We start from the raw sequence: 139580 nt of genomic DNA on the forward strand, positions 1-139580 counted from the left end.
TGGAGCTGGAGCTTCGGGCTTGGGGAGGCTGTAGCTCCTGGAAAGCAGGGAGAGTTTCCCAAAATGAGAGCCTGGATCCCCTAAGTCCTTAGGAACTGAGGTTGCAGCTTATGCCTACACCACCCCAACCCCCGGAAAGGACGGGGAGTGGAGTTCTTGTCTCTAAGTCTGAGCTCCTAAGGAAACTCTGACAGAACCCTGAAGAGTCCCGGACATCCCCATCCCCACCCCCTACCCCCGCCCTAGAGCGAGAGGAAGAGACCGACTGCGTTCCCCAGAGCCGCCCAATTGGTCGCCATAACTCACACAATAAAGTCGCAGCGCGGTGGTCAGCCTTGCCCTCCGGCGGCGCCTGTGTGGTCTCCGTGCCGGAGCTGGCGGTCTAACCAATTCCAGCTTGGCTTGCGGACCAGCGAGGCGGGCTGCAGGTTGGGGCGGGCGCCAGTCACGCGGTCGCTGGGGTTCTTGGGACCAAAGCAGCAGAGGAGGACCCAGAGCCCTCTGGCCAAACTAAATCGGAGGGCCTGCGGGCCGGGGGGGGGGGGGGGGCTGCCACACTGCTCCCGGCAAGGGAGAGCTGCCCGGCCCACATCCCTGTTCGCCAGAACCCCGACCCCGCCAGCCGCCTTGGAGGCGCTGAGCCGAGGATCGCTGCTAGCCTGCTGCCTCGGTGTGCCCCGCTGTTCCTGGCCGAGTGACTCTGGCTCTTCTGTCCTTCCACACCAGGTTGGGGGGAGCTCGTCTTGCTCTGCCCGCTGCAGAGGAGTTGAACAGCTTGGAGCTCTGGTTGGCAGGACCTAGTCGCCAAGGTGACTCCAGGCGATAAAAGGAATGTAGCCTTTGGCCACGACTGGCCAACGCAGCTGCCCCTTCCTGGGCCAGCATTCTCCATGGACCTGGATGGCCGCAACTTCCCTGGGAGCAGAGGGCTTGGCCATGGAGAAGCACACCAGAACTGGTGTGAAACCAGCTTCCTGGGAGCCAAACTTGGGCAGAGTTTGTGATGCATTTCTCCTCCTTCAGCAAATTTCTTGGACTGTGCCGGGTTCAGGCAGTGTGTGGGTCTTCGCTGCTAGACCACTAGTGCAGAATCCTCTCCAGAGGAACAGGGCAGGGAGGAAATCGGGGTGGGAGAAGCGTTGCTCAGGCCTAGGGGTTAGAGCTGGTGGCCGCACCACACCCTGGGCTCTCCGCGCAAGCCTAGAGGTGCGCAGTACTGGAAAAGGCCTTAGCTGCCACTTAAAGCGGGTGGAAGCAAGCCGGGCCCAGGTAGCCAGTGGAAAAGGGGAGTGCAAAGCTAATCAAGACCAAGAAGGATCCCAAGGGACACTCGGGCAAAGACACCCAATGTCCCCAGCTTCTGAAGCTGATCCTGGAAACTCCCAGTTGGTTTCACCCTCGCTCAACGTTCCTTGCTTCTGCCTGGCAGCCTCGCCCTTCACCATCGAATATTGCGGGTGTTATCATAATACCCTGAAGGGGGGGAAACGGGTCGGGGGATGTAGGCGGTGCTGAAATGACCGGCTTTGAAGAACCTGCAGGCAAAGTTTCGTCCAATCGTCTGAGCCTGTTCTCTTATTCCCGGTTGTAACTAAATACTGCTGCGAGCGCAGCCGAAGCCCTTTGTTGGAGATGTGTGAGCGCAGTCTCTACAGGGCGGGCTATGTGGGCTCGCTTCTGAATCTGCAGTCGCCTGACTCCTTCTACTTCTCCAACCTGCGGCCGAATGGCGGCCAGCTGGCCGCGCTCCCCCCATCTCATACCCGCGAGGCGCGCTGCCCTGGGCCACCACGCCTGCCTCCTGCGCCCCAGCGCAGCCTGCCGGTGCCACGGCTTTCAGCAGCTTCTCGCAGCCCTACCTGGCTGGTTCCGGGCCGCTTGGCCTACAGCCCCTGGGCGCCAAGGACGGACCCGAGGAGCAGGCCAAGTTTTACGCGCCCGATGTGGCTGCCGGGCCGGAGGACCGTGGCCGTGCGCGGCCGCCCTTCGTCCCCGAGCCTAGCCTGGCCCCCGCGGCCGCTGCTCTCAAAGCGGCCAAGTATGAGTACGCGGGTGTGGGCCGCGCGGCAGCGGGCTCTGCAGCCCTGCTCGAGGGGACCCCCTGCGCTGCCGGCTTCAAGGAAGACGCCAAGGGCCCGCTCAACTTGAACATGACAGTGCAGGCTGCGAGCGTCGCCTCTTGCCTGCGACCTTCGCTGCCCGACGGTAAACGGTGGCCATGCTCCCTGGGCCAGTTTGGGCTGGGTTGGGAGGTGGGGTGCGGGGAGAGTGTGGAGGGGGAGGGAGCCGCTAGGCGCGGGCAGGCTTACAAGGCGCGGCCGGCCGGTCTGACTTGGGCTGGGGCTGTGTTGCAGGCCTGCCGTGGGGGGCGGCCCCAGGGAGGACCCGCAAGAAGCGGAAACCCTACACCAAGCAGCAGATTGCGGAGCTGGAGAACGAATTCCTCCTCAACGAATTCATCAACCGCCAGAAGCGCAAGGAATTGTCCAACAGGCTGAACCTCAGCGACCAGCAGGTCAAAATCTGGTTCCAGAACCGGCGTATGAAAAAGAAGCGCGTGGTCCTGCGCGAGCAGGCTCTGGCGCTATACTAGCCCCCCGCGTGGCCGCGGCTGGCCAGGCCTGCCTTTGAAAGCCGAGGCCTGGCGTGGAGGAAAAGCTGGCAGTAGGGGCTTTTCCTTCCGCTCCTTCTCCGCTGGTCCCACGTACCCTTCCACTCGGTGTGCAGCCCCAGAAGTCAGCAGAGGATTTGGAGACCCGGCCAGTTGGGCCTCTAGGCTTCCAGCTCTCTGGGAGGGGCCTGCAGAAGTTGAAATATAACCTTGGCCTTGAGGCTTCCTGAGTGGGGGGGCCTGGTGTCACCTGTCCTAGCTCTTGTCTGGGGTATTTACACGGGTGCTCACTCTAGCACCCTTGTACTTGGATTTCTGCTTCCACCTAGACCCCCTTTCCTCTTCTCCCCAGTCCTTTTTGAATTTAGTAGGCACCTCACTAGAGCTCAGAGTGGAATTAAATTTAGGAAGTCCTTCGGGAAGGAGTAGAAAAGGGCTGCAAGGCACAATTCTGTCTCTTTGCAGCCAAAGCCCCTTGTGGCAAAGCCAGAAACTTGGCTCTGGAGAAAGAAAGGGCACCCCCCCCCCCCCGCCCCTCCTGTCTGCCCTGGCTGGTTCGGGAGGACAAAAGCCACCCTAGACATTCAGACTTGGGGAGGAAAGGGGAGAGGGGAGGGATGGTGTGGCTGGACAAATTCGAAGACACCTCGGAGTTTGGGCTGGGCTGGCCCCTCCAGCTGGACAGAATGGGGTGGACACTTCCTTGCTGTGGATTGGAGGGAGGCTGAAGCTCCACAGCAAACTGCAATCTCTAGATAGGACTGGTAAAATTTCTCCTACTTCTCCTATCTACTCACATACGTCTAGGCCAGAGCCCTGCACTCTGTAATTGGACTCAGCTCTGGTGAGGACAGCTGCTAATCTACTCTGAGGCTGGGTTGCACTAGGAGGTGGGGAAAATATCCAGGGGGAGGAGAAGGGAGTGAGCAAGGAGAGGGGTGTCCTACATTCCAACTGTAAATATGGTTTTCCTCTTGAGGTGGGTAAAGGGGTGGACATATCTTTCTTGAATTAGGGTAATGGGCCACCGTAGGGAGAGGTGAAAGCTCCTCCATCAGTCAAGGCGTGAAGAAGGAGGTCCCTCAAATCCTTAGACCCTAGTCGCTGCTGTTGACCAAGTAGAGAAGTTCCCCCTCTCTCACCCTCTTCACCACCAGACAACTCCACCCGGGGCCTTTCTGTGCCTCAGCCACCATGCCTTTTCTGAGCCCATGTCTGGCCTGCCTCAGTGGTGCCTGTATGGCCCTGGGTCCTGCTGGGCTTGCTTTGTGGAGGCTGGGGTTCCTGATGCTAGATGGAGTTCTGCATGTGCTGGGGTGTCCTGCCTTACCCTCAGAGAAACTGAGCCCCCCCCTGCCGCCCCCGCCAGCTCCTTCTACCATCCCTACCTCTTTTCCCTCTCCTTCAGAGAAGTAGCGCCCCCCCCAACTCCTACTGAGTTGTATGACAGCCAAAGAGTTGAAGATTGGTTCCCCAAGTCCAGTGATTTATTTTCAGTGGAGGACTAGGCCCTATATGTGGAGTGAGCACCTCACAGAGAGTCCCAAGCCTCAGTCCGACTGAGAGCAGTTTATGTTTTAGACTATTGCATTTTCTTTGCTATCTAACAGTTGTTGTGCATGTTTTATGTTGTTCTGATTTTGTCAAAAAAAAAAAACACAATAGTTTGTATATATCAGATACATCAAAATGTTTTGAGTGGAAATAAATATCCAGGTCCCAGCCAAGCTGTCAAGGGACTGATGTCAATTTTTCAAAACGTTTCGGATTCCCTCCTGATGATTTTAGGCCACCAAATTCGTTTTTCTTTTCTGGTTGTGGTTTCACTGCAGGTGTTGACTGTTCATTAAATGAGAAAATGGCTTCCAAGTCAGTCAGAAAATGGTGTATAAACGCCTATGAACAAAATGTGTATGAAACATCCAAGTGGGAGGAGGGGGGACTGTGGGCAGATTGGAGGGCATTAAGTGAACTCTCAGCTTTGTTGCAGGCCAGGGCTTCTGTATTTTACCTAAATTCTCAAACTTTAAGGCTTGCTGTTGGGGTGGGGTGGTGCTGTTAAGATATGAAATTCCTCAGATTATTTCAACACAAAACAATCTCTCCTGGCCATGTTTCAATCAGGCTACTTTGGAACAGGCTATGCCCTGTGGAAATCCTCCATACTGGCACCTCTGCCTGGAGCCCAGCAGGGTTCCCTTGGGAAATGTGGCCTCCGCAACCCCGTAGGCCTTAGGAGCCTCTAGCTGAGGATGGGAAAGTTAAAGCCTGCTCAGTATGCACCATCCTCTTGCAGACCTCAACTCCCAGCTAGCTTTGAAATGGAAACTAGAGAATTGCTAGCTTTTAGCTAGTGGAAGAATTAGCAAAACCATGAAATCTCTAATGCCAAGTAGTCATGGGCTCCAACTCCCCTTTCCTGAAGCAAATTTGCTGTGTATTTTAAAATATTTTTAAAACAGCTCCTTTAAGAAAAAATACAACGGCGGGGGGGCGGGGGAAGAAGTGAGAGGCCGCAAGGCCCTCTTTAGAAATGTTTTCCCACCTGATGGGGCTCAGGGAGGTAGTGGTACCCAGAGCTGAGTCTCTCCCCCAAAACAGCCGAACAAAGGCGGAGGCCACATGCAGACCTCAGGTCCAGAGAGCTGGGTAAAGGACTAGGAAACTGGAATAAGACGTAGGCCCTAGGATAACACAGAGACAGTTTCTTTCCAATATATACCCTTAAATCATCATGTTCTTTCTCTTTAGCCTGGGAGGTGGGGTTGGAGGAGAAATTCATGGAGCCCACTCCCCAAAGAGATTGAAATTATTCTAAGTGTAAAATCTCTCGATTGTCCATTGGGGCTTCAGCAGTGTTTTTCAAATTTATCCCCTTTACTGTATCCGCACAAATACAAAGGCGGGGTGGTGTCCTCTCTCCTTTCCTAGCCAAGGTCCTGGCGGGGATTTGGAACCACGACGAAATTCCTAAGAAACAAACGCGGAGAGAAATGATGCTGAAATCTGAGTGCTCAACATTCCCTCGCACAAAGACAAATGCGTCCTCCGAAATGCTGCAGGCCGGGCAGGCCTCTTGACCAAGAAAAGGGGTTTTAAACGAGAAAAAAATGGCTTCGGCTGGCATTCAACCGGCTGCAAGCTCAGAGGGCCGACCGGGGGGCTCTTAAGGCCTGGGGGCTCTCCCCGAAGGAGGCGGGCTAGGGAGGCTTCCGGGAGGCCGGCGGGTGGAGGAGAAATCCAGAACCGTTGTAAATATTCATGTCTGCGGGGGGGGGGGTGCCTCTTCACCCCGCCTCTCCCAGCTGCAATCACCCCCCCCTTCGTGAGGGGGGGTGCACAGCGCCTGTCCGACCGTCCTTGGACAAAGATGATCTCCCCACATTTTTGTTCTCCAGTCACTTGACCTAGGGAGCCCATTCCGAAGGCTCTGCAGGGAAGGGACTGGCTCTGGGTGTTTTCCTCCGCGTTTCTCCTCTTCTTTCGTTTCGAAAAGAGCATAAATAATTAAAGTTTGGCAGGGAGGAAAAGCTTTCTTGCAGAACTGTAGTGGCAATAAATGAAATGACTCAGAATCCCTTCCCCAGTCAGCTTTTACGAGGGCTGCCAGACAGTGTCTGTTCACGTTCTCCAGATACCAGGGGCGCCCTGACAAAGTTAAGGTCAAGTTAGTGTCTTATCTTGGGTGGCTCAAAATTACCGCATCGCGTCTGGGCGCTGCGCGGAAAGCTACCACTCGCGGAGCAGTTGGATGCGCCGGAAGGGTCGGATGCGCTCCTTGTGCTTCGAGTGGGGCCGCGCAGGCAAGGACAAGGCCACAACGCCGGAGTCTTCATGGTAGGTTCTCGCGGGACGCGCGGGGTCGGGAGGCTGCGGTTTTCCTCGGGTTTTGAGGTGAGGATCGAGGAGGGAGCTGGGGCAAAAGGCCGAAGCGGGCTGGGCCCAAAATGAAAGCCCAAGGATGGGTGTGGGGACGGGGATCCGCGCTAACGCGCAGCGAGGGGGTCCGCTGCCCGTTCCCCTATGCACCCGCGCGCCGCTGCAGATGGCGCACCCTCCCCCGCCAAAGCGCGGCTCCAGCCTGAGCCGCCATCGCCATGTCGTTGAACTTGAATGGTTCCGTCCTCCCCATTTCCCTGTTCAGCGGTCAGCAGGCTCCGCTTTGGGGGCAGCGCGCTGCCTGTGCCCCACCCCGTGTAAAGAGAAGGTGCGAGAATTTTGCGCACTCCCAGACACGTAAAGACCCGGCTGGAGGAGGGGAGGGTCCCTGCAGCCGCTGCCCTGGGTCCTGAGCTGCCGCAGGCCAGTGTGCAGTGTCCAGGGAGCCATTTTAGGAGAGAGATCCAGGGGCGTCGACCACGAGCCCGAAAGGGAGAGGCTTGGGCGGGCGATGGAGATGGGAGGCAGATAAGTGTGCTGGCGGTCTGGACCGAGGAGAAAGGGGGCGAGCAGGAATCTGGGCGAGGGTGCCAGCTGGGAGGGGGGTGCACAAAACGATGGGCAGTTCTGGGGCGGGGGGAGCCTCCTTGCCCTCCAGTCGCCACAGACCTGTTTGCGCAGTGTTCGGAGGAAAGCAGAGATGGGAGGGGGGCGGAGGAAGAAGAGTGGGAGGGAGAAAAGGAGGGAGGAGAAAAAGGGGGGGAGGACAACGGCCAGAAAATAGATATGAACTCCCGATCGCCCGCCTTTTCTCTGTCTGTCGGCATGGTGGGCAGAGCCTGCCCCACGGGCACTGCGGCGGCCGGGGCCAGGGAGGGAACCAGCTTCACAGCCCGCACCGCCTGCCCTGGGCGTAGGGCTGAGGTCCAGAACCCAGTGCTGGGATTTCCTGGGCTGAGGAATCTTGGGGAGAGAGGCAATTTCCTGGCCCTCGGCTCTGGGATCTGGGTTTGAGGAGCTTCTTTCTGAGAGGCCGATTTTACCTTTGGAAAGCGCTGGCTCTCCTGGAGGCGGGAGTCCAGGCCTGGCCTGGACCCCCGGGGCTAGGAAAGAGGGACCTGGCGGGCCGTGGAGGAAAGTGAGGCCTTGGGGCAAATGGATGGGGGGCTCTCAGGGCCAAGTGCTGCAGAGAGGCTCAAGCAAGGAGGAAAAAGCTGCTGAGAGCATTCCGCCCCCCCCTCCCCAGAGCCAACGGACCTCCCGGGGGCGACCCCCTCCCCCCCCCCCCCGCAGAGACCATGCCGGCCCAAGGGCACTGCAGGAGCCTAGGGGAGACCCGGCGGCGGCGTGGATGCGTAGGCCTTGGCGGGTCTCCGACGCAGGGAAGGGGCTGGTTGTGAGGCGGGCTGGTGGTAGCCCAGGCCAAAAAGCAGAGAGGGTGAGGAGGGTGTAGGCGCCAGTGGTTTGTCTCCGATTGGTGGGGAGCGGGAGGCCAGGCACCTTTAGAGGAGGACTCCAGGTCCTTTTGTTCACCAGACCCCCAGCTTCTAGAGGGCCACGGGGCATCTCCGCTGGCTGAACTTCCTCTTTGCTTTAGCACTGGGAGAGGAAAGGCAGAGAGGCGACAGGGAGAGCAGAGGTGGTGACACACAGCTAGAGGAAAGGAAGAGAAGATCAGGGGACAGAGAAAGAGGAGAGGAAACGAGGAAAGTAAAAAGAAGGAGGAAGGCAAGAGGGAACAAGAGAAGGGAGTGGGAGAAGAGAGGACAGGAGAGAAAGCAGGGAGAAGACTGAAGGGAGACCAGGGAAGGAGAAAGGGAGACAGGAACAGAGAGAGAAGAGAGGGCGAGAGATCCGAGTGGGCACCGAGGCCCGGGCCTGGGTGAGCTCCTGGTAGGGTTTTGGTGTGGGTTTTTTTCGAGGCTGGCACTCGCGCTCCCGGGGTCAGGAGTGGGGGAAGCCAAGTTATTCGGCGATGAACGCGCAGGGCTGAGAAATATGTAAATCAGGGCTCCGTGTGCCCCGAGAGTGGTGCAATTACGCCCCTTGAGAAAGAAGCAACAAGCTCCTGACCGGCAAGCTGCAGAGGGGTGGCGGCGTCGCGGGGGAGGGAGCGGCTGCAGGAAGGGGTGTGGGGGGTGGGAACCTCACAACCTCACACCTAGTCCCCTGTGCCCCGGGCTGGGGCTCCCCCCTCCGCTCTTCGCTTCTTTCCCTTCCCCCTTCCTCCCCCTTCCTCCCCCTCCCTCCTCCTCCCCGCCGGCTTCGGTCCGCGTACTTAAAGCGGCGCGGGCGGGCGGGCGGGCGCGGGCGGGCGGCCCAGCCGGGCGGTGGCAGATGCACCCAGCAGTGGCGGCCGCTGGCGGCGCACAGGTGACCAGCCTGCGGCTCAGCCTGGTCTGGGAGCGCCCGGGGAGTGCTGGCTGGAGCGGGAGACTGATCCGCCCCCAGCGCACGCGTGCCTCGGCGCCAGGAGCCGTCCCGGGGCGTGTTGGCGAGAGCTGATATAGATATAAGGACATTTCTCTCCATGGCGTCACGTGACATAATTACCACCAGAATCAATCAAGATGAATTGCACGTCAGCGCCCGGTGGGGATTTTTGCTTAGTTGATCCTGGCCCAAGCCTCTTGTGCAATCGATGGCTCAGGTTGGCGGCGCGGGGAGCGGCCCGGGGCTCGCCGGCGCGCACGCCGCGGAGCCATGAACGACTTTGATGAGTGCGGCCCGAGCGCAGCCAGCATGTACCTGCCCGGCTGCGCCTACTATGTGGCCCCGTCGGACTTCGCCAGCAAGCCGTCCTTCCTATCGCAACCGTCGTCCTGCCAGATGACTTTCCCCTACTCTTCCAACCTGGCGCCGCACGTCCAGCCCGTGCGCGAAGTGGCCTTCCGTGACTACGGCCTGGAGCGCGCCAAGTGGCCGTACCGCGGAGGCGGCGGCGGCGGCGCGGGGGGCGGCGGCGGCGGGGGCGGCCCCGGCGGGGGCGGTGGCGGCGGCGGCGCCGGGGGCTACGCTCCCTACTACGCTGCAGCCGCGGCGGCGGCGGCGGCAGCGGCGGCGGCCGAGGAGGCGGCCATGCAGCGCGAGCTGCTCCCTCCCGCGGGCCGCCGGCCGGACGTGCTCTTCAAGGCGCCGGAGCCGGTGTGCGCCGCGCCCGGGCCGCCACACGGCCCCGCGGGCGCCGCCTCCAACTTCTACAGCGCCGTGGGCCGAAACGGCATCCTGCCGCAGGGTTTCGATCAGTTCTACGAGGCTGCGCCCGGGCCCCCGTTCGCCGGGCCGCAGCCCCCTCCACCTCCTGCGCCGCCGCAGCCCGAGGGCGCCGCCGACAAGGGCGACCCCAAGACGGGGGCCGGTGGCGGCGGGGGAAGTCCTTGCGCCAAGGCGACCCCCGGCTCGGAGCCCAAGGGGGCGGCAGAAGGCGGCGGCGGCGATGGCGAGGGGCCCCCGGGGGAGGCGGGGGCTGAGAAGAGTGGCGGCACAGGTAGGCACCCGGTGCGGGGTGGGCGGCTGGGCCGGGGCGGGGGCGGGGGGGCCGCGGGCGCGGGGGGGCGGCGGGGGCCTCCCTCTGCTTGCGCCGTTTTATGTGCTACTTTATAAGCGTTCGAAGGGGTTTATACATCCTATAAGATTTCCCGGGCCGTTGTAAAGTGTGTTTACGATAGGAAACCAATTTAGGTGGGCTTAAGGTAGACTTCGAAGGGGACATTAATCGCTGCAGAGAGATTTTCCCCAGTTTAGGGGGGTGGGTATTGCTAGAGACCATGGAGTGAGGAGGGGAGATTTCAAGCCACTTTGTGAATGTGGACACTCGAACCTCCTGCTCTTAAGGGGGTGGGGTGGGGAGATTCTTGAACTGGACTTTATCCAAGCCTCTGGCTGACGCGCGCTGCTGGCTGGAGTAGAACAGATGCATGGGCGCGCTCGTGTTTCTCTCCCTTCGGGTTCCAACTCAGAGCCGGCCTTGCCCTCTGCTTCTCCACCTCCGTGCCAGGGTGTGTGTGTGTGTGTGTGTGTGTGCGCGCGCGCTCGCGTGTGTGTGTGTGTGTGTGTGTGTGTGTCTCCGTCCGGGCGTGAACACAGGTCCACGCCCGCACTCTCTCCTGTGCCCGCCCATATATCATCCCCCACGACTCAGGCAGGGCCTTTCAGTGGCGGCAGGGGACGTCCCCAACGGGCCGAGGCCTGGCTCTCGCGCGGGCCTGGGCCGGCGGGCGGGCTGCAGTGGGCAGCCGGCGGCCTCTCTCACCTCTTGGTTTCTTTGCCTTGCAGTGGCCCCCCAGCGGTCCCGGAAAAAGCGCTGTCCCTACACCAAGTACCAGATCCGCGAACTGGAACGCGAGTTTTTCTTTAACGTGTATATAAACAAAGAGAAAAGACTCCAACTCTCTCGGATGCTCAACCTCACTGACCGGCAAGTCAAAATCTGGTTCCAGAATCGCAGAATGAAAGAAAAGAAACTGAACAGAGACCGTCTGCAGTATTTCACTGGAAACCCCTTATTTTGAGAGCTCCAGGAAGCACCCCTCTTCCTGAGCCCCACTCGCCCACCCACTTCCCCACCAGCTTGCCCTGGGCAGGCCCAATGTTCTTGGGTTTAATGACGCCTCTTCTCTGTGGAACTCCACGATTCCTTCCCATGGTCAACTCGGGACCTCCCAGCGACCACTGCTGCCTGCGGACGAGGCCGGGGACTTGGCCGAATGGATCCTAATAAGGGGAAAATGGTAAATGCAAACGTCCCTTTACAATTTTACCGCCAATGTGCTGTTGTTCTCCCTCCCTCTCTCCGAGTCCCCGTGGGGACGCTGTGGGATCTGTAGAGAGTTAGGCCGCTGGGCTGGAAGGCGCTTGTTTTTGTTCTGAGTTTAAGGGACCTGACCATCCCCCTTGGTGAATGCAGATTATTTAAACTCTGGGAAATGTATCTTCGGTCTGTCGGTCTGTCGTATCAAGGCATAAGTCACTGTGTTTTGTGTGAATAAATGGTTTCTGGTAAAATGGAGGTTACAGCTTCAACACAATATATGATTTTTTCCTCTTGAAAGAAGTTTAGTGTCTGATTAGGGGATTTTAGTGGCCAGAACCTTCTCCCATATTCAACTGAAGATCAAGTGAAATGCTTTTTAATCCCACTGAAATAAGAGTAGCTCTCTCCCACCCTGTCTAGGCTACACTGGTTTGAAAAATCACTTTAGGGATGAATTTCTGAATTAAGGATGTGACCCGGCCATTCTGGTGCTGCTTTCTCCAGGCAATGAGGCTGGGGCAGCAGGAACCTAAGAAGGACGTCTCCTCCCCCATTCCCAGTTTAGTGAACTTGGAATATTTGAAAAGACAAAAACCATTTTTAAAAACTTGTTAGAAAATCTAAATTTACTCTTAACAAGGTGTCAAGGAGCCAAGGTCCCTTAAAAAAAAAAAGAAGCCAAAATTAGAAACCTTCCTTGAAAAAAAAGATAGTTTGCTAAAAGGAAGTTACCAGTGGTGGAGAGGGCTTGGGATCCTTGCTAGTGTCAGAGCAGGCGTACCTACGGTAGAGAAGGTAAGATCCCTCCCTGGAATAGGGCCTGAGGCTGCAGACTCACTTCTCACTGCATTTATCGCTTCAAGTTAAAGAATGTGGTGGGGGCTGTACTGCACTTTATGTTGCAGGGCCAGGCCAGGCTGTTTACAAAACCTTGAACTGTCTAGACAACACCATAAAAGCCAAAGTTCTAAACAGCTTAATTGGGTTATATTATACACCTTCTGGTGGGCCCAAAAGAGATTTCCGCAATGTGCAATAAACTGTAGGAGTGAGAAAAGCATCTCTTCCTCTGAAAAAAGTAAAGTGAATCATGACTCTTAACCTCTCCTAAGCCCAAAGTAAAAAAAAAAAAAAGAAAGAAAGAAAAGAAAAAAAAATCCATAAGATATACAGTACCCCATGCATCTTCAGAGGAGGTATACGTTTCCAAATACAAAATTTTTTTTAATTGCCAAAGTTTGGGGGGGGGGAGGAGGAAAAACATAAGTGCATAAGTGTATGCCTTTGAACTTCCAAAATGTCAAGGTCATCACCTTTAACCTTTCTGAATAATTAGGCGCCTTAAGGTTCTTCTGTGATATTCAGCCGCCACCCACTCTCACGCACACATTCTTACACACATCCAGACCCCCACATACATTTATGACCACACAGCATCATATCAGGGGTTCACCATAAATCTAAGCAAATGCCTAATTTCAGGATCAATAACCTTAATTTCCCTTCAAACATTTGTGTAATTCAATAGCAGTTGACTTCTTTTTAAAAGACTGGTTAGATTTAAGTGTCTACCAGCATGTTTTTTAATACAGTTAGTATATACTGAGGTGGGTTTTTTTGAGGGGGGGTCATAGACAGCATTCCCCTTTGCTCTAATGAAGAACCACGGCTTTCAAAGCAGGCATTTGAAAGCGGAAGCTTTAGTCAGATTTACACCTTCGCTATATTTGAAAAAAAACTGTTGCACCGTCAGATAAGTTATTGTACTTTCTATGATATGGAACAAAACTAAAAATATTTATATTGTTTGCCAAAGTGTCCCTCAACCTTTGGTGAAAATTGCAAGAGAAACAAAGCCTACGGTTGAATAATTTCGTTCGGAAGGGGATTTCTTTGTGTGGAATTCTGGGCGTCCGTTAAAATGTCAGTGCCCTAGTAGTATAATCGTTGCAGGAGCTTAAAACTGCTTTCTTTCTTTCTCTCTCCATCTTTTTTTTTTTTTTTTAACTGCGTCTAAATGTAGCAAGCTTGTGTGTCCACCACCTTAGGTAAGCCGAACCGAGAGATACCACTTCCCGTTTGCATGGCCTTGGAGAGCCACACGGGGGCGTGCTCACGTTCCAGAAGCCGCGTTTGGCGGAGACGCCGCGGTACCCTATCTTTCCAATACTGATTCTAATATGCAATCTGAGCCCGTTAGAAACAGGCGGCCACTAAGTTATTTGTTTGCTGTTTGTTTGATCTAAGCAGCCACGAGGTGTGGGAGGTTGTATAAAGACAGAGAAAAGGGAGCTACCCAGATTCCTGAAACAGACAGTCACCTAATCGTTATCTCCTTAAAGATAACGCGGTTGCAAAGAATACCTTGGTATAATCTGGTGGTGTCAAGGAGAGATTTTTTTTTAAAGACCAATATGTACATTTCCAAATAGGTCATGCCACTGAGAGTTAATTAAATTAGAGAAATTAATTTTCTTGTTGGTTTGAGTATGGAGAACGATGTGAGGGTAGGACCAACTCCTCCCCAAAACAGCGTCCGTCTCGTACTCTCTCCGACCGCCTGGGATGATTAAAAGGCTTTTGTTTAAGACAGATCGGGGCGCCGGCAACTTAGCTGAGTGTGGTCTCAGAGAAAATGAGACGCGTCGGGACTGAGGGGGTCGTTCTGGGCGAGGGAGTGCCCCCCAACCCGGCCATGCCTGGCAGCCGGGGGTAGCCAGAAGCGCTGGCGGAACTCTGAGTTGGGGCGCCTGGGGCAGGCTGGGCTCACGCGGCTGCGGGAAGCGGCAGACTGTCCCGGGAAACGTTTATACTACGAGGCAAGGCGGCGCGGAATGGGGATTGCATTTGAAGCAAACGAGCTTTGCGTTTGACAGAACCCTGGACACTCTTCGCAGCCGCCTGCTGGCTTTGAGCACGGAGTTTGATTTTGACACCAGCTCTTGGAAGCAGTCTTCTTGCTGCATGCCCTCCTGGCCCCCCATCCCCCTTTTGCAAAACCCCTGATTTTGGGGAGGGCCTGTGTCGCCATCCTCTGTCCAAAAGGGAGGGCTCCAGGACATGAAAGGGCTGTTCTAAGGGACGGTGGCTGTCCCTTCTTTCCCGAAGTTCATTTTGAAGCGCCTGCAACCCCCAGAATTAGTGCCGGCCTCCTGGGCCCTGCTGTCTCTGTCTCCTTTCTCCAAACCCTGGACCAGAGGCCCTGGGTCCCCCCCTGGGAGCTGGCATCAGCTTCAGTGGAGGCTGGGGCGCCATGAGCCCCCCAGTGAGGCGCCAGCCAGAGGCATAGGTGATCCCCATGGGCACCCCGGCTCCTGCCTGTCTGACCGCCGGTCCTGCTTAGCTATTGTGAAGCGACATTTCTCAGAGCCTAACCTGGCTCTCAGTCCAGGTGGGGAGGGAACCCTCCTCCCCAAATGTCATTGTGTTCCTCTTCAGGCGGCTCCAGCAGGGGTGCGTGTGGCCTTTCAGGGCCCCTTGGCCTTGGCTGGCAGCCTTCCTCAGACAACGGGCACTAAGCAGTCTGCAGTTCCTTTCCTACCAGCAGCGCCCAAACGGGCCTGAGAAAGGACAGAGGATTGGACCAGGACTTCTGGGGGGCTGCAGACCCGACCCCTCCTGATTGTTCAGAGCCTGTGGGCTCACGGAGTGTGGCCACGTATCTTGAATCACCGAGATCTCAGATCCTGAAGTGGAGGGAAAGTGCGCCAAGTAGGAGTCTTTTGTGTCTGTAACAGAAAGAGGCTCCCGAGCCGCCAGCCCTTTTGCACAGTCTCCACAGACTCTTCACTGAGTTGGTGGTGGCTTCCATGGCCTGCCCATTTGCCCCCTTGATTTCTTTTCACATTGGCTGGAAGGGGCACAGTGCAACCCGGAGGGGCTCCCTGGGGAAGCAGCCTTTAAAATTTGTCCCCATCCACTCTGCCCCCGAAGAATGGCCCAGCCCTGAGGCCACTCAGGGCCCAAATTCAGGGCCAACCTAGGAGTCCCCAGGTCTACTCGGGCCCAGGGTCACTGTTCTTCCTGGTGACAGAAGAGCGCAGATGCAAGCCACTTCTTGATTACAAATGCTAATTTCTTGCTAAAGCGACCCTATTAATTTTTCTCTGGAAAGAGCTGTGCCAGGGAGAAGGATGTCTTGGTACAAATATGGATATTCATCTCCTTTATAGTGCAATATTGATTTATTATTAATGGTAACTGCTCCAGCTGATCTAAAGATGATCGAAAACGGCAGCGATGCAGCTACATTAAATACTCCTAAGCAAAATACTGGCTGGCCTTGAAAGCCACTGCCTTTTCATTCCACTTGCTCCATCCTAGCCTTAAGAGTCTTAGCCAAACTTTCCAACCTCCCAGGTCCAGATCATTCTCCTGTATTATTTCTGTTTTGCTCCATTTTTATTACAAAATTCCTCTGAAATATTGGAGTCTCTGGCCTCAAGGAACTGGTCTGAAGGCAGATATTTGAGAAAGAATAAAAGGGAATTTTGTGATAATAGATTCAAAATTATAGCCGATACACAGATTTTCTGTGAATGAAGAACTATTTGAAGCCAAATCTAACGTGGGGATGACTTAGAGCCCGGAGCCCCTGGGAGTTGAAACAGAAAGGCCCCCAAATTCGGAAGGCAAATCCTGCTCGTGCTGGCTCACCGCAGACCTACCCGCTCCACAAGGAATTGCTGGTTTTTAGCCTGAATGTTTGCTTCATGTATAAATAAAGATTATGAAAGGGCATTTGATGGGCATAAAATTCCCAATTAGATTGAACAGTCTTGCCTCACGAGTGGGGTAGGGAGAACTGGACAGCCGAGTTCCAGCAAAGGGTGAGATGCAAAGGCACAACAGTCCCGGAGCACCAGGCTGGCGTCAGGGCGCCTGCCGAGAGCGTGTGCAGTGGGCACTTTGTACAGCCCTGGGCACCCTTAACTGTGGCCAGGATCATGATCTCCACCTTCTGATAAAACAATTTTTGGGGTGCTTGTCCGTGGCTGTTAGCTTTGAACAGGACCGGTAGCAGACTAGAGTCAAAAGTTGGATTTTTTTTTTTTCCTGCCTTCCTCACCCTCTCCCCCTCCATCCTCAAGCTTAAAAACAGCCATCCCTACGGAAAAGTAATGTTTAAACCCCGGGCTTCGCCGGCCGGCATCCCGTAGCCAGAGCAGTTAGATGCGCCAGGCTTTTAACCTGACAATGATGTTGTATTTGAACAGCTGCGTAAAGGTTTAAAAGGTCTGTCTCATTGCCACCGCGGAGTTTTTTAAAAGGGGTTATTGTTTGGGCGAGGGCACTTCGAGGGGACAGGCAAAGTGGTCCCAAGGCCGAAAATAATGTTCAGAGCCTGTTTCCACCAGGCCAGGGGAGATTTCCTTTCGCGGAGGGGGGACAGAGGGTTTGCTGGAAAAGGTTTTTGGGAAGCAGTGAGCAGGCTCCTAGTCGCCCCCCCCCCCGCCCCCAGAATGCGGAGGCGCTTTAATGAGTATCGGGCTCCAAAGAAATGTTCAGCTGAGGCGGAAACCCAATTTGCCCACAAGTTCAGTCTCTGGGCCTGAAATCCAAGGCCAGCCCATGACAGCGCGAGTGTGGGGAGAAGAAAACCCAGCCGCCTTTCCGGACAGAGGACTGGTTCACGATCAGGGTTTCCGGGGCCCTTTTCCTCTCTCCGATGCGGGGAAGGGGGTCTGGGAAGCCCGAGGACGGCTCCTGTGCCCTGGCCCGGCCCCTCGACCGGGGCAAGCCTTTGGAAATCAAGGTTAAAGCTCCCCGCTGCTGCCCGGAGGCCGGGGCTTCCTAAGGGCGGCTCACCCGCCTGCAACCAGAGAACAAGAAAGGAAGTTGTTGGAGAAGTTTCTCATAAAACTCTTGAGTTTCCATGGTGGTGATGGTGGTTATTCTTTAATGAGCTCGACCACAACCCCAGACCAAATCCTCTTTATAGAACTTTCCGTCACCAAAGGAAACAGAGGACTAAGGTTCTCCCACCTCCTTTTTTTTCTCCCTCTCCTTACCCCAGCAAAACGGTGTCAAACAATTTTAGGAATGGTCCAAAACTATAAAACTCAACTTCTGACAAGAGTAGAGCTTTTAATATTTGACGATTTGTGTTAAAACAAAAAATTGACCTTCTTGGTTAGTAGTGAAGGGGAAAAATCAATAGTATAATTTTCAATAATTCATAAAGCGAATGCCATTATGCTAAATCTTAACTATTAATCTTATCCTTTACAAAGTCTCGATTGATTTGTTAATAAAATATCTTCCCGTGTGTGGCAACAGCGGGTATAACTCTTTAAAAACCTTCAGAAGCAAGAAAATTACCAAGTAGCCCAAGAATGTAGATGAGAATTATATTGATCGCCCTGATTCTTCTTAATATATATTAATAAATTCCACAACCTTTTGTACCTTGCACTTGTCAGAAACCAATGCTTTTACAAAATCCATAAAAGGAAAACATATTTTTCTTTGCAGAAGAACCAAATGACACCTTTGCCTCTCTCTCTCTCTCTCTCTCCTACTCGGCCCAGTCAGTTTTCTAAAACTTCTGGAGTCTGAGGGCGAGAGCTTTCCCCTTTCCTTGAAAAAATTCTTTTCTTTCTCTCTTCCTTCCTTCCTCTTCGCTCACTATTATCAGGGTGTGTAGGGAGGGAAACCTCGGTTTAGTTCTCCCGCTGGGAGTTGGAGGGACGCTTTCGAGGATAGCCAACTGCTGGCGAGGGATTGTCTCCGGGCTGAAAGCTCCCAGCGGCCCGGCCGCAGAGGTCGGGGTGTGGTTCCTCCGAGAGAGCCGAAGGCTCGGGTAGCCCACCCGGGGCGCGGACGGACCGGGATCCCGCATCTCCCTCGGGCTGGAGGAGGGAATGGATGGCGCCAGGGCCGGCCAGTCCTCGGGGCTCAGGGCCGGCCGGCTGCTTGGCCTCAGCCCTCGCGGCCCTTCTCGCCTCCGCTGCCCACGATACCTTGGCCGCGTCTTTGCGTGAGACATCTTTACTGCGGACCCCTGGGGTGGGATGTCTCGGAGCCCGGGGAATCCGACTCACCTTCCCAGACTGCCCGGGAGAAAATGACCCAGCCGGGCCCCCACCCCCCCGCCCGTGCCCCGGCTCTTCGGGCGCGTTCGGCCTGGGGGTGTGCGGGGAATGCTTCTGTGTGCTGGCGCCACGGCACCCTGGCTTCCCTCCCCGCGCCGTGTTCTCCCGGACGCCCCTCTGGCCGAGACTTTCCTTCCGCCAGCGGGGCCCAGAGGCCGGAGCGGGGAACGCGAGTGGGGCCGGCCGGCTGAGTGAGCCCCGGGGAGGCTGGCGGGCGACGGAGAGGGCTGGACCGGTTGTCTCCCGCGCGCACTATCGCGGGCGCGTAGTAGATGTCGCTGTTGTCCGTGCTTACGCGGCCGGCCGGCCGGGCTCTGCAGCACGTGACCTGCGAGGAGGCTGCGGCTCAAGGCCATTTTCAAATCTCATTGGCTTGGTTGTCATGTGGTCGGCAGAGGCATCCACAATTACACGGGGAATGTTTTCCTAGAGATGTCAGCCTACAAAGGACACAATCTCTCTTCTTCAAATTCCTCCCCAAAATGTCCTTTCCCAACAGCTCTCCTGCTGCTAATACTTTTTTAGTAGATTCCTTGATCAGTGCCTGCAGGAGTGACAGTTTTTATTCGAGCAGCGCCAGCATGTACATGCCACCACCTAGCGCAGACATGGGGACCTATGGAATGCAAACCTGTGGACTGCTCCCGTCTCTGGCCAAAAGAGAAGTGAACCACCAAAATATGGGTATGAATGTGCATCCTTATATACCTCAAGTAGACAGTTGGACAGACCCGAACAGATCTTGTCGAATAGAGCAACCTGTTACACAGCAAGTCCCCACTTGCTCCTTCACCACCAACATTAAGGAAGAATCCAATTGCTGCATGTATTCTGATAAGCGCAACAAACTCATTTCTGCTGAGGTCCCTTCGTACCAGAGGCTGGTCCCTGAGTCCTGTCCCGTTGAGAACCCCGAGGTTCCTGTCCCTGGATATTTTAGACTGAGTCAGACCTACGCCACCGGGAAAACCCAAGAGTACAATAACAGCCCCGAAGGCAGCTCCACAGTCATGCTCCAGCTCAACCCTCGTGGCGCGGCCAAGCCGCAGCTCTCGGCCGCCCAGCTGCAGATGGAAAAGAAGATGAACGAGCCCGTGAGCGGCCAAGAGCCCACCAAAGTCTCCCAGGTGGAGAGCCCCGAGGCCAAGGGCGGCCTTCCGGAAGAAAGGAGCTGCCTGGCTGAGGTCTCCGTGTCCAGTCCCGAAGTACAGGAGAAGGAAAGCAAAGGTCGGTATGAGCAAGTTGCCACCCCCGCGGGGCGTGCAGCCCGGGAATCCGGCAGAGAGGGAGCGCCTGGGTGCCCAGCGTCGAGCCCGGGCAGCTGAGGCGGAGCCCGACTGGCAGGTGCGGCTCCTCCTGGCTTTTAGAGGGGTAGTCTCGGTCTCGAGATGGTCCCCGCTTCTCCCCGGCTGCCCTGGCCCTCCTGGCTAGTCCTGGCCCCACGCTCATGGCGCCTGGGCAGAGGATGGGCTTGCTGGGTTTATTTTTCCTGAGCTAGACTTGAAATGCAACAAAAGAGGGCAAATGAGACCTGCGGCTCGTAAACACGGCCCCAGAACCTCCTTTCTCCTGCTCAGATTTGCAGTCCCAGCTTTGCCTTTCACCCAATGATGATTTTAAGGCGGTCCAAGGCACCGTGTTCGTGTTCAAGTGTATGCACCCCGCATCCTGCGAGCTTGGGGGTGGCAATGGGAACGAAATGACTGGGCTGGTTGGTGCTTGGGCTGGGGAACAGGGCTCCCAGCCTCTGCGGGGTTAGGTAACCTTGGCTTTGTCTGGGGAAAGTGCCGCAAGCTTTGCAATCCATTTGCAAAGAGGGCAAAGGCTGAAGGGGGGAGAATGGAATCTGTAGGGCCCACCCGGCAGGGCCAGCCTTGGGGCTGGGCTGGGGCAAAGGGCCAGGGGTTCTGGCTTTTTGAGAAGGAACCCTGCCCCGAAGCCTCTCCCCCAGTGTCCAGAGGTGGGCCACAGTAAGGAGCCACATTTCTTGGGGGGGGATGTTTTTGTGTGGGGACAAGAAGGCATGAGAATGCAAGAAATTCTGGGGAGTACAACAATGCCCAGGCAGGTCTGTCGGAGAAGGTGTACTCGCTTCCTTGGTTATCTTTTGAAAGAGAAGGGCAACTAACCTGGTTGTGGGGCTCCCCGCCCGGGCAGGAAAACTGGGGAAGAAGTGGCAGACTTGTGGATGTGAGGCAGCAGTGGGGTTGGTAGTCTCGTTCAGGCTGTGGGTTGCTTCTTCCACTCCAGCCCAGTGATGAGCTGCCCACTTAGAATGTCGCTCGGGAGATCCTGAAAGTTTACTATTGTACTAATGTTTTGTGCAGGTCAGAAAGCTGAGAGAGAAAAAGAGACAGAAAGAGAGAGAACCCTGACACCGAGGGCAAGAGTACCCGCCCATCGTGTCATTTTGGGCATTTAAACTAATCTGGCATCAATTACAAATCCCTTCCAGGGCCTACCTCATATGAGTAATGTTTAATACCAGCATTTCCCAAAGCGGCCTGCCTGCCAGTGGGGTCATGGCCAAGGGTACCTTTGAAAAGACTGAGAGAAAAAAAAAATTCTTGATTTTTTTTCTTCTTCTCCCTTTAATTTTGTTAGAGGAAATCAAGTCTGATACTCCAACCAGCAATTGGCTCACTGCAAAGAGTGGCAGAAAGAAGAGGTGCCCTTACACTAAGCACCAAACGCTGGAATTAGAAAAAGAGTTCTTGTTCAATATGTACCTCACCCGCGAGCGCCGCCTAGAGATCAGTAAGAGCGTTAACCTCACCGACAGGCAGGTCAAGATTTGGTTTCAAAACCGCCGAATGAAACTCAAGAAGATGAGCCGAGAGAACCGGATCCGAGAACTGACCGCCAACCTCACCTTCTCTTAGGTCCCAGGCCCGTCGGAGGCCAGGATCGGAGAGGGGGCACCGCGTTCCAGGGCCGAGTGCTTGAAGGACTGGGAAGGCGGAAACAAAACCTTCATTGCTCTTTGTTTTTTGTTTTGTTTTGTTTTGTTTCCTGCTAGAATGTGACTTTGGGGTCATTCTGTTCGTGCTGCAAGTGATCTGTAATCCCTATGAGTATATATATATTAAAAAAACTAGCACGTGTAATTTATTATTTTTTCATCGTAATGCAGGGTAACTATTACTGCGCATTTTCATTTGGGTCTTAACTTATTGGAACTGTACAGCATCCATCAGTTCATTCATCCATCCAGCAATGTGACTTTTTCATGTTTTTCCTAATGCAAAAGGTCTCTGTGTGTGGTTAGTCCATGATCTCATGGCGTTTTGAATACATCCAGTACTTAAAAGTACTTAAATTACATATATATTTAAAAAAAGATTAAGAAAACCCACAAGCTTTGGGGGGAGGGGGACTAAAAAAGCACATTACAATGTATCTTTTCGCAAATGAATTTAGCAATTGTCCTTGGTGAGATGGAATATTGACGACTTATGCCTTGTAGCCTTCCCTTGTGGTGCATCTGTGGTTTGGTAGAAGTACAACAGCAACCTGTCCTTTCTGTGCATGTTCTGGTCGCATGTATAATGCAATAAACTCTGGAAACGAGTTTGCTCCCTCTGCTTTTCTGAAATGGACACGTTACGGTGGAAATGAAAGCCTTTGGTGAGATTATCTTCCGGTTAAACTGCTTGTTTGGGGCAGTTGGGGGTGGTGATAGAGAGCAGGAGAAGGAAGGTGGGAGAAGCTGGAGGAGGCCTAGGGTGCTAAAATTTGGCAGTGGCAGAGGGAGTGATAATCCAGCCTGGGTGTGCTTGTTTTCCTAGCTGGGAAGAAGGGGAGTCTTCTCCCCCTCCCACCCCCCCCAAGATAGTAACATAATTGAATTCTAGATGGGTATATGTTTCCCTCTAACCAGAGCCTGGTAAGACTGTGCCCACGCTGCTTTTTTCTTCACAGCTCCCCATTTGTGTGTTTTCCTGTCTTTGGTTTTGGTTGTGTTATTTTTTAATACTTTCAGTAGGGTCTTGGTGATTTCTGGCTGGCATGCCATCGTCAGGGGCTAGATTGAAACCAGTCTGGCCCACCTGGAAGCCACCGGGCCTCCATTACAGGAACAAGGATAGCCAGCAGCTAGCACTGCAACGGATCCAGTTCTGCCCCCTCCTTTCCCTCACCCCCCCCCCATCCCAAGCACAAGACAAGCCAGGCCACAGCGAAGCCGAGGATGGGTGAGTTTTCCCATCCCACTTTGCCCTGGTTTCCTTGTGGAAGGATTTCAAGCTCATTAGCTTTTAGTGGCCCACATGAAATTTTCTTAAAATTTTCTGAAAAGATTTCCCCCCCAGGTAATGCTCCCTCTATTTAATTATAAAATGCTGGTTGGAGCCACTATATCTGGGAGGCAAGCAAATGAACAAAAGGTGACTGAAAGGGACTTTGCAAATGAACGTGACTTCCCATGAAGTCCAATGTTCCAGCTGCCGACATAGCTTGGAAAACTCCAGCCAGCCTTCACCGAGGGAGTCCAGGCTTATCTAGCCCTGAGTGGGAGAAAGGAGAAGAGGCCTTAGAGGGAAGAGCTGACAGAGAATTCGTTTTCTCAGGTTATGCTGTGGTTTCAAAAGGTCTCCACCAGCTTCAAGTAGCTTGACAAAACACATCCTTTCACTTTTTCTTTTTCTCCCCATGAAACTATCTATTCAGGGACTCTGAGCCTCACAGCTCTCATCCAGGGAGTCTTTGGGAAATTCAGTATTTATTCAGAGTTTTAAACTTCCTCCTGAAAAACCAAGAACCTTCCCCAGTTCCAAGACAGAACCCTTGAGGGGAGCCATTTCCTAGGGGTGGGACAGAGAAGGCTCGGAATCAATGCCAGGTTGGAAACACTGGAGTAGATTTGCCCAGACCTCCATTGGTTGGGCAGGAGAAGGAGGGCAATTTTAACTTATCCGTTTCCTCCCTGCGATGTGGGGAGCGCCATTAGTTGTTGACAGAGGGCCATGTCTCAGAGGAAAACCTGTGCTGCAGGCAAAGGCATCTCCTCTGGAACAAAATCAGAAAGCCACTGGCAAAGGCAATCAATCAGGCCATAAGTAGGCATTTACCCCCTTCCTTTCCGGGGCTCGAGGTGGGCTGGGATCCCTCCAAGGGTGCCCTGAGCAACTTGTCGAGTGAGGAATATATCCTCTGCCGCCTGCTCTCGGGCTGCTTTTGTCTCGGCTCCCAGCCGAGCTTCCGAGGCTTTGTACCATGGATTTGGGAGTGACAATGGGCATTTCCCTCAGATTCAAGGCTGCCCGGCCTTACTTCTGGGGGGCAAAAAAAAAAAAAAAAAGAAGAAGAAAAAGAAGAAGAAGAATTCGGAAGACAGTGGACCGACAACCACCACAAGAAGCGGCCAAGCCCCGGGGAGATGCGCTTCCCGCGGGCCTCTCTGAGGCAGGGTTGGGGCGGTGGGCGGCAGCGGGCCTGCGCTTGCATTTGGGTTCTGCCCTATGGCGTGTTCTCTTCCAGGGCCTTTCCAGCAGCCCCGGAGAAGACAAGGCATCCTGGCCGCCACTGTCCCCGCGGTGCCTACTCTACAGCCTGCCAGCACTTCCGAGGGCACACAGAAGCCCCAGCGGTGGCCGCCGCCGCACCCAGTCGGCGGGCCCGGCTGCCCCAGCTCCCCCCTCGGGCCGCCGCGTGTGCTCAGCCTCACGTCGGGGGTGTGTGTGGCTGGGCGGGCGTGTGTGAGTGTGGTAGGGGGAGGAGGCCCTCCGAGCTGCTCCATCCGTCCGTTTTATTAGGGACACATTAATCTATAATCAAATACACCTCATAAAATTTTTATTGAAAGGCATAATATCATTACAGAGGTCTTCCACCTGTTTTAAACAACACGACAAGCTGTGAGAGAGCGTGTGTGGGTATGTGTAGGGAGGGGTGGGTTTGGGTAGGGAGAGAGGCACAGGGAAAAAACTCCCCTCGGGCGCCAGGGGGCCGCGTCTGAAGGCCAGCCTGCCTCGGGCCGCATCCCACCCTTCGTGCCCCAGGCTGCTCCGGGCTCTGGCCCGGCGCTCGGTGAGCCCGGGACACGCGGCCGGTAGCTCAGAGTCCAGGGGCTGGAGAGCCAGCCTAGGTCTGAACTGCAAGACCGAGGGCAGCAAGGGGAGACGAACAAATAGTCCCCAGCGCCTCCTCCGGCCACAGTCGGGCGCAGCGGTTCCAGCCACCGCCAGGCTGTCCGAGCCAGGCCGGACCGAGCTGGGTGCACGGACCGGGCTCATCGGCTCTAATTGCGGCGCTTATGTTGATGATGATTTTTTTTTTTTTTAAATCACAGCAGCCCCCAGTTTAGCGGACTGATTTACTCCCGGTATTGGTAAATATGATCACGTGGGCCGCGCGACCAATGGTGGAAGCTGCAGCCTGCGAACTAGTCGGCGGCTCGGGCGCCGGCGGGGAGCGGCGCCGCGGCGGGCAGTGTAACCTTGGGTGGGAGCGCACGGCGCCTCAAAATGTCCTCCAGTGGCACCCTCAGCAACTACTACGTGGACTCGCTCATAGGCCATGAGGGCGACGAGGTGTTCGCTGCGCGCTTTGGACCGCCGGGGCCCGGCGCGCAGGGCAGGCCCACAGGTGTGGCCGACAGCCCGGCCGCTGCCGCCGCCGAGTTTGCCTCGTGTAGTTTTGCCCCCAAATCGGCCGTGTTCTCCGCCTCGTGGTCCGCGGTGCCCGCCCAGCCCCCGGCGGCGGCGGCGATGAGCGGCCTCTACCACCCGTACGTGCCCCCGCCGCCCCTGGCCGCCGCCGCCTCCGAGCCCGGCCGCTACATGCGCTCCTGGATGGAGCCGCTGCCCGGTTTTCCGGGCGGAGCGGGCGGCGGCGGGAGCGGCGGCGGGGGCGGAGGTGGCCCGGGCCCTGGTCCCAGCCCCGGCCCCAGCGGCCCACCCAACGGGCGCCACTACGGGATTAAGCCAGAAACCGGAGCGGCCCCGACCCCTGTCGCCGCCACCTCCACCTCCTCCTCCACTTCCACGTCTTCCTCTTCCAAACGGACTGAGTGCTCCGCGGCCCGGGAGTCCCAGGGGAGCGGCGGCCCCGAGTTCTCCTGCAACTCGTTCCTGCGGGACAAGGCGGCAGCGGCGGCTGGGGGAACCGGGCCCGGGGCAGGGATCGGGTCCGGGTCCGGGGCAGGCGGCTCGTCGGAGCCCTCGGCTTGCAGCGACCACCCAAGCCCAGGCTGCCCACTGAAGGAGGAGGAGAAGCCGCATCCGCAGCCGCCGCAGCAGCAACTTGACCCAAGTAAGTGCAAAAGAAATTGCCCCCTGATTTATTGCTGAAACCTGTAAGGCTCGAATGTGCAAAACTGATAGTTTTACTAACCTATAAAAACGTCTAGACGCCTACTCTAGCCTAGGCGAGCAACACGCATCCATAAAAAGCTTCCCATAACCACCTACCCTAGGCGCGAGGTTTGTACGGTAAACAGAGCGCGGGCATTAAGGCTTTTTATGATAATTCCCCCCAAGTTGTGAAAAGCGGCCATCCTTGGTGAAATTAATTTAACGACCTCTCTCCCCCACCCTGTCGTCTTTCCTTGCCCCCCCCCACCCCTCGATCCCTTTCTCCAACCCCCCCCCTTCATAGACAACCCTGCAGCAAACTGGATCCACGCTCGCTCCACCCGGAAAAAGCGCTGTCCCTACACCAAATACCAGACGCTTGAGCTGGAGAAGGAATTCCTCTTTAACATGTACCTCACCCGGGACCGGCGCTACGAGGTGGCAAGGATTCTGAACCTCACAGAGAGACAGGTCAAAATCTGGTTCCAGAATCGTAGAATGAAAATGAAAAAGATGAGCAAGGAGAAATGCCCCAAAGGAGACTGACCCGGCATGGCGCCGGTGGGACCACTCTGCGCTGCAGAGGCAGTGGGGGTTTTGTTTGTGGGTGCTTGATTTCCAGAAACTCACCAGCGATTCGGACATTTCCCCCCCACCCCCTTTTAGGTAGAAGTGACTGTGTGGTTGGTCTCTGTGAGGTATTTGAGGGACTCTGTATTTGCTCGCTTCTGTGTTGGAGAAATGAAGTGCTTTGGGGTTTTGCCTTTTCCCGCTCCCTCCCTTTCCTGGACTGTCGGTTCCATAGGAAATGCTATATTTTGTGGGTGCACGCTGGATTGAGGAGCCCTCTCCTGTGTAAATGTCCCCTATGTTTCTGAAAAGTGCTGTAGTTTAGCCCCCAGCGCTGCTCAAGCAGGGGCCAAGTGCGCCCCACTTCTGAGAATGAAGGCAGAGCGACAACAGTGGGAGGCCCGCCCAGGTTGCCCAGCAGTTAGGAAAGTCCCCTTTCCTCAGGGAGCCCGCGGGCCCTTCCCGGAGACCTGGAATGAGGCCGAGGGGGCAACCTAGGGCCTCTGGTGGGTGGGGGGTTATTCTCAGTGCACTGGAGCAGCCAGGCTCTCCTGGGGAGGGCTCGGCTTGCGTCGGCGGCCGCGGGTGCGGGCCCTCCTGGTTCCTGCCTGAGGACCAGTTGTAAATGTTACCACCGCTTCCTACCAATAAAGGTTGACCTGATCAAATGGAGCCCAGGCGCTGGCCCTGAACACTCTGTGCCTGCTTTCTCTGTCTCTTTGCAAAATACCACCCCCACAGGACTTCCTCCCATCCCTGGGAGGTAGACACTGCTAAAAATTTGGGGCCCTTCCACCTGAGCCATCTGTCTGATGTGCCTCTGAGTCTCCCTTTGTGTGGGCAGAGGGGGGCCCTTGGCTGCTCTGTCCTTCCCCCAGCCTGCTTCCAGCTTCTCAGCCAACTCTGGAACCTAGGCCCAGTGACAGCCTTGCAGCAGTGCCCAGCGGAGCCCACGGGCCCCAGAAGCCAGGCACCCTCTTGCTGGGGCGTGGGCACATCGCACCCCATGTCTCCCTCTGTTCATGGAGTAGCAGCCATCCAGTCCCCTCTCTAAACAAGGGAAAGGCCAGCTCTGCACTCTGGAGCAACTCCCCCACCTCAACAGGCTGGCTGGCTCCAGGAGGGCTGAGCCAGTTAGGCTGTGAGCTTCCACCGTACACACAAGAGCCCCAGAGTGACCTTAGCAGATCGAAGTGGTCAAGGCTCTCCTCCGCAGCTATCCCCACCCCATCTCATCGCCCCCCTCCCCCCCAGCTCAGTTCCAGTGCGTGTTTAGCCCCCAGTTTGGCCCTCTGAGGGCCGCATTCAGGGGCTAAAATGAAGGTCATTGTAAGTGAAGGTTCGGGCCCAGCACAGCCCTTGCAGGCCCAAGAGTGGGTGGCACCGGGTGGCCTGGGCTGGGCGGAAGGGGGGGTGATGGCAGAGTTTGGGGGGATCCTGATGAAAGAGGGGACTTGAAGGAAAAGCAGAGGGGGGCTGGGAGGGAAAGCCAAGGCCCAGATCCGGCAGAAGGTGCAGCGTACCCCCCCGCCCCTGCGGCCAACCCGATACCTAGGGCTCTTTGAAAACAGGAAGAGCCAAGGTGTCATAAAGCCATCGAGCCGGCGAGACGTCTGGAGGTAATGAGTTTACGACAGGCTCGGCGCTTCGCTTTGAAACCATCTCATTTTGATGTTGTGTTTGTGGGAGGAAGGGAAAAATGCAGACAAAACTGGGTCTTAAAATCTGGACAATAAAATATAAACAAGACTGTGTTGGACCAAGAAGGCAGGGACTTGGGAGCCCCCGGTGAGGTGTGAGCACCTAGGAAATAAAAATGGGGGAGGGTAGGAAAGAGGAGATGATGTATTTCTGATTTTTAAAATGGGCCGTGTATTAGAATTAGTCCATGGTGGGTGGCTCTTTATAATATTTCACTATGGCGGCGGTCTAGGTTGATTTTTCTTTCTTTCTTTCTTTCTTTCTTTCCTTTCCTTCCTTCCTTCCTTCCTTCCTTCCTTCCTTCCTTCCTTCCTTCTTTCCTTCCTTTTCTTTCTTTCTCTTTCTTTCTCTTTCTTTCTTTCTTTCTTTCTTTCTTTCTTTCTTTCTTTCTTTCTTTCTTTCTCTCTCTCTCTCTCTCTCTCTCTCTCTCTCTCTTTCTCTCTTTCTCTCTTTCTCTCTTTCTCTCTTTCTCTCTTTCTTTCTTTCTTTCTTTCTTCTTTTTCATTGGCCTGTTATTTGGAGGTGGGAGAAGTTAGTGATCTTGAGTCATTTACTCAAGCCAAGGGTCTCCCAGCTGAATTGTCGCAGGGTCGGCAGGAAAAAATGAAGTTATTTAAATGTCCTTTCATAAAAGTACCTGGCCCTCCATTCCAAACTTTGCAGCAAAAGTATTGTTGTATTTTCTATTGCTTATAGAAAATGTAATCGTTACACCTGAATTGGAAGAAAACATTTTTGAAATTGAGAAGAAAGATTAATCTCAAAGGAAACACCTAAGCTGATTAAAGTCTTTGCTTTAACAAAAACTCAAGTGGAACACTTAGTCAATTTATTTCACTCTGTGACTTTTGATATAAATTTAAATTCTCATTTATTGTGTGTAGAAATGCCAATAAACACAGCCCAACAGGGCCCTTCCAGACAGCCGCTCAGAGGTCCAGCAAAAAGCTTTTAATTTGGTTTCTATTTCTGCCTTCCCCTGTCCCCAGATTGCCCAGCGAAATGGGCCTGAGGGATTAAAAATCAGAAGTTAAAATAGCAAATATTCAGGATTTAATGCCGAGCAACAGCTTTAAAAGAAAATAATAAAATGAACTTCTATCATTTCTTTGTTTTCAAAGTGCCTGGCTCCTCTGACAAAAAAGCCTGTTGTAGTCGATATTTAGAAAGTTGTAATTTTTGTTCAGTCCAGCCCCTCTTGTAATTGTGGACGATTACGGAATGGGGACCTACTGTGTCTGGCAAAAGAAGGGCTGGAAGCTTTTGAAAAAGACACTATTGGAAGCTCTCTCGGGAGTACAAATATCTTTGGCGTTCAGGAGCCCCTGCTTGCTGCACTTGACTTGTTGACAATCAAAGGGATGAAGCATTAATAGTGTCCGCGATCCAAGCCACAGTCAAAATAAAGAACAAGATTAGAACTGGTCTGAGCCGATAAAGGGGAGTTAAACTCGGTCGACTGGAGGCGGCATTTTGCCACTAGAGAGCGCTGTTGCTCCACTTTGTGATCTCGTAAAGCTGGAGTTGCGGCGAGGAAGGTTTTGATTTAAAATATTTACAATCTTATTTTTAATTCTAAATTAGGATAAACTTAACCAAAAAGAAGCACTGTACACTATTAAATTTTCTAGCCGTGTTTGTTAGGTATAAAATTTTGGATTAGTCAGGATTTCAGAAAATTTGGACTATGGCACAGCTGAAACTATAAAATGTTATGGTTAAGTTAATGCATTCTATCAAAACAAACGTGTAAAAAAACACAGATCTTTATTTACAAAGTTAATCGCGCTCTTTTCCCATCCAGATTATAAACAGAATGCTTGGGGTGGGGGCGAGGGGGAACTAACTGTTTTGTCCCAAGAGGAAGAAATGTTGTGTTGTAATGCTTTCTTAATTAGGCCAGAATGTGTAGAAATGAATTTCGTAGTATTTGTGTTTCTTTTCTGCCCCACCCCCACCCCCGAAATCACACAGTTCTGGAAGGTGCCTTGTATTATTGAGATCTGGGCTAGCTCTTCTTTTTCCCCATTCTGTTCCAAAACCCACTCATTGATCCAGCGTTTAAATACGCACAAGCGCACACGCCAAACACTGAAATTAAAAAAGCCACAATTACAAAGTTGGTTCCAAGGCTTTATTGAGAATAATTCTCTTTTAATTAAGTATTTGCAAGATTTAAGAACAAATCGTTAACTATCAGAATCGGTTTGTTCGCCTTCGGATCTCAAGGAAGTTTTACCTGGCGATATCCGGCAGAAAACAACAAACCCGCCTCCCTCCCGCCCCCAGTGTCCTCCACTCCCTACTAATTTAAAAAATAAAGCATTACTTTATCATCTGGAAATTCATTAACAATCCGTTTACCTTGACCATTTCCAGCCATTCCCCTAGAAACAACTGAAAGAGTATTAGTCATTATCTTGTTTTGCCTTTCCATCTCGATCTCATTTTCTCCATTTGCAAAATATGATTCAGTCCACACGGACTGACCTCAGGATCATACTCACAGACTGGACCAACCCGCAAGGAGTAGGGGGTAGTTGAAATGACTCGCCTGCTGCGCCTTTGGGGGCCGTCTTGGGTTCTTAGATATTTGCATTTGGCGTGGAATGCCGGCGTGGTGTGTTTTAGCTTTAGGCGGGAGCGCCCTCCGTGGGCTCGGGGCATGTTTCCGAGGTCGGTTCCCAAGGCTGGTGTGGGCCTGGTGCCCTCACAACAATGGATTATCCCTAAGGAAAGGGGGCCCCGGTCATCTAAAGAGCCCACGAAAAAGGCCGAGTGGGCGAGGGAAAACGCACTCAACATAGACTTATTACATTTATTGGACGTTAATACGGGAGTCGAGAGGGAGAAAAAAAGAGGTATAAGGGGGAGAAGACAGTTGGTGTTAACGGCGAGCGGGCTTCTAACATCAGGAATATTTTGCCGATTCACACTCGACTTGCCCACATGACTTGGGACGTTTCTCTTCCTCATCGCTCAAGCTGGGATGACCCTTCTCTTTCCTTTATTTCGGAAAAATTAGTAACTTTCTAAGCTGAGTCCAGTGCCGGCTCTCAGCAGTAAGTTCACAGGCTTGGCAGATGAATTAGAATCATTAGCAGACGATGGGCGCCGCCTTCAGCTGCCTGGAACCGGCGCGATCCGAATACCGGCCCTGAGGCTCGAAGTGGGGACTCGCAGGCGTCGGCCCCCCGTGCTCCGCCCGGGGCCACCGCCTGCCCTGGTTCGCTCCGGGCCGGGGCTGAGACCCGGGAGCCGCGCGTCCTGCTCGAGGAAATACCACCCACCCCAGCGTGAGTTCTCTCCTTCCCACCTTGGAACATTTCTGTCCGCTTTTCTATTTACTCCCCCAGCAATGCTAATCTGCCCCCCCTCGCCGCCCCCACATTCTTCAGTTTCCCCCTGCGCCTGGTGCTGACGTCTATCAAGGGTGAAATGATGGAAACTATATTCATGGGCATGATTTCCATTAAATATCAATTAACCTGGGAGCCTCAGCCAGGCGTGCAGTGCGTCAAGGGTAAATGTGCATCTCATTTCCACAAGGCCTGCCCGCCTAGAAAAGAAGGGCCTAGATTCGCTTTGATAATGCCAAGTTTTGGGATCACCCTTGTGGCCTTTAATCAAACCACTAAGGACCCAACCCAAATGTACGCGGTCCGGTCTGTCTACACTACTTGCCCTTGTTCCCTGGGCTGAGCCCGCGTGTCCAAAAGCGCAAAAGCCACGGCCAACCTCTGGGGGGCTGCTCTAGGGACCAGGAGAGGGAGTCATTAGCTCCCATAGCCTCCTGGGAGTGGCCTCCCTGCCTCCCCCCAAGTGTAAGGTTCTCTCGCGCCCCCGCCACGCCAGCCGCGAGCCACATTCCCTGGGCCCCGGGGGGCAAGGCAAGCCCTTGGCAGTGCGGCTTTATGGGCCCCCTTTAAGGCCGGCGGAGGCATCTCCCGGCCAGCGTGAGGAGTCCCGTCGGGAGCAACGGTGTCGCCTCCGCGCGGATCCCTCCGCGCGGTTATCTCGCCCCCATCTTCTCCACACAGTGGCGTGGTGCGAAAATGCCTCGCCGGGGCGCACCGGGGCGGCAGCCTCGGCGGCGGCGGCGGCGAGAGCGGTGGGAGGGGACCGCGGGGGGGCCGAGGTGAGAGGTGGTGGCGGGTAGAGGGTGTTTTTTTCTCTTCCCTCCAGAGCGGGGGTTTGTAAACCGAAGCCAAAGAGTGTCCCCGTGGGCCGGGCGCACTTTTTTTCTTGTCCCGGTGCGCTCAGGGCAGCCTGGTGCCTGAGAGGAAACAGTGGAGGCAGCGGGGCAGGTCACCCGAGGCGTCGGCGATTATATTGCGGCCGAGCCGGCGCGCGCCGGGAGAGGCCGGGCGGGTGGTGAGCGCGGGGGCTGGGCGAGGCCCCGCGACCCGCGAGGGAGGCGGCGCGAGGCCGAGGCGGCGAGCGCGAGAGCCGGGCATGAGCGCCCAGTAGCCAAGTGCCCGCGGCTGCCCGGCCTCAGAGGCGACGCGCGCGCGGGCGGGCGGGTGGCAGCAGCAACGCAGCCCGGCGGCCCCGGCGGCGCGAGCAGCCGCCCCAGAGGCCCCCGCGGCAGTGCGGCCGCGCTGAGGCGCGCTCCCTGCCTGCTCCGCACCGCCCGCCCGGGGCCGCCCTACCTCGGCTCCTGGCCACCGCCGTCGCCGCTCCGATGAGCTCTTACTTCGTGAACCCGCTGTACTCCAAGTACAAGGCGGCGGCCGCGGCGGCGGCGGCGGCGGCGGCGGCCGCGGCGGGCGAGGCCATCAATCCCACTTACTACGACTGTCACTTCGCGCCCGAGGTCGGCAGCCGCCACGCCGCCGCCGCCGCCGCCCTGCAGCTCTATGGCAACAGCGCCGCTGGCTTCCCGCACGCGCCCCCGCAGGCGCACGCGCACCCGCATCCGTCGCCGCCGCCCGCCGGGCCGGGTTGCGGTGGTGGGGGCGGCCCGGGCCCCGGCCAGGACTACTTCCACCCCGGCGGGGGCAGCCCGGCCGCAGCCTACCAGGCCGCCCCCCCCCCCTCCTCCGCATCCTCCGCATCCTCCGCCTCCCCCCTGCGGCGGGATTGCCTGTCACGGGGAGCCCGCGAAGTTTTACGGATACGATAACTTACAGAGACAGCCGATTTTTACGACCCAGCAAGAGGCCGAGCTGGTACAATATCCTGACTGTAAATCGTCCAGTGGTAATATTGGCGAGGACCCAGACCACTTAAATCAGAGCTCGTCTCCTTCTCAAATGTTTCCCTGGATGAGACCACAAGGTTGGGATGCAATTTTTTTTTTTTTTTAATGCGGGGAGAGGGGGAGAAATCTGCTTTCGTCTCACGTTCTAGCTTTAAAACTACCTTTTCCTCGCCCTCTCCTTTTCCTTCTTGTGTAGCTATAGTGGCTCTTATTCATAAAGTAATACTTTTTTTTCTCGTAAAGTAGGAACCGCGTAAAGATGATGGGGACAGTTATTGTGAAGACTTTCTCTCTGTTCCTCTTGCCTGCATATTCTATATATATATATATCAGAGCTGAAGAGACTTGTGTATATTTCATCCCTTAGACCCGTTCCAGAAAGCTCCAGCAACCTGCAGAGGCACCATTACATTTCTAAAATGCTTGTTTTCCTTTTTTTTTTTTTTTAATTCAGCAGCTCCTGGTAGACGAAGAGGAAGACAAACCTACAGTCGTTTCCAAACCCTGGAGCTGGAAAAAGAATTCCTTTTTAACCCTTATCTGACCAGGAAGAGAAGAATTGAGGTTTCCCACGCGCTAGCCCTCACTGAGAGACAGGTAAAAATCTGGTTCCAGAACAGGAGAATGAAATGGAAAAAAGAGAACAACAAGGACAAATTCCCAGTTTCCCGACAGGAGGCAAAGGATGGGGAAACCAAAAAGGAAGCCCAAGAGCTGGAGGAAGACAGAGCTGAAGGCCTGACAAATTAACTTCTACCTTTAAAAATTTGACCATGGACTATTAAAACTAATGATCAACACATGCTGTCGGACACCGTCTATTTTCTTTTTTGGAGAGGACTTTACCTGTATTTCAAGCTACCTTCGTGTCACTGCTCTTGAGGTTTCTGCGTTTTGAGAGGGGTTTGGGTGTTAAAAGTTTATAGTATTGCATAGAAGCAGCGCTTGAGCTGTCCTGTGTAAGGGTAATTTGATACTGACCTTGTTGCTATATTTTTGTAATGGTAGTTTTTAATGTCTGAGTTGGTGATTTGCCTCAACAACATAAACTTCCTAATGATTAGCACTAAATAATTGAATAGAAAATGCTTTATTAATCAAACAAGTGCACTTGAACACTTAATATCATTTCTTTATGGTGAGTAAGTTAAAAGAGATCTATTAATTTTTTTAAAAAAATTATGCCTGCAGAATATTTACTTTATGTTATTTGATTAAAACGTATTATTTATGTTTTCCGTTTCTGCTTTTATAATGAATGGTTCGGGTGCCTTTTGTTTACTCCCAAAAGAGTTTCTGTGAGTGTTTTGTAAATGTACTATCTCTGGGAAAAGTCTGGGCCAAATATTCATAAAGCACATGTTAGCTGAAGAGTGTAATGTGTAGTCCAGCTCTGCAGCTTCCTTAAACTTGGGGAAAGTGTTGGGCCAATGACAAAAGTTTCAGGAAAATGTCATAGTTGACATCTAATAATTTTCTATAGTCTATACAAATTATGGCAATTTAATCATCTAAAGTGAATGAATACTTGAAAAGCCAATTATAACATTTTCACTCATTAACTTTTCACTCTGGCAAGTGGCCTTGTGTAATGCCTCTCATTTCTCAACTTGCTTTCGTTTTGAACTGCGCTTGGTATCGCCTGAAATCGCTAGGTCTCTATGCTGTGGCCGCTGCTGTGATTCCGTTTTTTGAATAGGTGCCATATTTATTTGTATTCCCTTCGCTCTGTTTGCACGCCCATTTTGAGCCAACTTGTGTGCGTCTCAGATGTCGGTTGGTACGTCCTCTGCTGTTCTCCTGGATGGCCTCACCTATTGAAACAAGCCCTGAGAGCAAATGCAGAAAAATCCGAGTGTAAACAACCGCTCCAGAACATAGCGAGCTCCTTAATAAAGAAATGAATCTTTTTCTAGAGCTAGTGTCTTTAAGCGCCGCACATAACCCTTTCCCTGAGTCAGGAACCACCACCTGGGCTACTAGAAGGCAACGTTTCACTAAAGCTTCTATTTAAGAAAAAAAAAAAGTGGGGGTTACAAGCACTGCGTTGTAAAAATAAATAAATAAATGCAGGGGAGGGGTCTCTTTTTCATTCCAGAGAGGGCTGGCTGGGCTATCCTAGCTGCATCTTGCTCTAAATAGCCTTGCAAAGATATTGTGAAAACTTTGAACTTCGCAAAGGACTTAATTTGTGGGCCCAGTGGGGGAAGACCCAGAGTCCAGGTTACATTGCAGATTATTCCGCTGAGCCTGTGCTGATGCTGGGGTTTGAGATCTGTTATTAACAAGATAGCCATTTTCCACTGGAGGCTGCTCCTGCAGCTGCCATTTTATGAGGGAAGAGGAGGGGAAAGAAGGGTAGTGGAGAAGAGGAGAAATTCAAGTAAACTAATACTTCTCCCCCCAAAATGGGAAGCACCTCATCAGGTAGACATTGAAGAGGTCTTTGCTTGTTCTAGATGCGTTTATTTTTAAAGAGGTACATTTTAATTTCCAGAATGGTTTTTACTGCAACAGGTAAGAAAATGGAATCTGTCTTAGGCCTGAATCAGCCCCTCAGGCATTGGTGGGCTATTCGCCTGCCACTTCAAGGACCTGGGAAATGTTGGCACTGGTGGGGCCAGAAGTGAAACACCACCTAGCTTTCTAACCAGGGAAGAGGATGTGGCTGTGGCATTCGCTGACCTGAGCCAGGAAAGACCATTTTAAGTCACGGGTGGCCTGCGGCTTAAGAAACATTTGCACGGGAGGAGACAGCTGCAAATGTGCATGCTGGATTTGGAAACGTTCTGCTCCGTGTGCTGCTTGAGACTCTGCTGTTGGCTTCTAGAGCAAAGATGCCAAGCGCCTGAAAGCATGGCTAGGAAACAGCCTGTGGGGTGGTGGCGGTGGGGGGTTGGTGGAGGTGGCAGCGGCCGCAAGCTGGCTAGAGCTTCTTGCTGGCCAAACTCCAGCTGCCTTCCATTTAAGTGATTCCTCTATTAGCAAAATTCTCTGTCTCCCACTCAAAAATGCTCCCCAAATTCCAGTTTTAGAGTCACTGATGTGCGGCAAGACTCAGGGGACCCGGTGCATGAATGGATGTGGAAATCAAGAAATGATGGGGAGGTAGCAATGTCCTTATTTCCTCTATATTCTGTGTTGCTCTGGAAATGGTGTACCTTCTTGACCCATCGCCCCCAACCCATAGTAAAATTGTAGCTCTTGTACAGAAAAAAACTCTGCTGTAATACCTGGTGCATTGCAGAGTATTTGTACATATACAAAAGCGGTATTCTAAGTATATATTTGGTATATTTGTACTTACCCATATACCACATAGATTACACATAGCAGAAAGTGTTGGTCATAAATAAATGTAGGTATATATGTTTCTTTTTGTAGCTGGGAAAATCATAGATCTGCCTTCAAATAAAGAGCTTGGGGAATTACACCCCCCTCTCTCTCTCTCACATACACACACACACCACCTTCTTTTAGTGGCTAGAAACCCCCCATCATGGTGTTTCATGCAGACTCCAGGTGACGAGCACAGAAGATACCTCCTAATTGGCTCAAACCTGTAAACATCCAAAGGTTGCAGCGAAGCGAGCAAACATTTTTGCTGCAGAAATTTGCATAAACCTTCAGAGAATCCTTTGAAAATCTAGGCGATGCTTTTTGGCCCTGGATTGCTTAGAATCTGCTTAGAGAGGTCTGTAAACCGTTTAGAGAAAAATAGGACCCTCCAATGTTAACACTGAATGAAAGAACCAAGCCTTCCAAGTGATTTAGGTTCTCTGTTTGCGAGGACCAGAAACACACAAAAGAGGGTGTGGGTCTCAATGGTTTCTAGAGAAAAGTCAGTTCAGGGACTGCCATTTTGTGAGGTTCCACAAAGCCCAGCACATCGCCTAGATTACCTCTGCACAGGGGAAAGTGTGCAAATATGGCTGCCTTTTCAAAAGTGCAAAGTCTTTTTCCCAGCTCCCCTTCCCCAGGCTGAAAAGGAGGGTCATAAAGCTGTGCTTTTATGTGGGTAGAGGAAAACTGGCAATTGAGATTAATTCTTAGATAATTTTACAAGTGAGCAATCTCTGTTCAGCTCCATACGTACAGATCAGTGTAAAGTATTCTAGCTTGGAAGGGCCCCCAAATTTGCCCCACATATTCTTACACATTTTCTTTTGTAATTAAAAACATTGTTTTATTATTCTTCAATGCGTAAGATGTTGCTATTTCACATCCAAGCTTGTGTCCTCTGCTTCCCTGGTGTTTGCTGATTCTTCCGGCATCTGGGGGTGGACAGGGGAATAGAACATTTTAATGGACCTTGGATACCGCTATGGTTCCCTCCAGCAAAGTTACAGCACAGTTTCTAGAAAGAATATGACTTTTGCTGACAGATGGCAACAGAATTCCTTTAATAAAAAACATCCAAGGTCATCGGAACCTTTTCAAGGGATACAAATGGCCTGCTTCAGACGGTGCTGTGTGTTTCCTGCTTAAGTCTATGTTCACTTAGGTACTTACTGGATGTGAGGATGTTCATAGCAGAAAACCTACCCGTGGACATCCAATGCATATATTTATAAATGCATTACCAGAAGTCCAAAGACAGTGCCCTTGAAAGGACTGGGGGATGGGTTACCTCTTTCAGGCAGGTTCTGAAGCCTGGATGATCATGCCCATGCATTAATGATGAGGAGAATGCTGGGGCCCTCAAGGACATTTACTTTCAGCTGGTGTTCTCTGGCGTAGCTCCTATCAGAAGTGCAAAGGGAATGTGACTCCTGCCTTTGAAGAAAAAGGACTATTTTTTTCCCAGGGCTGAAACTGAGGGTCCGCTCTTTTCCCGAACAAATGGAGCCCCTCTCCTCTTCAGTGTTGCATTGAGCAGACTTTTCCATGGGCAAACATTCTGGGGGCAATGGAAGAACGGGAAACTAGAATTAAATTGCACAGAAATAAGAAATGCACTTAGGGGAGACATAGCAAGAGGTTTCAGAGGGGATCCAGAAAGACTGCTTCCCCTTGAACCCAGCACTGTCCAGGAGGATATTTCTGCCAAGATAAATGCCAAGCATTGGGAGTTCAAACTCTTATTTTGGAGTTGACAAGTACCTAAAACCATTTCCAGGCTTTGAGCTGTTTGGTGACTCTCCTACCCCTGGAAACCCCAAGAAACGGAAGGGACCCCAATTTATGTTGGAGAGGTGTTAGGGGGAGGGCGGGCTTTCTTGGCCTGCAGAGCCCAGGTTTTCTGCGCAAGATCACTGGGGCTGGCTTGCCTGGAGATGAGAGGGCCAAAAACCGAAAGTGCCTGACTGCCGCTCCGGAGCGGGCCTTTCTGTGAGGGGAGGGGAGGAGAAGCCAAGTGACCCGCGCAAGGAGACTCGGAGGGGGGTGACTGCCAGGATCACCTCCCCGAGCGCCTGTGCAGTCCACCGCATTCATTTCCCCTCTAACACAACGCTCTATTCAGCAGAGGTTTCGAGCCAAACCAAAAAAGAGCAAAAGAAATACTTCCTAGAAAAGGTGAGAGTCAGGAACCATGGAGGCAAGAGACGCAGAGAGAGCAGACAGGAGCAGAGAGGAAGAAAGAGGAGAGGAGGAAGGACGGAAAAGGAGGAGGAACAGAGAGAGAGAGAACAGAAGATAGCGGGGAAAGAAAGAGGAAAAAACATGGCGCTTGCGAGCTGTATGTGCAAAATCCGCAAGGAATTGCAGCAAATTCCTTTTTGTTTGAAGAAAATTTACAACTTGGTAATAGACCTTTTTATGACCTATTTGCGGTCGTCATTGGCTGCGGCTGGTCATGTGCAGGCGCCGCTCGCCTTCACGGCCTTTTTCCTGATTTCCCAGGCGAATTTCCCCCCGCATTCTGCCTTCCTGGAGCCTCACCCCCTCTTTTTCTAACCTTTGTCTCTGCAGAGGTGGGATCCAGTCGCCGGCTGCGGGATTGCGGGGTCCGCGGCGGCCTCCGCTCCCGCCCGGCGCCCAACGTGGCCCCATCGCCGCTTAGCTCGGGCCGCGCCGCTGCCGCCTCCGGAGCCGGTGGGGAGCCCGGCGGGCGGGAGAGCCCGGAAGGAGCCCTGGGCGCCGAGGCCCCCGCCGGCGCGGACACCGCCCGCCAGGAGCAGCCGGCCTGCTCCGGGTGACTGCAGCCGCGCGGTTCCGAGGCGACTCCTTCTCCAACATGAGCGGATCCCTGCCGCCCCCAGTGCGCGTAGCCCGGCAGCGCCTAATGGATTACTGCAGCCGCCCCGGCCGACCGCCGCCTCCTGCTCGGCAGCCTCCGGGTAAGTGTCGCCCCTCCCCGCACCCCAGCCCTGCCGCCGACTAGCTCCAGGCGCCCACCCCCTTGGGCAGCCCGGTGAGCCTGGCCCGACTCCCTATACTTCTCTGGTACCTCGGGGTGGCTGTCTGCGCCCCCTGCTTCCTAATCACTCCATCTCTGAGCAGGCGTCCCCTGGGGCCCCGGGTGGGGTCCGGCTGAGCTCAGAAGTCGAAGGGAAGCCTCATTTCCCCTCGAGATTCCGAAAGGTGGAGACGGGCAGATCGGACCCCACTGGATCGAGAGCCCCTCAATCCCCACCCTGGGAAGAATCTGTAGATGGTTCCTGGACGTCTTAGCTGTGCTGTGGGTCACTAAAGGCACTCGGTAGTATAGAGCAGTGTTTCGCGGCTTGTCTGTGGTTAGAGGTATCTGGGACGCTAACAGGTGTTTTTTGAGGGTTGGGGCTGGGGGTGGGGGTGGGGTGGATTCTGCGTACCCAGGATGTGTTTGGTTTGTTAATCTAGGCTTTGGTGAGTGATGCTGGCTAATTTCTAGGGTTTATGGTTTATTGGGCCTTATGTATGAGATGGAATTTTAAATATTTTTAACCGTTTCTCTCGTTCTTAGAGAATTTTTGCAGCAACTTAAGAAAGGTTCCTCCCACATCTAATAATCTATCAAGTGAATTTGGATTATTTTATGTCACAAAATGGATACATGCTTTGCGAGGGAACGGGATCAGAAAATCGGTGCAGGTCTTGGGTAAAAATCAATACATATTTAAGAAATTCAAAGCATGTTTAAGTTCAAATATCACGTGTGTTTCTTATTTGCCAGAATAGGAAAAGAGTAGATATTTTGCTCTCTAAATGCCCTGTTGTGGGTTTTTGCCTACAAATAAACGTTATATAGCAACATTTTACCCTGTTCTTCAAAATTACTGAACTGAAACATTATGCATCAAAAGAAAATCCTTTGCAGGAAAAAAAAAAAGAACGCTCTTTAATCCCACCGATTTTGAACAGCATTTGAGGATGCATCTCTCAAATCCTCTTGACTATTCCTTCATGAACACCTTGTGCAATATTAAAACCTGTGGACAATCTGCCGCATTGCGCATGGGGTGGACCTGCGCACCGCTGAATATCGTCTCCAAAGCACCCAGCGGCAAATCCTAACATTCCAAATATTCCTTTGTAATCGTTTTGGCCATAAAAGTGTTCCCAAACAATAAATGACATCTGTGTAGAAAGGTATTTTTAGTAATTGACGATGGAATCACGCCGGTTTCAAAATGGAGGGCCACTACTTGTGGCCAGTTGATGCTGAGGAATTGTCGTGGATCGCTATGATCTCACAAATAAGAAACTGAGTGATATTTTTTATTTGGAATGTCTGTATTTTGTAACTGTTTCGCCACTACGGTTCAATGGCTGTTGAGATCATTGTTTCATATTGGTAAAAAGCATTACCTATTGAAAAGCAGGCCCTTGGTCAGAGGCACGTAGGCCTGTCCCCTGGCAGCTCCAAAGCCTAAGGAGCCCCCTAGGTGGGCTGGGACAAGCGTGGGGGTGGGGAGGAGTTGTGGCCATGATGGCCAAGCTCTAGTGTTCAGAGCTTCAGTCGCTTTTCCCTGGATTGGGTGGCTGAGTGCGACCAAGTGACTAAAAACCGAGGCAGGCTTCAGGTCCTATTACGCAGCAGAGGGTGAGGTCATGGGCAGATAAGAAAGACTGAAGGGTTCTTTGTAAGTCCTGTGGTAGCATTAAGGGCTTATTGGAACTTAATGGTCGATTGCATTTAAGGGAATAAATAATCTGCAAATCACATTTGAACTTAGGCCAGGAGAAGACTAGTTAACGCTTTTGCTACTGCCGGAAATGCCCCCATTGTCCCTGTTAACCCAATTAAAAAAAAATTAAACTCAATTTTTAAAAAATTAAGTAAGAAACACTTGGACTCTTAAGAGCTCACAAGCCAGGAAGTGTAACTCCCAGCGTCCTCAGCCCGAACCTCTATCCGTTTACAGTTCAGGGAGCCACTGACATGTCGGAGCCTCGGTGTTTTTACGGGTGGGGCTGTGAGCTGGGCTTGCACTCTTCATGGGGACCAGGGAAAAGAGCAAAACTCGCTATTATAAATGTGGCCAAGCACCAGGGCTGAAAACCAAACGTATTTTCCTGTCAGATGCTCCTTCAAATAAATATATTTCGCCAGGATTCTGTTTTCTGAGCTAGAGAAGCAGGGGAAATCGGAACAAAGACAGTATTTCACTCTGGGCAGGCAGGCAGCTGTTAGAGGTATTTACGGCCTTGCCGCAGTGCGGCCGCGGGGCAGGGCACGCGGGGGCACCGGAAGCTAGGGAGAAGCCACGAAGAACTCGGAATTCCGATTTAAGTCCAATTTAGGGCCACTTTTCCGGAATTGGTGTGAATAGATACCCTCTTTCTAGGAACGAGTCCCTTAGACTTCATGGTTGTGCAGAATGAGGGATAAGTCATGCTTTCTGAACGTAGGGTGATTTTTCCCCGCCTCGATTAACCACTCAAGAGAAGCCGTGTACTGGATGTGAAATTGCTGATCCAAATGACAACCTTGAGAGTGTTCATTGGCAACATGGCGATTTTGTTGGTTTGGTGGAACAGGGCTTGCAAATCAGAAGGGACGGCTGGGGGTTTTAATACAGGTTTTCCTGAAAAAAAAAAGAAAGAAAGAAAAGAAAAGAGAAAGTACGTTTCCTGCCTCTCTGAGATGGGGCGTCCAAGCTCCTCTGCAGGTAAGCACGCAAGCAGTGCGCGCTGGCGCACACCGCAGAGCGCTGCGCAAGCTGCTCTTAACAGTTCAGTTCCCTAAGCGCCTGCCACGCACGCTCGTTCGGCGTCTGGCGCATGTGCAGTGAAATAGCCCAGCCCGGGGATCCAGCCATAAGGCAAGGATGGGGGAGGGGGCGAGTGGACTGAGAGCAGGAAGATAGAACCCGATCTCTTCACTCCTCCCTCCCTTAGTATTCGCTACTCATCTTTCCTTTATTCCAGCCTTCAGGCTAAATATAGCCAAACATGTTGTCCTTGACTACGTTATTTTCAATCATCTTGACTCACCACCCCATCCCAATTTAAATCTGTGCTTTAGAAACACTCTGCAAATGCGAGCTAGTGGCCAAAGGGAAGCCAGATCTTCTTTGAAGGTGTTAAAAGTAACACATACACGTACACACACACGCACGCACTTTTGACACCTTAAAAGAAAATTTTTATGTGTGATCCTCGGGGAAGTGTTACAGATTTTTTTCAGCCTGGTGCTTCTGCTTTAGGAAAAGGCCTTTCCTCCGGGCTTCTGCTCAAACTGCCAAACTTCAGGCCAGTCCTTCAGCCGTACTATTCCCGGACTTTGTTACGCCAGAGCAGCACGTTCGAGGGCTCTGCGGGGTCCAGCGGCTCGGCAGAGAGTGGTCAAATAAATAAATAAACGGACAAACTGGAGGGATTTTCCGCCTGGACTCGCCTAAGTAATGGGGGATGCACGCTCCTGGGCCGAGAGCCTGGGGGGTGGGACGGGAGGGCGTCTCAGGATCCTCTCGACTTCTGGCCGCCCCAGGAGACACTGAGGGACCGGCTCCCAGCCTCTGGTGCGGGAAGATCTCCACCCGCGCGAAGAAGCCTCAGCCTCGCGTTTTCCCGGCGGGCTCAGCCCCCCTGCTCGGCTGTCTGACGCCTTGTCCAGGAGGAGGCGCTGTAGGACAAGCGTCTTGCCCGCTGCGGCGGCGCCGGTGATGCCCCGGGCGCGGGCGGGGGGAGGGGAGGACAAGTGACTCCTCTTCCTCCTCCTCCTCCTCTTCCTCCTCCTCCTCCTCCTCCTCCTCCTCCTCCTCCTCCTCCTCCTGTCGCAAAGTGCTTTGGCCTCTGTGGAGGGTCCGAGGTACTGCGCCCACCCCCAGAGGGCTGCTTCCCGGGATGGGCAGCTTAGGCCGACCCGAGGCTGCGGAGCCTGAAGGCAGATTCCAGGCTGGCAGGCTACCTCACTTCCTCCGCCTTCCCGGAGGTGGCGCGATTTCCGCGCGCTGGGCTCCTAGAAGCAGGAAACTAGGGTTCCGCGGTAGGACAAGACGTGTTTAACCATCCCCCTCGGGCTGGGCTGCTGTTCTTGCCACTTCCCTTACTGCGATCCTTGGTACCTAGAATCCGCAGCCTTGAAAAGCACGACGTTCAGCGCCTCCCGGGGCCGGTGGACCGGCCTCGCCCTGACTGTCCTACCACAGGGCCTGCGTTCTGGGATTCCCTCTGCGCTCCCTTGAGGCTGAGAGGGCGGATCTCATTGACTTTTTAGCTTTAGAACACTGCAGATGCACATCTCAGCCCTTTTCCACACCACCCACACACACTCCTCTCACCCCTGCGCCCATTTCAGGACCTTGGTGGGCTCCACGGGTCATTTCTTGCACCACTGTGACACCCGACTTCGACAGTCGGCCCCGACCTAACGCCACTGACCCTCCATTGTCTGTTGGCAATGCAGTCTTTTTCTTCCCTCTTTTCCGTACTTAAGGACAATGATTCTTTAATAAAGACCTGCATTCAAATGTGTTTATAATTCAGGTTCCTGGGTCTCAGGCCAGACTTAATAAATCAGAATATCTGGGACCTGCATTTTGTAAACACTCTCCCAAAAGGCAATTAAGAAGCATGCTTATATTTGCCAACTACTGGCCAAGTGTCTCTCCTGCTTCTTCTATGGTTCTTTGGTGTCCAGGGGCCAAGTTCCCTTTACCACTCAGCAACCCCCATAGTGCCTGGGGCTCCCTCCCTAATTGAGTTTTTAAATGTCACTACCCCATAGGCTGAATAATTGCTCCCATTTAGGGAAGGGGACATTGATTTCTTGCTAACTTGTAGATTTTAAAGAGGTGAGTATGTTCCCAGTTCAGACTGCCTTGGTTCAAATCTTTACCACTTACCTGCTCTGTAATCTTAGGCGAGTAGAGCAAATTCCCTGGGCCTGTTTCCTCATTTGAAAAGTAGGAATAAGAGTACTTTCAAGGTTGTTAATGAAGATTTTTTTACTTACATAGCAATACTGTGTGCTGTGCGCTATTCTGACTACCTTAAACACATTAATTCACTGGTTAAGTACTTGAAACAGTGTTTCGGCGCACAAGAAGCATTCAATACATATTGCTTATCATTATTATCTCTTTTCTGCTCAACATCAGGCCTAGACTTTTAGAGCTGAAAGAGACCTGGTTCACTCACCCAATTCTTGAAATCTACAGAGGAGAAGACAGGCCTACGCTTGGTCACACAGGAAGTGACAGACCCAGGAGAACATAGTTCTGGGGCACTTCCTCTTGCTGTAGTGGGACTCGTGGGCCCTGTCCCCTCAGGTCTCGGGTGTCTGGCATCTGCCTGTGGGTGGACTTCAGGGATGCATCCAGAAGGAAAGTGCCCCTACCCACTCAGTGGGCAGATGGGCAGATTGAAGAGGACTTGCACCCACACAGGCACATCCGTGACTCCTACAGAAGGCTTCAGGCCTTTCCTGAGGGCAGGCCTTTCCTGAGAGAGTCACCTCCACCAACACCTGTCAGTCATACCCACCAAAGCAAGTATCCCCTTTTTAGCCTCATGAAATCTGGAGCAGGGTAAAAAGGCAAAAGGCCAGTGGGCAATAGCGGAGGATGCCCAATGTGTCCCACTCCCTCTTAACCTGCTTGTGTTCCAAGATCTGGGCTCCAGGGCCATGGCTGAGCCACAGGTAACTTGGGCCACACTGATGTCAGGGCGTATCTTGGAGAGGCCTCATCCCCCCAAATCTCCATCAGCCTTTCCAGATTTTTGAGATTCTTTCTATCTTTTTAAAAGAGCTATGTAAATACTATTTCATGCTACAACCCACATACATGCACACACCCCTTGCAACCAGGTTCCAACCGCTAGTCCTGGCTTCCATGACTTGTGCTTGTAGACTTTTCCTAACAAAGCCTCTGTGGCCCTTAGCCAAGCTACTTCTCTTGGCTTACCCAGGAGTTCACCTGGGTCAGATTTTCTCTCAAAATACATATAGTTTCTTTAGCCACCAACCATGCCAGATGAAGTTTGGCCTGTGGCATAGGGCAGTGCTGCAATCCCCAGCCATCCCCAACTCCTGTGCCATCTAACCTCCACTCTTGTTTCTCAAAGTACTAAGATGGCCATCCCAGACCCTACCCTTCTTGGGACCCCTGGAGACTTTTCTAGCCCCCAGTTCCATCATCAAAGGCCCTGTCTCAGGGCCCATTCATTTGGATCCCATCTCTCACTACTGGAGTTTTCCTCTGGGGTCACCTTTCCTTCCCAGAGGACACCAAGCCAGAACTCAGATGAGCAGACTCCATTGTAGGAGGTAGGGTTGAGGGTAGTGGGAGAAGTGTTCCTTTTTAAGTGCTAGAATATAGTGCCAGGAATATGGGATCATATTTCTCTCCTGTTTGGGACTCCCTGCTCAGCTCCTCTCTGGCTCTACCCGCATCCTGTGTTCCCAAGTACCAGGCCTACGCGCCTACGTAGTCTTCTTCTTCCATCTGCCCCCTACCTAGGGAGTTCGTTCAAAGTCCCATCCCTACCTATCCTGGTTATGCAGACACCTAGTTTAAGAGGAGAGCTCAATACTCCCTCTGGGCAAGAGGCCTCTTAAAAGTCAATGTCAGACTATTCTTCCCTGGGGGCCACATAGCAAGGGCCCTTAGGGTGGACAGAGGGCAGACCTCATTACACTTGGAGTGTAGCTGATACCTGTTGATGCCCCTTCACTTTCTCCTCTTTCCTGCGAGCTGCTCTGTAAAAGGAGCCCTACAGGGGACCCTACCTCATGGGAGCTTTCTGGGCAGGAATTCCCAGGACTGGCCCTTTCCAGCCAAATGGGGAGGGATAGTGCCCAGAGTCCTGCTTCTCCCCAAAACGAATTCATTGCAGGTTTTGAAGAAGGCTTCAACCTCTCCTTCCACACCTCTTCTTCTGTTACTACTACCACCACCATTGAAACTCCTTGAGAAAACTCCAACAAAGTGGCCCAAGTTAGTATGCTGTTCCCCCTGCCGCTCGGCCTTCTTCTTAGACCAGGTTTGTTCCTTCTTATCCCCACTCCCTCATTCCTTCACAGAAGCCCAGGACACTGGCAGCTTGGGGGCAAGGGAAGACTGTAGAAGGTGAACATTCTCTCCTTAATCATGTTGCCTGGCTGCCCTGAGATTAGAAAGTAATTGAAGATATCTGCTTCAATGTCTTCCTTTCCTCCTTTTTCCTCTGCATGGCTGGTTCGTTTCCTGTTATCATGTCAATATACAGAACAGGCTGTGTCATTTTATTCATCTTCTTGTGTGAGCCACAGTGAAGACTGCAAGCAAGCCCAGTCACCGCCCTTCATTACCATTCATTTTAAAAATACCTACTGAGCCCAGATCAGGCACCCGGCATTGTTTCAAACAACCACCTCCTCAGCTCGGTCTCCTCCTTGCACCCCACCCCCCATGAAAAGCTCACACAGTTGCCTAGAAAGTCACACATCCTTTGATTAATTCTGTTTTATTAAGGAAAATTAAAGAAAGCTTTTCTCCATCTCTCAAATTCTAAGTATTTTTTTTAGTGGATTAACTGGGACTAATTTTTAAGCGGCTCACCTAGTCCTAACAGAATCAGAAATCATTTTTTAAAGGGTTGCTTTTTACTCATATTTTAAAAATGGATACCACCAACTGTAAAAGAAAAAGGTCCTCCTAAGGGACTAAGAAATAAATGCCATATAGTCTGAGCTAACAGCTCCCCCCCTTTCAGCTAATGAAAGTCAAATCAGGAAATGAGTTTAGAAATACCCAGAGAATGGGTGGAAGTTAGAACGCAAAGAGATCTTTGTAGAGAGGGATCTCTTTCATGGGCTTGGTAGGACTTGCTGATGAGAACTTTGGCAACTGAATTTGATTTAGAAATCATGTATGTGTGTGTGCACTCTACAAACCTACACATAACTCCCGTTCTTTTCATCCGAATAGTCAAAATCACACATGTTTTCACACTGATTGGTAGAAACTCTGGCGGGCCATGGAAGGGTGCTGGGGGTCAGTTCTTTCTTTATGTACCCCCTTTGGTGGGAGCTGGGGGCATCTTTCCCACCCCCACCTAGCCCAGCACAGAATGTCAGATTCTCCGGTAGGGTAGAGCTGGGGCCCAAGCTCCTTTTCTGGGCTTTCTCAGCAGGAGAGCGCACTCCCTCCTTCTCTCTTAGGCTTACCCTCTAGTGGGAGTGGCAGTGTGGGGGCGTAGCATTTCACTCAGGTTTGGGCGCAGGAACCATGAGCCCCTAGCCCTGTGGGAGCAGGGACATCTGACTTCCTGGGCTTGGGTTCCCTGAGAACCTCATTTGCTTCCTCACACCCTGTCCCCTTCACACCAGGGCTGTTTTATTGTTTTATAACCTTCTTTTAGAGCTTCAGTTGCCAAAGATCCCGATGGGGCTATTCTCCAGTTTCTCACTTTACCCAACCCCAAGTCTTGCTGTTTTAAGCAGTTTGGTCACTTGCAAAGGCTCCCCTTTCAGAGCTAAGCAAATTATAGAAACCTCTAGGCATGTGGCTACATTCACCTTTCTCACTGAGCCCATCCACAACAATACAGAGCCAAGTGTTAACCCCAAATGCCACCCCCACCCCAAGCCCACCCAGCCTCTCCCTAACCACCCTTTTTTCTGTTGAAGTTTGAACAAAAATCTCAAATAATTCCGGGTTAAGCAAGTAAGGAGGAGCCTTTGACTTTCCTCTTTATTTACCACATCTAGAGCTAGAGAATGATTGAAATAAAGGAGTTGATGGTACTCACAGTGAATGCAGCCAAAGAATCATAAGACATGCCCACCAACCAGTCTTTTCGAAATAGCACTATCTCCCAGTTTAAACAGACTTCTCTGAAAAGATGCTATTTGAAAAGGCCAGGGTATTGATATGAATATGACCCCCCTTGCATCCTGAATATTTGGAACTACTTAAGTGTGAGAGAACAGTTGCAGTGAACCTTTATTTAGTGAATAAAAGTTTAAAGCCGAGGGTTATTTATGGTTGTGCAGAGATGAGACCTGAGTGGCTATTTACGAGCACGTGATTCCAATAAACTTTGTTTTATGGCTTGAGAGTTGACAAGCCAAAATATAATTCCCACCATAAATTAGGTTAAGAGCATACAAGTGCAGATGCTTGGTTCTTGGAGCAGCAATAGGGAAGTGAGAGGCTCCAGCTAGCGCCAGGCTCAGAAGGAGACAGTTCTACTCCCAGTTCCCTTGCCCACTAGGAGAGAAAACCAGTAAGTCACTTATTACTTTTTCCAGGACAGCTCCAGGGGTGGGGAATTTCTCTGCCTTCTTCCTGCCTGGGGTGAGAGAAGTCCCAGAGAAGTTAATTTTCATTTTAGCCTAAACCCAACTTAACAAATGGAATGGGAATCCCGGTTTCTTCCGCTCCCTTCTGGACATAGAAAGTTAGGAACTGAGGGCTCCCACCTCACAAAAGGAACTTACTGTCTCTCTCCTGCTCCTAATGGAGCATCTGCCTCAGACGTGGAATTACACAGTGGTAGCCTAGGTGGAGAGAGCGCGAGAGTGGGGGAGGGGGGGAAGGGCGAAAGGATGAGGAAGGAGAGGGCTTTGCCTCTGCGATTTCTCAGGGAAGACTGCCATCCTAGGATAGATGAAAACTTAAAGCTGGACACCAGCCCCTGTGAGGAGTATGGCTCTGTAAGATTGCTTTGTGGGCTCTCCAGTAGCAATGCTTGACAAAATGCTGTTACTTCCAGAGAGCTGCGGAACAATCTAAAGCATTGCCATTTACCTTCAAACCCATCGATTTTCCTCCTCCTTTGGTTATCATTTGGGTCCTCATTTCCCTTGGAAATTGCTCTTTGTTTTGAATTGGAGAAGTGGAAAGGCAAGTCCCAGTTATGCCTGGCCCTTCTTTGGAAAGGAGAAGACAGGTTTTGGGGGCGCTAGTTGGGGCTGGGGAATTTGAAACCAATCTGAAACTGGGAAAGGGGTTTGAATTGCGCCCAGCGCGAGGCAGACGGGGAGCTGGGGCAGGGGACAGATGCAGCGGCTTGCCCCCTCCCCAGTGGACTTGCGCCCACCCGGCTGATTGTGCATAAGGAAACACACAAAGGCCCATTTTCTCCTCGCTTCCCGTTTTCCCACTGGGGAAACCCTGTTACAGGCAGCCTGAGTCGGGCCAGGCAACCAGTAAGGTTTTGCCCAAGGGTGCATGGAGTGGGGGAGGTGACGGGGGCCATACTCTCCTACTGCCCGGGTCTGCCCTTGAGGACTGCGGTCTCGCGCTCCGCGGAGAACTTGGCGCAGTTCCTGGGGGCGGCACCCGAAGCGGGGAGGTCTGGGTATTGGTGGGGTGCCTGGGCCTTGTCATTTTTCTGTGTATCCTCTATCTCTGCTTTATTATCCTGTGGAATTTAAGTGACCCCCGTTTTCATTGCAACAGGTTCGGGGCCGTGAGAGACTGCCGCTGTAAGTACCTTCCCGTTTCTTCCGAACTGCGAAGAGGCGGTATTGGTAACTGGGGAGGTGTTGGCGGAAGGGCCGCGCCAGAAGACTGGGCGGGTGGAAGGGCGGCCGGTGCGAGGCGAGCTCTCTTTGGGAGTGGAGGCTCTAAGTTGTGCTCCTGGATAGATTTTCTGGGGCCTAGTTCACAGTCACCCAACCAAGAGAACACACCGCAGGCTCTCGCCCCTGTCTCCTGGGCCTCTCCAGGCCTCCCCAGCTCGCACAGGTGCAGCTCCGCTGCTGCCCTGCGCTTCTGTTAAGAGCTTGCAGCTAATTAGCAGCCCGCCCTATTAACAAGTTTCGGCGAGCATCGCTTTCTGCTCGAACCAGCCTGCTAAACGCCGCATCAACGCGATTCCCCTCCGCAGCCCAGCCTAGCTTAACCCGGTCCAGCCTGGGCCAACCTTCTCTTCTCTTGTTTTGTTTTGTTTTTAATAAAAAAGAAGAAAGAAAAACGTAACCCTCTACGGCTGCGGGTATGTGGAGTTGGTCTGCTTCCGGGAAGGGCTGCGAATTCTGAGCTTTAGGTGGAAATCCCTCCCCGCCCCTCCCCCGCCCCCAGCCCCAGAGGTTTGGGCTCTGGGCTGGGGACAAGGGCTGAGCAAGGCGGGAGGGATACGACCCTGCTGGTTCACCTCTGCTCCTCTGGAACTGCAGTTCGAGAATTTTCGCGCCAGAGCCGCTAGTGTTGCAGGCAAACGTCGTGGTGGTGGTGGTGGTGGTGGTGGTGGTAGGGCTGCGGTGGGGGGCAGAGATTTTTGGGGACCTGGGCTCAGAAGTTTGGATCTTTCTGAGTTGCCTGTGCCGCGGAAGACAGGTACATTTCTGAGGCGGCCTGTGAAATCTCCAGGAAGAGTATCTCATTAAGGTGATGGTAGTGGCCGAAGAATTAAGGAAGAAACAGTGACGCCTCCCTCACTGCAAAATGGAGATTATTTTAATGGGGATGGAATGTAGGAGGGCGATAGAAGCCAGGCACGCTTGCTCTCTGGTGAGACACCCTTACTCCAGGGTGGAAGACCCTGCTAGGGCTTGGCTCTAGGCCAGGTTTCTCTGCCCTCCCAGGGTGGGCAGCCTGGTTGACTTCCTGGGGGCTGTGTTCCTCCCCAGAAGTGGAGATTCTGCCCAGTTCATAGTTCCCCTCTATTAATCAGGCTGGCCCAAATGAAACCAGCTCTGGGCTCCAGGCTGGAAAATCTGGTGTCCCCAGGACACCCTGGTTTTGCCCCCTTCCTGCCACTGCCCCTGCTCTGGGTGCTTATCTCTGCCAGTGCTCCTCGCTTGCAAACCCACATTCGGCACCCTGTAGCTGAACACAGCACAAAAAGCCCGAGAGATCAAAAGCATTTGTATGGGCAGTTGAGCGGGAGGTGAATATTTAACGCTTTTGTTCATCAATAACTCGTTGGCTTTGACCTGTCTGAACAAGTGGAGCAGTAAGGTGAAATGCAGGTCACAGCGTCTAACAAATATGAAAATGTGTACCCTCACCCGGGTCCCCACCCAGCCCAGCAGCCTCCCCCAATTTGTGTGGGTAAAGCCTAGGCCCAGTGTCCCCAGGCAGGTGGGTGTGTGGGAGCGCTGGGCATTAGGGGAAGTTGAGGGGGAACCCCCCCCCTTGAACAAGGGAATTTGGTGTGGGGCAGCCTCAGACTCTCCTTAGATTTGACACCCAGGAAATACCTACAAAATAGAGAAGCCCTGGAACCAAAGGATGGAGGGGTTGGGGTGGGGAGTGTCCAAAGTGCAGAGTAGAAGCAGGGAGCCAATTTTGCCAGGCTGGGGGACAGAGGAGAGTGTCCCTGCTCTACCCCACCAGATCCAGGATAAGGCTGAAACTAATTTTTGAATGATAAGGGAGAAAATCAAAACAATCAAAAAAAAATTTTAACACCTCTGGCCTATGGTCAGAGATCCAAAAGCCCCTCTTGAGCCCGGGCATCCTTCTGTCCCTGAAGCCCATCCGGGCCCTGAGTGTGTCTGTGTTCTTCGTGCCCCAAACCGGGGGTTGAGCCCTAGACGGCGCTGAGGCGCTGGGGCGGGTGCAATTCCTGAACTTTTGTACTCTTGTGTGCTGCTGTCGGCAAAGCAGAAATAATGAAACTTTGTGATATGTTTGTAAATGATTTCGAATGACCCCTCGCCCTGCCCTTCACCATTAGCGCGCCGACCCCAGCCCAGGGCAGCTCCGTGCCTGCAAGCAGTGCCTGCCGCGGGGTCTGCAGCAGCGGGACAGAGCGGCCAGCCCGACACAGGGCCCAGGAAGGTAAATGTGAGACTTCTGGGAGAATGAGCTTTGTCAGCCAACCTGGCTTGCCCCCGCACTGGGGAATAAAGAATGGGTGGAGGATATTCCCCTCTTGCGTCGTTTCTTCTGCCACTGAGGGCGTTTGCACCTTTCAGGAAAATACCACTTGATAAGGGGGGGGTTATCTGGATCTGGAGGGGGGGTAATAAAGCCGCCATTTCCGGGATGGATTATTTTTTTCTTCTTTTCTTGTCTTTCTTTCTTAAGAAGACTGTCCCTTCTTCTTGGCTGCTCAGTCATGCCAGCCCTGGTACAAGGATGGGGAACTCGTTGCTGCAGATTTTCACCAAGCTCTCCAAGCTACCTGAACCCTCTCTGAAAGTTCGAGGAGCTGCGTCGGGCTGGTGATGGCTCCGAGGAAGAGGCCGGGGCTGCCAGCGGTCTGGGTACCCACTCTGGGTGGAACCTGGAGCTAGTAACGTTGTCTATATATACCCTGTAGAACCGAATTTGTGTGGTAGCCACATAGTCACAGATTCGATTCTAGGGGAATATATGGTCGATGCAAAAACTTCACGTTTCTCCGAAATAGCCATAGTCGGAAGCAGAGGCCAGAGGCAGCCGGGTGCCGGTCAGTTTTCTTTCTGTTTTATTACCTTAGACTCCAGGAGGATGGACTGAGCCTGATGCCATAGTGGAGTCTTTGCCTCGAGAAGCCCCGCAGAGGCTCCCGTGTAAACTCTTAATTGGTTGCATGAATGTGAGGCCAAAGGGCTAGCTTTTGGGGGACTGGGGAGCAGGGTGGAACGCCCCCAAACCCCAATTCTGCCCTGAAGGAGTATGAGGTGAGGTCAGAGGGTGCCCAGTGAGGGGGCTCACTGCTCATTGATCGCCATGTGGGAAGAAGGCCATTTAGGACGAAGGAGTGCAGGGTCCTTTGGAGCCCATCTGGGTGACGTGGGGGTGCCATCACCACCTTCCAGGCCCACCCTTCACCTGCATGAGCTGGGGGTGGGGAGGCGGGTAACAGTCTTGCCATACCTGCAAGACCGGCTTGGGCTAGCAACACTCCAGCCTGGGCACTCACAGAAAGCTTGGCAGTTACTCATTGCCTGATTTGATTCAGGCCAGCCAGATTGTTGTAACTTTTGGGTGACCCTGACGAAGACAAAGCCAGGACTCGGCCTTTGTATGGCAGAGTCCCCGCTCCCGCGGGCGGGAGCCTTGCCTGCCTGGGGTACTCCACCTAACTCAGAGGCTGCCTCACCCACCCGCCTGGTGGTATTCTGCAGCCTGACAGATTTGGGGTTTCATTCCCCCCAATTGAACTGTGCCCATTTTGGGGGGCTGTTTTCAGGTGGGGGTGCGTGGAGAGGGCCCTCGAGGTTAACAAAGTCGGTGGCAGACAAAAGCTGGGATTACCTGCCAGGAATGAGGGTGCTGGGGATTAGAGAACTACATTAACATCTGGTGGGGGCCTTCAAATGTGCCATGGCGAGTCACTTGATTACACGTATGTTATTTAGTTAAATTTGTGAAAATTATGAGATGCTCACCAACCCGGTGATAAACTCGCTCCCTCGCTATTGGCTGGCCTGGTCACATGGCCGCCAACTTTATTCAGTTGACAGCAAGTAGGAGGGCCCTATGGAAGGAGAAAAAAAGACAACACGAGAAAAATTAGTATTTTCTACCTTCTGAAATTAATGGCCATGAGTTCGTATATGGTGAACTCCAAGTATGTGGACCCCAAGTTCCCTCCGTGCGAGGAATATTTGCAGGGCGGCTACCTAGGCGAGCAGGGCGCCGACTACTACGGCGGTGGCGTGCAGGGTGCAGACTTCCAGCCCCCGGGGCTCTACCCACGGCCCGATTTCGGTGAGCAGACCTTCGGAGGCGGTGGCCCTGGGCCCGGCTCCGCGCTGCCCACTCGGGGTCACGGGCAAGAAGCCAGTGGCCCCGGCGGCCACTACGGAGCCCCAGGAGAGCCGTGCCCCGCGCCCCCCGCGCCCCCGCCCGCGCCTCTGCCCAGCGCCCGGGCCTGCAGCCAGCCGGGCGGCCCCAAGCAGCCGCCCCCCGGGACGGCACTCAAGCAGCCCGCTGTGGTCTACCCGTGGATGAAGAAGGTGCACGTGAATTCCGGTAAGGCACAGCCCAGCGACCTCTCAGTCCCCACCCCAGCCTGGAGGCCTGGGCCCCTGGGAGGGGGTGCGAGTGGGTGGGGGCGTGTGGGGCTTCAATGGGCGCCGCAATTACTCTCTCCATAAATTTTTATAGCTGAGGGAGCAGGCCGGGACCATGTGGCTGGCTGCTTGGCTGTGGGCGAAAAAGGGGGTGGAGATGGGGGTGGGGTGGGGGAGGACTCCATTTTCAGAGCGGAGGGAACCTGGTAGAGGAGAGGGGGATTTCTAAATGCTTGGGAATTCTGGAGCTGGCGGCCGGGCCGGGGAGATGGGAGCACATTTGGGGATCCCCGCCCGGGAGCCTGGGGGAGTTGCTGGGTGTGAGGGTGGGTGGGAGTGAGCGTGTGTGTGTGTGTGTGTGTGTGTGTGTGCGCGCGTGTGTGCGTGCGCGGGGCAGGGGGGACGGGAGGGCGGGAGGGAGGAAGGGAGCCGGCTGGGGAGTGTGCGGGGAGGGCCGCGGGGCCTCGGGGCGCGCCAGGAAGTGAGCGGCAGTGGCGAGGGGCCTAACGAGTGGCTGGGAGCTGACCTGACCGTGCTGTCTGTTCTGTCTCGCAGTGAACCCCAACTACACTGGCGGGGAGCCCAAGCGATCCCGGACGGCCTACACCCGGCAGCAAGTCCTAGAACTGGAAAAGGAATTTCATTTTAACAGGTATCTGACGCGGCGCCGTCGGATTGAAATTGCTCACACCCTGTGTCTGTCCGAGCGCCAGATCAAGATCTGGTTCCAGAACCGGAGGATGAAGTGGAAAAAAGACCACAAGCTGCCCAACACCAAAGGCAGGTCCTCGTCGTCCTCCTCTTCCTCCTCCTCCTGCTCCTCCTCAGCTGCTCCCGGCCAACATTTGCAGCCGCTGGCCAAGGACCACCACACGGACCTGACCACCTTATAGACGTGGGGACCCCGGGCCCGTTCCTCCCTGCGCTCCCGGCTGAGCCGAAGCTGCGGGGGCAGGCCGGGCTTGCTGTCACCTCCCCGGGCTCTAAGGTACTGTGGGGTGGACCTGGGACACGCAGGCCGCCCTCGGACTAGGTTAGCATCCTGCCCGAGGGCAGCCCCCTCCCTGGAGCGGGATGGGGGTGGCAGGGGGGGTGGGATTCTCTGAGTACATTCTCATATGGCAGGAGCTACTGAGAACATAAACCTTGGCGAGTTATTAAACTTATGAAAACCTCTGCTGTTGGATTTTGAATTTGCAAATGAAGGTTGGATACTTTATCCCAGCGTGAATTTGAACCTCCTCCCCCACCCCACCCCTCCAGGGATCTTTGTGGTTTAATAATGTGGGGGAGTTGAGGCAGAAGGTTGGCCACCCCTGTGCTAGGTGCTTTCAGTGGAAACAGGAGAGCTGGGCCAGGATTTCTGAACTTTCTGGGTTATCTGTATAATTTCCAGTGTGAGAAAAAGTATTTTGCTCCCAGTGGCCCCATGCCCAAAGAAATGAGTCTAAGAAGAAAGTGGAAACGGGTTATTTTATGTTTAGATTATATTTGCTTAAGTATTTATTTGTTGGGGGATGGGCAACAGAAATAACTGACATCTTAATGCCAAAAATCTTGAGAGGGTGAAAGGGGCTGAGTTTCAGGGAGGAGAATCAGAGATGCGTGGACTAACTTCTGGCTCTAACCGGCATTTTGAACTCCACCCCCCTCCCCACTCCCCGGAAATGTGTGTAGGGGGCCCTTAACCCTTTTAGAAGGAAGCAAAGGGTCCACTCAGAGTTGAGTTCTTGAAAATATATTTCCATATGTGCTTTTTTCAGCACTGTGCTTACAACTAGTTCTGGGTGATTAAAGAAAAGGGAAAAGAAAGAAACAAATGGTCCAACATTTTTCCTTCTGGGGAAAGAAAACAAAACCTCTATGTTCTGGGTCATGAGATAATGACTGAATTTTCTGTTCCAACTGGATTCCAAATGCTGGATTTCAAATAACCCATAGAGCAGTTTTCTTATAGGAATTGGTGTACGGCCTATATGGGAGAGGGGGTGTGTAGTGGGGAGAAAGTGGGAAAGTAGGGGAATCTTGCTTTAAAAAAGAGAAAGAGAACTAATTGAATCTAGAAGTCCACAAAACTTGGTCTTAGGGGTTCTTTTTTTTGCTGAAGTTTTTATTTTTTAAACAGATGTAAGGAAGTTTTTCTCAAGACATGAATTAGAAGCAGAAATTGTAAAAGTATAAAAGTTTCAGGCCCTCTTCCTTGCCTTAAAGAATGGTGGTTTAAGAACAATCACTCTCAAACAACAAGAGTGATGTTCTTCAGTCATTTTTCTTATGCCTTGCCTGAGAAGCGTTCAAAGCTCATTTTTCTAAAATGCTGACCCTTAAGGATAAGGGGGGAAAGAGTCAAAGGTAATCGCCAGAGTTCATATACTCAAATGAAACAAGACTTTGGAAGTTTAAACCCCAAAGCCTCGGGCTCCAAAAAGAAACCCCTGGTTGTAGCTACGGAAAAATGACAAAAGGGGGTGGGGGGGAAAGGGATGAGCTTGAAAGAGAGATTCAGAACTGGAGCTATTTTTTTTTAGTGCTTCAGAACACTTTAGAAGGTGTGGAGGTAATTTTTTTAAATATATTTAGGTAAATATATTTAGGTGGAGGGAGAAAAAAAGAGTTTTTCTGCACGCATGTTCTTTGGTGTCTCCTGAGAGCTGAGAGCAGGTATTCACTGGAGTCCCTAGGCTGAAATTCCACTTCTCTAAAGTATCTTCCAAGCCTTGGTCTTTTGTATTAGACCCTGGGGACAGCTCTTTGTTCCTCCTTGGGGTGAGCCTGGCTCTCAGACTTGCACATGGCAATACTTGAATATCGCCACGTCGGGATATTAAAGATGGATATTCCTGCATTATTCGCATCATTGTTTCTATGACAAAAAGCAAAGAGTCCATACATAGTCAAGACGTCTTTTTTCTGACGCCCTCACGTTGAGAAGCTGAAAAGGTATTTTACTGAAGTTCGGCTAAATTACAGAATCAGGTTCATCCAGAGGACAAATTTTCTATTCGATTAGCTGTATTTCAGCTGGGAGGACTGACCTCTAAACCCTTAACCTTTTGGACTCTAACTACCCTTCTCTTCTTTTTTTTCCCCTCTAACATGGAGAGCAGTCTTTGGATGTAGCATTTGAAAAGAGCCGCTATGGTTAGGCAAGTTGGAAAGTTGCTAAGATTCTTTCCTAAGGCCCAAATCTGTGAATATATTGAACCTTCTCTTTGGGAGGGGGAAAAAGTATATATTTTCACAACACCCAATTACATATATATTATAGAGTATTATATAGATTTCCCCCTTCCCAGAAGTTCAGGTTATTCACCCCAGCTTCAGACCAAATGCCAAAACTGCATAGCTGCCTTCACCCATGCCCCAGAGGAAAGCCAAGAGGCATATTTTGATGAAGAAAACCCAAGCTCCTTCTCCAACGTAGCCTCACTACTTTGAAAAGTAACTTAATCAGAGAAACAACTTCTTTGTTTATAAGTCTCAGTTCTCCTCAGTTTCCAGGGATTGTCTTTTGAAATGTTAATGGAGCCTGGATGGCCCAGGGGGCAGCCCTCAACCCTGTGGTCCCAATTGGACCCTAGCGTCCATTTGGGCCCACAGGAGTGGGGCAGGGAAGAAGCAGTGCCTCCCCCCACCCCAACCACCACCACCAAAGGGCAGGGAAGGAAATGAGTTTCCATCTGGGAACGTACTCTGGAGAGACCTAGATGTGGAAAGGAGCAGTGCCCATTTGCTTTTATTTGTTTCCAGTTTGTTCCCCCAAATATGAGCCAGAAGTGTTTGTTTTGGTGTTGTTGTTGTTGTTTTTAAAGCTGTGTTGGGGTCGTGACTGGGGAGGAGTGAAGTGTTTACTGAGGACATTGCTCCTCAGACTCCCATCTCACTTTGTCCATTGCAGCCTTTTGTTGGGAGATGACATTGTCAGTCAGCCCCATGGTGTCTGTTCACACAAGATGCTTTTTTAATAGAATTGACCAATGTTCTGCTGCCACTGATTAAAGTATTATTTATACTAATTGTTGCCTGTAGTTTTGATGTAATTCATTGATCTATATTTGAAATAATAAAAGGTGTAGCGAAATCTCCATCCTGTTTGGTGCCTCCACAGAAGCATTCTTCATTAAGTCTTCTAGAAGCTAACATTCAATATAAACCATTTATTTTATTATTTTCTGCATTGTGCCTGACATGTGAAGGTTAAACTGTGTAAGGGTTAGCAAATCTGTCATTGACCTGTCCCCCACACATACACGCTCCCAATTTGGCCACCATATTTTGTGAGCCTTGGGCAGCCTAAGCTTGGATGCTTAATGCTGCAGGGCATTATTTTTTGAAAGGAAAATAAGTAACTTCCTAGGCCAAAAGGAGGCTCCAGGTTGGCTCTCTGTGTGGCCCCGGTTAGCCCCAGACCCCTTCAGTCTCTCTTTGTTTTGTGGTGGGTGAGAGACTTCCCTGCAAGACCCCCCACCCCAACTCTGGAAGAGTGCTGGGTTCTGGGCCAAGCTGGGACTGGCCAGTCAGTGTCTACTAGGACCAGACCCCTCTGGCCTCCAATCTTGGACTCCTACTTTTCCTGTGCTATTCAGCCCCATTGGGGCCTCCAGCACCTGCCCCTCCTTCCCCTGGAGCCCCCTCTGCCCTCCAGACGACAATAAACACTCCCCACTATAAAAAGTGGCGTGCGCTATTTTTTTTTTCCGCGAGGGCTTTCTCTCGTCTTTGCCTCGCCTTGAAGAGTGGGCCAAGACAGGAGTCCCAAAATAGCTGGGGGGGGGCCTTGCTCGCGACAGGAAATGAGCAGAATGCATAAAATCAGACATGTGTCCTTAATATATGGAAGGGCTCGCCTCAGACGCGTGGACATGTGTATTTATAAGTGTGCAGACAGAAGTTTAAATATTCAGACACATTTTATGATTGTCCTCTGCCCGTCTTCTGGTTAATGGCTCCTCCTGTGCCCACCAATACATCAATACCGCTGTGTGTATTGAATCACCGGCAGGGACGAGGAGGAAGCGAGTCCATAGCCGAGCCCGCTTGAGTACAGTACAGTAAATCGGGACCCTCGGCAGACGGCGCTTCCCGCCCGCCCGCCATGTTGGGGAGCCCTCCCTGCCCCCCGCGCCTGGCTGGGCGGCCGGGGCTCGCCGGCAGCCGGGGGAGGGCCTTTCATAACCCGGAGAATTTTCAAAGTGCGAGGAAGATGATAAGAATAGATTTCTACAAGTCCCGACCACGTGATTGGCGAAATAATTAATTCAGCACGTCCCTTAAGAAACACGGAGTCGTCATTAATCTGCCACGCAAAGGGCTCTCTCCGACTTGGAAAGTGCAGGGATCCCAAGAATATCACCCGCCGAGGGGGGCCGCGCGGCGCCCCCAGCCCTCCACCCTCGGCCCCCAGTGGCGGGCGCGGGAGCGCGGCCAGCAGGTAAATATTTTGGCGACTTTTATTTCTTCGGATTTAAATCCTTAATGAACTTAGCTGTCAGGGCCGCTGACAAATAGTTCCCTTTGCTTCCTGATTTGGAACCGCGCGCCGGCGAGAAGTTGTTAGTGGCTTGGATGGTGACCTTTGGTTCAGCAAAGCTTTGCACTTATGAAAAATTACTGAGAGCGGCCGAGTGTGTGTATGTGAGCGCGAGAGGGGGTGTGTGTGAGCATGTGGGGGTGTGCGAGGGGCGAGGGGCGAGGGGGCGAGGGGGCGAGGGGGCGAGGGGGCGAGGGTGCGTGCGGGCGGCTCCGAAACAACAGGAGTTGTAAAAAACCCGCCCGGCTGGGGGACGCGCCTGGCGCACGCGGGCCGAGGTTGCCCGATCGCCTGTGTCTACCGGGAACAATGGTCGCTGTCACGGCATCTGCTGCCTATTCTTAAACTGGTGAGAAAAGGCCCCGGCCCTCTTTTCAAGCGAGGGTCGTAAATTTTTCTTTGCGTCATAATAGAAGGCTATAAAATCGAGTTGAAATTTTACCCCAGGCAGGTTTTAACCAACAGATAATGATTTCCGAGTTGCTTCTCCCACTCCCCTCCTTTCCCACCCAAGCTCTGCTGCTTCTGTCACCCCCGCAAGGAGTTTCTCCTTCTTTCCCCTTTATCTTTGTATTTTTAATTTGGGCGAAGATCTAAAATAAAGGCACGGGTTAGAAGTCCCTGCCGTTGGAGTGGGAGACCCTGGGGCGAAAGGAAGCCTGCGGCAGGGAAATGCGGGAGAGGCCAGGTCGAGGTGCAAAGGCTGTCTGTCCTGTCGCCTCCCATTCCAGGCTTTTTTCTCCCACCCTCCGCGGAGAGATCTGCGGTCCCACTAGCCACTCCGCTCCCACCCCACCCCACCCCACCCCCAGCTTGCCGGGGGATCTGGGTTGGGGCAGCAGCCGGCATTCTCCTCCTCCAGCTCGCAACTCAGGGCCAGGGCCGGGGAGGAGAGCCTCTTTATTCGCCTCCTTCCCTCCCGTTGGCTTTGAGGATGATTTCCGCTGGCTGGAGCGGGCTGTGTTTGGTAGTTGTTTTGGGATTGTGTGTATGTTTTGATTTCTTTTTTGGTGTGTGTATATTTCCCCGTCAGGACAGAGACAAAGTTTCCTCCGCTATAAATTATACATTCAAACAATAATACATTAATTCAATTATTCAAAGATGACAAATGTTTATGTGCTTTGCAAGTGACTCCACGCCGATTCCGGGCGCTTTCTCTGAGCTGCTTGCGTTTTTCTCAATGAGAATTGGCTCCCCTCCCACCCCAACCCCACCCACCCCAACCCACCTGAACATCCCCTAGTAGGCCCAGAGAGGAACCCACAAAAGCCTCCCCAGCCCCGCTGGCAGCCCGGCAGCCAACAGCCTCCCAGGTCCTGGGCTTGGCGGGCACCGGCCCGGGCTATTTTATCAGTGTGACAATTGCCCGGGTTGATGTGATAAATCATCGTAAGTAATTCCTGAAAGGGTGCGAGGCTGTTGGGGGCCGGGCGGGGACTGTAAATCTTTCCGGTTTATTGCTCTATGAACATATGCTCCGATTGAAGAAGGCTTAGATCCTTTCCTGGAGACAAATTCCCGCAAATCGGCCCCCCTCTTTGGCAGGAGATTAACACTTGCTGCGGCACGTTGCTTGGCCCTTGGCGGGAGGCTAGGGGGCGGGATCCTCCGGGTGGGGGTGAACTGGGGGCACCTACGGTCCGGCCTCAGGAGGCGTCCCGAGTGGGCCTCTAGCCAGGCCCGGCCAGGTGAACAAAAGGAGGAGCTCCCTGACAGGTCTGGGGGCTCGAGCCTGGGACCTGTCCTCGGGGACTTCCTGTGCCTCCGAAGGGGGGGGTGAGGAGGACTTTACCCCCTTCTCCCCAGCTCTTCTGGGGCTGCCAAGCACATTCACATTCGCCTTCGCCTGTCGGAGACCTTGCAAGCGGCGACAGGGCAACTGCTCCGTGCCCGATGCTGTTGAGAAGCAGAACTGGCCATGAAAACGAGACTTCGGGGTTGGGGTGGAGATTCCCGCATGGTGCGGGATTCCGGGGTGCAGGGCGGGCCGGGAGAGGGCCATGTGGCTCTTGGCAGGGTAGGACCTGGAGGCTGGCCGCTCACCCTGGCCGGGAGCTTAACTTTTTCTCACACGCAGAATTGTTGGCGTAAATTCCGCCCGACCGCTCGGAGAGTGCTGGGTACAGGTCCCGATGTAGTATTTCTAAACAGAGCCTCCCTTGACTCCCAGATAAGCCCGACTTGGACTGATTTCGCAGGCTCCTCGCCTTCTTGGAGGCGCCGCAGGAAGCGGGAAGCCGCGGCCTGGCAGTCTCCGGGGCATGCGGATCCCGTGGGCCGGGCCCAAGGTTCGGAGGCGCATAGGTCCCGGCAAACAGCGGCTCGGCGCCTCGGCGGCTCCAGATCGCGCCCAACCCGAGTGGAGTGCGCAAGGCGCAGAGAAGGGAGGCCGCTACCGGTCTGGCCTGCTGCTTATGCGCCTTTCCCGGCTCTCGGGAGTGGGGACTCCTCCGCTGTGTCTGCTGAACGAGCAGTGGTGAGGGTGGGGGGTGGGAGTGGGGGTGGGGTTTCCCCGGGGTGACCGGCGGGGTCTGGGAGCTGGAGTCACCCACCTTAGGGCCGGAGCCTGCGCTGTGCCACAACTAATTGCCTCGTCCGGGGAGGGGGAGAGAAGCGCGTCCGCCTAGGCGGAGCCTTGCCTGGGTGCGTGCGGATGCGAGGTATCGGGCTCGGCCTGCCGGGGAGCTAAGGGAACCTTGGGCCTCTGATGCTCCACAGCCGCATCCGGAGAGGCCTCTGAGAGGCAGCCTCTAAAATTTCCAATCCTCGGGCCAGTCCGGTGGAAAGCTGGGCCAGGGTCAGAGGTCGTGGGGGGAGAGACTCTCTGCGCCCCCATCCCACTGCCGGCGGCCAGGCTGGGGCTGGGTTGGTCCCGAGCTGCGAGATGGGGGCTTTCTTTCGGCTCCTTGCCCACCCGTGTCTGCTCCGGGGAATGGGCCCAGAGCCCACGCTTCCTGCCCCTCCTCCAAGCCCCCAGGCCTGGCTGCGCTCCGGGGCTGGATGGCGTGAAAGTTTCAGCCTCAATCAGTACAATCTTCCCTCGGGGTCACGTGAACAAATATGCTCGCATTTGAAGGCAGCGTCTGTATTTCCCGACTATGAGGGGGTTTCCGGGGCTCTCTCCAAATCTAGAAAGGGCCACATTCCGAAAGCAAAACAAACCCCGAGCTCTGGGGGGTCTGGGAGGGCTGGGCAGGAACCCAGGAGTGGGTGGGGGCGCGGGTGGCCGCCGCTCTGGGCCTGGGAGCGAACAGGCGGGCGGGTGGACCGACGGGCGCGCAGCGCGGGCGAAGCCAGCTCGGGACTACGAACTCGTTCCTCCTGCGTTTATTGGTAGTTGAACCTCAGCCTGGTTCCGTTCTACCGGGAATTCCGTGTGCTCGGGTATATGGCCGCGTCTGCGAGCGCGCAAGACCAGGGTTGGGACAGTGTTGTCTGCAGACAAAGGGGGAAGGCTAGCTCTGCCCCCCACTGGCGCCCACTCTGAGGCCGAGGACACCAGGTTTATGATAAATTGGGATCCAGGTAAGCAATTGCATGACAAAATGGAAATCTTTGGGCACCGAGCTGCTTGCTGCCCTGAATGGGATACTAAATATGATTTATTTTGTGTAATTTGTGATCTTGATTATTGCCAATTGGTGAGGCAGTCCGCGTATACCTAGATACACTTCTACATATACATCGAGGACGGTGATTAATCGTAAGGAGGTGCGCTTTGTGGGGATGCTCCCCGCCTACCCAAAGGTTAGGAGGACACACTACCTTGCCAGGGTTGGGGGCTGCTGGCTGATGGCATGGTTGGAGAGGGAGGAAGTGGTAGTTTGAGTAGAGGGTCGATGAGGGGGTCGGGGGCTGGAGGAGGTATTTTGGGGGTATATGTGCAGTTATGAGAATGGGCTGGAAAATGAAATGAATAAAAAGAAACTTTTTTTACACTGTCACTGCCAAAGTAAGATGGAGCGTCATATTAATTCTGTGTCTTGGGCTGCCTGGCTGGGCACAGGCAGGTTGATTTATATGTATTTAAAATAAACTCTGTGACCAGCCAGCTCCCTGCATTGTTCTGGGAGCTAGCTCCACATACGCACGCCTTTATCTCTTGCTGCTGGCTTAATATTTTTTTTTCCTTTAGAGGTTAAAGTGCTACTCAAGCTTCTCCCCCAAATTCAAGAGAACCCCCAAACTACTCAGAAGAGTTTGAGAGGCTCCTCCACATGTCCCCTCACTAATCTGGGTTTTGGCTTCCATGGTGTCAGAGAAAAGATTTAGGGCTCCTGAGTTCTTCTCCCCAAAGAACCGAGGGTGAAAGCTAAATCATATTTTTGGCTTCTGCATCCCTTGCATCCTTTTGTTTACTGGATCCCATGGCTCCTGGCTGGAGGAGGACAGGACAATTCATCCTAGGCTTTTCCGGGGCCAAAGCCCAAGTACGCAGCTCCATAAGTCCAAGAGAGCAGCTCCAGGCTCATGGGAATGCCACACGGCCGGGCCAGACTGGGCCTCTGTGGGGAAGGGTCCCAGAAAGCAAAGAGCAGTCCCTTAGCCTAGGCTGGGACAGGCCCCAGCCAGAGAGGGACAGACTTCCAAGGGCATCGCCATCAAAGGAGAGCAGTAAAGTTGTTTTGTCAATCGCCTGCTCTTGGCTCCATCAGAACTTAAAGTCGCTGGACATTTTTCTTCTGCTGCTGCCTTGGAGCAGCGCGCCTGCCAACTTAGTCAGCTGAATCCAATTACTGCGAGCAGCATTTCATTTGGCCCCATGGAGCACTCACTTATAACTTCCCCGAAAATTTCAATAATCCGCACCAAGGCTCCCTATCCTAAAGACTTTTCCCGGGGATGCTGGTGGGGCTTGGGGTATAGGGCCGGTTCTGCCTTGGACCAGCTCTTCGTTGACAGCTCGCGGATAGGGCTCCCTCCTGCTCTCCCAGTTTCTGGCTGTGGAAAGGGTACTTGAGCTGATGGCCCAGAGCCAGCCGGGTTAAGCCTGCGATTCTGGGCAAGCAGGAGGCTGATGTTGGGCCTGTGCTGGACGGTGGGTGGGCTGAGCAGGGAACGTGGGAGAAGGCAGCGGGGACTCTGGGTGGCCCAACTTTGTCCCCCTTGGGGTCTTTTTCTTTTTCCCTTCCCAAGCCTCCTGCACCAGAGCACAGGGTGCACAGGGCATCCCAGAGTGCCCGGGAGCACACTTACCCTGTTCCTCCATGGCTGGGAAAACAAAATCTAGCTACAGGCGGCACGGGGTCGGCCCTGGTGGCCTCCCAATTTAGCTCTCTTCTCAGGGAAGATCCTACTTTTAAAGAACCCTCTTTAAAAAAATAATAATAAAACAGTCAAGCAGCAAAAGTTGATGTCTGTTCCCGTGAATGTATCATATAAAGTGGCTTCGGGGCTCGCCAGTCAGGTCTGAGGACCGGGGTACAGCGCGCCCCCACTGCGCAGCCCTCGGGGCGGCCCCGGCAGCCTGGGCCCCCTGGGCCTGAGGCTGGCTGGGAAGCCGAAGGCCGGGCATGATATTAGGAGCCCTGCCAGGCCGGGATCTCTCCGAAGCGCTTCCGTTGGGTGTTCATTAAGGGGTGAGTTATTGCCGTGTGAGCCAAAGGTCACTTCAAAGGCTTATGGCTGCGTGCTCTGGTCTTTAGAAGGGACCGGAACGCTTTGTGTGGGGCTTTCTCCTGCGTGGTTTAGTGTTTGCAAACTACTGAGTCGACAAATTGCACAGGGCAGATGCAAGAGGGGGGATTGTGTCTCTCCTTTCGCCTGACCTTCATGGGCACCCGTTAGGCACCCACAGTGGTGGGCAGTTTGGTCTGTTTCTGGGTGAGGGTGGAAGGGATGTTTGTTTCCTGGATGGTTTGCAGCCTAAGCCCTACCCGGGAGTGGATGAGCAGCCCAGGCCGGGAGTGTGGTGGGTACCTACTGGAATAAAATAAATTCAGGGGAACCATTCAAGATACAATGTACAAACCAGGAAATAGAGCCCAGCTCCCTTTCCACTGGGGCTGAGTAGGACAGCCACTGACTAGGATCTACCCAGGCCTATCTACATATCCCTCCCCTTTTTTTCTGGTGCCCTCTGCTGTAGTCTTCCTCCCACCCCAATTCTGCAAGGTCTCTTTTGCTCCTAGGAGGGTGGGCTCAGCTTGGGGGATTAGGGCACCTGGAGCACTTAGGGCCTGGTTGAAGCGTTAGGAGAGAACTAATTCCCGTTGTGCCTTTGACCCACTTGGCCCACCCCCTGCCTGAGGGTTTGGCATTTTCCTCAGGTCGGAGCTCTTCCTTCCCCCATCCCGCCAAAGATTTTGTGTTAAAGTCCGCTCATTCCCTAGAAGCCAACCAAATCTCCTTTCTGCCAGGGAGAAGGCGCCTGGTATGACTGCGGGCAACATATACAATAGTCACATTGATTATGACACCCTTAAAAGGGGTAAAGCCTCTCAACATGTGTGCATAAGAAAGAACCGGCTGCCACTGAGAGTTTTCCATTTTGTTCCAGATCTGCCTCAACAGAATATCAAAAGGAACGCGAAGAACCTAAAAAGAGTTACCAACAAAATTTGAGAACACACACACACACACACACACACACACACACAATTGTGGTGAGTAGTGTGATTTAAAAAAAAATAATTTCCACTACATTTCCATCTGTCCTACAACTCAAGGTAGCCATCGCAGGATTCATACATCAAGACATAAAACAAAGGGCGGCTTTGAAGTGGATCACCTCAGTGTGAACTGCTGCCCGTTACATGATAACCGATCATCGGCCTTCAAATTTATGGCGCTTTAATGGGGTGAGCCCAGTGCCTTAAATGCAGGGTGTATTACCTATTGAGTTATCTGGGCTAAATAAGAATGATTTAGAAGGCGCGTCCAGGGCTTCCCATAGGGCAGAAGAGGCTCAGGCTGAGAGATGGAGAGAGCTCGGGCAGAAAGCTGTCCCAGCTCTGCTGCAAATATATCCCCACGGAGAACACCCGAAAAGGAGTGGTTTCGGAATCCCGAAGCAGCAAAGCCAACAGGGAGCAAGAATCGTTGCTATGTTCCAGCGAATTAACGGGGATGCCCACCAAGAGTCTTGTCCGCCAAAAAGAGATCTGTGGGCTTCTGAGGCCCTGGTTTAGGAAGAAAGGGGGAGAGAAGCCAAGGCCAAATGGAACCTTAGAAACATCTGAGAGCCACAGAAACAACCGGCAAACCATCGCCTCCCCCTTCTCTTTCAACTTGCCCCGGCTCTACCGGTCCATAATTTACTACGATTGCCGAGCAAGTCACAGCCCGGCGACTGCCGCCCCCTCCCTCCCCAAGCCCCTCGGTTTTTGCCCCGGCCCCGGCCCCGGCGGGCGCGTGGGCGAGCGAGCGCCGGGCCGGCCTCCGCGCATCCCCGCGAGCCTCCCGGCGTCCCCAGGCAGCGGCGGGCGGCAGGTCTTCGGCCCCCGGCGAGGCTGCGCGCGTGCGGTCCCGCGTCTGGCCGCCCGGCAGAGCTGCTCCGAGAGGCGGGCACTGGCCACTTTATATAATCCCCCTGCTCGCGGGGCGCGGGGCCTGGAAAAGTGCGGAGTAGGGAATTCCTTTGCTGCTCTTCCTCCTACGCGGAGCCTGTTTTCCACTTCTGAAAAGTGCCGGGCCTTGGGAAGTGTTTTTCTTTTCATTCCTTACTGAAGCGTTTACTGCCGCCGTGCTTGCAGTCATAAATTTTGTTACAAACCACAATGACAGGTGCATTGATATGCACCGTGAGAGCTCCAGCTGCTTAATAACCCCGTCCCCTGGCCGCTGTGAGCGCCTTTTATTTATTCGGTATCATATTAGGTATTGATCCCGGGCAGAATTAAGTGCAGTGAGCAAGTATCAGGGTTCAGCGGCTTCAGAGGCGCGGCGGGTGCGGCGGTCCAGCGCGGCCCAGGCGGCGGACGGTGGTCGCTTTGAGGCCGCCTTCCTTCTGGCTGGGGACCGTTCGGCCCCGCATTCCCAGCCTGCGGTTGGGCCTCCAAGCTGAGTTGGGCAACTTCCCGGGACCGCGAGAAAGGTCGAGCCAGACCCCGTTTAGCGCCCCTACCCTAGAAGGGGCCAGGGGTTGTGCCGGCGGGGTCTGGGGAGGCTGCCCCGGCCGGTGCCCCGGGGGGTTGAGGGGAGGAGGCATGAGAGAAAAGGGCAGCTGAGGACTTCGAATACCGCCCCTCCCCCTACACGGGCTAGTCTTCACCCCAAGGCATTTGGGTTCCAGAGCAAAAATGAGCAGAGATACCAAAGGGCGAAAAAAGAAAGCTTTAAAAAAAAAAGGGGGGGGGTGATCGAAAAGATGAGCCACTGAACAGTTGACCATTGTCCAAGTGATTTATGACCCATTCCTGCTTTTTAGGTTCAAGCAGAGTTCACAAGGAGTAGGGATTTCTGGAAAGAAATAACCTTTTTTTTTTAAACCAGTTTTGTAACAATATTCTCGGGTTCTGTTTTAGGAGAGTTGGTTTCTCTGGGGCATTATAATATGGATATGGGGGGAGGCTGCAAAGCCCTTTCTGGTGAGGAGAGGGCCACTGGCCTTGCTTCTGGGGCAGTAGACATTGGGGTGGTGGCTCATCATTGAGTGGGCCTTGAAATTCCTTAAGACAATGAAAACATGCAGGAGAACAAGCGCTGGGGTTTTTCATGAAGCTGCCAAGTATTTACACTTTTGAGACCCAGTACACCGAGCTTCTTCCAGGAATATGCCATAGGAACAAATATATATGTAAAGCCATCTGTTTCAAAGACGTGGTCAGTTCCTAAAGAAGCTATTTTAATGTGATTTGTCCACCTATTGAGATAAACTTGGTCAACCTGGGAGGTAAGGGGGGGTTACTTTGCTTCCACAGTTGTAAACGAAATGACAGAAGCAGCAGTGAGTTCTGGTGGTCTGAGAGTCAAATGTGACCATTTTGACATCCAGAGGGTCCACGGATTAAGACTGGAACCAGCATCCCAGAAAAGTCCAGAAACAACTAAACCCGGAATACCCAGTCCTTTGGCTTGGGAGCAAACACATAAATGTTAGTCACAGGATGAGGGTGTAACTTTCCATTTGATATTCAGGAACTTTAATAGTCAGAAGATGATATAGAAAATGAATGAAAAAGAAAGATTAAGACCAGCTTTGCTTAGGTAGATATATCTTAACTGCATACATTTAAGGACAATAATAGAAACAATTCCTAAAACACATCCTGGTATTCTATTATCCCATTGAAAAGGGCCTGTGTCTTATCAAGATAAATGCCAGATTCACTTATATTTTAAAACAAAATGGCCAACAGTACTACCAAACAAAGGCTAATATGAAGAATTTTAAAAATTGGGCTCTTTGGTGAAAGTGGAGGATAAATGAGGGAAGGGAGGAGTGGTTTTGATCCTAGTGGTCAAATCCATTAGGCCACATAAGTTGTCTAGACAATGTGGTCCATCATGATGACCATGATGGAAGCCCAGGGAGTTTTGAGGAAGGAAAGTTGCCTGAAAGAGGAGATCAAGAATTAAGACCAGGGAGCTGACCTATGAGTTTTCTTTATCAAGCAGACAAAAGTGGTTGAATGGTATTAGTTATACTTTAACTCCTTAGGAGCCTTTCAGGAGAAGGGGGTGGAGTGGGTGAGAAGGAAAACCCCCATCAAGAATCAGAGGACACAAAGGGATAGAATTTTTCTTAGTTTTTTTTTCTTCTTATTCTAATTCTGGGTCCATTCATCATGGCAGAAGAAGTTCTCTCATTGGTTGTGGAGTGGGTGGAGGTGGGGTGCCATGGATGATCCAGAGCAGAGGTCAATAATAATATATATTTACACAATAGATGCAGGGTAAAAATGATAAAGTTATAATATAAAGCATTCTATGTTCACCCATGCTCCATGCATTCAAATTCTAAATCTCTTCACCCTTTCTAGTATCCATTTAATAGTAGTGGAGGACAAAGTGAGGACTAGAAAAATGTAGTTGAAAGAGAAAAAAACATTTTCTAACCTGAAAATAAGTTTGGGAGTCTAAGTGTTCTTGGTTTTTTATCTCCTAGTACATTTCACAGTGCTGACCCACAGAGTTCACTGGGCACATTCTCACCCTGTCACTGGAAAGTGGACTACCGGGGTCTTCATGAAAGATGCTGTGATTTTGAAACCAGGTGGGGGAGATACTTTTTTTTTCTTCTTCTTTTTTTTGAGAGTTCTGGCTGTTCTGAGTGTGTTATAGAGCTTTCTTTTTTCATGAACACCCTGGGGTGTCCCAAAGATTGACTGATTGTTCCATCCACCTCACTCATTCAACAAGCATTTACTGCACTTAACTACAGGCAGGGCACTGGGCTGGGTGTTAGGAATATATAGAAGAATAAGACACAGTCCTTGCCTGCAAGGAGCTCAAAGCCCAGTGGGAGAATCAGCCATCAAAATGTATGAGGCCATAAGTGCTTTTCTATGCCATTTCAAAAGCTAAATTGACAGTCTTGAAGAAAGAAAATAGTGTCTGGGCGGGGAGGAAGCCCCTTCTATTGGATGGACACTTGAGCTCAAGAGAAGGAAAGGCTTTTCTTATGTTTATGAGAAATTTCTTCAGACTTTTCCAAGGGTTCAAATAAGTTGAACTTCATAAAATCTCAGCTCCTCCCCCTAGGAAGTGGGTGGGCAGCAAAGACCACGCTAGACCTTCTATATTGACTGTCTTGTCAGTTACAGTCCCTCTGGGGCTTTCACTTTTCTTCCCCACAGGTCACCTGGAGCCTGGGGCCACCCCAGCCCTCTCAGGGTTCAGCAGACCTCGGAGGTGGTGGTGAAAGAGACAGTGGTGGTCAATGTTATTTGAGCCGGGTCAGCAGGCCCTGGAACTTCCTGAGTGCACGATGCAGAAGGCTGCTTACTATGAAAACCCAGGACTCTTCGGAGGCTATGGCTACAGCAAAGCCACCGACACTTACGGCTATGGCACCCCCCATCAGCCTTACCCACCCCCCGCTGCTGCCAACTCCCTGGACACTGATTACCCGGGCTCTGCCTGTTCCATCCAGAGTTCGGCACCTCTGAGAGCCCCAGCCCACAAAGGAACTGAACTCAATGGCAGCTGTATGCGGCCGGGCACTGGGAACAGCCAGGGTGGGGGCGGTGGCAGCCAGCCTCCTGGCCTGAACTCAGAGAGGCAGCCACCACAGCCCCCTCCTCCACCACCAGCCTTGCCCCCATCCTCGCCCACCAATCCTGGAGGTGGAGTGCCTGCCAAGAAGGCCAAGGGTGGGCCCAATGCTTCTGGCTCCTCAGCCACCATCAGCAAGCAGATCTTCCCTTGGATGAAAGAGTCCCGACAGAACTCCAAGCAGAAGAACAGCTGTGCCACTGCAGGTAGCACTCTGAGGGGGCTCATCCTGCGCTAAGTCCCCCAGAATGACCCCAAGAAGCTAGCTCACCTAGGAAGCAAGAGACTCAGGGCGAGAAGTGCAGCTTTGGAGGCCATAGGTCTACACTTCTACTCATGCCGAAATGGCCTTTCTTTCCAGTGTCCCTGATTGAAGCCATACCCTTACAGGGACAGGGTGCTCCGTTCCAGGCTGCTGGTGCCATTGCTGGACAAGTCCCACAGTTATGAATAGATAGCCTTCTCTTATATTGACCTAATGTCTGCTTTCTTGGGCTGCTGGTCATAACTCAGCTCCTTCTTCCATCCGACAGCTCTCCAAAACTTGATTCTCCAAGCATGGGTTCTTATGTAGCCCATATCACACAAATCCCACTCCCTTAAATTAATAAAAACTAAAGTCTGTGGAGTGTTAACATGGTTCCATGTTAACAACCAGGCTAAATGCTTTACAAGCATTATCTAATTTAATTTTCCAAAGAACCCTTTGAGGTAGGTATATGATAACATCCCCATTTTACAGATAAGGAAACTGTTAGAGTTGCCCAAGATCACAAAGCCACAGAATGGCGCACTTGAATCCAACCAGAGCCTGCAAGACCTAGCCATGGACTCTACTTGGTCTACCCCAGCCCATTTCTCCCCATCCCAGCAAATCCACAATGGGGAGGGGCGTATCCTAGGGGAAGAGGATGTGCTCTGAAACAGGAACAGCCTTGGGTTTCTGTCCCTGAAAAGGGAGACCCTAGAGTTGAGATCTTCTGTGGATCCATTCAGGGTGTGTGGCAGAAGATGGGCAGGCCCAGGAGCTCTAAGGCCTGCCGCGTCTCGCTGCTCAGCCTGATTGGTTCCTAAAATTTCCTGGCCTTGTGTCCTTTGATGCAGTTTATCTTCAGGTAGACGAATTTGCTTCCAGGTCCAGGGCTAGTTTCAGGCCTTGGATGTAACTAGCTTTTATCAAGTCTCTGGTTTGCCTGTAACTCTCTGGGGCTTCGGTTCCTAGGGGGAAGTGCCTTCCAGCCTGTAAGCTTCTTCTGCCCCTCCTTCCCAGCTGCAAGCCCAGGCCCCTCCCTTCCCTGAGAAATCCATTTGTACAACCAGGGAGGGAGCGGACAAGCCGCCGAGAGGTGGCGGGGGTAGTGGAAACCAGTGTTGAGACTGCTGCTCTTAGCACGGAAATACTCAAAATGCACCCAGCCTGGGCTCAGAGACCCTGAAAGTCAGGGGCAGTATTTTTATGGTTTATTATTTCCCTGAGTTGGGGTGCAGAGCCCTTGGGTGCAAGCTGAGCTGGAGTGAGGTGCTAAGATCTCCACCCTCATTCTGTGCTTCCTGGGGTGCTTTGCCCAGGAGCCAGCCCCAGAGCAAGGCAGGGGAGGGGGGGTACAGGGGGTGTGCCTTCCGCCCCCATCCCCCAGCAGAGGCTGGGGAGAGTGTTCAAAAGAAGTCTGGCCCTCCTTGAATGGGGCCTGGGAGGGGGGGCTAGGCCTTACCAGCTGCTACTAGTCTCTCATTAAACTTCTCCACAGCCTTAGCCTTAGGGACAGGATGATGGACTAGGCTGGAGGGGAGGGGACGGCAGAGTGAATCGGACTTCAGAAGGCAGATTGGTGGTGGTGGTGGTGGGGGGGTGTTCAGGTGCAACTCCTAGGTAGGCCTGGGGCCTGTGAGGTCCCGCTAGGAGTCTCACCTCTCAGACGCCCCTCCCCCACTCCAGCCAGCATTAAGGTGGGGGGCGGGGGGGGGAGGAAGAGAAGGGAGCCAGGGAAGCACCCTGCTCCGGCCCTGGGTGCCCACCCACCCTCTCCCGCTCAGCATCTCCTCTGTCTCCCTTCCTGTCCAGGAGAGAGCTGCGAGGATAAGAGCCCGCCGGGCCCGGCGTCCAAGCGGGTGCGCACGGCATACACGAGCGCACAGCTGGTGGAGCTGGAGAAGGAATTCCACTTCAACCGCTACTTGTGCCGGCCGCGCCGCGTGGAGATGGCCAACCTGCTGAACCTCACCGAGCGCCAGATCAAGATCTGGTTCCAGAACCGGCGCATGAAGTACAAGAAGGACCAGAAGGCCAAGGGCATCCTGCACTCGCCGGCGGGTCAGTCCCCGGAGCGCAGCCCGCCGCTGGGCAGCGCCTCCAGCCACGTGGCCTACTCCGGCCAGCTGCCGCCCGTGCCCGGCCTGGCCTACGACGCGCCCTCGCCGCCCGCCTTCGCCAAATCTCAGCCCAACATGTACGGCCTGGCCGCCTACACGGCGCCGCTCAGCAGCTGCCTGCCACAGCAGAAGCGCTACGCGGCGCCCGAGTTCGAGCCCCACCCCATGGCAAGCAACGGCGGCGGCTTCGCCAGCGCCAACCTGCAGGGCAGCCCGGTGTACGTGGGTGGCAACTTCGTCGACTCCATGGCGCCTGCGTCCGGGCCCGTCTTCAACCTGGGCCACCTCTCGCACCCGTCTTCGGCCAGCGTGGACTACAGCTGCGCCGCGCAAATTCCCGGCAACCACCACCATGGACCGTGCGACCCTCATCCCACCTACACAGATCTCTCGGCCCACCACTCGTCTCAGGGACGCCTGCCCGAGGCCCCCAAACTGACGCATCTGTAGCGGCCGCCACCGGCCCGAACTCGCGGCGCAATTACCTCTTTTGCTTTGGTGGTTGGGGTGGCGGGCGGGGCCCGCGGGGCAGCTCGGTGACCCCCTCCCTCGCTCTGGCCCGGTCGCCGCCTCCTGGGTCTCGGGCCAACAGCGGCCGAGACGCAGGCGACCGGGCCTCCCCTCCAGGCGCGCCCTCCTTCGGGTGACTCGCCATAAATCAGCCGCAAGGATTCTCCTCTGTAACCCTGACAGTGCCATATACTGCGGACCGAGGGACGCTAATCTGGTAATGGTGTCCCGAAGGTAAGTCTGAGATCCATCGGCGGCGCGCTCTGCAAAGGGACCAGCTCCCGGACAGCCCCGGGGCCTGACCCGAGTCTAGCTTAGTTGCGGAGACCTTAATTTATATGCTCCTTCCCGTCCCGTAAGGATTGCAACGGACTCAACGATCTGTATTTATTATTTGAAGCGAGTCATTTCGTTTCCCTGATTATTTATCCTCGTCTTAATGTATTTATGTGTATATTTGTAGAATTCTCCAGCCAACCTTAGGAACGCGCTCCCAGGCCGCGGGGGCCATGTTTCACCTCTTTAGTCCCCCTTGGTCTGAACTAGTTGAGAGAGTAGTTTTGAACAGTTGTAACCGTGGCTGGTGTTTGTAGTTGATGTAAAGGATTAAGACCGCAAATTGTCCTTCATGGTTAGAGTCAGGCGGCCCCGTGGCGTGGCACGACACCCGTTACTCATTTCTCAACAGCCGCAGCCCTCACCACTCGACACAGTTTATTGATTTCAAATTGTCTGGTACTATTTGAACAAATATTTAGAATAAAAAAATTTCTCAGTCCGAAGTGTATCTGTGTTAATCACGCACACTTGGAAGTAGATCACTCTGCCTTTTTATCTTTCGCACAATCCCAATAGAAGGCCCCCAGATAGGCTCTTTGATATATATATATATTTTTTTTTCATTTATTTGGAATGTGGTACACGAATTGGTTCTGGGGATACTTGATTACATTGCAGCATTGATCTTAGGGGGTAAAATCTGAGGATGTAAGCCTAGAAATGTCCTGGATGGGACAACTTGGGTAGGGCTTTGTGCTGTGCCTGCTGTGCTGTTTCCACCACCCTCTTTTTAGACACAAATCGACTTTTTTAGATTGCATTTACATTGGGGAGGCCAGCGCTCGCTTTTCTGCGCTAATAAAAAACAAACTTTAAGAGAAAACTGACAATCAAAGAAGAGACACAAGTTGTAAGAAGAACTGAGCTATGAAAAAGCTAAGGTGCACAAAAAGAAACGATCATTTGGGGATATGCACCTAAGCTTTTTCTCTAGGAAATGCTGTCAGGACTTTTTCCTTTACAATGGTTGGTGGTTCATTTCTAAAGTAAACAAACGTTCCCCCACGATGTAAAGTAATAAAAGTTTCATTAATGGAACATAACAAGTATAAACACCTTGTTTATTCCTGTCTCTTTGTACAAAACGGGCAAAAACGTCTTCAAGGATTTATATCCATTTTGTAAATATTAGCGTGGCTTTAGCTAGGGGTGGACAACGTCCACCCACTTCTCTATAAGGAGACACTTGGAAAGCGCCTTCAGATAAGGTTCAATTCTTTTGTATTTCAGCAAAGTCGGCCCACGCATCTCTATTTGGTTTGACAAATAATGCAACTCCTACTACATCCCCCGTGACACGAGGTGAAATTCCCATTGTGTGGAAATAATTTAACTTCTAATCTTCTGGTGGAACAACAATCGTTTCTATTTGGATGTTTGTGTTTCGCTAAATAATGATGGCTCAAATAATATTTAGTTTCCTTGTTCCTTTGTGCTGTTTTTAAAATGGCATGTTAGATTGGGGGTGGGAGGGGACTATCCTTTTGCTAAATTTCACTTTATCTGAGCAGGTTTAGAGTATACATGTTGTAGAAGTGTATCGACAGAATAAATGACTTCAACTGAAGGGATATTTTACCCACTTTCAAGGTTTAAAATTGTTTTCTATGAAATTTGCATCCATAGGCAGAATTTCTAATTGTCTTGTAAGAAATTATTTTTTAAGCTTAATTAGGGAAGTCAAAGAAGAGCTTGCTGCCTTGCAGGGATTACAGCAACCTTTCTTAACTGGCTAAATATTAAATAGATGAATTATCAGGCTGTTTAGATTCAGCCCGGTTTTCCCTCATCTCCTCTTCCTACCATAAATAATAATAAAAATACATAATGCATTATGGCTCCAGGCGTTTTCCAGCGCGGTGTGTTACCGCAGGAGTATCTGCTGAGTCTGCGGGTGTCTGCGAAGGCCCCAAGTGTCATCTGCGGCTTAGGGTTTCATGGATTAGACTTTAAACCGTGTCTAGGCCGGCTGACATCAGCTTCCTCTCACACTGAGGCTCCAAAGAAATGCGGGGTTGGGGGCTCCCTCTCGGGGCCCGGAGGCACCCCTCTCTGATGGGGTGGGGAGTTCGCTTGGGACAAATCGGCTTTCTCTCACCTTTGGAGAAAGGTTCCCCGAGGCTTCTGAGAATAGCTCGGATTCTTTCCTGCCATTAGCGTGAGTGTCATGTGATGGGCACACTCGGTCGCTCCTGGCGCGCGCAGGGTGGCGGAGGGCCCGGGGCGGGGTGGGGGGCGCCGAGTCTGGGTTGGCGCTTCCCGCGCGGCCGTCGGCCAGGGCGAGAGGGGGGCCCGCGGCACAGCCATTTAAAACTTCATAAATTATAAACAAGCCGCCTTGGCCTTCGCCATAAATTCTGCTCCTTTTGAGCCTGCAATTAATGTTAGGAAGCACTGGAGTCTAAACACAACCAAACGCCCTCTGAAGGGCCCAAATGCCCAAGGTTGCGAACCTCTATTTATTTCCCAGTACCACCCCCTCCGCACCCCGAGGCCTGCACACAGTCGCCTCCTCCCCCGCCGGCGGTACACTCTCGGTTGGGTTCCCGCTCAGCGAGGGAAGGTCACAATAGCCGCTCTATCGGCGGAGGCCCCTGCCTCCTCCCTCCCCGGTCTCGGAAAGAAAGAGAGTGGGGGAGGGGAGCACGGGCTGGGCAATGGCGCCCCAGGCCCAGGCCTCTCCGTCCCGGGGGAAGTGGGAGAGTGTGTGACAGGCAGCGGGAAGGGGCAAGTTGGAAGGCGAAGGAAACCTCCACCCTAGCCCGTGACTTCTGCGCGAGCTCACCGGGGGCAATGGGGAGCGCACCAAGGCCTCGAGGCTGTTGACCCCTCACGGTCGGGAGCTGCGCTGAGGGCGCTAGGAGCAGCCGGGGCTTCCAGGAGCCTTGCGCCTTTGTGTGCGCAACTTCCCCGGCCTCGGCTTCGGGTAAGGCCTCACAATAGCACCGGAGGGCCTACGCCTGGAGGAAGGGTTGGGCTTCGCTTTGGGCATTGGTCTCTGGGAGGTGTACCTCGTTTGCTGCTCCAGGGGAGGAAGTGGCTCTTTGGCTCAGGCCTTGATCAGCTCCTTTTAATTTTTTTCCCTACAGAGACCGCTGAAGGGTGGAGGGGGCGGGAGGAGAGGGGTCAGGGAGGTTGTGGGGGATCCTCCTGAGGCTTGAAGAAAAGGGCTCAGAGTCTAAAACCCAGGCCCATGGATGGGGGTGGCAGCCGTTTGGGAGCCCCTGGTTGTTCTGTCCAGGCAATCAAACGTGAATTAAAGCAGGGTAGGGAGGAGGCTGCACGAATTGCCCACTGAAGAATGGGAAGTGGGGGTGGGTAAAGAGATTTAGGCAGAGGGAGAGCTTGCCCTGGCTACCAGGAGAAACTCAGGATCCAGCCTGGAGTGGGGTAAAGAGACCCAACTGAGCTAGCCAGGGGTGTGGGGTAGTTGCAGAAGAAAGGTCTGAAGAGTAGTCCTGGCCCCTGGAAAGGTGGTAAGAAAGGGCGATTAAGTAAATGTTCTGCCTCCTGGCTTTCAGACCTCAGCCTCATCCAGGGACCTGACAGAGAAAAATCCGCCTCTGATGAATCATTAAGTTAAGCATCCATTTGTACCATCTCTTTGTATGAGAGAGAGAGAATATAGAATGAGTACTTTCCCCCCCTGGTGCAGCCCCAAGCCTAGTCCCTATCAGAGACACATCAGCCAAATTGGTTTCCTAGGCCCCAGAGGCTGCTAACCTTGCTGAACAGGATTTTTTGAATTTCTATCTGTAAGGAGTATTAAAAGATAGTGATTACCTACGCTAGCTACTCATTTCTCCTCCTCCCTACCCCCCCCCCCTTCTGTACCGGCCAACCCACCCTTGAGTGAAGTGCATTTCCTCAGCCATAAGTCTTGGGAGCCTAGGCTCTCCATCTGTTGAGGTTTTTCATTAGGGAGGGTGAAGAGGATATGTGTGGGTGTACGTTTGAATAACAAAGAAGAAACCCAACATTCTAATGAGAAGAGTTTCTCTGCTTGACCTGGAGGAGCCAGAAGCTTGTTTACACTCAGTACTCAAGGGACAGTCACCGGCCTGTTTGGCTTTATCCTCAGAATTCGTTGAAACTTTTTCTTGAAGTAAAGAATTGGTTAATCCTAGTTACAGATCCACGAAGGTCCTCTTCATCTGGGAGTTCTTGGCATGACTTTGGTCCTTCTTTCAGAAACTGTAAGAAAAAAAAATATTGGATGAACCAAAGTTTGTGAGTATTAAATAAAAATACAGAGAGGGGCAGAAGGCCCCATAGACCTACAGCCTCACCACTTCGGGGCACTGCAACTTCCCAGAGAGGATATAGGTACTGCCTGGGCGAGCAGACTTATCCCTAGACACTTTGGGCACAGATGAGACTTAGTCTCCAGCCATGCCCTCACCAGCTACGAGGACTAGCTCACTTAGATCTCTCTCGCAGAGAGCCTGGATGGAGAGAAAAAAAGACTGGGTAGGTGAATCCTCTGTACTCACGGCATTGGTGGTGCTGGCGGTCAAGATCATCACAGAGAGTGAAATTGTAGTTTTCATTGTTCCCTTGTCTTCGGTCCAGTTACAAATGCCCTTATCTTTGGGGCCCAAAGTTGGTACCAAATGGATTATCTATACCTGACCTAAAGCCCATGCCTAAACACTTCCCTCAAGTCTCATAACCACTTGGCAAGTTGGAATAGTACAAAGGTAATTCAAGGACCCACTTTCAGGCCAGGTCCAGCCTGAAGCACAGCGAACAAAAGGTTTTCCCACATGAAGGACGAAGAAATGAAAATGGATGTCCAATCATTTGCAGTAGCAGAAGAAGGCGAAAGGTTCCCCCCCTTTTTTTAAAAATTTTATTTATTTGACAGAGAGAGAGAGAGAGAGAGAGCACAGAGTGAGAGTGAGAGAGAGAGAGAGGCAGACTCCCCACTGAGCAGAGAGCCTGACGTGGGGCTCGATCCCAGGACCCCCAGATCATGACCTGAACGGAAGGCAGACGCCCAACCACCTAAGCCACCCAGGCGCCCCAAAAGGTCCCTATTTGTGGCAAAATATCTTGACTACTTCCGGTAGCTAGTCTGGATCATTTTTATAGATTATCTGGAAAATAATGAAAATAGGATTTTAACATTAGTAAGAGCCCAAGGAGGAGACTTTCATTTAAATCAGGACTCAGGGAGAACCCTGGTGGTACAGATGAAATGTTTTTACTGGGAAAGCAGGCCTAAAACCAGGCCAAGAGGACTTGTTGGGCCAGGGCCTTGTTGAAGGTGGGGAGAAGAGCGTTGCTGACTTAGGAGGAGCCGGGGCGAAGGCCCTTTGATGACTCTATTGTTCCAAGCGCTGCCCTACGAATAGCGCAAGCCTCCCAGCCTCCTCCGCAAGGGCAGAGCGGGAAACTGGGTCGGTTGCGCGGCGCTCGAGGTAGTCGAGCTGGCACCAACCTCCCTCCGCCTCGTCTGCGGCCCCCTGGGGCAGCAACGACGCGCCATTCCCGTCGCAGGCACAGAACACACAAAGGAAGCCCCCACCCGTCCTCAGACGTGGGGACACTCTGGGAAGGAGGCTGGCGTGGACCCCGAGTCTGAGCACCTCCCTCGCCCGCGGGGAACAATAGCCGCCGCCTGCCCCGGGCAGCCCGGCGGTCGCGCGGCACAATGGCCGTCTCGGGGCCGCGCCAGCATGTGACGCGCGCGCGCTCGGCGCTCGCCCGGCCTGCCGCAGGGCGCAGTCAGCACAGAGCCGGAGCCGCCGGGCCGCGGCCAGGCTGCCGGAATCCACCTGGCACACTTTCGGAAAGACAAACGGTGAGTTAATCACCCAACAGGCTGGCGGCCGCGTCCCCTCTCGCCAGCGAGGAGGCCTGGGGAGGGGGCTGGGGTGAAGAATTTCTGTGTGTGTGTCGAGGGTTGGGGAGGTGGGGGGCGGGGGGCGGCGGGAGAGGTTAGTCCTATTAAGAATTCATCAATCACCCGGTGTGCACTTTTCGCTCGACAGCGGTTCCTCCTACTTCAGAGCCCCAAGTCTGGGCCAGCTGGGAGCCGACCCGAAACCGCAAGCGGAGACGCAGGCACGCGGGGTGAGCGCTCACGGAGGGTGCGACGCCGCCCCACGCCCTGCGGCGCGAGGCCGGTCACCCCCGCGCTCCGGGTCCCTACTGCCGCCTGCCGGCCCACCGCCCTCCCAAGAGGCGGGCCCCAGCGCCCGTCCCCGACGCACGGTGGCTCGGTATCCCCAGGCCCCCACACCCGCCGCTTCCTCCCTGCCCCGTCGCACCCTCAGCGCTACTCCACGCCACAACTCCATCTCTCCCAAGGCAGAACAAGACAAATCCCAATGGGTCACAAGGTTTTTGCAGACACACAAAAAAAGGCTCCAAAGGGACTAGGATTCCGGGAAGGGGCGGAGCTAGTTTCGTTCTTACTTACCTGCAAGAGTAATTTGTGTGGGAGGAAGCAGGATAATACCCTGTTGAACTTGGAACTAAACTTGAATGTCATATAAAAAGAACAATAAAAATACACTTCAGATGCCAACCACAATGATATGCCTTTCCTCTCTTGTCTGGTGTGAAGGAAGGACTGGGATATTTTTACATCAGCTCTTTTGGGGTCATTTTTAAGAAATACCGTAAAGGGATAGACTAAGAGAGAGACTGAAAACGGCGCGCAGGGCGGGGGAGGGGGGCGGGTCATTAGCATTAGAGCTGTTTAGCGCGGGAGGGCTTGGGTAAGTGGGTGGTGAAGCATTCTTACACCTCTTCTTGAGTGATATTTGTAGTTCTCTTTATAAATTCTAAGTTCCAGGCTACCCCCTCTTTTATTCTTTTGCTGAGTGACATCAGCTGAGAAGTTTCTGGAGTTAGTTAAGTGTTGCCTCAGCCTATAGGAAAGAGCCTCTGAAAGACAGAAAATCCCAACTCCCCCCTCCCCTCTTCTCTTTCAGCCTCCTCTTGGGTGGAAATGAACTTGCTTTGGAGAGATGTTCTACTATCATTTTGCTTTAGATAGATACAAGCTGAAGCATGAAGCCTTGCACAGTGTTCTGAACTCATTAAGCAATGAAAATACTGGTCCTGTTGTCCTTGGCTCAGAGTGTGTCCTTCTCTCCTTGCCTTTCAGCAATACCTCCTGAACAGCTCCTGTGGGCACTGTGCTGGGTTCTGAGATATAAAAATGAGTCACTAATAGTGTGCACCTTTTCATCTCCTGGGGGAGAAAAAGAATCCTAAAACAGTCTGACAGATGCTATAACACAGGCGTGACCAAAATGTTCCTGGCATAAAGAGAAGGAGCCTCTAACATTACTGTAGTGTCAAAAAAGGTCTTCTCAGGGGAGGTGAATTTGGGTTCCTGAAGTATGAGTTTTTTAGGAAGGAGGGACATACCAGGCAGAGTGAGCAGCACATGCAAAGCAAGGGAAGAAAGAGCAAGGTCTGGGCCTGGAACAAGAAGCATCCTTTGGAATAGAACATCTGGCTGGAAAGAGAGGTTGTGTGGGGTTCATGGAAAGGAGTCTGGACCTGCTCTGTAGGCAGTGGGAAGCCACTGAAGGTTTTAAAATGGGATGTGAGGTTATGTACTGGAAACTTGCTCTTTGGGAATACTGTGTCTGACTGGAGAAAGCAGAGATAGGAGGCAAGAAGGAAAAAAAGGAGGCTGCTGCAATAATCCAGCATAGAGAGGAACTAAGATAATGACAATGAAGAGGAAAGACATTGAGGAGGACAAATTCACAGGACTGGGTGATAACTGGATGAGTGAAAGAGGAGTTACAGATATTAATCCCTAGGTTTCTATTTAGAGGACCTGAGTAGGTACTCAGGTCATTTCACCGAAATGAATACAGGAGGGGGAAGAGAATACTTTGCAGGGGAAACTAAAGAACTCAGTTTTAGGTCTACATTGTGTTTTCTGTTTTGCTAACTGATACACTGTATGACCCTAAATGATACACTGTATGACCCTAAACAATTCACTTAATCTTTCTGGCTTTCAGTTTCATCACCAATGTAACAATCAATAGATATCTCTCTCAGAAGTTTACCGTGTGTGTGTGTGTGTGTGTGTGTGTGTGCACGCACATGCCCACATTAGGAATTACCTTCACCAGGTCCAAGTGTGCTATGCAAAGCTAAAACCTAGGGAAAACATCCTCTTACCCACACCATGCTAATCAATACTTAGATCCTGGGTGGCCAGTGAGAAATAAGTCTCAGGAAAATTAAAAACAACACCCTCCTGCTTCCCAGATATTGAATCCAAGCTAATGCTTAGGACTAGGTCAGATCATATTGCTAATTAGAGCTCCTCTGCTTCCGGAGGGTACTCTCCAGGGACACATGCAGAAATGTGGTCCTGGTATCAGACCACTAAAGAGGAGGCCTCTTAGCAGATGTCGGAAAGCTTTTTTATATCATGTGTCTTTCAGGGAATGCTTGAAGCCACCCACTCTCTTTGAACCTCTTTAGGCTTCCTTGTGACACAGCGCAGTATAGGAAAGTGTGTTGGAACATCTGACCTTGGCCATTTACACTAGGTGTGATGACAAGAAGTAGTTTTATCTTTTCTGTGTCAGTATTACCATTTATTTGTCAAATAGAATTATGAAAGGATCAAACAAGATAAGGAAGAATGGCATTTCTGGAGATGCTCTAAGGGTAAGTAAGAGGTATTATTCTTTTACTTATTGGATTGGCAAAAATAAAAAATTTTACTATCCCACTGAGGTGGCAAGAGCACAGGGTAACAGGAATTTTCTTATGTTGCTAGTAGAAGGGTAAATTGATTCACTTCTAAAGAGAGCAATTTGGCATTTTGTATCAAAATTGCCAGTGCACATACTTTTGACTAAGTAATTCCATGTCTGGGAATTTTTCTAATAGGTCAAAAACTTGAACATGTGTTTGTAATAGCAAAAGACTGAAAATAAGCAAGAGCCTTTCTATCCCCATTGATAGGGGATGAGTTAAACAAATTGTGGTAGGTATGTACAGTAGAAGGGCATGAAATTGTAAAAGTAAACCAGGAAGTTCTGTATGCATTTATATGAAATGATCTTAAAGATACAATAGGGGAGGGTGCCTGGGTGGCTTAGTTGGTTAAGCATCTGCCTTCAGCTCAGGTCATGATCCCAGGGTCCTGGGATCGAGTCCCATATCGGGCCCCTTGCTCATCGGGGAGCCTACTTCTCCCTCTGCCTGCCACTCTCCCCTGCTTGTGCTAGCTCTCTCTCTCTCTCTGACAAATAAATAAATAAAATCTTTAAAAAAAAGATACAATAGGGGGAAAAGCACGGCGCAAAAGAGCCTAATATGCTATCATCTAAGCAAAAAAAAATGTGGGGGAATTTATAGATAGATGGAGATGTATAAAGTATCTCTGGAAAGGCAAACAAGAAACTAATAACTTTATGTGAAGGGGATCTAGGTGGCTGAGGACAGGGGTGGGAGAAAGATTTTCACTGCATACCATTGTGTACCCTTTGAATCTTGAACCACGTAAATTTAAATTTATTACCTACTTAAAAAATAAAGGAGCAAAAAAAAAAGATTAGTACAAATGTAACTGACCTGGGTGCACCTGTGTGTGTTCACACATGTCCTAAATTTGTACTATCCAGTTACATTAATCTAAGGGCATTTCTTGTTTTGACCCCCCCAGGGATCAAGCTCAGCAGGAGATGAGGGGATCCTTTATCCTTGCTTGGTGGGGTGGGAACCCAGATCCCCTCTGCCTTCTCCTGCAGGACTAGCTCAAGATGTGGCCTCAGAAGCCTGGAGCAAAAGTTTAGCAAACAAACTGCAAAGGGGGCGGGGCAGCAAGCCTCCCAGTCAGCCACACTGGCTGTAGGGTCTCCCAGAAACAAGGGTGTCTCCTTGAACACTGCTCTGTTGCTCAGCACTGAGCCTGCCAGTGTGGAGGAGGAGCTGCTTTACTCTTCCCTCTTTGTAAACTGTGGACAGGCAGCGGACTGTGGATGGTCAGGAGACCCAAGTTAGTTCCCTCATTTTTTGCAGGACGGTTTTGTCTTTTAACCTTTAAATACGGTGACTTCCTTTCTAAAATGAGGGGTTCAATGTCACTTATCTCTAAGGAGCCTTCTTGCATTCACATTTTATGATATGAAAGGTCCATCTTTAACCAAAGGAAGAGTTAGTTACAGCTTAGGCCAACAGACTTTCATCCCCTCTGGATCCCAGGAGCTCAAATGCTCATTCCAGACAATTTGGGAAAGGTGGAAGGAAAGAAGAGTTGGCTCCTCCCTCTTGAGACCCATTCTTACTCCTTCCTTCTTTCCATTACCTCAAAACCACTCAAGTTTCTCTGAGGAGACTGGGAGAGACAAAACCCTTTCGCTTCCTACCTTGCTAGCATCCGCAAAGCCAAGTTAGGAAAGTGGCAAGGAGCAGAAGCCGGGTCTCAGCAAAGCACTAATTTGTCAGCAAAACTTGGGAAACTCCTACTTAAGGATATTTAGGAAACTTCACCCAACTAGACTCAGGTTTGGCTTTAACATTCTCTGCCCCTACCACACAACAGGCTTCTGAACATTGTTCAGGTTTACTCATGTTCCAGTTAGCCATGAGCTCTCATGGTGCCAGTCAAGGGCCCCTCCCACAGAACCACCCCCTCTCCCTACATTGCCCACCCCAAACCAGCTCCTGAAGCAGAAATTCTCAAAGTATGGTTCCAAAGAACCTTGCTTTAGAATCACCCAAGAGGCTTATTACAACTCCTACCGGAGTCAGATATATTGGATTAAAATCTCTTGGGTGGGCTCAGGAACCTGCACTTTTAAAGAAGCTTCTATGATGATTCCAAACCCACATGAAGTGGTTTTGGGAGCCAATAATCTAGGGGTATCCTTTAGCCAATATTAGTCATGGTAAAACACACCATTCTTGGGGAGCCTGGGTGGCTCAGTCACTGGGCGTCTGCCTTCGGCTCAGGTCATGATCCCAGGGTCGTGGGCTCGAGCCCCGCATCGGGCTCCCTGCTCGGCGGGGAGCCTGCTTCTCCCTCTCCCACTCTCCCTGCTTGTGTTCCCTCTCTCGCTGTGTCTCTGTCAAAGAAATAAATCAAATCTTAAAAAAAACAACCCACCATTCTGTCCATTTTTACTTCTGTCCAACAAACATTTCTTGGATGTTTACTGTGTGCCGGGCAAGGGCTAGACCCATGAGCCTTTCATTCACGAAGCTCTCAGGGAAAGGTGCAGCACTCTAAGCTTCTTCCGCAGGGAGGGTCATGTTAATAAGCCCCTGACAGGTTTAAAATTCTTGTCCTTAGGACACCCTCCTTAGGACACACCTCACCCTCACTGCCCAGGGAAGACCGAGGGCTGCTGCAGAGAACTACAAACCTTGCTTAAGAGAAAAGCCCACCTCCCCCTCTGCTTTTCACCCCAACAAGCAAGAGCCTTTCTATCCTCTGGGGCTGTGGAGCCAAGAGTTTGCATGTCTCAAAGCATCTCCAAGGGTTAACATGATGAGGCTTGTGGGGAGGGGTTGCAAGAGACTTCTTAGGAACAACGGTAAACACACAGAAGTCCGGAGTGCCACCCTCCATCACTTCCGCCTTCTGTGTGCAGGAGAAAAAGCTTGTAGCTGAAGGGGAGACAAAGGTTGTCATGGGGGTGGGGGTGGGGGGGTGGCTGCCTTGGTTAGCAGTATGGGAGAGATTTCAAAGCATTCCTACATCAAACACAACCTGGCAATCAGGCCCCTCTGCTGTCACCTCCTGCTGAGAACTCACAGCACCAGGACCTAGCAGGGCAAGTGACCCTTGGGAATTCATGACTTGAACAAGTAATAAAATTAGTAAGACATTTCTCTCATACCCTGTGAACATCTAGGAGACAAACTTTAAAGGTACTTAAAGTATCCTATGTTCACATTTTCTACATGCATTTCCTCCAATAATATCTTCCAATCTCTCCTTAGAAAATTATAGATTCAGATTCTTCTGGAGTAGATTTATAGTATAGCTGAGACTTGTGCCAGTAATGAATCTCTTGTTCCTTTGGCTTGAGAATATCTTTTTTTGCAGCCTAGACCTCCCCTAACAAAACATTCGTACACAGTAGGTCCTTGGCAAATGTTGAATCTGAGTCTGAGATAACCAGAGTCTTGACTCCAATCTAAGCAAGTCAAGAACCAGTCCAGGAATGGAGGTGGCAATTCTGGGCCCCACGGTGTAGGATATGCCAAAACCTGAGAGACTAAAGGGAGTAGAGAGGGTGGACAGAATGCAGCTTTCTGTAAGCAAGTATCAGCGAACTACAATTGGGTCTGAACAAATATTGAATACCTCACCCACCCACTCTCACCTATAGTTTTGAAAACAAAACAATGCAATTAAAAAAAAATCTCATTCTCTTTTAGGACATTTTCTTCCATCCGCAAAAGTTCAATCTCTAGGGCGCCTGGGTGGCTCAGTTGGTTAAGCGTCTGCCCTTGGCTCAGGTCATGATCCCGGGGTCCTGGGATCGAGCCCCGCATCGGGCTCCCTGCTCAGCAGAGAGCCTGCTTCTCCCTCTCCCTCTGCCTGCCGCTCTGCCTACTTGTGCTCTCTCTGTCAAATAAATAAATAAAATCGTTAAAAAAAAAAGTTCAATCTCTAAAATTTTGCTTCAGGGAAATAGTGTGGACAGCTTATGGGTACATCAAAGTCAATGCTTAATTGTGACAGCAAGGACCCAACCTTCGCTCCCAATGCTTAGCAGCAGAAACCTAGTCCCTGTTGCAATGAAGTTTGCCAAGGCACCTAGGCTGCCTGTTTTTCCTGAAACCTTAGAGCAAAGGTGCCTAATATGACAGGTTTTGGTCAGACTTGCCAGACGATCAGGCCAGATTTTCTGTCCTACATCGTGAGTTGCAGCCAGCTGGATGTCTTCTCCAGAGAGGTTTACAAGGCCATCCTCCTTCCTGACTTGCTGGGGCCTCTGGGCCTAGGAGCTGTGATTAAACAAGTACCTTTTGAGAGAAAGACTTATAGTTTTGAGATAGGAGTGTGCACACTGGGTCATCATGCTGGTAAAAATTGGCTATTAAAGTCTAGGCAGGGGTGAGTGAAGTGTTATGTGACCTCAGCAGCATCTGAGTTGCTGAGATGTTTGTATTAAGAGCAGAGAGTGAGGGACAGCGAGGAAATACTTCTACATATGAAGCCTGAGCTAGCTCTGAAGAGCTCTATCATTTCCTGATCAGGGAGCTAAAAAAGAGCTTCTATTTTTCTCTTTTAAAAGACTACTTAAGACCTTTGTCATCTGATTGGCTATAGGAGAAAACTGAAGTAGCAACATCAAGTTTGAAGGGCGATTTTCAGCACAGGATTCTATTTCCCAATCAAGTCCAAGAAATCTAGCAGGGTAGGATCCCCAGACCTGTTAGCTCTGTGCTCATTCCTAGGTGTGTACTCTCCACCTACCCCCTCCCCACCTTGGCTCAACTTCAGTTTCACCAGCAACACGTTTGGTGTGGCTTTGTTTATTCACAAGTTCACATCCCAGTAAGGGACTGGCTCCCTGGACTGTGATGGCTCCTACTTTCCAGGCTTCCTCAGAGCGGAATTTTAGGCAAGGACTCAATCGCTCTTTCATGACAAGTGGATCAGTAAAACAATAATAAAACCTCTGTCACCATAACTAAGAGGCTATAATAGATCAAATTCTCAAGGGCACTTGCATAAGCCAAGAGTAGACCCAATTCACACAGTTTTAGGAAACCACTCTCTTTCATGACTGCTGTGTGTAAATAACATTTACTTATTTAATTTGTTATTTTCCTACAGCCCCAAAGAGGAAAACATTACAAGAAATGTTCAAGGAAGTTGGAAAGTTTGTCAATGTAAAGCTTGTCTTTGTAACCCTTCTACTCTTCATTTCCTGTGCCAGTTGCACTTTTATTTCCCGTCTCTCTACGCTCAGTAAACAAAACCATATTATCAAGGGAAGGACGTGAGCCCATTAACATTGTGAACCCTCAGATTTCACTCGCAAGAGACAACGCAGCACTTATCTGATGGAATAGAAGCTTTAATTGCTTCGAGGTACAAGCCCGTCCAAACCTCTGAGATCTGACCGGTCCCTGGGAAGCCTTTGCGCCCTGGAGCCAAGCGCCTCAGAGAGAACGTGCGCCGCCCCACCCCGGTGCGGGTGCCAGCCTCCCCGAGAGGAGTACTGGCGTTCCACCACAAGGGCAGAGTCTTTAGTTGGACAGCCTAGTTAGAGGGGGAGATCTGGTAAATTTCCCCACAAGGCAGAAACCTCGTCTTTTGTCCAAATCAAAACCTGGCGCCCCAACACGCACCCTTATCACGCCGCCACAAATGGAAGGAACGCGAACTGAAGGGATGCTAAGAAGTAACGTGAAAATCTAGTCTAAACGTGAAGATTTTGTGCCGCCCCAGGTACACAGAACCCGGGGCATACAATTTCGTCCCATGAATCGGAGGCAGGGAGAAAACGAGGGACAATTAAGCCTGTACTCTAGGTTTAGGAGAGAGGTAACACCAGTGCCAGGAAAATCGAAAGCGCACAGGACCCAGAGTAGAGGGGGACAGGAATACTTTACCTTCCCGGGGAAAAGGCTATGAGCAGCCCCCACGGGCTGAAGTCCACGCTCCTTTTTAACCCCTTCCCCACCTTAGTGCCCACAATCCGCAACCGAGGGGTCAGCCACCCACCGATTCAGAAGAACAAGCTTCTCTCCCTCTGTCCTCACGCGAGCGGCCAGTCTTGCCTGCCTTTCCCCTCCTGCTTCGTCCAGTACCTGCCCGGGCAGCAGGCGTCCTGCGCTCCCGCCCCGCCCTTCCCCAGGCCGCCCGTGGGCCGCGCCGGCTCTCTCCCGGGCCCGGGAGGCGGCGGGGGGGGGGGGGGGGCTGGACGGCGGCCACCCGCAGGTTTGGCAAAGTTGGCGGCGGGGCAGGCGCGTGGAGCCGCGCGCCAGTCGGGACCCCGGCCGTGCGGGGCAGGCGCCCATTGGCCGGCCAGCGCCACGTGGCCACCCTCGCCGCTATATTAGGCCACTATTTACCTCGGGCTCGCTCGCCATGGCTCGGCGAAGGCAGCTCCGGTAGAGAGGAAAGGTGGAGCGGCGCAGCCCGCGGCGGTCCTGCCCGGCCCCGCACTCCGGCCCCGGCCTGCGCGCTCAGGCGCGTGGGCCGGAACCATGAGCTCCTACCTGGAGTACGTGTCGTGTGGCAGCGGCGGGGGCGGCGGCGACGTGCTCAGCTTCGCGCCCAAGTTCTGCCGCGCCGACGCCCGGCCCGTGGCCCTGCAGCCCGCCTTCCCCTTGGGCAGCGGCGACGGCGCCTTCGTCAGCTGCCTGCCCCTGGCTGCCGCGCGCCCTGCGCCTTTGCCCCCAGCCGCGCCCGCGCAGCCTCCCGCGCCGCCCCCGGCCGCGCCCTCCTTCGCTCCCTGCACCCTGGAGGGTGCCTACGAGCCGGGCGCCGCACCTGCCGCGGCAGGGGGTGCAGACTACGGCTTCCTGGGGCCGGCGTCCGCCTACGACTTCCCGTGCGCGCTCGGGCGGCCGGCCGACGACGGCGGGGCGCACGTCCACTACGCGACCTCAGCGGTCTTCTCGGGCGGCGGCTCCTTTCTCCTCAGCGGCCAGGTGGACTACGCGGCCTTTGGCGAGCCCGGCCCCTTGCCGGCGTGTCTGAAAGAGCCAGCCGACGGCCACCCTGGGACCTTCCAGACCGCGTCGCCGGCCCCCGGTGCCTACCCCAAGTCGGCCTCGCCAGCCTCCGGCCTCCCCGCCGCCTTCAGCACCTTCGAGTGGATGAAAGTGAAGAGGAACGCCCCTAGGAAAAGTAAGTACTTGGGCCTCGGACGGACGCTATACTGGGGTTGGGATCGGAGCCCCCCTCGGCAGAATTACGCTGGGAGCGCGTGGCAGCTGCCCCTCTGGACGGCGATTTAGGGCTTATGCGGGAAGTGCGTTCCCTAGAGCGTGCCCCAAGTAGACGCTTCGAAAATGGGCCAGGCACTGAGGAAATTTCAGGAAGGAGCTCTCCGTGGAGCGTTTCTGCTGGGTTCTGGGAGCCCCAGGAGAAGTGCGCTGTAACTAACCAGCCGGTCGGCCGCGTTCTGTGTCCGCGTCCTCTCACCGCACCGCCCCCCCCTTCCCTGTCTACTTTGCAGGCAAACTCGCCGAGTATGGAGCCGCTAGCCCCTCCAGCGCGATCCGCACGAATTTCAGCACCAAGCAACTGACAGAACTGGAGAAGGAGTTTCATTTCAATAAGTACTTAACTCGAGCCCGACGCGTCGAGATAGCCAACTCCTTGCAGCTGAATGATACCCAAGTCAAAATCTGGTTCCAGAACCGCAGGATGAAACAGAAGAAAAGAGAACGAGAAGGGCTTCTGCCCTCCACCACCCCTGTGGCTTCCCTCCAACTCCCCCTCTCAGGAACGAGCACCATCAAGTCTGGCAAGAAGCCAGGGAGCCCTTCTCAGGCCGAAGAGCCCTCATGAGGTTTAGTCTTGAGACTGAGAAACCTTGGCCCGCAGAAGTCATAGGCCGCCTCACCCCTGTCTGGACTCTACTAAGCTCAGTTTGGGATGGAGGTGGGCATGGGCAGAAATTACCAGAGGTTTCACTTGGGAAAGGAGTATCTTAGTGGGCTTCTGAGTTCCAGGCTGTAGGCGTACAGATACCAATTTGAGGTCCCTTAAGCTACTCATCTGTGTATTATTTGTGTCTTACCAGGGAAAAGGTGCCCAACTGCCAGCCCATCCCTGCTGCTATGTTGTCTAACTTAGTCATATGCAATTCTTTGGTGCAGAGTGGCACAGCATTATTGCTGATCTCTGCCAACCCCCGATGTGCTCAGAAGAACATCTACCCAAAGTTTTTCTGATTTTAAGTTAAAGGACCAGCTACATGTATTCAGCTTGAGATGACCAAAGCTAGTTAGGGCCTTCTTGATGTAGCTAAGCTGCTTCACTGATGATCTTCACATTTGCACGCCACTTGGTTTTTTTCTTTTTTAAAAGCAGTTTCTACCTCTTTATGTGCCTGAGTGAAGATACAATCGCTGTCTAGTTAGTAGCTGAACAAATCCACAGGGTGGGTGAACACTAGACCCTGAACTACACCTTGACACCAGTTACTTAGACTGGAATGTAAATATATACAGTATGTATATTTTTAAAAAGGTTTGCTTGCAATGAACTTCTATATGACATTTAATGTCATAGCATGTAAAGGGTTTGAACTTTTTTTTGTAATAAAAATTACAGAATCTGCTACTCTCTGTTTTTCCTTACACTCCTTTCATTTTCATTATCTTTCTTAAAAGCTAGTTTGGTTTCTTCTATTTGTAATTTTTTGATTCTGCTCTGGGAATTTGTTTAGATTGATAACTTTAAAAACTAACACATCTGACAGGTTGTATACACAAACAACAGGTAACGGACAATTATCTGAGCAGTTTAAGGGAGAAGAAAAACTACTCTGCCAAATAGTCAAGTAACTAAGGAGGTACTGTACTTATTTTAAGTGCCTGAGTTTTTCGGTGAATATGTAGACTGCACGTTAACTCAAAGTTTAGGTGTCCACTGTGGGAGTGTTGTAAAGCCAAGAAGGCACTGTAGCGAGATCTCCTTATTCTTTTGCCTCTTGCTCTCACAACAAGAAAAGGCAACCTGAAGATTTTGCTAGTTGGTTAGTGTTCTCTGAGAAAGGCAGCTGCACCACAGAAAGTTCTCAATGGCGGACTTCCCATTTCCAAAGTCAAGAATTACAAAGGAGGCTGGCGGAGGCCAGTAGTCAGAGCTTTCCACTTCCTGCAACCCAGACTGACATCCGGCCTAATAAGAGAGCAGAGAGGTACCTTTCTGTTTTTAAAAATGAAATACTTTGAAGTGACTTCTTTGAAAGAAGTTTCAAAGCACAAAATTTCATGGATGGCAAGAGGGTATGTGGTAAAAAGCCTCTAAGCTTGTTTCCATCCAGCCTCCCAGCTCCTAACCCTGAAAGCATGCGTGGTTGACCAGGCTTTTATGCAACCCCACAGATACACTGTGTGAAAAAAACGCAGCATTAATACACAAAGCCAAGTGGATACTTGGGACAGTTGTCAGGGCAGTTCATTTCCCTCACTTTAGGAATAGCCATAGCTGTATCTTTAAAATCTCTCTATAGTTCAAAAGTCTTCAAGGCCCAAACAAACCAGATACGAACCTCAGCTCTCCTTTTAGCTAGATTTCTAGATTCTAGTGTAGTGCTTTAAATCCAATTATTCAAAGTCTAACAGTTGTGAGGATTACCTGATATGACTGTCTTAGAAGATTGAAATTACACTTAAATTCCTGTCCTTTGCAATCACAGTTTAATGGAGTTGGAGAAATAAAATTATAAGCTCTAACAAACTCAGCAGATTAGGGGGAAGAGATATCACTTAAAGAGCAGGTCTGTCAATATTATTCTTGTTTGTTTGTTTTTCACAGTTGCACTCTTTCTTTAAGGTTTTTATTTAAATTCCAGTTTGTTAACATACAGTGTAGTAGCAGTTTCAGGTTGTCAATATCATGCTTATGTTTCACCATCTGCCCTTCATGGACTTGATGCTAATCAGATCTGGTTTGAAACAACAGCACCCCCCACCCCCACCCCCAGCTATTTGAAAGGACTTGTTACAGGAGTTGTCATCTGCTTGCTTGTTTCCCCTGCAGTGGTCTTTGACAAGACAATGTTTCCTTTTTGATAAGCATTCCATGTACACCTAAACAAACAAACAAACAAGATGCCAACACCCTGGGTCATTTCCTTAATCTACCATCCTTTTCTCTGAGAAAATAAAGCTTTTCCTTTTGAAGCTACTGCTAGCCCTTAACCCTGATGGATGTCTTCTTTGATGAAGGTGGCTATTTTGACATACGTATAATGTTGTTCTATGAATCAGGCCAATATTAGCTATTTTTTGACCAGCCCCAGGGATCTTTAAAAGCTTTCTTAATGCAGATCACTATACAGCTATATTCAGTATTAGGGAGAGTCCTGGCTGGAGAAGGGGATGAACGAGGTGACCTCTGGAGGTCCCTTTTAGCAATGAAAATGCTACAGAAACGACTCAATGACTTCTGCATATTTTGTTTTAGGCCTATCATTGGAAAAAAGAGAGTTCAGCCCTAAGAAAGTAAATGCAGTCCATGGGATTACAGTGACACTGTGTTTGTACAGGAAAAGGGGATTTTAGACTTCACTAAATACACCTTGTCAGTGGAGGTACCTAACCCATCTGGATTGTTTATAGAACATTCCCCTTCCCATTATTCAGAGCCTTGTGTTATTTTGAGTGAGGTCATCCATGAAGTATGATGGTTACTATGCAAACTGTGAAACTGCTAAAACAATCCCATTTCTATTTTATAAGAATTCAAACTAAGTATGCTAATTTTCCCTCCAGCGGTCCGTTACAAGAATGAATACACAGTGGACAGTTCTGGCTGTTGTATAATTTACTGCTCAATGTTCCTTTGTCTTCACAGAATGACCGTGTGTCTATTTTTCTGGATTCAGGATAGTTGGGAGTGAGGAAGAAGAAATAAAGCATTTAATAATATTTAAATTTCCATTACTTGAGTACTAGCAAACAAAGGAGTTGCTAATGTAAAAACCTAGAGCAATGTCACCTAAATCCTCAAAGGATTAATTGTATGCATTCTGCCCCAGTCTCATATATGGTGAGGCCTGAGACCAGAGAGAGATTATGTCCGATTATCATGTCATCAGAAGAGAGGGGCAGACTCGGGAGAGTTGCATTAACTCTGGACTTCTTAATTATTTCGTACGGCCAAACAAATGCTCTATATTTGCCGAATATTGAATTTAAAAACCTCAGGACCTAATCAGGTTCAGAGAAATGTTTAGTCTGACCACAGACCTCTCGACAAGAAAAATGCCGATTGTTAAAACTTTATTTGTGGTTTTAAAGTGAAACCATGCTGGACATATCTCACAAATAATGATAAATCTCCATCTAAGTAGAAATCAAGATTTTCATCGTTTTGTCCTCTAAAGCATATTTCCAGAGCATGAACATGCAGCAAACATACAAAATAGTTCTATTTAACATCTCACTTACACTGCTTCAGAAGTTCTAATTGTTATGTAGAAATATGAATTCAATAGAAACTGTTTAAATTCAATAGTGAACCAAGAGGAAAGAATTCCTAAATATTGGCATGAAAGGAAGGTCTATTACTTAGATTGTAAAGAGTTAACCATTATCTCTTCTACTTCTACTAGTCTTATTGATATAATTTAATAAATACAAAGGATGGCCACAGACTTGTGAGTAGCTAGTAGAGCAAGTCACTGACACTTTTGAGGCATTTCTAGAGGGCGCTAGACTATTTAGCACATCCCATTCTTAAGAGGTTTTGTTGAACCTAAACCACAATTTGAGGGATGTCTTTAAGAAAAAAAAAAATAATGAATACAAAATTGCTAGGGTATCTTCCAGGATCTGGAGGAGCCCAATGAGTGAAGCTTAAGTTTCTTTCTTTTTTTTTTTTTTTTAAGGTTTTGTTTTTAAGTAATCTCTACACCCAAAGTGGGGCTTAAACTTGCCACCCGGAGACCAAGAATTGCATGCTTTACCGACTGAGCCAGCCAGGCGCCCCAAGTTTCTTTGGGTTCATCATAAATCCCTCTCTGTCCCTTCTGAAATCATTGCTCCATTTGCAATACTTAGCCATTGTTTGTAAGATGATAGCAGTCTGCTTTTCTCCAACATCTTGGAACCAGAATGACTATTTGCTCCTCCTAAAGTGCATCAAATAGTAGATAATGCAGACAACGGCAGCCTGGGGCTCTCTTCTACACTCTGAGCACCTCGATCCTACTCTGCTCTTCAGGGCTACTGGCTGGCTGAACTATTTCACTGTCTGGTAATGGGAGCTCTATTTCATCCCCGCGGTTCTTTTTTGTTGTATTTCCTTCTCAATGATAACAAACAGAAGAAAAATCTAGAACCAGAGATGACAGCTACACTGCTGACTTCTAAGCATTTCCCAGAAGGATGGAATCACCGAGGCTGAGGAAAGGACTGTGGAAAAAAAAAAAAAAAAGAACATTATTCTTAAGGGAGGAGATGTGGATTTTAGCACTGGTCATGATTTATGATGAAAAGGGAACATAACTTCCCTGGTCTCAGTTTCTTCTATAAAACAGAGGGGTTTGGTCTGGATGATCATTAAGTTTCTTTTTCACCCTAGTATTCTGCCACAGCCCCTTACTTTGCTGGTTATTACTGAAAAGTTTATTTAACAATAATGTAGCTGTGTAAGATTAGCATCAACAAGAGGCCTTTACATTTTAAGCTATCTATCTTTAGATTGTGTGTGTGTAGGGGCACCCGAGTGGCTCAGTCAATTTAGCGTCTGTCTTCAGCTCAGGGCCTGATCCTGGAGTCCAGGGATCCAGCCCTGCCTCAGACTCCCGGCTCAGCCGGGAGTCTGCTTCTCCCTCTGCCTTTCCCCTTGACTTGTGTTCTCTCTCTCGCTCTCTCTCTCACTAGAGAGAGAAAGAGCACAAGCAGGGGGAGTGGCAGAGGGAGAGGGAGAAGCTGGACCCCAACTGAGTGGGGAACCCTATGCGGGGCTCGATCTCAGGACCCTGGGATCAAGACCTGAGCAGAAGGCAGACGCTTAACCGACTGAGTCACCCAGGCGTCCTAAATAAAATCTTAAAAAAAAAAATGTGTGTGTGTGTGTGTGTGTGTGTGTATGTGTGTGTGAACTAGGTGATGATTCTCATTAGTCTTGACTTGAACAAAAGAGCTAACAATGGTGATAGCCTCCTCCGAAGTTACCACTTTCCTCTGAACAGATAAATTAAGGTCTAGTAAGAAACTTTTCAAATGGGTGTCAGTGCTTCAAGTTCAGATTCTCAATCTCCTTGTTCTTAATACTTCAAAGTTGACAGCTTTCAGAATAGGGAAATAATTTTGAGTTTCTCCTCCTTGAAGATATGTGGGATTCCAAAGTAAATACTCTGTCCTGTTACAGAAAAGAGATACAAATATCCTACTTGCTCCTGCTTTCCATTAGTCACCGAGCCCTACTTATTTTTCCTTCAAAATGTCTCATGCCTCTTTCCCTCCTCCGTTGGCTCAGGCTTTATCATCTCATTCAGCTACGCGATGGATACTCTGCTGATCTTCTTGCCTCTGGTCTCCTTCCCAGCCAATCCATTTTAAAGCCCTGTCTTCGTCGTGTTGTTCCATTTTAAATTCTCGGTAGCTACTGGTCGCCAGCGGAAGAAACTAAAAAAAAAATTTTTTTTAAAGATTTTATTTATTTATTTGACAGAGAGAGACACCGCGAGAGCAGGAACACAAGCAGGGGGAGTGGGAGAGGGAGAAGCAGGCTTCGCGCGGAGCAGGGAGCCCGATGCGGGGCTGGATCCCAGGACCCTGGGATCATGACCTGAGCCGAAGGCAGACGCTTAACGACTGAGCCACCCAGGCGCCCCGAAACTCAAATGTTTTAGCTTGAGATTCGAGTCTCTCAACATCCATGTTGATCTCATGCCATTGTCTGACATAGAAACTTCACCCTAGTTAGTGTGATCTGTTCGTTCTCTTCCCCAAGGAAATGTATGCTTTTCTGCCTCTGAACCTTTTCTAATGCCATCCCTCTCTTTTATAATTATCTCTCACCTTCCCTCTACCTATCCAAAGTCATCTTTTATGGCACAACTCAAATCTCATCACTGTGAAATCTTTTTGCACCATCCAGATTGAAAGTGAGTGCCTCCGAGCTTCTGCAGCATTTGTATTACTCACTCAGCATTTGTATTACTCACTTCAGTCTCCTGATGTATTAGGAGATCTCTTTCTTTCTCTATCCCCACCACTGTCTCCCTCTTCCCCATTCTCCATTAGTTTTCTCACCATTGGTGTATATTTCATCTCTCATTGAGGACCTTATACATGATAGCGATTCTATACTAGTTGCTGAAGGTTGAATGCAGTTTTATTAGATTATCACATACCGGGCTACTCATTAAGCACCTCTTCTACCAGGTGAAGAACATTATAACAATTTATTTGCTAAGGTTTTTTTTTTTTTTTTTTTTTTTTTTTTTTTTAAGTAATCTCTATGCCCAGGGCTGGGCTGGAACTCAAAATCCCAAAATCAAGAGTCACGTGCTCTACCCACTGAGTCAGCCAGGCTCCCCGTGCTAAGTATTCTTTATATTTCATTATTTATAGTAGAACACGAGCTATTATTGACCACACAATAAAATACAAATTGGAGGCTAGGAGGTAAAGGAGGAACCATAGACTTCCCTTCTTGTGCTTCAAGACACATTCTTTTGATTGAATACATTGAAAATCAAAGGAGAGTGGGAATGTTTTCTGAACCGATCCCTTTTATCCTTATAGGATATGATATATAATGCACTTTGATTGTTGTTTGAGGCTTTGTAATATATTGTATCGCATTCATTACTTGCTATAATCACTTGAGGACCTTATGGGAACTTGAGTACCTTATGGGAACAGAACCATTGGAAGAGGATTTTTTAAACCAAACAAGGTCTAGTGCGGGGTTGCTCAAGAAGGGTCTGGAGACCATAAATGTAGTGGTTACAAGAGTGCATCTTGGAGGCAGACAGGCTTGGGAGCAAATCCTAATGGACAATGCAGTGTCACTTAGCTCTACATTCCTCCCTTAAAAACGGGAATAATAACATCCTTATTTCATTGACTTGTGAGGATGAACAGGGGTAATACGTGCAGATTGCTTAGCACAATACCTAAAGCTTAATAATCATTCACGAATTATGAGTACAGGATGAGAGTTCTAACAGGGAGCTAGGATAGAAAGACACAGGCTAAGGGAGAGAAATATTCACTTATATATATACATATATATATATATACATACGTATATATATATATATACATACATGTATATATATATATATATATATATACATACGTATATATATAAAACAGGTATTTATTGAGCTATTAGGTTCCAGGCAGACTATTAACCACTCGAATTGGAGCGATATTGAGAAGGGAACAAGAATTACAGGGAACCAGTTTGGAGAGAATAAGTAGAGGTCTAGGGTTATTGATAAAATTAGCAAAATATAGGTGGTAGATGATAACAGACTAAAGTAAAATGGTAGTTAACAGATACTTGATGAGAGCAATGGCTAGGCACGTACTGAATTAAGAGCCCAAGACCTTAGAAGATCCCAGCCTGGGAGAAATAAGGATGAAAGGGACATTGGACCATTGACCATTGCTTCCAATTTACCGACGAGGCAATGCAGAAAACTTAAATCCATGACACATCTGCTTAATTTTTCCCCATCTACAAGGACATGTGAATTCACATGCATGGCATTTTGAGGGTCAGGTGTCATGAATTAGATTGCAGTGATGATTTCCATGAGTTTCCTACATTGTGGCACTTCCCCAGGGTTGAATTTACCCTTAAAAATAGAGACTCTGGTTGCTGTGTTCTGTTGACATCAAAGTTAAAGTAGGATCAACCACATTCTTGACTCTGTTGCCACAGAAAGAAGAAATTCTTCCCTCTACCTACTCTGGCAGTGGGGAATCATGAATTTTCTTAACTGTGCATAAACCTGTAACTATTTCCATTGTGGGTTTATGAAAGCCTGCCCTTAAGCTTTTAGGGGGGAAAAAAAAGACTTGCTGCAGAGGGACATTTTGAGGTCTAATTAATGGCAAGACAGTCTATGTAAATAGAAAGTATTTTATTTTTCCTAAATGCCTATGACCTAATCATCAAAATAGTGTTAGTATTCAATTGCTTGTATGAATAATTACTCTATCATATATAAATGTTTATATCTCCTCTTACATTTGAAACCTGAGCTATGTTTCAAGTTTGTGAAGTGTTTTGTCTTTACTATAAGGGGCAAGAAAAGAAAGCGTATAAAAGAATTGTAGAAAAGATAGGTTCACAGTAAATAAATATAATGAGCTACAAAGGACAAGTTAAAAATATAATATTTCTTATTCAGACAAGGATAGCGTACTATTTGTCTCTAAAAATCTTTAGTTGACTTTAAAAACAATTTAAACTTCCTTGGGGTGGGGTACCTGGGTAGCTCAGTCGGTTAAGCTTCTGACTCTTGGTTTCAGCTCAGGTCAGGATCTCAGAGTCATGATCTCAGGGTCATGAGATCAAGCCCCAAGTTGAGTCTTGCGCCGGACTTTGCGCTCAGCGAGGAGTCTGCTTGATATTCTCTCTCCCTCTGCCCCTCCCCGCACTTGCACTCTTTCTCTCTCTGTCTTTCTCTCTTACGTAAGTAAATAGATAAATAAAATCTTAAAAAAAACCCAAAACTTCCTTAGGTGAACCTGCCAAGAAGCCCAATTTATTCTTGTTTTGACTGCAGATAAAAGCCCGCATGCAACCAGAATAATCTATTTTTCTAGCAGCATATGGTTCCTTTGCAAACTTCAAAAACAGTTGTGTTTGTGTCTCTGAAGAAGCTTTGAAATTTGTTACACGGTGATACTATCTAAGAACTGTCCAAATTTACTTCTTTTGGAAGTTTGTGATTTTTGGTTGGCCCTGAGCTTTGAAAATTATATAGTTTATAAGAAAGTGCTATAGATTTCTTAACTGGTCTCATAAACAAAACCATTAGAAGTTACATATCTTATGATACCAATGGACTGAATGAATTTCAATCTGATTGATCAAACATGAATAAAGGTATTGCTTTATACCTGTCCCTAACTTCATAAGCATCACAAAGACAAAGCAAGTTAGCTCCAGATTATTTGTAAATAAAAGTTTCAGATTTTCCAATTCTGTTCCCTTCTGATTTTAGTTGTAAAATATAATTATCATTTTGAACTCAGGACAAATAGAGTTAGCTTAAAGCTTCCTCAGTTAAGATTATGTAGTACTAAGGGACACTTTAGTCTTTTTTATTTACTTATTTGAGAGAGAGAGAGAGAGAGGGAGAGCACGAGCAGGGGGGAGGGGCAGAGGGAGAAGCAGATTCCCTGCTGAGCAGGGAGCCCGATGCGGGACTCGATCCCTAGACCTGGGATCATGACCTGAGCTGAAGGCAGACCCTTAGAGGACTGAGCCACCCAGGCGTCCCTAGTTTTTTGTTTTTGTTTTTTAAGTTCTATGTATTTAAGTAATCTCTACACCTGGCATGGGGCTCCAACTCACAACCCCGGGATCAAGAGTCCCACGCTCCCCGATTGAGTCAGCCAGGTGCCCCAGGGACACTTTAATAAAATTGAAAAACACATTTGGGTTGCTAAAAAAAACCCCAAACCTTTTTTTTTTTTTTTAAAGATTTTATTTGTTTATCTGACAGAGAGAGACACAGCGAGAGAGACGGAACACACAAGTGCGGGGAGGGGGAGAGGGAGAGGTAGGCTTCCGCGGAGCAGGGAGCCTGATGCAGGGCTCCATCCAGGACTCCGGGGTTCATGACCTGAGCCCAAGGCAGACGCTTAACGATTGAGCCACCCAGGTGCCCCCCAAAAATCCAAACTTTTTAAATATCTTCCCCCCTATTGTCAGAAGGCTCTTCTAGAGGCTACTCTTCTAGTGAAGAAGAAATAGTTATCTGTTGGTTTCATCTGTTTCTCTTGTTTGTTCAATTTAACTTTTTTATTTAAAAAATAATGTGCATGGTAGGTGTCCAGTTTTATACAATTATTTCTGTGTACCAGACTATCTCTCCATGTGTTCATCTACCATTCCTCCTATCTCCCTATGTGTGTCTACATAGAGAGATGTCAAAACAGATGTTCACCTAATGTTAATGATGATTATTTCTACAAGGTAGGCTTTTGTTGATTTTTTTCTTTGTAGTACTTTTCTATATTGCTTAAAATCTTAAAATAATGAATCATTAAATGTAGAGATAATAAAGTCATTACCATAAAATATATGCAAAAGGGGAAATTGCATTTGATAGTCACAGTCTTTGCATTTATTTTTCCCAGTGGAAGACCCCAGAGGAATTAGATAATGCATCTCATGTGCCAATTCCTGAATAATTAAATAAAAATGTCTGTAATATACATGGGTGTACACATGAGTCGAATAAATGATAGATAAGGTCTATCATTCATTTCTTCAACAGGGAATTCAGCACTCAGGTGTCACATATGTTCAATTTTCATCTTACCAGTTGGAAACAAGCTCTGAATTGTGCTGATAAAAGCAGAATTCACGAATAGCAGAAGAATAAGAAAAGAATATCTTTAGCTTAAGTAAAATGGAGAACCAAGAAATATGGAAAATGATACTCTATTTTATGGAACTTATTTTTTTAATTGAAGTATGGCTGACACACAATGTTACATTAGTTTTAGGTGTACAACACAGTAACTGGACAAGTTTACACATAATGCTATGCTCACTGCAAGTGTAGTTGCCATCTGTCACCACAGGACACTGTTATAATCCCATTGACTATATTCTCTATGTTATACCTTTTATTCCCATGACTTACGCATTCTATAACTGGAAGCTTCTATCTCCCACTCACCTTCACCCATTTTGCCCACCACCTCTCCATAACTATACTTATCATTTTTTCATACTTACAAAGCAAAACTCAAGAAATGCTGCTTTTTATATTAAAAGCAAGTTTCTAAAGATACAAGCAAACTTTTTATAGGAATGCGTATTCTTTTTTTTTTAAGATTTATTTATTTATTTTAGAGAGAGAGAGAGAGCATGAGCGTGAGCTGGGGGAGGGACAAAGGGAGAGGGAAGGGAGAGAATCCTTAAGCAGACTTCCCTCTGAGCATGGAGTCCGACGCAGGGCTCCATTCCAGGATCCCAAGATCATGATCTGAGCTCAAATCAAGAGTTGGCTACTTAACTGCCTGAGTAGGCGCCCCGAGAATGAGTATTCTTAATATGCTTTGCATTTTTTCTGGAGAGCAACACCAAAAGATTCTTTGATATCTATCTTTCATTATGTTGTAGAAAGATTTAATGAAATTTCATGGTGGTCCATGAGAGAAACACACCAAAAACACAGGTCCAGTTAAGTCTCTAGGAGGCTAGTGAAAGGTTAGAGAACCACCATGAGAAAATGCTAGTTCTTTCGTCGGCTTTATTTCAAAGTTGGCTTATTTGAATAGCAGCTTAATACCACTAAGTATGTGTGAGAAAATTTAAAATAGAGATGAATTCTTTCTAACTGTACTAAGTATCTTCATTTGGCTGAAATTATTAAAATTCTGTGGAGCATCTACATTGCTGCGGCCATTGGGTTTGGTTGTTTTGGCTGGCCTAGTGCCTACTCCTTCTTCCTCTAACAGCTTTCCACTTTTTTTGGGGGTAAAGGGATAGCTGAGTCTCCTGTCCAGGGCAGCGAGGACAGCTCCAGGACCTGTGCTGGCTTACTCTGAGGGAGGTGCTTCTGGCTGGCTGCAGAACCACTACAACCTAGTGTAGACCTGTGGCCCTTCTGGAGTAACCCAAACCTAGTCCTTTCCCCACCCTGTTTTAGCGAGCTTGCGGGGGTCCCATGTTCACCTCTCAGAACGCTGTGGGATGCACTGCCCTCAAGGAACTTAAAAACTCACTAGTAAGGGAGATCAGACGAGTCCCAAAATAACTTTAAGTGCTTTATGGGAGCTTCACATGCTTAGGACTGTGTCTACACAGCACAAAATGAAGTGGCAATCTGGCGTGCATCCCGCTGCTTTAACAAACTTGGCAGCCCAATGGATACATAAGACTTCAAAGTCTAGCCGAAGATCTCCGGAGAAGGGCTTCCATAGCTTCCATGGGAAATGCAGTATGAGTTGCTTCCTGGACTGGGACCAGAGAAAAGGAGTAGGTTTTCTCCTTCCATCTCTTTCAGTTTCCTGGAACTTTCTCAGCTCACAGTAGGAATTTGGAACAAAATGATGACAAAGATCCCACTACCAATTGCTTCTTACTCTGTTTCATAGTTTGACGAATTTTGATTCTTTCTGTTTCTGAAAACTTCTGCACTCTGCTTTGCATTTTGTACACACCTTTATTATGGAACTACTGATGTTTATTGCAGTGATCTGCATCCATGTCTGTCTCCTCCAGGAAAGGAGCTATAATATTCATCTTCCTAACTCGGGACTCTACCATATCCGTTTAGTATTACACTGGTTTTCTACACCATAATTACTGAAGAGATTTTTTTTTTTTTTTAAAGGAATTGTCCATGGGCCCCACTCTGGTCCTGCTAAAAATTGCTGCCTCCCATGCTTGGGTTAAGATGATAATGTCAGAGAAATTTGTCTTTATATCTTCTTTTCGAGGCCCTTTCTGCTACTCTTCCATCTACCCATACCGTCCAGTCAGTTAGCTCTAAGCACCAACTGGCAATGTTCTCTCCTAACCTGGTTATGTGACTGGTTGAAACTGTACACGAAAGTGTGAGGTACCCTTCTGCATGTATGCTGTATTTCACAATCAAAATAAGTGAGGGGCCCTGGCGGGCTCAGTTGGTAGAACATGTGACTCAGGGTGGTGAGTTCTAGCCCCATGTGTGGCAGAGAGTTTACTTAAAATACAATTTTAGAAAATAAGTGAAATTGGGCGCCTAGGTGGCTCAGTCGGTTGGGCGTCTGCCTTTGGCTCAGGTCCTGATCTCGGGGTCCTGGGATTGAGCCCCGCATCAGACTCCCTCCTCCACGGGAAGCCTGCTTCTTCTTCTGCCTCTCTGCCTACTTGTGCTCTCTCTCCCTCTGTCTCAAGTAAATAAATAAAATCTAAAATAAAATAAAATAAAAAATAAGTTAAATAATGCTCATTTGAAACAGGTGTCCAGCCTGGGTTTCCCACTGAATGAGAGAGAAAACTGTTTTAATATGTGTCAAGCTTCTTCTAAAGGCAAGAGTGAGGCCCTGAGAGAGTTAAACTCTGGGATGACATACAAAGCAGTGCTGAGAGACAGACTGGCTCGGAAGAGACAGAATCAGCGAGGCCATTTAAGGGTTCATTTCAGTAGGCTTCACAAGAGATGATGAAGGCTTGAGGCAAAGAAGAGGAAAACCGTAAGACAGACACTTTGGAGGAAAAACGGGAAGGAGTCAGTAAGACCAAATACAGGCCTTGGAGCTCTAGCAGTAGAAAAGATCAGGGAAAATTTTTTTATTAGGGTAAAATATACATAAATTAAAATTAATCATTTTACCCACTTTTAAATGTACAATCCAATGGCATGAAGTGCATTCACATTGTTGGGCAAACATCACTACTATCCATCACCAGAACGGTGCATCTCTCTAAACTGAAACTCTGTACCCATTAAACACTAACTCTCGGGGTGCCTGGGTGGCTCAGTCGTTAAGCGTCTGCCTTTGGCTCAGGTCATGATCCCGGGGTCCTGGGATCGAGCCCCGCATTGAGCCCCGCATCGGGCTCTCTGCTCGGCGGGAAGCCTGTTTCTCCCTCTTCCACTCCCCCTGCTTGTGTTCCCTCTCTCGCTGTGTCTCTCTCTCTCTGTCAAATAAATAAATAAAATCTTTAAAAACAAAACAAAACAAAACAAAAAAGCCACTAACTCTCCAGTCCCTCCTCTCTCTCCCCAGCCCCTGGTAACCACCATTCTCATTTCTGTCTCTATGAATTTGCCTATTCCTGATACCGTATATAAGTGGAACCATATAATATTTGCCTTTTTGTGTCTGGCTTATTTAAATTAGCATAATGCTTTCAAAACAGAAATGATTTTGCTGTGCCTCACCTCCATTATAAGTCATTTAAGATAAAATTGTGTTTTTCAAAATGGCACTAAATTATGCATATGCTTAAATTTAAGAAAGCATTATCTCTGGGCTTTCTGATCGCAAATTTTGGATAATTGAAGTTGAACTTTTCTCTCTTTCTACATCTGGGGTGTGAGTGGGATGTGTGTACGAGGTACTCTCGCTTCACCTACGAGGTATGCAACTGCTCAGAGGCCTTCCAACACCTGGAAATGCTGCAGTTTCAAATCTTTCTCAAATTCTCCCTCAACTCCAATATATCTGCTAGGTCTCCTATTTCCTTCGGGCTCTGTTCTCTGCTAATAGGTCAAGGATGGTGACAACGGGTTGGTGTACATTTCCCAGGTAACATATTTAAATTTTAATCAGGGATTTTTTTTTTTTTTTTTTTTTACTAGACCCTAATGAGTTCTAGAGACAATGTGGAAATGGAAACTTCAAGAGAGAGGATGTGAGACTTTGGCCAGAGCAGGCTTGGGACTCTCCCAAATCTCTTGTGCAGATGGGCACCTAGGATGGTTGTATGGTCCCAGCAAAGGCCACTAAAGGTGGACAGTGCTTTAGGTGGCATGAAGCAAGGAGTAGAGGAGGAGCTTTTCATAGCACAGAATCCTCTCTGTTTGGGCTGGAGAGAGCCTTAGTGATTTTCCCCTCCAGTCCCAAAACATGGGCATGGAAATCCGAGGACCTGGCTTCAAATTTGGACTCCACTCTTTACTATTTGACCCTGGGCAAGCCACCTGACCTCTTCTATGCTTCACTTTCCTTATGGGGAATGAACAAAGTGGTATCTACCGCATAAGATTGTGGTAAGGATTAAATAAAACAAAATGTAAAAAGCTTTTCTATATTTATAACCTTAGTAGCTTAGGGCAACAGCAATCATCCATAACATCACAGTTTCTGTGAATCGGGAATTCTGCGGTGGTTTGGCTGGTCGTTCTGGCTCTGGATTTCCCCCGAGGCTATAGCCAGATGTCAGCTGCACTGTAGCAGTCTGATGGCTTGGCTGGGCCTGAAGGATTCACTCCCAACAGGGCTCCCTCACAATTCTGGCAGGTCAGGGTCCTCCATGCGGGCCTCTCTGTGGGCCTGCTTAAGCATCTTCATGACATGAGTACTGGCTTCCTCCAAAACAAGCAATTCGGGACATGAAGGCAAAACCCCAATACCCTAACTCACCTGAAATGGCACACTGCACCGTGGAATGTTCTACTAGGCACACAGGCTGGCTACCACACCCATCTTCAGCTCCAATTCTAGTTATGAATTACCCCCGGGATAGCAGAAGAATGGGGGTGGGGTAAGGTCTGGAGGGAGGCAGGAAGACATGGAAGTGAGCCTCATCCACCTCTCCCTGACCCAACAGAGGGTGGAGAGGCAGCTTGAGTCAGGAAGGTGCAGCACCCAAAGGGGGCTACAGACCTCAGGAGTGTGCTCGTGCCTGGAAAATATCGATAAAATGATTCCTCTTTCAAGCAAATTGGGTACAACTTTGAAACTTTTGACAAATGTTCTCGTGATCCCTGTCACCTGGCTGGGCCAGCGGTTTTATTTATTTATTTATTTTTAAGATTTTATTTATTTATTTGACACAGAGAGAGAGAGAGAGAGCACAAGCAGGGGGAGCAGCAGAGGGAGAGGGAGAAGCAGGCTTCCTGTGGAGGAGGGAGCCCGACGCGGGGCTCGATCCCAGGACCCTGGGACCATGACCTGAGCCGAAGGCAGACCGTTAGCGGACTGAGCCACCCAGGCACCCCGGCTAGGGTTTTAGACAGCTACCGCTGCAGCCAACATACTGTGTGCGACAGCCAGTCAGTCTCTTCGTGTCTTACCGCCGCCCGTCTTTGAAATGGGTTTGACAATATTAATTCATTGGTGGTTGTTTTGAAAAACAGGTTTATCATTACAAATATGAAGTATATTTATTTTCATGTTATTACTTTGCTTTAGAATATTCATTAGTTTGTTTAAAAGATAGAATATAGATCCTCATAGATGCATTAATCAACACATTTACTTGTTCATTTTTCTTCTAATTTTAGTGTTCAGAAACACCCCAAGGCTACATCCATTACAGGGTAATGGACCGCAAAATCTTATTTAATCGCAATGAACACATTTAGTGGAGTTAACAAAAAAGAAAAAATATGTGATTCTGTGAACGTCTGTCAGTTTAAAAGAATCAAAACCATTGTTCTCACTCCCTTCTACCACCCCCTTCCATCCTCCTTCACTCCGACTTCACAGACCTTGAGAAAGCAGGAGAGCCTGGCCGTCTACACTCAGAAGGCCTTGGAGACCCATGGCTCAGGATAGGGAGACGGATGTATCGAACATGCTCCAGGTTTGATTCTGATACAGGGTTTTAGGGTGGCTCACCACCAGCAATTTCCAGAGCCTTCCTCCTCTGCAGACTGAGAATGTTCAGCAGACAGATTGTGTTGGGGGACCCTTGGGCCACAAGCAGTCCCACTGTCTATGAGCTATTCTGGTGCATTCTCTACTTACCTTGAAGACAACATGAGCATTTTTTGAGGTAATTAACTATGACCTCATTTATGATTCTTGAATTATAAAATGTTTTAATGGAAGAATTTCCCTAGAAATTTAAAAGCGATAATTAAAAATAGATAAAACACGCAAGTTCAGAAAAACTTAGTACATCCAAATTCTTCCGGCAGATCCTGGTACCATTACATATATGATTATATTTAATTTAATCTAAGATGATTACTTCAAACTGGATTCTCCAGCTGTCTATTTCTGGTTCCTCAGGGATCCTATGAAAAATCTGAGGAAATTTCTTGCTGATTGGGGAGATATTAAACTGCAACATATGGCCCACACATGTGATTAGTATTCCTCTAAGGAAAAATGCAAAGGATTATATTTAGAATACAGGGTATGTGTTCAGTGGCTCTGGATGACCCAGGGGATTATTAGGTTCTTCTTGTGGAATTTTCTATAGTTAAAAGATGAATCCGGAATTCTGAATGTTTGGTGTGGACAACGCAGCTCATCTGTAAGATTTTTGCAGGTGTGAGGCCTGCCAAATTTTCAATATCATGTAGTTTCTTGAAAGGTATTCATACTGTTCTTCAGAGATTTTCTGAGTTTTAGGGTCTCTGCCATATATTTTAGAGGAGCCTTTTCACACAGGTATCTTCTGAAGTAAAAAATTAATAACACTGTGTTATCGGCCCCCGAATAGAATGGGTTGAGCCTGATAGTGTTGCCAGTTTGTGCCTATGGTACCTTAAATGAAATCATTCTAAATTTCACTACTTTTTGTTCTGATGTTTCACCACGAATGCGTTTTACCACATATTTGATCATGGAACTAGAGAATAGGACATGGTTTCTGATGAAATTCCGACTCTCACATTGTGGTCCTGGGAGGCCACGGGCAGATATCAGGATGACCTGCTGCGTTGGTCCAAGGCCATGCCTGGCTAATATGACCATCTCAGAAGCTCCTCAGTACCTTTTCCATCTTCTGGTAAAATGTCCCACACTGCAATATGAACTCCTTGTTTTGTAAGTGTCCAACTTCAACCACTAAAGTCCTAAAGAATGTAAGGGCTTCCAACTGCCTCTATGTGGCCTTTCCACTTGAATATCCTATTGTCAACTCAAAATCAATATCCCCTGCCCAATCCACCCCTCCAGCAAACTGGTTCTCCTTCTGGTTACCCGACTGCTGTCAGTTTAGTGACACCAACTTCTCCTCATTTCCAGTCACTCAGGTGAAAATTTTGGGGACGTACAATTTTGTTCATTCTCATACACTAACCTCTTTCTAAGTCCCTTTATTCATTTTTCTCTTCAAGCATTTGGATTCGCTTTCCACATTCCTCTCCTTTGACATCACATGGGAAGCTTTGGTTCTAGCTGTTTTCCACTACTCCGGGGTCCTTCCCGGCCAGTTCAGCCCCAGTGATTCTTCATGATCCCTCTCCCTCTCAGTTGTGCTACTGCCCCGGGCTCTAGGCATTGACGGCAAGCTTCAACTATTTTGTCTCACTCTCAAGGTCAAGGACCACCTCTGACGAGAATCTACTCATCTGGCCTGATCTCCCACTATTGCCAAAAAAACCTTCTACTTCAATCAGGTTAATTTCCTTCTGTCTTTTTTCCTTTTTTTTCCATATTAGGCTCTTACTTGTTTCTGTTTCATTTTTTTTCTTCCTGAAGTATTCCTTTTCCCACCTTTTAAATCTCCATATTCAGACCTCTGATAATCCTACCTCACAGTAGCTTCTTTCCCTGCACTTAAAATCAACAAAAGCAAATCAAAACCATAAAAATGTGTTCATGCTCTTCAATTCAGTAATACCATTTCTAGAACTGTATCCTAAAACATTTTTTTTAAAGATTTTATTTATTTATTTGAGAGAAAGAGAGATAGCAAGAGAGAGTACGAGCAAAGTGGGGGAGGAGAGGGAGCTGAGCAGGGAGCCCGACGCGGGACTCGATCCCAGGACTCTGGGATCATGACCTGAGCTGAAGGCAGACGCTTTACCAGGCATCCCCGTATCCTAAAACATTAACATTAACAAATTAGAAAAAGCTCTTGTGCACAAACTTTCCCCTCCCCTCCAACACTATTGATGATAACACTGAAGAACTGCAAACAAACTATATGTCCTGAGATAGAAATAAGTAATTATCGTACATCACTCTATAGAATGCACAAAATGAATATGAGTTATAAAGACTAGGTAATTATATGAAATTTGTAAAAATATAAGGCTAACTGGACAGTAGCAACAGAATGTAATATTGTAGGTATATAAACATTTTAAATCAGCCCTTAATATGCAAAACATTTTAAATCAGCCCTTAATATCCCAGATTGTAAATAAGCTTGATTATGAAATGGTGAAGAGATAATTTAACCCTAAAGACATTGCTGACACAAGAAAAACACATCAATTTACAAGTTTCTAGGTAAATAAATTTGGACTTTTGTTAAAAAGAATCTAACATCTCTTATGTGCCTATGACATTCTAGTTCTTTTATATCTTATTTAGTCTTTACAATATACCCAGGGAGGGAGGTACTATTAGCTCCATTTTACAGATGGATAAAACAGGCTGGGAGAGGTTAAATAATTTTCCCAGGATCACACAGTTAGGAAATAGAAGTTTCAGGAACACTTCTTTATTCTTAATAAAGTTTCTGTTATTGAGGACTTGATTATTAAATAATGTGCCTATGTTAAACTTTAAAAAGTAGGGGACAAGAGAGGGGGGGCAGTTTGGGACTTCTTTTTTTTTTTTAAAGATTTTATTTATTTATTTGGGGACAGAGAGAGAGCGGCAGGTAGAGGGAGAGTGAGAAGCAGGCAAGCAGGGAGCCCAATGCTGGACTCAATCCAGGACCCTGGGATCATGACCTGAGCCGAAGGCAGACGCTTAACCGACTGAGCCACCCAGGCGCCCCTGGGACTTCTTCTTAAGAAGTAGTCAAAAACGGGCGCCTGGGTGACTCAGTCGGTTAAGCGACTGCCTTTGGCTCAGGTCATGATCCTGGAGTCCCGGGATTGAGTCCCACATCGGGCTTCCTGCTCAGCAGGGAGTCTGCTTCTCCCCCTGACCCTCTTCCCTCTTGTGCTTTCTATCTCTCATTCTCTCTCTCTCTCAAATAAATAAATAAAATCTTAAAAAAAAAAGTAGTCAAAAACAATACAGAAGTTAATGATAAAAGCCATGCTGGTGGACAAGGTGCCTTCTGGGAGCTCTCGTTCACCATTTTCAGCTTAACATTTATGATTCAGAGGTGACAATGATGCAACTATGAAAGCGCTTGAATGATTTGATTAGGATGCAACCCAGCCTCAAAATCAGATAGAAGAATGGATGCTACCACCTTTCTATAGACCAGAAATTCAGCTGGCACTTCAGGACTCTTTAGTTTCAATAATCTTGCAGTTTTCTAAAGATAGTTGGTTCTCCAGACTCAAGGCTGTTTCTGTGGCAGAGGATCGGGTAGTCATGCCCCATATATGGATCATAAGAAGCTTTGAAATTTTGGCAATCTTTGATGGCAAGTAAGATGTCCAACTGCAGAGAATCTTGCAAAAGTAAAGTTGGCAAAAACCTAGTATTACTAAATTCATGGAACTGGTAGCCACCTGGGAAAGGTGTTATTTCGGAGATCCATACATTTTCCCCCCAGGGCTTGAAAACATGGACTCCCCCATTGAATAGGACAGGTGAGAAGTTTTTGAGCTTCTTCCATGGTCTTCAAGCTATGTGGGAGTTGCCCAGGCACTGTGGATGAAGTGCTAGTGAGAAGCTGAATCTCACAGTGATTTGGTTTTTAGGTCAGTCTTTGTCTCTGTCCACAGTACACTGTACTTTTCAGAGCCTACTGATAAATAATGCCTTTAAGTTAAAAAAGATGAGGCTGTTCATGCCTAAGATAACTCAAAATTTATTTCATACTGGTGTGGCCATAAAAAAAGTTCTGTCGTCAGTTTATTTACTCACAAGCACCAGCAGATAATTTTCAGAACAGTCTAGGTGGGTAGCATGAATTGGAGTACCATTGCTTGGAAAGCCCTTCGTTGCTAGTGATCAAGATAGGCAAGGAAGGACCGTTCCTCTGTTGTGTGTGAGAAGTGTTCAGGTCAGAAGCCTGAAGCTTAACAAGGTAAAAGGGCAATGGTACTGCCTCTCTCCCTTCCTGTACATGCAATTCAGGCTTCATATTATATTGTTTTGACTTCTTTTTGCTTTCAAGTCTGCCCATACTATATATTTTAACTTGAATCCACTGTGCAAAAATTATGGGGTGGGGAGGTAGTGGAGGAAATTTTAACCTCCCGTGGTATGGTCCTAGGTTTTGTATCTCCCTGCTACAACCACTACATTGGTTAAAATTTGTAGTTTTGTGAAACCTTTTCCTTGGTAAAGGGTGAGAAGTCCAAGGGTTGGGAGTACCTCATGTGCACCAGTCATCTTAGCATTGTCACCAACATCTTGTGAAATAATTCAGTTGTGTGGTATTTGCTAATGTGGTATTGAACTCTTGAACAGTTTTAAGGTTTTTTTTTTTATTATTATCATTCATTTGAGAGTGAGAGCGCGAGAGAGAGACAGAGAGCACAAGCGGGGGAGAGGCAGAGTGGGAGGGAGAAGCAGATTCCCCGCTGAGCTGGGAGCCTGATGCTGGCCTCCATCCCTCCATCCCTGGACCTGGAGATCATGACCTGAGCCACCCAGGTGCCCCCCTCTTTTTTTTAAGATTTTTTTTTTATTATTATTCATTGAGAGAGAGAGACAGAGACAGAGAGGGCACATTGAACAGTTTTAAAAATTAAAATTCTTCACGTGAACAGCTTTAGCAGATGGGAAATGCTGAAATTAGCAAAGGTGCATGGAATGACTCAGAACATCCACCAACCCTTCTATCTGAAGACCTTAATTGCTATGGGAGAGAAGAGAGGCCCATTGGAGCTCTTTGTCTCTCTTTTTAAAAAATGATTTTATTTATTTATTTCACAGAGAGAGACACAGCGAGAGAGGGAACACAAGCAGGAGGAGTGGGAGAGAGAGAAGCAGGCTTCCCGCAGAGCAGGGAGCCCGATGTGGGGCTCGATCCCAAGACCCTGGGATCATGACCTGAGCCGAAGGCAGACGCTTAACGACTGAGCCACCCAGGCGCCCCTCTTTGTCTCTTTTTTAAAATACTTCTATGCCTACCTAAAGCCTCTTTTTATTATGAAAAGTTAGAAACAGTTTGGCTTCTAAACTTAAGAATTAATGAAATAAAATAAGACGAAATCAGAGAGGGAGACAAAACATAAGAGACTCTTAATCTTAACTCTAGGAAACAAACTGAGGGTTGCTAGAAGGGAGGTGGGTGGGGAGTTGGAGTAACTGGGTGATGGGCATTAAGGAGGGCACTTGATGTAATGAGCACTGTGTGTTGTATGCAGCTGATGAATCACTGAACTCTACCTCTGAAACTAGTAATACACTATATGTTAATTAATTGAATTTAAATAAAAAATGTCAATAAATAAATAAAAAACAGAAAAAGAATTCTATTCACTTGAATGATTTTCAAGCTAGATGACTAGTGATTCAACTTGATATTTTCTTAGCTTCTATTTTCTCAAAAAGAATTGAATTTTACTTTTGATGTATATCAGATGAACAGAGTATAGGTTACATGCTTAAGTATACTATCTAGGGATTGTATTATGTAGAAATTTTAGAGTTTATCCTATCATATTGTTACATGAATGGTAGTATTTTTAATAAAAGCATGACTTTTGGCCATCATTTTATTTCCCCTTCACTGGGATATAAGCAGCATTGGACTTTCTTCAGATTGTGAAGGAAAAACCCTATTATTCTATCAGTGACCTTTGGCAAGCAGCTGCACTCTTGAACTGTTCATGTCTCTGGAGTGTTTGACTAAGGTTTCTTCTGGTCAAGTCATCGACAATCCAAATGTCAAACAACAATGTGGCCATTTTTCATCTTGAGATAAGTGTTTCTCCAATAAGATGATCAATTAGTCTTATTCACATTACAACACACCTCCCCATGTATTTTTATGCCCTACAAAGATCTCTATAGTCCTATTTCCTTCTTATTAAAAAGCCTCTTCATTTAGATTTCAGGCTATTGGACTGTATAATCAATCCAAACACACCTCATGTATGACCTTTGTGTATTGACATTCTTTCTACCAATGCATCTTCCAAAGGTGGTATTACGAGAAAAAAATCTCTATTCTCAAGGATATGAACTAAAGTCTTTCATAGACAATGTCCCACTTTTGGGACACCTGGGTGGCTCAGTCGTTAAGTGTCTGCCTTCGGCTCAGGTCATGATTCCGGGGTCCTGGGACTGAGCCCCGCATCGGGCTCCCTGCTCAGCGGGGAGTCTGCTTCTCCCTCTTCCACTCCCCCTGCTTGTGTTCCCTCTCTTGCTGTCTCTCTCTCTCTCTGTCAAATAAATAAATAAAATCTTAAAAAAAAAAGAAAATGTCCCACTTTTGGTAGAACTAATGTTCTGGAAATGGGCTTTTCACTGAAGCAAAACTTATATTTAATTACAATTCCTTAGGATTTTTTTTCACTTGGAAACCAGGCATCTCATGGAATGCTTTACAAGAAAAATTCTAAAATGTGTTTGCCTTTTGCTAGAAGACACTTAAGGTGCCACACTTGCTTCTAAAGAAAGATCTAATGCGGGAAACATTTTAGGTGACATTTTGTGAAGAATTCTCCGCCCATCATTACATAGTAGTTTGGAAAGTTTTGACTGCTGTCTGGGGTTGTATACATATAGCTGTTCCAAATGCAGCCAGACTGTAAATAGGAACTACTGCTTTTTCCTAGTTCCTTGCTAATGATAATATCCTTCACATCTACCCACATTTTCAAAAGCGTTTTACATTACCGTTGGACAAGTTATAAATCCTTCCCAAGAGATACCCACAGTTTAGAGAGACCTATGAATGCTCTCATTTTTAGAAATCTTCTTTTTAATTAATGAAACTTAAAAAGGCCCTTTTGGAGAATGTTACTTGGAGCTCAGAGTGTTTATACCTCTGAATATAAACTGCTTTAAATCATTTTGGGGAGCATAATAAAGATACAGTATTGTAGACACATGGGCTGCGTGTCTGTGTGTAGTGAGGGAGAAAAAAATGCCATGTCCAGAATCAGTCTTTAGTAACACATTTCAGAAATTTGGAGTATTTAACATACTCAAAACAGCTGGCTTAAAATAATAACAAAATACTTTCCTAAATTTGGAAGTGAAACAGCAGTTCCAATAAGCATTATAAATAGAACAATCTTCCCCGGTTTATTAATTCATTCTCTTTTTCCTACGACAAGCCAGTGACAAGCACCTAATCTGGGCCAGGTAAGTACAAGGCACTGGAAATACAAAGATAAATGACAATCTGTGCCCTCCTGGAGATATTTTTCCTCCTGGAGTTTTAATGTTTAATTTCATTCGTGCTTTTATTAGGAAGGAAAGGCAGAAGAGGAGGGAAATGACTGTCTAAAAAAGGGATGGGAGTTTGAGTCAGAAGTTATTATTCAGCTTTTCTTGGGAGATTCTGAACTCATTCCATTATTATAAAGTTCTCACTTCTCCATCTGAAATGAAACATACACACCCACTTTCTCTCCCACAAAGATAGAATGAATGGTAACAAAATAAGAGCATGAGATCTGGAGTCAGATAGGTATGGGCTGGAATACTAATCCTGCTACCAATTCGATTGTACCTTCCCATAATTTACTTAATTAGCCTCTCTGTGAATTGCTCTTCTCATCACAGAAGGAGAGTAAAAATATCAGCTGGTCCTTGCTAAAGGCTGTTTCTTTCCCCTTCTAGGCCCTTCCTTTCCCTTCATGCTCTGAATATTATTGATCTGAAAATGAGGCATCACACAAAAAATTTAAAATAATTTGAAACTTGGGAGTCATATCTTTCAAATGATGTAGCGTAATTGCTAACCTTGATGTTTTATAAGGCACTGGAGTAAAAATGATGTCAGGGCTCCCTAATCCCTTGGTCTGGCTATGCGTGTTTGGCATGGATCCCAGAGTAAATATACCAAGTCTTGCTTCTTGGGTCAATATAATTTCTAATCCCTAGGTTGAATGAGCAAATCTTCCCAGACAAGATTTAATTCACAAATGCATTTAGGTAGACACTGGGTATATCTAACAGTACATCACCAAGTGAAAACACGTCATCAGCATTAGCTTGACTAACTGAAAAGAAACTTGCATTAGGAAACCAGCAATCTCACCAGCAAATCCTGCTGGGGATTGACTAAACATAATTGTTAATCGAAAAAAAAAAGTTAAAAATAGAGTATTAGGGGTATATTCTCCCACTGATAGTTGCACATAATTCCCTGAAGTGTTAATGGAAGCTCAGCAAGTGCATCATCAGGAAAATCTGCCTCTTAACATCCACGTTCATCTGTCAGTCTCCATTCACAGACTCTTGAAGTGGAGTAGAAAGGAAAAAAAAAAATCCCATGGAATTTTCAAGTAAGAGAAGTCCATCTCTTTGCACTTACCAGTTCACCACACTACAGCCTTAGCTTTAAAATGGCTAAACTATTTGGAATCATGTATTCCCATCCCTGGAGGATGGACTTTGCTGTCTTTTCTTTCTAGAATAGATAGATTAATGGGATTCCATCTAACTTAACCCATGAAGGACAAGTTTTAAGCCAGGTCCCTCTAACTTACATGGACATTACAGGAGTTTCCCTTCCTTCCTTCTTTCCTTCCTTCCTTCCTGCCTGCCTGCCTGCCTGCCTTTACCTTTGCCAAAATGTCTCTGCATTCTTGGACTTAAAGCCAAGAACAGCCTAGAGTATCAGAAGAAGGTACACGTCTTTATTTTTTTATTCATTTCTATTGAAATAAACAAGCATATATTTTCCAATTTTTTTGCGAACTAAAATCAATTTCTGTGGCGGATGGAAGTTACTGTCACAACTCAGTGTGCAAAGTCAGTGAGAAATTGAAGCGTGCTGTTTCTGCGACTACTTCTAATGATTGCAATGGCAGGCTTACACTGCTTTCACAGGAGGCCTGTAGGTCAGGCCCCAAAGCAGTCTTGCATTTCTGTGTAACCCCTTCAAGGAAAACAGCATTCAATCTAACAGAGACTGAATAAGCTACGCTTCTGTGATTTGTGTGGCTTGTGGCTTCTATTGGTTTTCTATTACTTCCTTAGCAAATTATCACAAACTTAGTGGTTTCAAACAACCCAAATGTATCATCTTGCAGTTCTGGAAGCAGAAGTCTGATGCAGGTCTCACTGGCCTAAAACTAAGGTGTTGGCGGGGGTACGGTCCTTTCTAGAGGCCTGAGGGGAGAACAGGTTTGCTGTTACTTCCAGTTTCTAGAAGCACGTGTGTTAAAAGAAGTTGCTGAATCCTATTACCTGAAAGGAATGGGTCATGGGCAGGATGATAAAAAGAAAAGAAGAGTTCTCTTTCACGAGTCTTTTATTTTAATGACCACTGTGGCAGGCAGCCTTTAAGATGACCCCAATGATTCCAATTCCTTGAGTATGAGCTGGACCTAGTGCCTTGCTTCCAACCAACAGAATATGGCAAAGACAATGAGATTTTGGTTCTGAGGTGAGGTCACGGGAAGACTCTGGCTTCCATCATGTTTCCCTCACGTGTTTGCTCTGATGAAAATCAGCTGCCATGTTTTGAGCTGCTCTACAGAGGGGCCGCATGGCAAGGAACTAAAGTTGGCTCCCAGGTGACAGAGAGTTGAAACCCAGGCCCTCAATGCAAGAACCTCAGAGGAACCGAATCCTGTCAACAACTGCTTGAGTGCGCTTGGAAGTGGATCTTTCCTTGCTCAGGCCTTGAGGCAGCTGCTATCCTTGAGGCTGAGGCATCTGGTAAAGCTGTGCCTGGATTTCTTTTCCTTTTTCTAAGATTTTATTGATCTTTTTGATAGAGAAAGAGAGAGAGCGAGAGCATGAGAAGGGTGAGGGCAGAGGGAGAAGCAGACTCCCTGCTGAGCAGGGAGCCCGATGTGGGGCTCCATCCCAGGACCCCGGGATCACGATCTGAGCCGAAGGCAGACGCTTAACCGACTGAGCCACCCAGGTGCCCCTGTGCCTGGATTTCTGATTCACAAAAACTGTGAGGAAACAAATGCTTGTTGTCTTAAGCCTCCAAATTTGGGGCTAATTTGTGTCATAACAATAGATAACTAATACAACAATGAAATGGCATTATAGAAAGTTTAGAAAATGGGGGGAGTCACCCGTAATTCTACCACTCAATCACAACTCTGGCTTTTTTTGTGTGTGTTTTGTTTCAGTCTGCATACATATATACACCTACATTTCTATTGCTGATGAGCATAATGTGAATAAAATTTTGCATCTGATTTTTTTTCATTTAAACTAAAGCCATAAGTATTTCCATGTTGCTATAAGATTTTTTGTACTTATGGGGTGCCTGGCTGGCTCAGTCAGAAGAGCACTGACTCTTGATCTCAGGGTTGTGAGTTCGAGCCCCGCGTTGGGCGTAGAGAACACGCAAAGTAAATAAATACAAATTAAAAAAAAGAACTTTTGTACTTATAATATTTAATGGCTGCATAGTATTCGCTCAAGAGGAAGTAACATAATTTAGCTAATTTCCTCATTCTCTTTGGGCATTTCCATTACTTCCTATTTAATTTGCAATTAAAAATAATGTGACAACCATCGTCTTGTGGATGTGGTTTTTTTTTTTTTTCCTCTTACCACTTTAATTTTTCCCATGTCTTTCTCTTTCTTGGTACATTTCTCAATTTGCTATAGTAACTCCTCAGATAATTCTCAGTGGTTGGTGGATGGCAAAATTTCTGAGTCACTTCATGCTAAAGCTGTCTTTGTTTTTCTCTTCATTAAATATTAATTTAGATGGCTATTGATTTTTGGTTGAAAATTGCCATGCTCAAATATATGGCAATATCAAACCTAAGAAAAACTCCACCTCTCCAGTAAGAATAATATTTCAAAATTTTTAGCCAGCTTGAGTAGACAATTTTAGACATGGAAACAATATAGGTAATGTATATTTATAATTAATTTTGTCACACAAGCATTTAAATCGACATATTACAAAAATCACTTTTTAAAGTTTGAATGACTGCCTTCTTTTTTATCTTGTTGAATTCCTAAGTACTTTTTATTGTGGTAGAATACACATAACGTAAAATTTGCCATTTTGATAATTTTTAAGCGTACAATTTAGTAGCATTAAGCACGTTTATGTTGTTGTGTAACTATCACCACTATCCATTTCCAGAATGGTATTGCCTTTCTTTTGGAGTAGGAAAACTTCTTGTAAGTGGGATTATTAGGTCAGAAAGTTTGAATTAAGTGCTCTTTTTGTTTTTTGTTTATTTATTTATTTTTAAAGATTTTATTTATTTATTTGACTGAGAAAGAGAAAGGGAGAGAGAGAGCCAGCAGGGGGAGCAGCAGAGGGGGAGGGAGAAGGAGGCTCCCCGCTAAGTAGGGATCATGACCTGAGCCGAAAGCAGACGCCTAACCGAATGGGCCACCGGGGAGCCCCTATGTGCCCTTTATGAAATTCACTTATATTGTAGTGTCTAATAACATGGGCTATAGAGTTAGACCAAACTGGATTTGAATCCTGAATCTGAGTAATACTTGACAACCTTTGGGAAGTAATCTAATTTTTCTTCCTTTCTTTTTTTTTTTTAAGATTTGATTTATTTATTTGATGGAGAGAGACACAGCGAGAGAGGGAACACAAGCAGGGGGGAGGGGTAGAGGGAGAAGCAGGCTTCCTGCGGAGCAGGGAGCCCGATGCGGGGCTTGATCCCAGGACCCCAGGATCATGACCTGAGCCGAAGGCAGACGCTTAACGACTGAGCCACCCAGGCGCTCCAATCTAATTTTTCTGTCTCATGTTCCTCTTCTACAAAGCGGAACCCAATAATACCAAATAATAATTGGTATGAAATTGTATGTCTAAAATACTTAGGATGGTGCCTGACACAGAGTGTCCGTGATTTCTTTTGTAATATGTAAACATGTAAATGTAAACTCCTATTATTTATCATCATTATCATCCTTATTATCACCATATTCATGACCCTATAGAATCAGTTATTCTTTATATATGTGGCTTCTGGCATTTTACTGCTTCTGCAAGGAGATGTTCAACAATATCTGTGACCAGTATTTGTGTTTTGAACAAGTTGTGGTACTATCAGGATTATAAAAGATGCTATTGGCGCAGTTCTCCTTAAACTTGGAGGATCAGCTTTTTCCAGAGCTTAACAACAGATGCAACGAACATGGAATTAAACCACAACAGTATTCATAGTACATCACCACAGAGCAGGTTTCAATATCAGATGAAACGCAGGGGGAAAGAATATAAAACAATGATGGGAGGGGTGGGGGTGGAGAGAGATACTGAGATTTTGAAGAAATGAGTAGAAAGAAACAGGGAAGTTCCTGGTTATCGAGCAATTAAGGAAAGCGATTGTGGTCAACACAATCAGGTGTCAGGTTCTACAAATATCCTCACAATACTCTAGTGAGATAGTGATGAGTAGACAAACAAGAAAGTCTAAATACAGAAAACTTACTTTCTCAGTGTTACACGGCCAATTATTGGCAGAAGTGGGATTGTAATTTAGGCTCCTGATTCCATGATTCTATTTGTTTGTGGCTCACTGCGTTAGTCTGATTAAGGACTAATTCTAGAAGGAGGTTTTTTTCTATTTCAAATGCACGAGTCTTTACCCAGACACGGACTCATGGAGAATGAATAAAGCACGGCTGTGCTGGAGAACTTCGGTTTGCCCCCCTGAGATCCATGCCTATCCCCCTCCATCTTGCTGTCTACATCAGAATTGACCTGTTGAGATTGCATCAAAGGGCTCCCTTGCCCCCAGCTTCCTGTTGGTATTGGTAAAGGAGATTAGAGGGAAGAGAGTATTTATGGTTTCCTCCCTGAGGGGTTTCATTAGGCTGGCTATGTCCTGGCTCCTGTCTGGCGTCCCTCTGGGTACAATCTTCAGGTTCCAGTAACTTCTCTATACCCTTGTTATTGCAGGGTGGTAACAGTCCCTGGGGCACTATAGGACTATGCCTTGTTGATTTCCCTATATCCCGCTCACATCTTTGTAAATAGTCCCTTTACCAAACTCTCCTCAAATTACCCCACTTTGAGTATACCGTCTGTTTTCTAATGGGCCTCCGACTGATACACAAGCTTTATTGCCACTAACCAGAACTTTTGGGGAAGAAAGAGGAGATGACTTAACCAGAGATGGATCTGACTTCCCACCACTCCAGACTGGGTTTGGCCTATGAGGATGGCAAAGGAAGGTGAGTGGAGTTATTTCAGTATCTATGAATCCTCAATAAAACTGGATCCTTCCTCTTCCCGTTGAAGGTGAGACGATATTTCCATCAGTGGGGTCTCACCAGGTTGAGAAGAGAGACCTGGACTGAGTGGTGTCTTGTTGCGGTGGGCCATCCTGGAGAGATGGACATTCTGTTCTACCTCTGCGTGTGGCCAGGCCTCTTGTCAGGAGTAGTCAGGCGATCCAGGGCTGAGCTGCCCAGCCATCTACTTACCTATTCTTAAAAGTCATAGAGCTCTCTTTAATACCCCCCAAAAAGTCATAGAGCTAAAAGCAACCAAATCCTCACATTTCAGAACTATCATTGACATCTAAATTATGGTATTATAATTAAGCTTTGTATCCAAAGATAAGGAATAGTCTAGTGACCAAAGAAAGTCTCATTACTAAGTGTGATTTGTTTGAAGGTCTCTGGACTCCAGAAAACAGATTATTATGGGAACCTGTACCAAGATACCATCATTGTCCCATATGGGATAGACAGTTTTGACATTGACGTTGGGGATTTGCTGTTTTATGTCCTCTCTTGAGAATGCTTTATACGTTTGATAGGACACACAGCCCCAGAGCTGCCAGGCTCTAGTCAGCTGGGAGAGCTCCTTTTATCCCGCACACAGTGATAACCTCCAAACCCATCAACTGTCCACTTAGCTATTTTCGCTTTTCTAACTGATTCTAGCTTTATTTCTCATGTATCCCACACTTTGGTACGTGATTATGTAGAGGCTGCCTTTTGTTGTTTACTTCAATAGTGTTCATTCATTTATTCAAGTATTTATTGGGTTGGCAGGTACTGGGCAATAATGGCCAGCTGTGATTATGATGAATAAATTAGTCCCTACTGTCATGGAACTTAGTCTAGTGGAAGATACAGATACACAAAAAGATAATTACCCACGGTTGTTCCTTGTTTCGTCAACTTTATTGTACGTAGAAGGCAGAATTCATCTCCACTGTGCTGTATCCATTGAGTATCCAAGCATATAGGTGACATCCGGTAGGTACTTTGTTTTATACATTTTCTGCTAATAGTTCAGAGTGTCTTACTCTGTCTGCCTTGGTGTCAAAGGCATCAGATCTGGCTACAAGGCAAAGAAGGAAATCAGATTGGAAAGTGATGCTTGTTTCACTCTTTCTATATGCCCTGGGACATCTGTCATATCTGACTAGATAGCTCCAGATGTCCAACAGATTGGGCTAGTTCCCCCATCTTATCCTCCTTCTGGGAGGCACAGCTGCGCCCCTCCCTGATGAGCTTCCCTGGTCCACTGCTAAGAACCATTTTCCAGGAAGGAACAGAAAAAAGACGAAAAAACGGCAAGCTCTGTGACTAAACCAGCTTCAGCTCTCAGGGGTAAGGAATCGTTCTCCAAATCACCTCATTAAAGGGAACAGGAAAGGAAAGACTCTATCTGAGGATCACTGGAGTGTAGTCACAATCCATTCCTTTAGTTTTCTTGCTAAATTCTGGATATTTGTTGCCACCGGTTGATATCTTTTGCTCTTGCTTTTTTTAGGGACTAAGGTACCCAGTTATTCAAACCAGTATATTCTGAGATTGTTTGGGAATGGTTTGTTCCAATCACTAATTTAATTTCCAACATTCTTGGTGTTTTTTCACTTTCAGTTACAATGAATTTATTTTGTTGAATGCATCAGGATTTGCATGACGTTTGAAATGATTCTCTGTCAGGAAACTGAGTAGCTTAAAATGGAGAGTAGCTCTTACGTTGGTGACTATCATTTGGTATTATTAGCACCTCTTCTATCTAGACCCCCAAAAATTCAAATTAAAGAGTTAAATCATTTATGGAATCATAATTGCAGTCATACATTTCTCCAAATTTTTTATTTTTATGCAGTTATCTATTTATGTACCTTAATTTTCATTCATCTTAACCACAGTTATGACCTTTCTTTAAGATTATCACCTTAACCTGCCATCATGTCCAGCTCGTATTTATAGTAATTTCCCTATGATCGTAAGCTCTATTTTGAATTTTAAGACCATCGGAACTTCTCTCACTTGTGTCTGCAGGGAACTAGGTAAAGGGATCCACTGCTACTTGCTCTGCCTCAGGACTAAATCTTAAACTGCTCTTTCAGACGCAGTGGGGTCCTCCTCCATCCCATTGAGACTTTCTCCACCAGGGACTCTATAACTCATTTATCCATCTACTCTATTACCCATCTAGTTCTCAGCTTGTCCTTTGGATTGGAAGCATACCACTTGTCTCCTGGCTCACAACTTCGGCATCTGCTGACTCCCCCATTCCAGCAACAGCTTTAGTGGCTGCCGCAGGAAACGCTCTTCCGACCTCCACTTAGGAAGGGAAATGATGCTTCTATCAGATATGGAATCCACATGCCCTATTTCTTAAAAACATTTTTTTTTTCCTAATTGAATGTCAAATTGTGGAAGCTGGTGCGATGGATAGGATCAGAAACTAAACTAGAGGTGGGCTTAGAGCTGAGTGCTTTAGATAGAACTAGAATATAGAATAGATGGAATTCTTTAGCAGAATTAGAATACGCATTGGCAGAAGACCAATAACCGGTATTTGTAGCTAATCAATGTAATATTTGCAGCTGTTATGCTGTTTAAATCCTTTTTAAAACTAGACTTAACTGGAGCTATGAGAAGCATAACTTTCCTGAAGGAATCTCTAGCAGAAGGAGCGATCATTTTCAGTAGGAAAAAAAGTATAAATATTAAGACTGAGTTCACCTAAGACAGATGAAACAAGCATCTAAAAGAAAATGTATCAGTTAGGATTAGATCTAGCAGCAAGTAACAGAAACTCAAAATAATAGTGGCTTTAACAAGGTAGAGCTTTGTTCCTCTCCATGTAAAAGTCTAGAAATAAGCAGGGCCTGAAATCATTAGGGATGTATGTTCTTTCTGTCTTTCTGTTTTACTGTCTTTAGTGTTCCATCTCTGGTCCAAAGTGGATGCTAAGCCCCCAGGTGTCACATTTGCTTTCCAGCCAACAGGAAAGAAGGATATTATAAACATATATCTTGCTTTTATCACGTTAGATAAAATATTGTCATATGACCATTCCTAGTTGCTAAGGAAGCTGGGAAATGTCTTTATACCAGGTGGCCATGTGCTCAGCTAAAAATCCCAGGAATACTACTGCCAAGAAGAAGGAAAGAATAGATGTTGGGGAATAGATAAATATTATGTAATTGGGGACTGTTCGGGGTAAGAAGATTCACAGGCATTTCATGAAAACAAGTTCCAAAGAATTTCTGACTCCTAGCATTAAATAAATAATTTTAAACATATGTTAAATCATGTTCAGGAACATGTCTATAACAGAACCACAAGCCAACCCTCAAGAGCCTGGTATTAGAAGCACATTGTGTGTTATTATTGCCAATGTAGGTGTTGAGAATGAAGAAGAGTGAGTGAATGTTGAAGAAAAGACCTCAGAGACTTATGGATAAATGGACGCTAGAAGTATAGGAGTACCTGTCACAACTTGAGGAATGATTTTGATCATTGTCAATGGAGTTACTCTGAATTGCAGATTTGGGACTTGGGGAGTTTCTCCAAAGCAGCATTTCTGTACTTAGATTTTCAAATCAGAGAAACTGAAACTTCAACTCATAAGGATAGCAGCTTTTTTCAAAGGAGCATTTTTCCTCCCAAATGAGTCAGTTTTAACCACTTCTTGCCATTTCTGGCAACATTAATCTATTTATCCAGTGGTACTCTAAGTTAACTTAATGTGCTTAGCTTGCTATTAGGGAGTGATTTATGTACCATGAGAGATAAAGTTCACTTTGTGTGGGCAAAAAAGAATACAAAAGAACTTACCCTATAAGCCACCAGATCACTCACCATCAAATTTTGGCCCTACTTGCTCCCTCTGGAGGATTTTTCCATCCAAATCCCTTGAGGCCAGGGAGTCTTCCTGTTTCACTTGGTCTCCCAAGTGCCTACCCAGTGCCTCTCACAAAGCTAGCTCTCAACAAATATTTGTTGAAATATTCTGAAGGGGGTTCATCAGAAACAATGACAGAAAAGCACATGATGAAAATTAACAACACAGTTTTTGGTTAGTCTTGGGTCATTTTTAGTAGTTGTTTTTTTTTTTTTTTTTGAAGATTTTATTTGTCAGAGAGAGAGAGAGAGCACAAGCCGAGGGAGTAGCAGGCAGAGGGAGAAGCAGGCTCCTCACTGAGCGAGGAGCCTGATGCGGGGCTTGATCCCAGGACCCTGGGATCATGACCTGAGCCTAAGGCAGATACTTAACCAACTGAGCCACCCAAGCGTCCCCCCCCTTTTTTTTAAAGATTTATTTATTTACTTGAGAGAGAGAGAGAGAGAGTGAGAATCTCCAGCAGACTCCCTGCTGTGCCCGGGGCTCAATCCCACCACCCTGAGATTATGATCTCAGCCGAAATCAAGAGTCGGGCACTTAACTGACTGAGCCACCCTGGGGCCCCTCTAGTAGTTCTAAGAGAAAAGAAAATTCACAGCAAGATGGCACTGGGAAGTCTTGAGTTTTTGTAAGGAAGTGATGAAGGAAAAATATTTATTTTGACAACTGCTCTTCAGTGTGAAAAATTCACAGCTGTACACGGCAACAAAGAAAAGAAAACCTAATCTATAAGAGCCTAAGCATATACCATACTAGATTTCAGGACACACGAGTATTCCTTCTGCTACTTCTGTTTGCTAGTGCCGCCCATTTGCCAAAATAAAGATGTCCTTTCTCCAGCCAAACCTGAGCTGCCAGAGTGAACTAATGACTTCAGAATGGAAGACAGATGCTTCCTGCGGGAGTGTTCCTGGGCAGACAAGAGAACACGAAACCAGAGCTGGTTACAGAATTTGTGAGGCCCAGTGCAAAATGAAAATGCAGGACTGCTTGTTCATAAGTTAGGGGAAAAAAGTGTCATTAAAGGGACTAAAATATAAAGCTTTTTCCCTTTACCCACCGTATCTCTGTTGACTTGTCAGGGTGTTTTTTATTTATTTAATGCTGCTCTAAGTGAAGAAGAATTAAGCATTTTAAGTTACTGGCATGTTTTTTTTTACCATTCATCTTTCAATTGTGGAATTCCAGTTTTAAATTTATTCAAATATATTTATTCAAATTATATGAGAACATTTAACTTGCATGCAGGATCACCAAAATTGTACAGTTTGTGTTTTGTAGCTTGTACATGCATATGTATTTTGTTCTTTTTTTTTTTAAGGTTTTATTTATTTATTTGGGAGAGAGAGCACAAGCAGGGAGAGGGGCAGAAGGAGAGGGAGAAGCAGGCTCCCAAGGAGCAGGGAGCCCGATGCGGGGCTCCATCCCAGGACCCTGGGATCACGACCAGAGTCGAAGGCAGATGCTTAACCAACCGAGTCACCCAGGCATCCCTGTATTTTGTTCTTACCACCACACTGGATATGCTGCAAAAAACTGCCTCACCTGTTTCTTTCTTTCGCTCTTTGATTCATGCACATTCTCCTAACACTCTGTGGAAGCCAACAGCTTCTATAAAATGCTGGCCTTGTGCTTTCTTTGAGTCCCCTTGAACTTAACGCTGGATCCACTGGAATTCTGAGTTCATGCAGCATCAGAAATGCTCTATGAAAACGGGGGGGCAAGAAACGACAGTCGCACATACAATGTGTGTTATCTGCTCATGCCATGCTACATTGTCCCTTTGGACTTCACTTACAAAACACCCAAATTCAAGGATTAAATTATTATGAATTTCAACACAGTAATAGTAGAGCATTAAATCAAATGTGGGGCTCTTTTGAACATGGGACCTTGTGTGCCTGCGCAGGTCACGCGCCAATGAAGACAGTCCTGCATGTAACCAAAGTAAGAGTTATTTTTTCTTTTCTTTTTCAGTAATTTGAAAAACCAGTAGTCATTGGAAGAGCACAAACAAAATGGGCACATGTCAATAGGGACCATATTGAAAAATAATATTGTATTGGCTAACTGAAGCCTAAGATGAATCTTGATATATTGTAGAAGAATTAACAAGAGGGGTGCCTGGCTGGCTCAGTCAGAAGAGCATGGGACTCTTGATCTCAGAGTCATGAGTTCGAGCCCCATGTTGGGTATAGAGATTACTAAAAAAAATAAACTTAAAAAAAGAAGAATTAACAGGAAAAAAAGAACTTGTAGTCACTGTTTAATTGAGAGTCATCTTAAGTGCGATAATGACATAGTTGTGTGGCAAATTAGTGAATTAAAGTTTTTTAAAGAATAAAAATATTTTTGTTTATCCCTGTAAACCTTACAACTTAAAAAAAAGCTAAACATTACAGAGAGGTAATATAAAAAAACTACTCTCCCGGCGCCTGGGTGGCTCAGTCGTTAAGCTTCTGCCTTCAGCTCAGGTCATGATCCCAGGGTCCTGGGATTGGGCCCCTCATTGGGCTCCCTGCTCAGCGGGAAGCCTGCTTCTACCTCCCCCCGCACTTGTGATCCCTCTGTCGTTGTGTCTCTCTCTGTCAAATAAATAAAATCTTAAAAAAAAAAAAAAGCTACTCTCACAGTTTAACGTATCTTGAAAAACTTAATGCATATATCTATAACATAACCATTTTTACCATTAATTCAGACAGATGACATAAGATCAAACAAAGATACCAATCTTGTTATTTTCTTTTCATGCACTAAAATTTTGTATTACTTCATTTTTTTTAAGATTTTATTTCTTTATTTCACAGAGAGAGAGACACGGAGAGAGAAGGAACACAAGGAGGGGGAGAGGGAGAGGGAGAGGGAGAACAGGTTTCCTGCAGAGTAGGGAGCCCGATGCAGGGCTCGATCCCAGGACCCTGGAACCATGACCTGAGCTGAAGGCAGACGCTTAACGACTGAGCCACCCAGACACCCCTTGTATTACTTCATTGATGAGAGCACTGTAATAGCCCCAAAGGAAAATCCATCTAAATATTTTCAATTTGAAGGGTTTAAAGAAACAATAAATAAGCCAATAACTTGTTTTCATCTTAATGTATTTTCTTTTTTTTAAAGATTTTATTTATTTATTTGAGAGAGAGAGAGAGCGTGAGCACGAGCACGAGCGGGATGGGGGAGGGGCAGAGGGAGAGGGAGAAGCAGGCTCCCCGCTGAGCAAGGAGCCCGATGTGGGGCTCTATCCCATGACCCTGAGATCATGACCTGAGCCGAAGTCAGATGGTTAACTGACTGAACAGCCCAGGTGCCCCAATGTATTTTGTATTATATTAAGGTGAAAAATTCATCTATGTTTTCAAATAATCATTAGAAATACAAATAACTATATTAGGATGATATAGGAAATCATATGTGACAAGAGGGCGAAGATGAAGTTCTATGAATATACAACTTGGCGAATATAAAAGTGTCGCCGCAAAATAAAGATGTATTATATGTTCACTCATAATTGTTTATAATAAAATCAACCAAAAGCCAGATAATTCTTGGGTTTATTCAGATAGTCTTTAAAAATAACTTCCAAACACACACACACCCCCACACCCCCATACCACCACATGTGTGATTATGCATTGAGCATTTCTGGAAGGACACTCAATGTGTCTATCTAATGAGACTGGATGTTGAGAGAAAGAATTTTACTTTTCACATTTCTTCATCTTCTGTACTATTTGGTTTTTTTTTTTACCATGAGCACGATTTTATTTCAATAATTTTAAAACTGGCTAGTTAAAAAAGGTAATCATTCAGTGAGTATACCCTAAAACACATCCTGCGGTCTATAGGCACATATTGTACATAGGTGTCTCTATCATGATTTCATTTCATTCTTCAGTTGGTTGGAGTCCCTCTTTGCCCAGGGGGATCCTTGCATTAATACACTGTCATTGAGGGTGTCCAGAGGAACGAGTGTCTGCAAAGGGAGAAGGGCTTTTTGCGATAGTAGGGCTTAATTGTCAATCGTGAGAAAGAGCAGTATCTGTGAAACTTCCTGGCATATGGTGTATGTAAATGATATTCTTTCATAATTTTAAAACACTGTTTATAAATGGAAAAGTTTGAACATATACAAAAGTAGAAAGAAATGAACCCCATGTATTCAGCAACCAGCTTCAGCAATGATCAATGGATGTCCAATCTTGTTTTGCTTATACCCCACCCACTCTCCCATTTCATCGAATTATTTTGGAACAAAGCCAAATATCGTATCTTTTCATCCATAAATATTTCAGTATGTATCTCCATAAGGACTAAAAAAAAAAAAAAAACAAACCACAATAACATTATCACATCTAAAAAAAATCCCCAAGGATTCCTTAATATTATTAAATATTCAATTATTACTAAAATTTCCCTGATTGTCTCATAAATATATTTTTACAGTTGACTTATGTATAGATTATCGACTGTCTTTTAGCCCATAGATTACCCCCTCCCTATTTTTTCCTTACTCTTTATTTATTGAAGGAACCAGGTATTTTGTCTCATAGAATTTTCCACAGCTTGGATTTTACAGATTACACCTTCCTGTTATTGTTTAACATGTTTTCTGTCCCCTGAATATTTTGTAAATTAGTAGTTAGATCTGGATGCTTCGAGCAGTTGCCATTGTTTGGGAAGACTACCTCATAAGTGGTGGTGTGTACTCCCCGCTGCATCGTATCAAAAGGCACAGAATGTCCGCGTGTCTCTCTTTTTGTGATGTTAGTACTGACCAGTAGTTTAGGGGCTGTTAGCATAGCACATTGCGGTAGACTCTTCACTGGTTCCCCCACTTTGCCCTTGTTCCCACCCCCAAGGGATATCGTCCATGTAGGATTGAGCTGTGGATTGGCTGGACAATTCTGTTCATCTTGGCTGAGCTTGATTGGATGATTTTTTCTGGATCCAGCTAGGGCTTCCACATTAGTTGGGCAACTTAGTTGATTGATCCAGAATGTCCTCCGGTGCGATGGCTCATCTCTTCCTTGTGTCTCAATCTATGGCAGGCTAGCCCAGGCATATTCTACTGGTTTTACAAAGGTCCAAGAGCCTTCCATATTTGTAATCATCTGACTCATTAAAAAGATCATTCTTTTTTAGCAATGCAAATTCTTTCTTAAACTTCCAATTAGTCTTCAGTATGAGCATTCAATACAGATACATATATGATAGAGCTGACCTTTCTGAAGTTTGGCAGTTCATTTTGTCTCTTTATGTAATAGGATAAGGTTTATTATTAACGTTTTCTAGCCCTTGTACTTACACAATTTCATAGACTTTCTGACGTGATGAGAGGTCTTTATCATTTTGTTCTTGAGCTTGTCAGTTCAATCCACACCAGAATTCTTTATTTCCTTTAATTTGTCTCATTGACTGTTTTACTTCCTGCACAATTCTTCTTCTCTTTCTTTTGACAGCCCAAGCAGGTTTACAGCAGTCCAGTTTTAGCTAGGCCGACATATCTGTTCAGCTTATCCTTGGGACATTCAGGAGAAACCTGTTGCAGTCAGTGTTTATGAGCTTTTATGATATTTACTTAACAAATGTGGCCTTTAGAAAACCAAGGTAGGCATTGAATGAGTTGACAAGAAAAATAGAGGATGGCAAATGCATGCCCGGGTAAATGGGAGAGTCACTCTGGAAAGATGCTTATATGAAATGAGGAATATTTTCCCCCAATGTTAGAAGAAACTCTGCCCGATCATTCATTTCTTCAATAATTTACAGAATCTTAGATCTCTTGAAGTATAAAAACTTCAATGTATATATTGTGATATATGTATAACACAAGCCTAACTCTATGCTCAAAGGCAACTTCTTACTCACCCCATATACAAAGGCAAGCCCAAACTTGAAGGATGATATATTTTACTGGAAAGTAAGAATTGAAACCCTCGGATGGATTTTGCTGAACAATGCAGCAATCTGGGAATGTCAAAGAAGTAGGAAAAAAAGAAAAAGAAAAAGAAATCTTTTATCAGAACTTAGCTAGGCTTATGAGGGTCACTAAGGAGCAAGCTCAACAATAATTAAAAGCTATAAAGCGCTTGAGTGTCCTAAATTATAAACACCTTTATAATCTTGGAATTACAAAAAGGCGCTTTAAACACCATTATCACTAATCAGTTTAAAATATTATCAATTTAACACTGATTATCAGTAGTAAAACACTACCAGTTTAAAAATATTTCTTGAATGTCTTAACACTGTGTTCTGTACTTCCAAGGAAGGCAGATGAAAATAAAATTCGCCCTTTTAAAGAGAGAGTAATCTCTCTTGAGTCATAAACTATTTAAGATATTTTGGAAGCTATGAATATTCTCCTTTAGAAAATGCACATTTGAACATACGCTCAAGATTTAACATTTAGCTTTTGGGGTTTTATGGGCATTCCAGAAACCCTCCCATGGATCTTGTAGGGGGGAGTTATGGACTTTACTTGCTCCTTGTGAATTAGGAAGAAACTTAGTAGGAGTCACATATGCCCCTAACTTGCCATCTGATCTTGATAAAGTCATTCCGCATCTTAGGGACTCAGTTTCCTCATCTGTCAAGAAAAGAAGCATGGAGTAGATAACCTTCTGGACATAACTTTTTCTGTCCTTTAGGAGCTAATAATCTGTCTGGGAACATGAAATGATCATAAAAATATTCAAGGCAATATTTTTTCCAACATTTATGAAAAATTTCAAACAAATAGCAAAATGGAAGGAAATTATAGTGACCACCCATGTCTCCATCATTTAAATTCTAATATTTAATTTTATCACATATTTATCCATTTAGCCATTCCTCCATTCATCCAGCAGTTTAAAAAGTGCATTTCAGGGCGCCTGGGTGGCTCGGTTGGTTGGGTGACTGCCTTCGGCTCAGGTCATGATCCTGGAATCCCTGGATGGAGTCCCACATCGGGCTCCCTGCTCAGCGGGGAGTCTGCTTCTCCCTCTGACCCTCTTCCCTCTCGTGCTCTCTCTCATTCCCTCTCTCTCAAATAAATAAATAAAATCTTTAAAAAAAAAGTGCATTTCAAAGTAAATTACAGACATCCCTACTTTCTTCCTACATTTTTCAGCATGAATATCATTGAGTTCAGTATTTGTTTATAGTTTTCTTCTTTTGATGTAAAATTTACATACAAAGGAATGCATAAATCTAAATTTTCACATTTGTTGAGTTCTGGCAAACCCTATGGTCACTCTTTGTAATTGATTCCTTGCTATACCCCAACTCTTTTGTCCCATCTCTCTTTACTTACCTGGAGAAACTAAAATCCTGCTTAAACCCAACTCCCTAGCCAATAAAAAATTATCTGTATGGTTGAATAAAACTAGACAAAAGCAACTCTGTTGACTATGTGTGTTTTAAATTCGTGATCACTGACATAATGCTTCCCAGCAGTTATACTCTATTTGCTTCGTCCAGTCTCTCCCACTCTCTAAACAAGTGTTTCTCACAAACTATCTGGGTGAAGGGTCAATTTCTTATCATTTTAAATCCATTATGGAATAATACTTTTGTAAAATACAACTTAAATGAGTTACAAGAAAAATGAAATAAAACAAAGACATACAAAAATGCAAGCCCCAAATTTTTTATCATTAGGCTTAGCAGTCATAAAATTATTCCATCCAATTGCTATAAAAGCTTCTACAGGCTTACCCTCAATTCCTATAACTGTCTTTTCATGGACAGATAACAAGGACTGTGAAAAAGCCCTGGTCCCCAGACTACACTCTAAATGACTATTTTGTAGCTTCTCCTGCCTCCTCAAACCTTTCCTATTTGCCTGCCCTTCCTCCTGTGAGCTGATGATTTTGCTTCAGTGAGATACTTGAAGGAATCAGAAGAGAATTTCACAAGCTCTCACCCGCGTATCTACCACTACCTCTATCTCTGCCCATACACACCATGCTTTCTTATGTGACTATGGATGAGCTGCCATGCTTCTAGAAAAGGCCAATCCTTTTGATGTACACTGGGGTCATGCCATCTCAACTCAAGGATGGGGCTCTGGCAAGTCTCCCCCTCCCTTTCACATCAGGATTCCCCCCTCCCCTCTCTACTCCGTCATTCACATTAGCGTATAATCATGCTGTTATTTCTCCCACCTTAGAAACCTCTCGGCCCTCTCTCCCTGTCCAGCCACACACTTAACTTCTCTGCCCTTTTCCTGCAAAACTCCTTGAATTAGTTGTTTATACCAGCCATCTACGATGTCTTTGCCCGATTCTCCCTTGGACCCACTTTAGGCAGATTTTCACCCTCACTACTGCATTAAAACTGCTCTTTTTCTAAGGTCACCAGTGGCTTTCACATTTCCAAATTATTATTCATTTTTCAGCCTCAGTTTCCTTGACCCACTGGCAACATTTCACAGTTAATGGTTCTGTTCCTTGAAACATTTTCTTCTGTCTTCTGGGGTACCATTCTAGTTTGCTTTTCCTCTGACTTTTCCGGCTTTTCCTTTTCAGTTTCCTTTGGTGCCTTGCTGACCTGGAAATGTTGGAGTATCCAATCTTTGACCTCTCCTCTTCGCTGACTACGCTTATTCCCCCCTTGGTTATACGCAGTTTTATGACTTTAAGTACCATCGATAGGCTGATGAACCTCAAGTTCCCTGAACCTCTCCCCTGAATCTCACTCAGATTTCCTATTTGTCGTCTCCCATTGGTATCTAATGAGCACCTGAGCATCTCAAACTGGACATGTCTAAGCACAGCTCCAGATATTCCCCTCTGCTCCCAAATGCTTTCTCAGTCTTCTCTACTTTAGTTAATAGCAACTGTATCCTTCCAAAGCTCTGAAACCTTGGCATCATCACTGACATCTTTTTTTTTCTCTCATACCTCACCTCTATTTCCTCAGCAATTCTTGTTAGCTAGCTCAGTTTACAGGACACCCAAATGAGGAAGAGTTTTTGCATAAAGATCAAAGAGTAATGTTTTATAAAACAGAAATATTAAGAGAATGCCAATACAGCCTCCAGACTCTTTGAATATAAGGGATGGAAAATGAGTAGTCTCCGCTCTCCAGGGCTATAATGGGGTGGCTGGGGCACAGAAAGTTTCCAAGTTCTCCATAGGCAAGAGATGAGTGAGATTTTGGGAAGAGGCTGAGAATGAGAAGAAGTTGCTAACAGTGAAATTACTCCTCCAGAGGGCAAAAAGAAGAAAGCTGGGGAGGTAACAGTGGAAGCATACATCATCATCATCATCGCCATCATCACCAATATATAGTCCAATCTCCCATTAGAAGGATAGTTAATATACCTTTACACATAGGTGCTTTGGGTTAGACTGTAACACCTTGAATGTGATATACATATGGCAGTGTTAACTTAAGGATTTAATGCCAAGACAAGGTAATCAAGAATGAAGTCCCAAATGGCAGTTAATTTTATAAGAATTGAAGAAAAAGGGACAAATATTATATAAGTCCACTTACATGAGATACTTGGAGTAGTCAACGTCATCAACACAGAAAGTAGAATGGTGGTTGCCAGAGCCCCGGGGGAGACAGACAGGAGTTAGTGTTGAATGGGTGCAGAGTTTCAGTTTGGGAAGATGGAACAGTTCTGGAGACGGATGGTGGCGGCAGCTGCACAACAATGTGAATGTACTTCATGCCACTGAACTGGACTTAAAAATGGTTAACATGGTAAATTATGTGCAATGTATTTTTTACCATGATAATAATAAAAAAGGGAATTGAAGCAGTGTGCTTTTAATGCTTGCTAGTCCAAGTCAGCTCAGAGAATGTCAATTCAGAGACCTTCATAGGGGTCTGACACTGTGGAAAGTGTTCTATTCACCTCCTCTAGTTTAATACTCACCAAAGCCTAACCATGAAAGTATTGTTGTCTCTATCGTGGAACAGGGAAACCTGGGAGCCCCAAAGTGTTCTTATCCAAAGCCACAGGCTAGTAAATAATGGAGCTGGGAATTATATCCGAGCATATGTGTCTCCAAAGTCTATGTGATTTCTATGAGCTAACTACATTACACTGACATAGGGGAGATGTAAACTCTGCCTTAAAAAGTTCCAGTCCATGTTTTAAGCATGTGGCACAGTGGTGGACTCCTGGTAAGCACTAGGAACAGATGGTTAAAGGCAGCTCCTTTTATTTTATTTTACTAGTTTCAGAGGTAGAATTTAGTGATTCATTGGTTGCATATAACACACAGTGCTCAACACGTCAAGTACCCTCCTTAATGCCCATCACCCAGTTACCGCATCTCCGCACCCACCACCCCTCCAGCAACCCTCAGTTTGTCCCCTAGGGTCCAGCGTCTCTTATGGTTTGAAAGGCAGCTCCTTTTAAACAAAAACCAGACTGTGCTCAAGTTGAGAAGCTGGTGGTGTGATAGGAGCAAGCTCTATGAGAAATGGCTGAGGCCTTGAATGAAAGACCTCTGTTCAGAGGCAGCACTGTGGAAGGACTCATGATTACACATCGGCTTTCTCAGCCATGTCCTCACACACACAGACAATAATTGCTATCACAGGGCATCACCCCCTGGTTAATGCACAACCAAAATATGATGTGCCCAGAGGTAAAATGAAAATTTCATATCTGTGCTTTAGAAATACGAGTGTTTTGTAAATATGAGCCATTAAAATGATTTAGATTCCACAAACAGTCTGGGAACAAGAACAGTTTTATCAGATGGGTATCATAAAGCTCACTGACGGCCAAAACAACAGTGCCAAAAAGGAATTAGGTACAGACTACTCAGGGAAGCTCTATATAATGCCAACTTGAACTTTTCTTCTTCTTTTTTTATCCCCACCAAAGCATGTTTTGGAAAATCTATGTATGTCTCCTATTGTACAGAGAACTTCAAAAGACTGAAGTGGACCACTGCAGAAACCTCAGAATACTGTCTTGAGAATACTTCAAATATTTCCAAAACACATCAGTATAAAACATCTGCACTCTAAATTAAAGATGCCAATTGGGTTGCCAGTAAAGGCACAGTTTAATATTCCCAGATGTTATTATATAGTATCTTCTGATATGTTGGCTGAGTAGAGTATGCACATTTGTACACCATGGAATTTTTTCAAAATGTAAATCTAATCCCTGGAGATATAACAATAGCAAGACTGAATAAATTGTCTGAAAAGTAAAATTTGTATTTCTCTTTTTTTATTGTCAGTTTAAAAGATGGAGGAAGGGAAGGAGCAAGAAAACAAATTCTTCTATTAAATGGTACTTTGTCTTATTGAGGTAGAAAATTCTTTTTTTTTTTCTGAAGTGTAATTGACTTATAACATTATATTAGTTTTGGGTATATAAGATAATGATTTGATATTTGTATAGTCACTACTATGATCACCACAGTAAGTCTAGTCACCATCCATCCCCTTACATAGTTACCAGTTCTTTTTCTTGTGATGAGAACTTCCAACGTTAACTCTCTTAGTAACCTTCAAATATGCAATACCATGTTATTGGCTATAGTCCCCCTGCTGCACATGACATCCCATGACTTACTTATTTTATAACTGGAAGTCTGCAGCTCTTGACCCCCTTCGCTCATTTTGCCCACTCCCCAACCCAACTCCCCTCTGGCAACTACCAGTCTGTTCTATGGATCTATGAGCTTAGTTTTGTTTTCTTTGTTCATTTGTTTTGTTTTCACATTCCACATATAAGTGAAATCATGTGGTATTTGGCTTTCTCTATCTGACTTATTTCACTTAGTACAATAGCCTGAAGGTCCATCCGTATTGTTGCAAATGGCAAAATTTCTTTTTTATGGCTGAGTGGTATTCCATTGTGTGTGTGTGTGTGTATACATATGCATATATGTATATATATATACCCACACATATGTATATATACCATACATATGGTGTTTATATATATATCAATCACATCTTCTTTATCCATTCATCCATCGATAAACACTTAGGTTGTTTCTATATCTTGGCTATTGTAAATAACGCTGCGATGAATATATGGATGCATATATCTTCTCAAATTAGTGTTTTGGGTTTTTTTTGGATAAATACCCCAAAGTGGAATTGCTGGATAATATGGCAGTTCTGTTTTTATTTTTTGAAGAAACTCCATACTGTTTTTCATGGTGGCTGCACCAATTTACATTCCCACCAACAGTGCACGAGGGTTCCCTTTTCTCCACATCTTTGTTAACTCTTGTTATTTCTTGTCTTTTTGATAATAGCCATTCTGACTGGTGTGAGGTAATATCTCATTGTGGTTTTGATGTGCATTTCCCTGATGATTGGTGATGCTGAGCATCTTTTCATGTGTCTGTTGGCCATCTGTATGTCTTCCTTGAAAAAAATGTCTATTTGGATCCTCTGCCCATTTTTTGATCAGATCACTTTTTTAATTGTTACAGACTGTGTAAGTTCTTTATATATTTTGGATTTTAACCCCTTATCAGATATACGATTTGCAAATATCTTCTTCCAGTTGGTAGGTTGCCTTTTTAATTTTTGTTGATTGTTTCCTTTGCCGGCAGAAGCCTTTTAGTTTGATGTAGTTACATTTTTTATTTTCGCTTTTGTTGCCTTTGCCTTTGGAGTAAAATTCAAGAAAATCACCTCTAAGACCCGTGTCAAGGAGCTTACCGCTTATGTTTTCTCCTAGGAGTTTTGTAGTTTCAGGTCTTAAATTCATGTGTTTAATCCATTTTGAGTTAATTTTTGTGTGTGATGTAAGATAGTGGTCCAGCTTTATTCCTTTGCATGTGGCTGTCCAGTTTTCCGAACACCATTTATTGAAGAGATGGTCTTTTCCCCATTGTATATTTTTGGCTCTTTTGTCATAAATTAATTGACCATATATTTGTGGGTTTATTTCTGGGCTCTCTTCTGTTCCACTGATGTATGTGTCTGTTTTTATGCCAATACCACTCTGTTTTGATTACTACACTATAGCTTTGTAATATCATTTGAAATCAGGGAGTGCGATGCCTTCAGCTTTGTTCTTGTTTTCAGGATTGCTTTGGCTATGCAGTATCCTTTATGGTTCTATACAAATTTTAGGATTCTTTGTTCTATTTCTGTGAGAAATATGATTGGAATTTTGATAGGGATTGCATTGAATCTGTAGATTACTTCGGCTAACAACATTAATTCTTCCAATACATGAGCATGGAATACCTTCCCATTTGTTTGTGTCTTCTTCAATTTCTTTAATCAATGTCTTATATTTTTCAATATACAAGTCTTTTACCTTCTTGGTTAGATTTATTTCTAGTTATTTTTTCTTTCTTTTTTTGTTATTCTTTCTGATGCAATTGTAAATGGGATTGTTTTCTTAATTTTTTTTTCTAATAGTTTGTTGTTATTGTATAGAAACACAACAGATTTTTGTGTCTTGATTTTGTACTCTGCAACTTTACTGAATTTATTAGTTCTAATAGTTCTTGGTAGAGTCTTTAAGGTTTCGATATATAAAATCATGTTGTCTGCAAATAGTGTGAGTTTTACTTCTTCCTTTCTTTTTTTTTTGTTACATAAATTAACCCATTTATTATAGGCTAGTAATGTTTCAAATGGTGAAGCTTCTACTGGTCTTTCAACTCCTTCAGTCTTCTGATAGCCGACTTTACTGTGACAGCAGAAGTGGTGCTGTAGGGCCAAGCACCAGCAGCGACGGTTTTCATGCAGGAGCCACAATGCCAGATTCCCACAGCTCGTCTTTTCATCTTTGTTTTGCCACAGAAGGAGCAAGTGTACTTGGCGTGCTGGCTTATTTCAACCTTCTTCACCATTTTCCTGAGGGAGGCACCATAACGGGTCCCGTATTTACCCACGATTCCGACCTTCTTGGTGCGTTTAGCCATATCGCCGCAAACTAGGTCCGAGCCCAGAGAGGAAGAGACTCCTACTTCTTCCTTTCCAATTTGGATGCATTTTATTTCTTTTTCCTGCCTAATTGTTCTGTCTGGGACTTCCAACACTATGTTGAATAAAAGTGGCAAGACTGTACATCCTTATTTTGTTCCTGAAACAGAAAGGAAAACCTTTCTGTTTTTTCACTTTTGAATGTGATATTAGCTGTGGGCTTGTCATATATGGCCTTTATTTAGTTGAAGTACATTCCCTCTATTCCCACTTTGTTGAGAGGTTTTATCAAAAATGGATGTTGTATTTTGTCAAATGTTTTTTTCTTCATCTGTTGAGATGATCACATGATTTTTACCTTTCATGATCCTTTTAATGTATTGTTGAATTCAGTTTGCTAATATGTTGTTGAGGATTTTTGATTATGTTCAATGGGGATACCTCAAATTTTTTATAAGCATAGATCTGAAATGAATAGTTTTTTTTAAATTTCAGCATTTATTACTTTCATTGCAGACTTTGGAGAGGATGCAATGGAAGCTAAATATGCTTATTTACTTAGTACACTCTCTTTTTGAGGTATTGACCATGTTATGGCATATTCCATTTTTAGAATTTCCTATATTTTAAGACAATTGGTTGAATTCTGTCTAGGATGTTCAAAACAAAATGAAACATAGTAGGGGTGGCTCAGCTGGTTAAGCATCCAAATCTCAATCTCAGCTCAGGCCTTGATCTCAGGGTCATTAGTTCAAGCCCCATGTTGGGCTCCACGCTGGGCATGGAGCCTAATTAAAAAAAAATAAATGAAGCGTGGTAATTTCACAACACCAAAGAAGCCATATTTACATTATAGAAGTATTTTGGAGGA

General features: G+C 48.2%; 10 protein-coding genes and 2 long non-coding RNA genes across 15 annotated transcripts; 9 read left to right on the plus strand and 3 right to left on the minus strand.

Moving 5' to 3' along the window:
* The first annotated feature begins 1196 nt into the window (after positions 1–1196).
* HOXD12 (homeobox D12) lies at positions 1197–2688 on the plus strand. Its single transcript, XM_027590897.2, is given in 3 exon segments — positions 1197–1744; positions 1747–2205; positions 2355–2688. Coding segments are annotated over 3 exon segments (810 nt in total). The 5' UTR covers positions 1197–1632; the 3' UTR covers positions 2594–2688.
* Positions 2689–9141: 6453 nt separating this feature from the next.
* On the plus strand, positions 9142–21064 carry HOXD11 (homeobox D11). Its single transcript, XM_027588962.1, has 3 exons — positions 9142–9977; positions 10766–11220; positions 20942–21064. The coding sequence occupies exons 1-2, from the start codon at positions 9194–9196 to the stop codon at positions 10999–11001; spliced, it is 1020 nt and encodes a 339-aa protein (XP_027444763.1). The 5' UTR covers positions 9142–9193; the 3' UTR covers positions 11002–11220; positions 20942–21064.
* Positions 18500–21444, plus strand: HOXD10 (homeobox D10). The gene is made up of 2 exons (XM_027588960.1): positions 18500–19564; positions 20942–21444. The coding sequence occupies exons 1-2, from the start codon at positions 18610–18612 to the stop codon at positions 21217–21219; spliced, it is 1233 nt and encodes a 410-aa protein (XP_027444761.1). The 5' UTR covers positions 18500–18609; the 3' UTR covers positions 21220–21444.
* Positions 21445–24333: 2889 nt separating this feature from the next.
* On the plus strand, positions 24334–26884 carry HOXD9 (homeobox D9). Its single transcript, XM_027588961.1, has 2 exons — positions 24334–25588; positions 25934–26884. The coding sequence occupies exons 1-2, from the start codon at positions 24802–24804 to the stop codon at positions 26173–26175; spliced, it is 1029 nt and encodes a 342-aa protein (XP_027444762.1). The 5' UTR covers positions 24334–24801; the 3' UTR covers positions 26176–26884.
* A 5566-nt stretch (positions 26885–32450) lies between these two features.
* Positions 32451–35130, plus strand: HOXD8 (homeobox D8). The gene is given in 3 exon segments (XM_027588964.1): positions 32451–32929; positions 32931–33180; positions 33558–35130. Coding segments are annotated over 3 exon segments (891 nt in total). The 5' UTR covers positions 32451–32584; the 3' UTR covers positions 33854–35130.
* Positions 35131–37266: 2136 nt separating this feature from the next.
* On the minus strand, positions 37267–39729 carry LOC113919595. The gene is made up of 3 exons (XR_003519057.2): positions 39003–39729; positions 37734–38003; positions 37267–37377 (listed from the first exon to the last, which is right to left on the minus strand). It is a non-coding gene; the product is annotated as an uncharacterized LOC113919595 (long non-coding RNA).
* A 12679-nt stretch (positions 39730–52408) lies between these two features.
* HOXD4 (homeobox D4) lies at positions 52409–56807 on the plus strand. The gene is made up of 2 exons (XM_027588967.1): positions 52409–54312; positions 54909–56807. Exons 1-2 carry the CDS (start codon positions 53877–53879, stop codon positions 55244–55246), a joined length of 774 nt encoding a protein of 257 aa, XP_027444768.1. The 5' UTR covers positions 52409–53876; the 3' UTR covers positions 55247–56807.
* On the plus strand, positions 55238–76041 carry HOXD3 (homeobox D3). The gene is made up of 4 exons (XM_027588959.2): positions 55238–55341; positions 69935–70042; positions 70626–71249; positions 73106–76041. Exons 3-4 carry the CDS (start codon positions 70709–70711, stop codon positions 73861–73863), a joined length of 1299 nt encoding a protein of 432 aa, XP_027444760.1. The 5' UTR covers positions 55238–55341; positions 69935–70042; positions 70626–70708; the 3' UTR covers positions 73864–76041.
* A 75-nt stretch (positions 76042–76116) lies between these two features.
* Positions 76117–81341, plus strand: LOC113919594. 4 transcript variants are annotated; one of them, XR_003519056.2, is made up of 4 exons: positions 77060–77188; positions 79765–80068; positions 80259–80340; positions 81207–81341. XR_003519056.2 is itself a non-coding variant. In XM_027588970.2 (3 exons), the coding sequence occupies exons 2-3, from the start codon at positions 79919–79921 to the stop codon at positions 80763–80765; spliced, it is 657 nt and encodes a 218-aa protein (XP_027444771.1). In that variant the 5' UTR covers positions 76117–76420; positions 79765–79918; the 3' UTR covers positions 80766–80791. The 4 variants fall into 4 exon arrangements, 3 of the variants coding, with proteins under 3 accessions (XP_027444771.1, XP_027444769.1, XP_027444770.1); XM_027588970.2 differs by lacking the exons at positions 77060–77188; positions 81207–81341 and adding an exon at positions 76117–76420 and having other exon boundaries at positions 80259–80791; XM_027588968.2 differs by lacking the exon at positions 81207–81341 and having other exon boundaries at positions 80259–80791.
* On the minus strand, positions 77182–89110 carry LOC113919596. The gene is made up of 3 exons (XR_003519058.2): positions 88949–89110; positions 78109–78456; positions 77182–77727 (listed from the first exon to the last, which is right to left on the minus strand). It is a non-coding gene; the product is annotated as an uncharacterized LOC113919596 (long non-coding RNA).
* Positions 89111–89325: 215 nt separating this feature from the next.
* Positions 89326–91514, plus strand: HOXD1 (homeobox D1). Its single transcript, XM_027588963.2, has 2 exons — positions 89326–90079; positions 90411–91514. Exons 1-2 carry the CDS (start codon positions 89434–89436, stop codon positions 90743–90745), a joined length of 981 nt encoding a protein of 326 aa, XP_027444764.1. The 5' UTR covers positions 89326–89433; the 3' UTR covers positions 90746–91514.
* A 46849-nt stretch (positions 91515–138363) lies between these two features.
* On the minus strand, positions 138364–138737 carry LOC113920274 (60S ribosomal protein L37a-like). The gene has a single exon (XM_027590599.2). It carries the CDS (start codon positions 138706–138708, stop codon positions 138430–138432), a length of 279 nt encoding a protein of 92 aa, XP_027446400.2. The 5' UTR covers positions 138709–138737; the 3' UTR covers positions 138364–138429.
* Between the last annotated feature and the right edge of the window lie 843 nt (positions 138738–139580).

This window comes from Zalophus californianus, chromosome 3 (assembly GCF_009762305.2).
Source record: "Zalophus californianus isolate mZalCal1 chromosome 3, mZalCal1.pri.v2, whole genome shotgun sequence".
NCBI classification, from domain to species: domain Eukaryota; kingdom Metazoa; phylum Chordata; class Mammalia; order Carnivora; family Otariidae; genus Zalophus; species Zalophus californianus.

Coding starts and splice junctions, on each gene's coding strand:
- HOXD11 (XM_027588962.1), top strand. CDS start 9,194: ATGAACGACTTTGATGAGTGCGGCCCGAGCGCAGCCAGCATGTACCTG. Junction 9,978..10,765: donor TGAGAAGAGTGGCGGCACAG/GTAGGCACCCGG, acceptor TTTGCCTTGCAG/TGGCCCCCCAGCGGTCCCGG.
- HOXD10 (XM_027588960.1), top strand. CDS start 18,610: ATGTCGCTGTTGTCCGTGCTTACGCGGCCGGCCGGCCGGGCTCTGCAG. Junction 19,565..20,941: donor ACAGGAGAAGGAAAGCAAAG/GTCGGTATGAGC, acceptor TAATTTTGTTAG/AGGAAATCAAGTCTGATACT.
- HOXD9 (XM_027588961.1), top strand. CDS start 24,802: ATGTCCTCCAGTGGCACCCTCAGCAACTACTACGTGGACTCGCTCATA. Junction 25,589..25,933: donor GCAGCAGCAACTTGACCCAA/GTAAGTGCAAAA, acceptor CCCCCTTCATAG/ACAACCCTGCAGCAAACTGG.
- HOXD4 (XM_027588967.1), top strand. CDS start 53,877: ATGGCCATGAGTTCGTATATGGTGAACTCCAAGTATGTGGACCCCAAG. Junction 54,313..54,908: donor GAAGGTGCACGTGAATTCCG/GTAAGGCACAGC, acceptor TCTGTCTCGCAG/TGAACCCCAACTACACTGGC.
- HOXD3 (XM_027588959.2), top strand. CDS start 70,709: ATGTTATTTGAGCCGGGTCAGCAGGCCCTGGAACTTCCTGAGTGCACG. Junction 71,250..73,105: donor GAACAGCTGTGCCACTGCAG/GTAGCACTCTGA, acceptor CTTCCTGTCCAG/GAGAGAGCTGCGAGGATAAG.
- LOC113919594 (XM_027588970.2), top strand. CDS start 79,919: ATGGCCGTCTCGGGGCCGCGCCAGCATGTGACGCGCGCGCGCTCGGCG. Junction 80,069..80,258: donor CACTTTCGGAAAGACAAACG/GTGAGTTAATCA, acceptor TTCGCTCGACAG/CGGTTCCTCCTACTTCAGAG.
- HOXD1 (XM_027588963.2), top strand. CDS start 89,434: ATGAGCTCCTACCTGGAGTACGTGTCGTGTGGCAGCGGCGGGGGCGGC. Junction 90,080..90,410: donor GAGGAACGCCCCTAGGAAAA/GTAAGTACTTGG, acceptor TCTACTTTGCAG/GCAAACTCGCCGAGTATGGA.
- LOC113920274 (XM_027590599.2), bottom strand. CDS start 138,708: ATGGCTAAACGCACCAAGAAGGTCGGAATCGTGGGTAAATACGGGACC.